The sequence below is a fragment of the Prunus dulcis genome, chromosome 1 (assembly GCF_902201215.1).
Source record: "Prunus dulcis chromosome 1, ALMONDv2, whole genome shotgun sequence".
NCBI lineage: Eukaryota > Viridiplantae > Streptophyta > Magnoliopsida > Rosales > Rosaceae > Prunus > Prunus dulcis.
The window spans coordinates 36,544,378-36,666,273 of NC_047650.1; the positions used below are offsets into that span (position 1 = coordinate 36,544,378).

The 121,896-nt window shown below is 37.1% G+C and overlaps 20 protein-coding genes and 1 non-coding gene across 26 annotated transcripts; 11 read left to right on the top strand and 10 right to left on the bottom strand.

Annotated features, from left to right (window-relative positions):
- Nucleotides 1–182: 182 nt before the first annotated feature.
- On the bottom strand, nt 183–5,731 carry LOC117629124 (DEAD-box ATP-dependent RNA helicase 15). 2 transcript variants are annotated; one of them, XM_034361633.1, is made up of 13 exons: nt 5,702–5,731; nt 5,571–5,623; nt 5,344–5,456; nt 4,988–5,088; nt 3,948–4,120; nt 3,608–3,839; nt 3,369–3,487; nt 2,650–2,706; nt 2,384–2,568; nt 2,062–2,206; nt 1,344–1,427; nt 1,184–1,247; nt 183–645 (listed from the first exon to the last, which is right to left on the bottom strand). In XM_034361633.1, the coding sequence occupies exons 3-13, from the start codon at nt 5,451–5,453 to the stop codon at nt 635–637; spliced, it is 1,281 nt and encodes a 426-aa protein (XP_034217524.1). In that variant the 5' UTR covers nt 5,454–5,456; nt 5,571–5,623; nt 5,702–5,731; the 3' UTR covers nt 183–634. The 2 variants fall into 2 exon arrangements, with proteins under 2 accessions (XP_034217524.1, XP_034217530.1); XM_034361639.1 differs by having other exon boundaries at nt 5,344–5,459.
- A 1,089-nt stretch (nt 5,732–6,820) lies between these two features.
- On the top strand, nt 6,821–8,120 carry LOC117614285 (protein BUNDLE SHEATH DEFECTIVE 2, chloroplastic-like). Its single transcript, XM_034343046.1, has 5 exons — nt 6,821–7,058; nt 7,154–7,242; nt 7,404–7,467; nt 7,555–7,651; nt 7,789–8,120. The coding sequence occupies exons 1-5, from the start codon at nt 7,001–7,003 to the stop codon at nt 7,874–7,876; spliced, it is 396 nt and encodes a 131-aa protein (XP_034198937.1). The 5' UTR covers nt 6,821–7,000; the 3' UTR covers nt 7,877–8,120.
- Nucleotides 8,101–9,418, bottom strand: LOC117614284 (probable carboxylesterase 15). The gene has a single exon (XM_034343045.1). It carries the CDS (start codon nt 9,186–9,188, stop codon nt 8,256–8,258), a length of 933 nt encoding a protein of 310 aa, XP_034198936.1. The 5' UTR covers nt 9,189–9,418; the 3' UTR covers nt 8,101–8,255.
- A 363-nt stretch (nt 9,419–9,781) lies between these two features.
- LOC117615589 (SPX domain-containing protein 1-like) lies at nt 9,782–12,134 on the bottom strand. Its single transcript, XM_034344691.1, has 3 exons — nt 11,650–12,134; nt 10,846–10,972; nt 9,782–10,495 (listed from the first exon to the last, which is right to left on the bottom strand). Exons 1-3 carry the CDS (start codon nt 11,965–11,967, stop codon nt 10,053–10,055), a joined length of 888 nt encoding a protein of 295 aa, XP_034200582.1. The 5' UTR covers nt 11,968–12,134; the 3' UTR covers nt 9,782–10,052.
- A 6,500-nt stretch (nt 12,135–18,634) lies between these two features.
- LOC117614246 (RNA-dependent RNA polymerase 6) lies at nt 18,635–24,916 on the top strand. Its single transcript, XM_034342988.1, has 3 exons — nt 18,635–18,918; nt 19,816–22,560; nt 23,804–24,916. The coding sequence occupies exons 2-3, from the start codon at nt 19,849–19,851 to the stop codon at nt 24,680–24,682; spliced, it is 3,591 nt and encodes a 1,196-aa protein (XP_034198879.1). The 5' UTR covers nt 18,635–18,918; nt 19,816–19,848; the 3' UTR covers nt 24,683–24,916.
- Nucleotides 24,917–26,937: 2,021 nt separating this feature from the next.
- Nucleotides 26,938–28,848, bottom strand: LOC117614103 (ethylene-responsive transcription factor SHINE 2-like). The gene is made up of 3 exons (XM_034342796.1): nt 28,818–28,848; nt 27,973–28,240; nt 26,938–27,770 (listed from the first exon to the last, which is right to left on the bottom strand). Exons 2-3 carry the CDS (start codon nt 28,050–28,052, stop codon nt 27,191–27,193), a joined length of 660 nt encoding a protein of 219 aa, XP_034198687.1. The 5' UTR covers nt 28,053–28,240; nt 28,818–28,848; the 3' UTR covers nt 26,938–27,190.
- Nucleotides 28,849–29,388: 540 nt separating this feature from the next.
- Nucleotides 29,389–33,406, top strand: LOC117614102 (phospholipase D alpha 1-like). The gene is made up of 4 exons (XM_034342795.1): nt 29,389–29,512; nt 30,757–30,813; nt 30,899–32,738; nt 32,888–33,406. Exons 1-4 carry the CDS (start codon nt 29,423–29,425, stop codon nt 33,319–33,321), a joined length of 2,421 nt encoding a protein of 806 aa, XP_034198686.1. The 5' UTR covers nt 29,389–29,422; the 3' UTR covers nt 33,322–33,406.
- A 968-nt stretch (nt 33,407–34,374) lies between these two features.
- LOC117615902 lies at nt 34,375–38,263 on the top strand. Of its 3 annotated transcripts, none has more exons than XM_034345079.1 (6): nt 34,375–34,781; nt 35,004–35,132; nt 36,568–36,827; nt 37,573–37,657; nt 37,925–37,991; nt 38,078–38,263. In XM_034345079.1, exons 2-6 carry the CDS (start codon nt 35,077–35,079, stop codon nt 38,129–38,131), a joined length of 522 nt encoding a protein of 173 aa, XP_034200970.1. In that variant the 5' UTR covers nt 34,375–34,781; nt 35,004–35,076; the 3' UTR covers nt 38,132–38,263. The 3 variants fall into 3 exon arrangements, with proteins under 3 accessions (XP_034200970.1, XP_034200969.1, XP_034200968.1); XM_034345078.1 differs by having other exon boundaries at nt 34,515–34,781; nt 36,563–36,827; XM_034345077.1 differs by lacking the exons at nt 34,375–34,781; nt 35,004–35,132 and adding an exon at nt 35,260–35,937 and having other exon boundaries at nt 36,563–36,827.
- Nucleotides 38,264–43,199: 4,936 nt separating this feature from the next.
- LOC117615901 (EIN3-binding F-box protein 1) lies at nt 43,200–47,006 on the top strand. The gene is made up of 2 exons (XM_034345075.1): nt 43,200–43,557; nt 44,239–47,006. Exons 1-2 carry the CDS (start codon nt 43,533–43,535, stop codon nt 46,152–46,154), a joined length of 1,941 nt encoding a protein of 646 aa, XP_034200966.1. The 5' UTR covers nt 43,200–43,532; the 3' UTR covers nt 46,155–47,006.
- Nucleotides 47,007–48,735: 1,729 nt separating this feature from the next.
- On the bottom strand, nt 48,736–53,460 carry LOC117634870 (protein WVD2-like 6). 2 transcript variants are annotated; one of them, XM_034369148.1, is made up of 9 exons: nt 53,040–53,460; nt 52,032–52,314; nt 51,696–51,941; nt 51,512–51,552; nt 51,259–51,330; nt 51,049–51,148; nt 50,881–50,952; nt 50,692–50,802; nt 48,736–49,663 (listed from the first exon to the last, which is right to left on the bottom strand). In XM_034369148.1, the coding sequence occupies exons 2-9, from the start codon at nt 52,299–52,301 to the stop codon at nt 49,190–49,192; spliced, it is 1,386 nt and encodes a 461-aa protein (XP_034225039.1). In that variant the 5' UTR covers nt 52,302–52,314; nt 53,040–53,460; the 3' UTR covers nt 48,736–49,189. The 2 variants fall into 2 exon arrangements, with proteins under 2 accessions (XP_034225039.1, XP_034225033.1); XM_034369142.1 differs by having other exon boundaries at nt 51,512–51,555; nt 53,040–53,426.
- A 6,089-nt stretch (nt 53,461–59,549) lies between these two features.
- On the bottom strand, nt 59,550–63,188 carry LOC117614320 (putative L-ascorbate peroxidase 6). The gene is made up of 10 exons (XM_034343088.1): nt 62,948–63,188; nt 62,712–62,823; nt 62,495–62,622; nt 62,182–62,252; nt 61,987–62,029; nt 61,800–61,896; nt 61,456–61,539; nt 61,185–61,300; nt 60,665–60,722; nt 59,550–60,080 (listed from the first exon to the last, which is right to left on the bottom strand). The coding sequence occupies exons 1-10, from the start codon at nt 63,093–63,095 to the stop codon at nt 59,978–59,980; spliced, it is 960 nt and encodes a 319-aa protein (XP_034198979.1). The 5' UTR covers nt 63,096–63,188; the 3' UTR covers nt 59,550–59,977.
- A 252-nt stretch (nt 63,189–63,440) lies between these two features.
- LOC117614408 (G-type lectin S-receptor-like serine/threonine-protein kinase SD2-5) lies at nt 63,441–67,225 on the bottom strand. 2 transcript variants are annotated; one of them, XM_034343209.1, is made up of 2 exons: nt 66,986–67,225; nt 63,441–65,906 (listed from the first exon to the last, which is right to left on the bottom strand). In XM_034343209.1, the coding sequence occupies exons 1-2, from the start codon at nt 67,042–67,044 to the stop codon at nt 63,623–63,625; spliced, it is 2,343 nt and encodes a 780-aa protein (XP_034199100.1). In that variant the 5' UTR covers nt 67,045–67,225; the 3' UTR covers nt 63,441–63,622. The 2 variants fall into 2 exon arrangements, with proteins under 2 accessions (XP_034199100.1, XP_034199099.1); XM_034343208.1 differs by having other exon boundaries at nt 63,441–67,225.
- Nucleotides 67,226–73,655: 6,430 nt separating this feature from the next.
- On the top strand, nt 73,656–77,267 carry LOC117614411. The gene is made up of 4 exons (XM_034343212.1): nt 73,656–74,168; nt 74,294–74,446; nt 75,174–75,656; nt 76,107–77,267. Exons 1-4 carry the CDS (start codon nt 73,836–73,838, stop codon nt 77,049–77,051), a joined length of 1,914 nt encoding a protein of 637 aa, XP_034199103.1. The 5' UTR covers nt 73,656–73,835; the 3' UTR covers nt 77,052–77,267.
- A 458-nt stretch (nt 77,268–77,725) lies between these two features.
- On the bottom strand, nt 77,726–80,186 carry LOC117614412. Its single transcript, XM_034343213.1, has 4 exons — nt 79,837–80,186; nt 79,563–79,677; nt 79,237–79,351; nt 77,726–78,997 (listed from the first exon to the last, which is right to left on the bottom strand). Exons 1-4 carry the CDS (start codon nt 79,935–79,937, stop codon nt 78,096–78,098), a joined length of 1,233 nt encoding a protein of 410 aa, XP_034199104.1. The 5' UTR covers nt 79,938–80,186; the 3' UTR covers nt 77,726–78,095.
- A 2,784-nt stretch (nt 80,187–82,970) lies between these two features.
- Nucleotides 82,971–84,086, top strand: LOC117614413 (glycosyltransferase BC10). Its single transcript, XM_034343214.1, is given in 3 exon segments — nt 82,971–83,350; nt 83,352–83,698; nt 83,701–84,086. Coding segments are annotated over 3 exon segments (1,113 nt in total).
- Nucleotides 84,087–89,929: 5,843 nt separating this feature from the next.
- LOC117614410 (putative clathrin assembly protein At2g25430) lies at nt 89,930–92,464 on the bottom strand. Its single transcript, XM_034343211.1, has 2 exons — nt 92,275–92,464; nt 89,930–92,159 (listed from the first exon to the last, which is right to left on the bottom strand). The coding sequence occupies exon 2, from the start codon at nt 92,116–92,118 to the stop codon at nt 90,166–90,168; it is 1,953 nt and encodes a 650-aa protein (XP_034199102.1). The 5' UTR covers nt 92,119–92,159; nt 92,275–92,464; the 3' UTR covers nt 89,930–90,165.
- Nucleotides 92,465–93,699: 1,235 nt separating this feature from the next.
- On the top strand, nt 93,700–93,772 carry TRNAR-CCG. The gene has a single exon. It is a non-coding gene; the product is annotated as a tRNA-Arg (tRNA).
- Nucleotides 93,773–94,033: 261 nt separating this feature from the next.
- Nucleotides 94,034–101,288, bottom strand: LOC117614409 (probable LRR receptor-like serine/threonine-protein kinase At1g56130). The gene is made up of 24 exons (XM_034343210.1): nt 100,889–101,288; nt 100,399–100,673; nt 100,215–100,308; nt 100,007–100,053; nt 99,442–99,493; nt 98,120–98,196; nt 97,850–98,006; nt 97,689–97,760; nt 97,530–97,601; nt 97,331–97,402; nt 97,160–97,231; nt 96,962–97,033; nt 96,799–96,870; nt 96,637–96,708; nt 96,401–96,472; nt 96,234–96,305; nt 96,073–96,144; nt 95,691–95,759; nt 95,547–95,612; nt 95,390–95,434; nt 95,174–95,239; nt 94,720–95,104; nt 94,429–94,624; nt 94,034–94,251 (listed from the first exon to the last, which is right to left on the bottom strand). The coding sequence occupies exons 1-24, from the start codon at nt 101,176–101,178 to the stop codon at nt 94,076–94,078; spliced, it is 2,715 nt and encodes a 904-aa protein (XP_034199101.1). The 5' UTR covers nt 101,179–101,288; the 3' UTR covers nt 94,034–94,075.
- An 8,769-nt stretch (nt 101,289–110,057) lies between these two features.
- Nucleotides 110,058–113,818, top strand: LOC117636426 (UDP-N-acetylglucosamine transporter UGNT1). Its single transcript, XM_034370912.1, has 10 exons — nt 110,058–110,465; nt 110,750–110,826; nt 111,010–111,174; nt 111,373–111,506; nt 111,810–111,940; nt 112,044–112,088; nt 112,226–112,323; nt 113,058–113,165; nt 113,285–113,341; nt 113,434–113,818. Exons 1-10 carry the CDS (start codon nt 110,291–110,293, stop codon nt 113,506–113,508), a joined length of 1,065 nt encoding a protein of 354 aa, XP_034226803.1. The 5' UTR covers nt 110,058–110,290; the 3' UTR covers nt 113,509–113,818.
- Nucleotides 113,819–114,695: 877 nt separating this feature from the next.
- LOC117614730 lies at nt 114,696–117,781 on the top strand. The gene is made up of 5 exons (XM_034343628.1): nt 114,696–115,261; nt 116,044–116,143; nt 116,386–116,485; nt 116,885–116,973; nt 117,110–117,781. The coding sequence occupies exons 1-5, from the start codon at nt 115,057–115,059 to the stop codon at nt 117,474–117,476; spliced, it is 861 nt and encodes a 286-aa protein (XP_034199519.1). The 5' UTR covers nt 114,696–115,056; the 3' UTR covers nt 117,477–117,781.
- Nucleotides 117,782–117,889: 108 nt separating this feature from the next.
- Nucleotides 117,890–118,910, top strand: LOC117614731 (ATP synthase subunit b', chloroplastic). Its single transcript, XM_034343629.1, has one exon. The coding sequence runs from the start codon at nt 118,058–118,060 to the stop codon at nt 118,703–118,705; it is 648 nt and encodes a 215-aa protein (XP_034199520.1). The 5' UTR covers nt 117,890–118,057; the 3' UTR covers nt 118,706–118,910.
- Nucleotides 118,911–121,896: the final 2,986 nt, after the last annotated feature.

Genomic DNA, 121,896 nt, shown 5'->3' on the forward strand with positions numbered 1-121,896 from the left:
AAGTGGACAGAATTACTGGACACTCGTCATTTTAGGGTTCAAGGCACCGTTCTATCGGCCTGATGTGGTGGTTTCAACGCTAATTTAACGTACAAATTAAAACAAAGTTTCTGTTTTTAAAAAAATTATTCCTTCATAGGAGAGGACTTTCATAAAGATTGCCTAAATTAAGAAAACTTGCATAGCACGAGAACAAAAAAGGAACTGATTCTTCTCACACGATCATTTTTCTTGTCAAATCTTCGTACTGACGTTTAAAAGCGGAGAAAGTACATAAAATTCCCTCCAAGTTGTTTTAACCCACAGGAGCATAAAAGTGGGAGAGCTAATTAATACAAAATAATACTGCAAATGGATATTAAAATTTCAAACGCGGCTACACCTCAAAGCCCTAGTTATGCCTGCCTGCTGCTACCTTTGTTTGTTGTGTGGAGGAAGGGCTGCAAGTTTCGAGAGACCACAAGTTCAAAGACTTATACATCAACTTTGAGCTTCTACCTCATAAAACAAATCGTTTAAAATCAATCAGTCTGACAGAAAAAACAGAACGTCCTGCGACACACTCCTTCATCCCATCCTCCAATATCCCTCCAAACTGATGCCTTCATTGTAAACTGAGAGACCCACACTTCAATTAAGACGGCACTGCATACAACAATAGTAGATTATTATGAGTAAGTGGGATCCTGTTAATTCATGTAACAAAGTGGAGAACAGGGCATCAAATTTGAATTGGTGAACCGATTGAGTACACATCCCACCAAAAGCTCCCTCAGTTTTCAAGGGAAGATGTAAGACATATATACCACTCGTATTTTACCCCCTTTTTTCTGTTTTTAAAAAAGAACTATCCTTCTCTATTAAAGAGAAGAACTGTAACAAAATATTGCTGTTAAATTTTTCACTCGAGAAAACAAGTTGCAGGTGGCACTCCATGATCCGAATGAGTTATTCTCCACCCTTTATCCATTTTTACATTCCCGTATAAGACCCAAACAATTACGATAAAGAACAATCTCTACTTCTTTCCATTTTCAAATGATATACCAAAAACTAGCAGTTAGCACACAATGAGAAATCATCAAACAAAAAAAAGTAAGGCCGAAATACTATTTAACTATCAAAGTCGACCGTGTATCAGAATGACACAAAATAAACTTGGAACCCAGCAAAGAAAACATACTGTATGTGGCAGTATCAATCTGTTCAGGAAGCTCCTTTATATCAACCTCAAACCTTTCCTGAACCTGCATTTATAAACCCAAAAAGATTAAAACTGACAAACTGCAAAAAAAAAAAACAATAAACAAAGTGAAAGTTCAGAAGGAAAACTGATTCCATACATCATTAAGAACATCAGAGTCCGCTGCAGATGAAACAAATGTAATTGCCAGACCTTTGGTGCCAAACCTACCAGCTCTGCCAACCTGTAAAAATTTCGATGTAAACACTCGAAGTTAGATGCATGTATATTCACCAATATGTTAAATTTCATCTTAAAAGTAATAATATATCCAAACATATGTTTTGCATCAGGGATAATCTAAATAAGCTTATTCCATTCACAGTTCATCATATAACTCCTAAGAGACGCACAACACAACAAAATAATAATAATTGAATACCATTTGCATAAAAGATACACAACTGTGTATAAAAAGGCATCCGCAAATAGAATTGGGAACAAAAATAAGTTAATATTCCACACCGTACTTGCACTTCATTGGCATGCATATTCGATAGAACCATTGAACGTTCCAACCTTGCATATTAATGTTTGTCAACATGAACACAGCCACAAGTAAATGTATATGCATTCTTATCATATAAATAAATGCATTGTCAATATCGGGCCTCTCATTTTCTCGCAGCCACAAGTAAACCCATAATCCCTTTCTGGCAAAGATGCAAGGGCATATATTGATGTACTATCATAAGCAATACCCCCAAAAAGAAGAGGAAGAAACAGAAACAAAATCATAAAGACAAATATGATACCTACATAAAAAATTCAGTTAAACAACGGACTACTTTCAAACCAAGGAAATAATATTAACCTACCCTGTGTAAATAAGTGTCAGCAGAATCTGGCATGTCATAGTTGATAACGATGTTAACACGCTCAATATCGATTCCTCTGCCGACCAAATCTGTGGCCACAAGAATCCTGTTATGACCCTCCTTGAATCCTTTGTAGCGCTTCAACCTACAAAATGCATACCATTTAAGATTAAACGCCAGAAAATAACTTAGCCAAACAATGAGTTCAACAAGACACTACATATTGGAGATCAGGGCACTCAAAAAAGCTCGCTTGCTAAGTTTACATCAAACTTTATAAAAACTTCACACACGAAAAATCATCAGAGGGAAAATTACAAACCTTTCTTCTTGGTTCATTCCAGAATGGATGCATATAGAGGGAAAATTACACTCTGAAAGTAACTTGTTCAATTCAGCGGCTCTGCTTACGCTCTTGACGAATATAACAACTTGGTTGAAGTCCAGTGCATCAAGGAGGTCGTTCAACTTGCGGTTTTTCTCTGCCTCGGTTAACTTGATGTAGTGCTGAAATATCGTATATAAAGGTGAGATTCACATTAATGAATAAATATAATCAACTGAAAAGTCCACTTGCAAAATACAAACCTGTACTAGACCATGCAGTGTCAACTTGGCTTCATCGTCGACATATATTTCCATAGGCTGAAAGGAACAAATGTCACAGTAAATCATATTAGGGGCCTTCCTCAAGCTAATAGAATCCAGAACGAAATGAATGACGGATGCAGATCTCCTGAATCAAGATTCTGGTCCATCTGTTTTGTCTCCTCGAAGATACTTTTTCTAAATCACACCAAGCCACCACCATTTACACATTGACCCTCAATACTAAGAAATTTGACAGCTTACCCAGGCTGATCCCAGTTGACAACAACTCGATCACCCCACAGACCCACTCACCACCCACCCTCAACTAGCGAACCCCAAAATATCCTTGACTGAAAAAAATTAAACCCATGGGTGACTTACTAAAAACAAAAAAAAAGCCCAACCCAGAGGGGAAAAATGAACCTAAGGATATGGTAATGCAGAACACAAGGCACTCATCCAACAGAACTGTGAGAACTCCTAAGAGATGGCCTCCTCCTTGTGTCTCACTTTTTCTTTTTTACTCCAGTTGAACACCCTCGTCAAGCCGCAAATTCCAAATAAATGACAGACTATGGTATCCATATTAACAAAATGCCAACGGCAAGCACGTCATCGAACCGCCGCATTCAACCTAATTACAAAACTCTTGGAGAAAGTGGGATTATGAAAAAAGAGACTTCAAAATTGAAGTAGAATCGGCCATGGGACATTACATCTTGCATAAATTTCTTGCAAACCGGGCGGATTTCTTTGCTGAGTGTTGCAGAAAACATCATCACTTGCTTATCATGCGGCGTCATCTTGAAAATCTCTTGCACGTCTCTCCTCATGTCTGCACAGAGTATAAGGCAAATAATAAGAAAATGAGTGAACAATAACTGAGACGTACATGAAAATTGAAACAGAGCACAAACATTATCTGTAAAATGAAAAAAGAAGAAAAAAAAAATACCTAGTGATTCAAGCATTTTGTCACATTCATCAAGGATGAAATGCCTCACATTCTTCAAGGAGAGGTCTTTATCCCTTGCCAATGCCAATATTCTTCCAGGCGTTCCAACAACAATGTGAGGGCATTCATTTTTCAGCAAATCTTTGTGAAGTTTGATATTGACACCACCGTAGAAGACAGCAACCTTGAGATCAGGCAAGTACGTACTGAACCTCTCAAATTCATGACAGATCTGCACAGGAGTTAATTAACATAAGTTGGGAATTTATATACATGAACGTAAGGCAAAAAATTAATTGAACAATAATATTATAAGAAAGAATGCAAATCCCAAATGTACCTGGTAAGCTAATTCTCTAGTATGGCAAAGAACGAGTGCAGATACTTGGCCTGCTACAGGGTCAATCTGCTGCAAAGTTGATAGAACAAAAACAGCAGTTTTCCCCATCCCAGATTTAGCTTGACAAATGACATCCATTCCCAGGATAGCTTGAGGAATACATTCATGTTGCACTGATGAAGAACCAAAGAAAACCGCATCGATGGAACCATTGGTAAGTAAAACATAACCTCTCCAATCTTTTTATGAAAGTCTTTACCAAAAGCATACTAGTTCTCTGAATTCAAGATTATGATAGTAGAACAAATTACCTGCACAAACATGCATCAAATTGAATTAGAATTGAACACATAAAAAACAAACAAGTAGAAGATAAAAGAGAACAAGAAAAAAAAAAGCTACTGAATCCTTATAACGGAAGCGAATTTCCAAAACATGTGCAAACTCTACTTAGGAGAGAAGGACCATTATCTGACCTAGAGCATAGCAATCCAGGAAGCTAAAAAAACTCCACCAACACCCTTCCCATTAGAGAAGGGTGGAAAGTCCATTTTCAATTGTATTTGTGCATTTAAAAGAATTTACATGATACATCAGAACAATCATTTTTAGGATTTAAGATAACTAAGAGTGAATTCATCCTTCTTAGGATTTAATTTCTTAAAGGGCAAATTCATCCTTTATCGTCATTTGACTTGGAAAGGGAAAAACTGATAAGCAGTGAGTAAACTAAATCTAAATCAAAGCAGCTCCGTATCTAAAAGGAAATTCCAAATGAAACAAAGAGAACACAGGTTTGAAATGTCATAAGAAGAAACCATCCAAACTTCCACACGTTAACTAAAAAATAATTAGTCTGATGAACATTTATGACATAAACTGGAATGAAAAATATACTTGTATATATGGAAATAAGATCATGGGCTTAACTGACAAACTAAGGGTCAGGATAACATTGTTTGTTTTCGGCTACAAAAACCCACCCCAAAAAAAAAATATATATATATATATATCAATAAGTATTGAGTTTAAAAGTTTGCCTTCAGACGGATGCTCAAACCCGGAGTCCACAATAGCTCGAAGAAGCTCTGGCTTCAAAAGGAAATCTCTGAACCCTGAACTGTGAATTCCAACATATCCCCTGCACAAAACCAAAAATAACTTAAAAATTAGACCTAAATAGAAATCAGAAGCAGTCATGATCCCAGTTCGTATTTGAGCAATCTCATTCAAGCAACAGATAATATACAATTCATTGAACAAAAAGGTTGACCTTTTTCATTTTCATCCTAATTTCCTGTGTTTCCTAAGCAAACAAACTAAAACTTATTTCTCTTCGTTGCCCAATCAATATGATCAAGGAAAATAGGTCAAAATCCATAAAGCGAAAACTCACTTCTTAGGGGCTTCGCCATTGACTTTAGCTGCGGAGTCGGGGGCCTTCTCCTCCTCTTCTTCATAATCGACAAGCTCCTCCTCGTACACATCGTCCCTTGTTTCGCCCATATTCTGCTGAGAGAGACCTCCAATTAGGGTTTCGAAGCTTGAGACGCAAATTAGGGTTTTGAATTTTGAATCGGACAGACTTAAAACAAATTAGGGATTTGGAGAGAGAGAATATACCTGTGTGAAAGTGTGAGTAGGTTGAATTAGGGTTAGGGTTCGGAGTTTGGAGTCTGCAAACGAAAACGTTAGATGAAAAAACGAATTTGAAATTTTTCGCTAAGAGACTTGAGAGAGAGCCGGGATGAGACCTCGACGAAAAAGGAGAGCAGAGTGAGGTAGATAGGGTTACGAGGATTGGATTGGAGCCACATATTTATACAGCCTTGTCCCTTAATTGCCCTTGCCGTTTATCAATAATTACAACAACTGCTATGATTTGTTAGCATATTTCGTGGGACTTTTTCTTGAGTTACCAACTTAGCATTTTTTACCGATAAAAACTTATGCAATTTTTACTTACTAGAAATGAGAGAAGTGATGAATTTCGAATTAGGAATTTCAGGTTTCCGAGAGAGAAGAAACAAAAATAAGATAAATTTCTCTCTTAATCAATTTAATTTATCTTTTTGTAGATATTAAATTGTTAATTTTTACGGAGAACTCACAAAAAATTTATTCTCGTATATTAGGAAATGCAAAATAAACACAAGAAAGTCATGATTGAATAATTCCAACATATGAGTAATTATATAATTAGCTTCTTTTGCTAACCCCAAAAAAAAAAAAAAAAACTTTGCATTTAGAATTTGGTATTACAAGTATGTACAAATTATTAATTTCAAATTTTAATTCTTATTTAATTAAATAATGAGAGAAATATAAGTTGATAATGGTTAATTTTATATTGAAATGACATGTTTTGATGAAACTAACTTAGAGAGATTCTCACACTGATCCAACAACAATGAAAGTGAAATCCTTTTTGTTTTATATCAAAGAAGATTAAGATTGAAACAAAGTATCACCAACTTATTAGTTGTATCTCATGTCATTGGAGAACTTTATTATTAGTGGCTCGGTAACATTTGACACGTTATTGTCGCATGAAGTCACACCCTTGCAAGTGCTAGAGTCAATGGAAGAATTTTTTTTTTTTTTTTTTTTGGGTTTCAATATAAAGAAAATGAAAAGGCTAGTGAAATATAGTTTAGTTGGTTGAATTCTTCCATCTCTACTTTTGTGGGCTAAGGTTCGAAACCACCAAGTACCTAATGAATACATGGGCGCAGAGGTTCAAAACCCTCAGACACCATATGAATATTTGTGTAAACTCCCCTTCTCAATCGCTTATACTAAAATTTAAACAAATTTAAAAAGGGGAAAACACTCTCTTTATAGATATGACCAAAAAGGTTAAAAGATGCTTTATGCCAAGTTACACAGAACACCATTCTCAAGCCCAATGGCCCAAACAAAACCTTCAAGACAAATCTTCCACCTATGAGAAGATATCTCATTGTGAGGCTTTAGCTCCCAGCCACATCATCCTAAACTATAAAGCTGACTGATGTTGCTAGCTAGCTAGCAACTTGCTCCCTCATTCTTCAATGGCCTATGCTTTGTACTTGGTACCTTTAAGCTCCTTAAAAGCCACACCAGAACCAGGTCTCTCTCTCTCTCTCTCTCTCTCTCTCTCTCTCTCTCTCTTGTTTATCTGAGTTGTTAATTGATCACTGACTCAATGCTTACCGAATGTATAGGCAACCATAGCAGCACTCAAGGGCCTGTTCGAATAGATAACCTGGTTCAAAACTCTACAACTGCTAGGTTTTTCCATGTGAAAGCTAAGGTTCTTTTACTCTTTCCTCCTTTAATCTTACTTGAATTACTTGCTAATTTGCAAAATATTTGGAATTCAAATTATTTTTGGATATACATAGCTTTGATGCATAGATAAGTAGATGTTAGATATGTTGGATGCTGAAACTTTGGTCTTTTTGATCCCAATAGGCTGAAAAAAGTAATGAAAGCATAAAACCCAACAGCATGGTTTGCTCTGATTGTGAAGGAAATGGTAAGCTGGCTGTTGGAAATAAAGAGTGCTAAGCATGTAATCTGTTTGGATTTGGATAAATTTGTATTGTGCTGTGAAATTGAGCAGGTGCAATTCTCTGCTCACAATGCAAAGGTAGTGGAGTGAACTCTGCTGATCTCTTCAATGGGCAGTTTAAAGCTGGTGACTCATGTTGGCTTTGCGGGTAACCAAGCACCTTCTCCCTCCTTTTTTTTACATGGCCACCATCCTTCATTGCCATCACAAAAGAACACAATTTTGCAACTCACTGAGACAGATTCTACGCATTGTTTCGTTCTTATTGTTAGCATTTCCTTGCAGTGGAAGAAAGGAGATGTTGTGCGGAAATTGCAACGGAGCTGGGTTTCTTGGAGGATTTATGAGCACTTCTGATACTACGTCTGACTGATGAAGCTAGCCTTTCTCTCTGCCAAATTTGAAGTATGTAATTAGGTGCACAACCTTCCCAGCTTCATACTTATGTACATTGCACTATGTATAGGTGATGAAGTCTTTATAAGCATATGAAATCTTCAATTACAATATTTATTTCTCGAAATACATTCATGACCTTGTAGCCTATTAGTACTTGCTATGGATGGAAACTTATGGGATTTCAGATTATAATGTGGAGTTTGCTGTTTGGAATCGAATTTGATTGGGAATTTCATCTTAAAATATGCATATATTTGAATCTTATAAGTACAGATAGAAGTAGAAGGTTTTCATATATCCATTAGCTTCGTATGGCTCATTGGGATGTCTTAGTGATGGCCATCTGAAAATGGTTAATGGCTCCTGATGAATTCAGTCATATTTCGCTCAAGCAAACGGGTTGCCTCAGATTCAGGGTGAAAAACATGAAACACATGAGACTCCTTCTCAGCCTCCACCAGCTTCACTTCTTTAACTCCTTTTTTCTGCAGAAACTCAGCATACATCACTCCCCTCTCTTTCAAAAAATCCAACCCTGCCACATAAACTGCCACAGCGGGGAACTCATCAATCCATTCAGTTGCAGACAGTTGTGTCTTCTCAAAGTTACATCCGAAATAGTCATGGTTGGAGCCCTCAGGTATACTTAGTCTCCAAAACATGTCAATGCTTGCCACATCCCCTGCTCCCTCTTCAGCCATCTCTTTCTCAGTTCTCTTTTCACTCCCAAAATAAGGATGTATCAACAATAAGCCGCTTATTTTGACATGACTGATTTTATTCCAAATAACTTTCACAGCAACATTGTGTGATATGTTTCCCCCTGCACTGTCCCCGGAGAGAAACACCCGGGAGAGGTCAGCTTGGTCCAGCCATGGCTCAGAGCTTACTTGGTGACCAAGCCAATCAAGTGTGCAGTAACAGTCTTCATAAGCTATGGGGAGCCGGTTCTCTGGAGCTAAACGGTAGTCAACCGAAATAACAATGGATTGGGATGCAACAGAGAAGCCTCCTAGGAAATGATGGTAGCCAGGCCATGTGGTTGAGCCAATGCAGAAGCCACCACCATGAAAATAAACCACTACTGGAAGCTTACTCAAGGATGTTGGATTACCAGGAAGGAAAATCCTTCCAGTAATTGGCTTTGAGGAGTCAATGATCACATCCTTGGACTTGAATCCGTTAGTTGATTCTGGTGAGGCAGGGACCACACCCGGCACAAAGCGTTTTACAGATCCATCAGAAAGAACTTCAAGAAAGTCTGGTGCTTCTTCAACTGTGGACATTTTTCTTCAAATGGAAAAGATTACAATGCACCAAAAAGATTCACATGAATGGTTGAGTCTTTGGAGGTTTAAATAGGTTTATTGAGCATTGTAAAAGCTTTACATTTTGCATGATATACTTAGCATGAACTGGTGATGAAGGATTAAAAAATCATTAGAAAACTGGTGCAGGTAAGGATTTGATGTTAGGTTCCTCATGTAAAGTGCATTAGATAATAAATAATAAATAAGTCATCAGTATTAGAGAAAGGGTTGGTAGAAACTGAAAAACTTAGCAGTCAAATAGTGTGTCATGTATGTTCCTTTTTAAAATACAAAGTATAGTCTAAGCTTATTAATCTAGTTTACGGAAAGAGAATTCGAATTTGAGTGCAAGGGATCGAACACGTTTCTTTATAATAAGCATATTACCCCATGCCCCCATTGTGTTATTCTTCCCCACCCAAATACAACTACTCCAAGATTGTCAAAATTTTCAAAGGGAAAATGAGAATATAAAATTATAATAAAAATTCTGAAACCTTTAACATGGGATAAGCTTTGAATTTTTTCCTTTATTATTACTCTTTCCAGGAGAGATATCCAAATTCCTATAGACCTCCAAACTACCCGTTTTGGTAGAATTGCTGTCTGGGAAAAGCAAATTAATTATATCCATACAATCATCTTTTACTTGAGCGGCTATCTCGTACCTCAATTTGACATGCAAACATCACGCTTGGACATGGCGACTGACAATGGCCAGGGAAAAAAGAAATGATTTCTAAGGCTCAATCACATCATTATGAGCATACAATTTGTATCTGATACTGGTGTTAATTCATTAATAAAAGGAAACCTACATTCCAAATTTGTCAAATGAATTTATTTGGCCGCCTGTTCTAAAATAGGTATATTCTTCAAATCCTCCTCTACCACATTGGTTTGCAAAGGGGGCAATGAGAAGGCACTGACGGTTGAGCTTCCACTCCGAACTTCTTTCAAGACACGCAATGCCGATATAGTTTGTCTCACATACACGCTCTCCATATGCTTTATTTCTGCAAGTTCTGTAGGAGCTCTAAATAGCCTATCTCTATTTTCAGTCACAGTCGTAGACTCACACCGTTCTTCCACTTTGGTTGCTTCAGATGGGACTGATGGGCCATTCTTCGAGAAAACATGATCAAGCATTGCCTCACACTCCTTCACAAGCTTGTTCAGTACATCAGTTGTGAAGAATGGCTGTTGCATGACCCTTTGGACAAAGGGAAAGCGAATTAGAGCACCAGTTCGCTTGTCATGCTTCTTTAGTATCTTCAAAAGTCCTGTGGAGAAAATAGGAAGCAAAAACACCAAAAAAGCACATTTCAGGCTTCTAACAGTTGGGAAAAATCAAGGGTTGACAAGTTCCTCTATCAATTCTAGCCATTCATTTTGTGCAGATGAAAACTAAAAACCCAAACCAATGATCTTAAGTAAATTCAATCAAACTCTCCATGTTCGCTTTACTGGGTTTTACAGCATTAACAACATGTAATATTGCATAATTAGTATTTTGCAATTACAACAATAAGAGATTCATCTAATGCGCATTTGCATAACCAGAATGTCAATCTTTTCAAGACTAAGCCTCTCTTCTGCAAGCCATGCACAACTACGAGATAAAGATTTGTACCTGTATAGTTGAGGGCACTGTAATTCTCTAACAAAACCATCTCTCCATGAAAATCCACTATTTCTCTTCCTACTTTCATCAACTCCTCAGCCGAATCGTTCGCTTCTGCTACCCTGTCTTGCAGCTCCTGCATTCCAAAACCAGACCCAGAATATATAAGTAGTGAAAGAAGCCATCAACTCTTGGCAAAGAAGATAATACAGTTAATATAGCATGGCTGACAATGATTGCTGTGGTGCTTTAGGCCAAAACGTATCTAAAGCATTAAGCATGGCAGACTCTTCCTTAATCCTATCGCGCAAGGTGATTAAAGACAGAAGAATTACAAGTCACAGTAAAATTAAACTGAGGGTCACAAAATGAAACACGGGCAAAGTTTTTCAATACAATTTTGCCAATCAAACTTGGTGATTAAGGATGGAAGAACAAATTGCAAGTCACAATAAAACTAAATCCAGGGTCAGAAAATGAAAAGTTGGCTCAGTTTTCTTTCTATTCAATTGGCTAATCAAACTCAAATTACAAACATAAATCTACAGCATAGTTACAAGAATCTGCGCCAATCAGCAGCAGAACATGGCCTAAAACAACGAAAAACTAACCAATTTCATCCAAAATTCAATATTATGCATTAAAGACAATCTTTTAATCTCCTGAAGCAAAATTACCATACAAAACTGAACATAAAGTTTCTGAAATCCCAAGCAGCAATTCAATCTCTCAATTTCTAAGCAAGTTCTCATATTCCAAAAAGAATGAGAGGAAAATTTTTGTAAAGAACAAAAAAAAAAAAAAAAATTATACCTTCCATCTAATAACATACTCTTCCTCTTTCTCCTCAAAAAAAACATTGAACTTTTCCATTTCGTTCTCTAACAACCTCACAAAATCGGTGACCTCCTTGGAAACCTCAGCACCTTCGCCACCCTCGCAGGCGATAGCTCCACCGTCCGTACGGTCGTCGTCGTCGGCCAATCTGGGCCGTTTATTGGGAGGCTTGTCTCCGTCTTTGGGATAGATCAGCTTCAGCTGCTTCTTCAAGTCCTTGTACGATAAAAACTTGTCCCGCCATTCTGGTAAGGCCTCCTCGATCAGGATGCCGAGGCTCTTTGAGAACTTCATGCTCCCGCGCTACACCCAACACCCGAATATGGAAATTCTCCGGTGAAGTGTCGGGTATTGAGACGGCGATGTTTGGGGGAGATGAGAGAGAGAGAGAGAGAGAGAGAGAGAGAGAGAATGGTGATTAAAGCTCCCTCATATTTAGAAGTGGAATTAGAATATTCGTCAAGTGGGTTATGGGGAATATTCTCTTTGTTGATTAAAGGATTTTATTTTATCTTATCTTTTCCTTTTTCTTTTTCTTTTTGATATTATCTTTAGGACTTTTTTGTTTTGGCCCTCATTTCTTCATAATGTTGTTTTCTCTATATGAATTAAAAATACAGGCTTTATCATATAAGAACAAATAGAAAGACACTAAGATAAGATAAGAGCATTCATAATAGGATGGTGTATAAGGGGGTGTATGTTAAATATACACCCTTTATCACTAGAATTATATCCAACGGGAAGATGTAAATAGTTGTAAATATACATCACCACCATAAAGATGTAAAATAAAATGCACATTTGCATTTATTTTTACATCTTTTGCAGGTGGGACCCACCCGAGAAAAGAGAGGAAAAATGAAGAAAAGGGGATGTAAAAGTGGTTTTACATCGTTTTCTATTGGAGCAAAAAACGTATTTACACCCCCCGAAGATGTAAAGGGGATGTAAAAGTGGCTTTACACCCCCGAAAATACACCCCCCACTATGGATGTCCTAAAATGATTGAGTCTCTCAAAAATTGGATAAATCGGTTTAGTCACTGTCCATAATGACTTGAAATAATCAAAAATTGGATAAATCGGTTCAATCACTGTCCATGGTGACGTGAAATAACTCTTATGTCACTGTCGAATAGTAACCCAATAGTATTTCATGTCATCATGGGATAATGACTAAACCAATTTATCCAATTTTGGAGGGGCTGGACCATTTTAACATTTTGTCTTATGTGAAGGACTTTTTTATCTTTTTCTCTTTTTTTTAATAAATTACATATTTTTAAAATATTTTACTCAGAATCCACGTGGCGTGTTATTGGACATTTAGGCTCTACACATGTGTCAAGTAATCAGTTTAATATCATTTCTAACATAATCTCACGACAAGAACCAATTTGATATACGCAACGTAAACTTAAGGACCAACCATGTCACAAAAAAACATAAATGACCAAATGTGATAATTTCGTAATCATCATAGACCATTTGTGATTTTTTTTATTTTATATAAAAAGCCTTGTTTTATAGATTGAATTCAAATAATAGTATGGATGATTTTTATTTACTCCAAACTAGGGGTGGGCACTCAAACCGGCAAACCGGAAATCCGAGCCGAACCAAACTAAAAAAAAACCGAGTTGACCAAAAAGTCAAAAACCGAACCAGACCAGTTTGGACCGGTTTCGGATCCGGTTCCATGTCTTCAAAAACCGAACCGGGCCGAACCGAACCGGTGAAACTAAAAAAATATATAATTTCAATATATATTTATATTTAATGCTATATTTTTAATTTCACTATAAAAAACTTAATATTTATCCAAGTTCAATGTCAAAATATCTCTCTTTTCTCACTTTAATATTTATTTTTTATATGAAATTGAATAATTTGTTAATTTTCAAGTAAAAAAATAATATTTTAGTTGAGAATTGTATTACAAAACAATTTTTAAAAATAATTTTTATAATCCGGTTCAAAACCGAACCGGAATCGAAACCGGTTCAAACCAAACCGGACAGTTTTTGAATTTTTTTAATTAAAACCGAACCGAACCAAACCGCATAAATAGTACCTGATCGATTCTAATTTGAGGCAAAAACCGGTCCAAACCGAACCGTGCCCACCCCTACTCCAAACCATTTAAATTTTGGGGTTTTAGATTGCAAATTCCACTTACTTAATAGATTAATCTTGAATGCACAAATTTATAGAATGGGGATTCACTATTATACCCAATATAGGGGCCCAAATTATAAAAATACCCTATATGAAATGGACTTTAGAAACACACCCAAAATCCATTTACAACATAATAAAGAGGCTTTTAACTTCTTATAAATTACAAAACTGCCATCAATTTCTTAAAACACGCACAACCCCAAAACCTCATAAAAAAAATATAAAACACTCAATAGGGCATTAAAGTAATTTAATAATCATAATTAAATTCAATAGGATCAGCTGTCATTTTTTGGGTTTATTTATAGAAATTAAATTATGTAGGATTTATTTATATCATTGGTACTAAGAATGGGTATATGACCAAATATCTCTTTAAGGAATGATGATGGGACTGGTGGTGCAAAATCTTGCTTACTTGGTGATATTTCTATTTTAATGCTAGAAGATGTCTAGAATTTGAATTTATCATTTCTCATTCATAAAGGAAAAATGAGTACACACAAAAGCAAGTATGGAGTGTATGCCCCTTGATATTTCCCTATTTTTTATAGATAAAATTACAAGACTACCCTTCAAATCCCTAATGGTATGTTTACTAATCAGGAGTTGGAATTCTCATCAGAAATTGAATTCCACCTATGGAGGATTCCTGCGTTTACTTCACATCAAGGAATTGAAAAGTAAGTGGGGCCCACACAAAATTAGTAATTGAATTCCTGATTTTGGAGGAATTCAATTATTGGGCGGGAGGTGGTATTCTAATTACTGGAGAACTAACCCATTAGAAATTCATTTTTTTTTTACCCATTGCATTCTCACACAATTTTTTAAATTCTAAATTTGTCATCTACTTTAACCTAACAACAAGGGCATTCTAGTAATTAGCACCACTCCTACCCCTATTTCATATGGTTTAGTAAACAACTTCAATTGGAATCCAAAATCTAACTCCCCTCAATGCATATGGTTTAGTAAACAACTTCAATAGGAAGCTGTAATCTAATTATCCTTAATCCAACTCGTTCTCAATTCAATTCATCCTCAATTCAGTTCCTCCTAATCCAATTACGGATTAGTAAACATATCATAAGGGCGTTCATTTATCTTTCTTTGCTCATGTTCGCTTTTGTTGTTCTGCTCACTCTCACAATTCCTCTCATTGTCTCAAAATTTCGCTGTTCTTGTGACTTCCACAATTGTAGCTTCATCCACAATTTAAAGGTTTAAAAAAAAAAAAAAACTTAATTTGAATTGCATATAATAATTTAATGAATGATATAGTTACATTACATTTGTTGATAACAATTAATGCACAAAGTAATGTGTGAATTTATTTGAGCTACAATTTTTTTTAATTTTAAATATCACGAGGTGTCCCCATACTCAAAGGGTGACATTAATTACCGCTCAAGGTTTGGCTTGCTCATAGCCGCAAAATGCTTCAAACGGATTTCGAACCCCTATCATTCAGGCAACAGGTAGCACGCCAACCAGAGGTAATAATTTACCAATCGCATCACACCTTGTGTTTTTTAGATTAGTGAGTGGTGTTGCCAAATGATTTGAGATTTTGTATAAGTTGTGCCTTTGTATTTGAATATTTTTATTTTGACTTGTATCCTATTTTTCTTTGTTTTATCACCGAAAATGTTATTTCGTAAAAAGTATAAATATTTTGAAAAGGCATAAAATTCTATAACATAAAAGTCAAACAGTTAAATAGAAAAATACATAAACTTATTCCAATAAATAAAAATAAAGTCTCCTAAAAATAATCAATAGTTAAAAGGGATCTTCACTAATATACCTAAAATAGGAGCTGAAATTATAAAAAAACCCCACATGAAAAACACTTCATAAACACACCCAAAATCCATTTATTAAATAACAAATTAGTGTTGAAGTTCCAATAAATTACAGCACTGCCCCTATCAAGCCCAACAGAAAAAAACTCAAAAAACACCCAAAACAAACCCAGCCCAAATTTATAAACAAGCCCAAACATTGTACCATCTCGTATTCCATAACTTTCCGCCCAAAAAAACATTATAGAATTACACTGTTAATACTATGCCGTAGAACTGTCATAGAATTACACTGTTAATACTATGCCGTAGAACTGTCATAGAATTACACTGTTAATACTATGCCGTAGAACTGTCTTGCTATTAAACTGTTATGACATTATTATTTGCTGAATTATTATTTAAACAACATTATTGTTCAGGGGCGCTTTTTACCTACACAATAGGACAGTATTGTACAAACATAACATTAAAAAAAAATAAAAAATAACGAAAACCAAGGGTCTGTCCCCACAACCCTTCATTCTCCATCAAACCTCCGCAAATCATATCATAAAAGTACATTGTTAATACCATGTCATGAAAGTACATTGTTAATATCATGTCATAAAAGTGCATTGTTAATACCATGCTATATTGTTAATACAATTTCATAGAAAAACATTCTTAATACAATTTCATAGAAAAACATTGTAAATACTATTTCATACAAAAAATCCAAAAAACCCTAACAAGAGATTCGATATCCTTTGCTGCCACCTCCAATTGTCCATAGTTTCACCAGATACAATTGCAAAGGCACAAGGAAATACCTTTATAAGAAGAAAAAAAAAGTACACTGTTAATACTATGTCACAGAAGTACATTGTTAATACTATGTCATAGAACTATTTTCCTAGGAAAAATCACATTTTTGCATATCATAAAATCACATTGTCCATAGTTTTACCAGAAGCAATCGCAAAGGCCCTCTACAAGAAGAAAAAAAAAAAGTACACTGTTAATACTGTGTCATAGAACTACCTTCCTAGTGAAAATCACATTATGCATATCATAAACTTTAAGTGCACAACTATATGAGCAAAAAATAGCGCATGCTTTGTTACTGAAAAATCTGTTAATACTATGTCATGGAAGTACACTGTTAATACTATGTCATAGAAATCAACTCAATTGCAGGGTATGAACAGTTTAACAACTATTCATACCACTTACTGGAAGCTAACAACTATATTTCATTTGCATAATAGTTACGATAAAAATGTACAACTACAAAAACCCCATGTTCATAAACCAACAACCTTGAAAAACATAACGGAAAACACAACCTTTTGAACAAACCTAGGAACCCAGAGCAAAAACCCCATGTTCGTAAAGTAGCAACCTTGAAATACAACTGAAATTGAAAGAACAAGTGATGTAGGTGAACTGGTTTGGCAACAAGTTGCTGCCAAAATTGCCATGACAGAAACAAACAGTATGAGTTGCAGCAGCCAATGCCTTGATTTTCTTTTCATTTTTTGCCACTGGTAAAAAATATTAAATGTCTTCTTCCTTGCTAACTAATGGCAACAAACTTTATACTGACCAAACCCCTTTGCAGTTTCCATGGATATGGTTACTAATTAAGATTAGTAAATTTGATGTGACACAAAAGCAAATGGATATTGCTGGCTAGAAAACCGAGCACAGTGAGAGACAAACAAAATTTGAAAAGAGAATTTTGCATTCCATTATCAGAACAGAAACCATTCAATCAATACTCCAATTTTGCATTCCATTATTTGAAGAAAAAAAAAGGAAAAAAAAGAAGAAGATTGGAGACTGAGAAAGAGAAAACAATTGTTATCAACTGCAAAGAATCTTGAGCATAAAATAAAAATGCTCAGAAAGTGGTCCAATTTTCTGTACAAGCTATCGCTCTCTCTGTCTCCCTATGATATTCTTAAGCCTAAAAGAATTTAAGAAAAAAGTTTACTTTGCACCTCAATTGCACAAGCCAACAGCTACTGTTAAATTTGCTTCCTCTCATATTGTCTCGCTTGAAGTTCTCATATTAACATTATTTCAAAAAACAGATGCTACTAGCATTCCAACAACCCCGAATACCAAGCATACCGTCAAAGTCAAATGATAACTTATCTCTAAAAATTCCCAAAAGTCCCTACAATACCTATACCAACATATTCATACTAACAAGGGGAGTAAATTTTGGTCTTGGACCTCGGCCAAAAAGTGGCCGGAGCAATTCGGAACACTGCCAAAGCCGTCGGTCAAACTAGGGTGTATTGATTAATTTCCAAAACTCCAAAATCTATCCTAACCACATACATAAACAGCTAGAGTATGAAAAGTAGATGAAGTTTCATACCTCGATCGACGGAAACAACAGCCGGAGTCGCCGAAAACGACGTCGGAAAACTCGAAATCCACAGACCTTTCTGAGCTTTTAGCGGCGTCGTGAGCGGCTGATGTGGCTGGGCTTTAGCCCAGACTTGATCGTCGGCCCTGGCCGATCCTTTTCCGACCGCTCTCACTGCTGGCCGTGGCCGGAGCACCAAGATCGCTGGCCTGCTTTCCGCCAATTGAGAGAGACGACAGAGAGAGCGTCCAAAATTTTTCAAAAAAACTAATTTAATACTGAATGGGTAATAAAGGTATTTCATTTAAGTAATTAAACTAAAAAATGTAACAGCTGTCATTTTTGGGTATTTTTTGGGTGTGTTTATATACATTGAATAGTATAGGGTATATTTATAGTTTCATGTCTAGGAATGGGTATTTAACTAATTTTGTATAGTTAAAAATCCAAATAAATTGTGTAATAAAAAAAAAGGTTAAAAAATTGAAGAAAACAATGAAATTTTAAAAGAAATGCTGAACTGAAAAATTCTGAGGCAGAAAGATTCTGACAATTAATTTGTCTCAACATAATGATTATCCTTTCTTCATCGTCAAATCAAAGTAAACAATAATCACAGCAGATGGGAAATGAGCGATCACACTTTTTTGACCAAGGCATTTCATCGAGCACTTGGCAGATGGCATTTACTATTTTGAATTTTCTTTTCCTTTTTTCGATTTTAGTCCGAGTCACAAAGCGGGAACTTCTTGAGGAAGGGCAACTGAAAAGGCGTGAAGGACAAGCTCAGTGCTCACGCTTGTTGGGTTTCATTCGTATAAGTCTCTCTCCTCACAGGCTCAGTCTCTCTCGCGCATTGTCTCGCTCCGATTTCGAATTTTAGCTTCAAGAGGTCAGTGTGGCTTTTCTCTTTCCTGACTCTAATTTCTGTTAATCTGTGATTGTTTCCCGAGAAAATGTGGGAATAAAGTGTTTATTTTTTGTTTAATTTTGTGAGAATATGATCAGTTTCTGTTCAGTTTGGCTCTTTATGAGCAAAATGAATAGCGGATGATGAGTTTGAGAAAAAATTTCCTTTGTTAACATTACATGTTTTGAATTCTATGCCAAATAATTTTATCAATCCTCTGCATTTTGTCATGATGTATTGAATTATGGGAAGGGGGTAGGAGCTCCCATAATGTGGAAGCCCTTTTTCCCAAACCAGATACATCGATCCCAATCTGGGTTAGGTGTGGCAGGGCTATGAGTTGATCTTTTGTAAAATAGGTGCAAGGGGATCTTGGACCTTTTAGTTGTGGAGGCCACTGTTCTTGTTTTGCTTTACACCCTTTTATGCTTCAAAATTCATTGAATTTCTTGCCGTCTTTGTATTTGAGTGGAAAACAAAACACAAAACTTTTTGTTTTGTACTTCGTGTGCTATTCTTCAATCCAGATTGATTTAGTGGTAGATTAGAACCTCAATCCTTGGGCCTGCGTACAACATCCTTTTTCTGATAAGCAAGGACGTTCAGGAACAAGTCTTTGTACAATATTTGCATTATAGTTCTTCAGTTTTTGTTAAGAAGAAAACACAGAGATGAGATTCAACTTTTCCCATCCTCAGCGGTCATGGTTACCAAAAGGTTCTTTTTTTTTTTTGGTGGTTCCTGGGCTATTACTTTGGTGGATGAATTCTTTTGTGAATGCTAATCTATGTTACCATATTTGCTCACGCACACGTTTTTTATTTGTATCCATTCAACTGATGAGGTTATTTCATTTTCTTTTTCTCTTTTGTTCTCAAGCTTTGAAGTGGCAGTGGATATTTCTTACAGAAAATGGAATTCGAAGGAAGTGAAAATGGCTCAGTAGTAACTCAAGTCAGTTTTGGTGGATTTCAGCATCATGCTAGGGCAAAAGATCTTGTAACCTACTTGGAAGATGAAATTGGGCTTGTATATAGGTGTAGGTTAAAAACTTCTTGGACCCCTCCAGAGTCCTTCCCAAATTTCGAGATCAATACTGCAGATGTTAAAAGAACAGATGACTATAGCAGGGTGGAGCCCCATGCATTTGTGCATTTTGTATCACCTGATTCAGTAACTTTTGCTATGGATGCAGCAGGCCGTTGTGAACTTTTTTTTAACAATGAACCATTGAAAGTAAGTTTGGGCCCTGAGAATCCATATTTTTTGAACAGGAGGAGGAGGACCAAAACTCCATTCAAGTTATCTGATGTGCATGTTGAGATTGGAAGTTTAGTTCACCAAGATGAGTTTTTTGTTTCTTGGAGAGGACCTCCTTATGGGGTGGATTTTATTGTGGATCCTTTTGATGGAACATGCAAGTTTTGCTTTACAATGGACACTGCATTTTCATTTAAAGGGACAAAGAAGCATGCAGTGATTAAATGTGATTTTAAGGTGGAGTTCTTGGTAAGAGAAATCACTGAAATCAAACAATACACAGACACCTCATATCTTGTGATTCTGTTGCGGCTGACATCATCACCCTGGGTTTCATATAGAACTGCTGATGATGACATTGACCAATCAGTCCCATTCGATTTGTTGGATGATGATGATCCTTGGATTAGAACCACAGATTTTACTCCTAGTGGGCCCATTGGGCGTTGTAATTCTTACAGAGTTTTAATACCACCTCGCCATGGTGCGAAGTTGAAGAAGGCCATGAATTATCTTAGAGAACGAAGGGTGAAGGAGGTTTGCATCAAATGGCCACCTAAGATTCAGGATGAACCTGATTTTGGAATGTCTAATACAGAGCCTTTCTTCAGTATTCAGTACAAGGAAGGTATTTCCTTTGAGATAATGTTCTTGGTTAATGCAGTAATGCACAAGGGCACTGTTAATCAGCACCAGTTGTCAGACAGTTTCTTTCATTTACTGAGGAGCCAACCAAAGGAGATCAATGTGGCTGCATTGAAGCACCTGTGTTCTTACAGAAGCCCAGTTTTTGACGCATGTGAGAGGCTGAAAGTTGTCCAAGATTGGTTGCTGAAGAATCCCAAGCTTGTCAAGGATCCTAAGCGGTTGGATGATATTGCTGAAGTTAGGAGGTTGGTCATCACCCCAACTAAGGCCTATTGTCTTCCACCCGAGGTTGAACTATCCAATAGGGTTCTTAGAAAATATAAGGAAGTTGCTGATCGGTTTTTAAGGGTTACCTTTATGGATGAAGGCATGCAGAAAATTAATTCCAATGTTCTGAACTACTATGTTGCTCCTATTGTGAAGGAAATCACGTCAAATTCCTTTTTACAGAAAACAAACGTGTTTAAAAGGTTTAGGACCATTCTGAATGATGGATTTTACTTATGCGGTCGTAAGTACACTTTCCTGGCCTTCTCATCCAATCAATTGAGAGACCGTTCTGCCTGGTTCTTTGCTGAATCCGTGAACATTAGTGTCGGCAAGATCACTAGTTGGATGGGGAAGTTCAACAACAAAAATGTAGCAAAATGTGCTGCTAGGATGGGTCAGTGTTTTTCGTCTACATATGCAACTGTAGAAGTTCCATCAAGTGAGGTAAATGACATTCCAGATATTGAGAGGAATGGGTATGTTTTTTCGGATGGGATTGGTATGATCACTCCTGACCTTGCACTGGAAGTTGCAGAGAAATTGAAATTGGACAGAAATCCACCTTGTGCATATCAAATAAGATTTGCTGGCTGTAAGGGGGTTGTGGCTTGTTGGCCATCCAAAGGCGATGGGTTCCGGCTTTCTTTGAGGACTAGCATGAACAAGTTTGAGTCAAAGCATACGACATTGGAAATCTGTTCTTGGACTAGGTATCAGCCAGGTTTCTTAAACAGGCAGATTATAACGTTGCTTTCAACACTAAACGTTGAAGATGAAATATTCTGGAGGATGCAGGAGAAGATGGTTCTCAAATTAAACAAGATGCTCGTGGACACGGATGTGGCATTTGATGTTCTCACTGCATCCTGCGCTGAGCAAGGAAATGCAGCAGCTATAATGTTGAGTGCAGGTTTCAAGCCCCAGACAGAACCTCATCTACGAGGCATGTTAACCTGTATACAAGCCGCACAGCTTTGGGGCCTTAGGGAAAAGGCTAGGATTTTCGTCCATTCTGGGAGATGGCTTATGGGTGTTCTTGATGAGCTAGGAGTACTTGAGCAAGGTCAGTGCTTTGTCCAAGTGTCTACCCCATCGCTAGAGAGCTGTTTTGCAAAGCATGGCTCTAGTTTTGCTCAGATAGAGAGGAATCTTCAAGTGATTAAAGGATACGTTGTGATAGCAAAGAATCCTTGCCTTCATCCTGGAGATATAAGGATTCTTGAAGCAGTTGATGCCCCAGGTTTGCACCACTTATATGATTGCCTTGTTTTCCCTCAAAATGGTGATAGGCCCCACACGGATGAAGCTTCTGGAAGTGACCTAGACGGGGACCTCTACTTTGTCACATGGGATGAAAATCTTATTCCTCCAAGTAAGAAGAGCTGGATGCCTATGCAGTATGATCCTGCAGAAGCCAAACTTCAGGGGCGTCCTGTTACTCAGCAGGTACTTACCTACCATTTTTAGTGATTATCTATTATATTCTATGATATTAAACTTTGGGAACATGATTATCATTATTTTTTCTCTTTCCATGATTGCTTTTCTTTCTTAGACAAGCAACCTTCTCATTATCTGCATGCTTCTACAAGAAATATTAATAAATAACACTGTAGTGTCGTTATATTGGATAAGGCATGTCAGACTCCTATTTTTTAAGGAATTTTCTTGTAGAGTTGATAATGTTTGTACGCTGTCCTTGTACAACAAGATTTTGTTTTATGCTCTGTGGGAGCATGTAAGCTTTTGTTACCAGATTTCCTGCAAACGCAATTACTAAAGGTCTGAATATGTAGAATTCAACCTATATTTAAGGATTCTAGGTCAGGATCTTAAGCTCTGATACCATGTTAAGTTTTGTTTCTTTACCATTGTTTCTTAAAAGCTTAAATTATTAAAATGCATGTCACTAAATGTTTTATATTTTATTAGCATGAGTTGTCATCATGAAGTTTCCTAGCAAGTGGTTTTTGTACAAGAAACTATTCTATTAATCAACACATCCATAGCAAAATCATATCACTAAAATGTGGCTGAATTCTGAGCCATTGTCTAAATTAAGAATCAAGCTATGATTCATGGTAACTTGTCTTCATTTATATTAGGTTACATTCTACATTGTTTGTTTTTCCTTGTTGGGTTACACTATTTTGAAATCCCAAATTTGTCACGGACACTCTTACTATCATTAGAGTCTAAGCTGGTAAGCTGGGGACTACAATTTTCTTATAAGCTGACGTTTCCCCTCACATGGTCCTCTCCCCACTACTAAAGGGCCCAAAGTGTAGAGTTCAACTTATACTGGGAGGTTGTAGTTTCAAGGATTTATCTCCCTCTCTGATACCATGTTAAATTTGTTTTGGCTTTACCATTGTTATTAAAAGCTTAAACTATTAAGATGCATGTCAAGAAGTATCCATGAGTTGTCATTGTGAAGTTTCCTTGCAAATGGTGTGTGATCACAAGAAATTATTTTAATAAACATATTCACAGAAAAATCATACCAATAAGATGTGGTAGGATTCTGAACAATTGTATAAAGTAAGAATTGAGCCATGATTCTTGGTAACCTGTTCTGTATTTGTTTTAGGTCTAATTATAAGTAGTGTTTTCCTTGTTGGGTTTACACAATTTTGGAATCCCAATTTGTCACGGACACTCTCTTACTGTCATTGTGTTTATACCACAGGATATAATAGATTTTTTTGTGAAAAACATGACGAATGAGAACCTAGGGCCGATATGCAATGCACATGTGGTTCATGCTGACCGCAGTGATTATGGGGCTTTGGATGTGAACTGCCTTAAACTAGCTGAGTTAGCAGCATTAGCAGTTGATTTTCCAAAAACCGGGAAGATTGTTTCCCTACCACAGCACCTAAAGCCAAGGTTGTACCCAGATTTCTTGGGGAAAGAAGACAACCAGTCATACAAGTCAACTAAAATTTTGGGGAGACTCTATCGCAAGGTTAGAGATGCGTATGATGAAGATGCTGCAACCTCTTCTGAGCTACATTATTTTCCCAGTGACATCCCATATGATATGGATCTTGAGGTTCCTGGAGCGGCTGATTTTGTATTTGATGCATGGGAGAAAAAGTGCTCGTATGATGGTCAGCTGAAGGGTCTAATGGGACAATATAAAGTCAAGAGGGAAGAAGAGATAGTTACTGGGCATGTTTGGTCGATCCCCAAGTCCAACAGCAAGAAACAAGGGGAGCTGAAAGAGCGGCTGAGTCATTCTTACAATGCTCTGAAAAAAGAATTCAGGCAAATGTTTGAGAACGTGGATTCAAATTTGGAGGCTCTTACTGATGATGAGAAGAATCTATTGTGTGAGAAGAAGGCCTCAGCATGGTATCAGGTAACTTACCACCCTAAATGGGTAAAACAATCGCCACCTTTGCAAGAGCCAGATGGTCCTGGAGATGTTGTGGTGATGTTGAGCTTTGCATGGATCGCAGCTGACTACCTTGCCCGAATCAAGATTAAGTGCCACGGAGTGGAACATATTGACTCTACAAAGCCAATCAACTCTTTGAAGAGGTACCTTGCTGATCGGATATGACAAGCATTTGAAGTCATTGAGATTGTGTCTCCTGTTGCTGTCTGTCAAACTTCATGGCGACAAGGCCATTCTGCCATTTCATTAGGTCCATTTTTATATTTCATTTTCTGTTTGGATTTTCCTTTGAAAGTACGACTTTATTGAAGCTATAAGTTTGTTGCTTGCTTGCAATTAAATGTCTTTTGGTTGACTGCAAAATATTTTTCTTTGCTCCTTTGAATCTTCAAAGCCTAATTGTTGGATCCATTAATCACTACCCATGTTTGAATCTTCAGGCATATACTGAAATTGCATGAGCTTCTACTTAGAGTCCTTTAATTCCTTATTTTAGCAAAAAAATTTCTTCTAAGGTTTCAGTTCACTTTTCTTTGATGGGTTTCAATATTGTTTTCCTCCAGGATCCAAGGAGTTCCTTATGGATTTCATAGCAAAATTAATGTCCATGAAAATGAAAATGAAAATGCAGCTCATTTCGCTTTCGGCTGTTGTCGGAAATTAATTTGGCAAAATCAAATTGTTCAAAGGGTTTCTTTCACCATAATGTAAGAATTAAGTATTTGGTACTCAATCCATTGAGTATTCTACGTCAGCTACAGTATTATACTCTAAAATGGTTTGATATGGTATACACAAGTAGATACATTCCATTTTGAGACTTGAGAGGGATCCACGACGACAATGAACGATCATCACAACAAAAAATCTTCTATATGTCACAGTCAATGTCACATCTACCATCAACTGCCCCATTTGATAATCACATGCCCCGAAATTAATCCTGCAATGAAAACTTGTCCCCTCTCTCTCTCTCTCTCTCTCTCTCTCTCTCAGATAGCAAAAGTGTCTGTAGATGAAGGGCTTTTAGTCTCCTTGATGTATGGAGCATTGATCACCCAACTACTGAGGGGGCTTTCTCTTCACGATTAGGTCAGTTTCACATTCATGGTCTCTCAATCGTACGGACACTAAAGGAGCAACTCATGTGGTCTCAGTTCATTGTAATTCACACCACAAGATGTGTTCCTCCTATTTTTCTCCCTCTTGAAAGCTCTACATCTACTTATCTTCTGGTCCAACAATACTCTAATTTGTTATTACCTCTTGAATTATTGGCAGTAAGTAAACTTCAAAATCATTCTGCTTACATTCACGACGAGAATTCAATTCTAGTCCTGCGATTTTCATGAACTAAAGTAATCCAACTTGATTATACCCAACTTGATTTGAATTTTTATTTATTTATTTTTTGTGATCAAAGATTTCTCAAATTGAGGAACGTTTAAGGAAATATTAAAGTTGGGGTTTTTTTTTTTTTTTTTTTTTTCAATTCAAATTAAAAATGAGTTTAAGAGAGGATTTGGTATGATTTGATATGTGATGTCTGCTAAGTTGATGCTGATTCTATTGATGTGGAAACAAAGCATGATGGGTATGTGAAAATTGCTTAACCAATCAACAGATGTTCTTTTCAATAGAATTAAGCATAATCAAATATAAGTTTCTTTTTCATTCCCAAAATTTCATTCATTTCATGTTCTAAGGCATGCAGCATAGCATGGAACTATCATGATGGTATGCACTTTTATGGTAATAATAATATATTATTATTATACCTTTTTGTGAATGTCTTTGAGATAGGCATGCCCCCAACATCTAATATAAAAAAGTATATAAATTCTATTTGATGCATTAAACAAAACAAAAAATATAGGTTGGAATGTCCTAGGTTCGAATTTACTGAGAAATAAAATGTCAGGTTTTTTTTGGTTTGTTGTTGGAATATAATACGAAAATCTAATTGCTGTTTTTTTTTTTTCTGCCTGAAAACTCTCACTGTAATTTATACAGCAATCATCTAAGACACACGACGACACCTAGTGGAGAATCAAGATATTATGAGAGTCCTAGGGTTTGGCCAAAAAGATAAAATAAACATTCCTATATATGGAAAATATCAGGTATATGTGTCAAATTCTTTTTACTATTTTTCTATTTTTGAATTTGTCCGTAAAAGGATGCACCAATGTTACTGAGTTTTTATTGTTTCATAAAATTTTAAATTTTAAATTTTTATTTTTTTTAATTTATAAAACGACAGCAGAACAATAACATGGTATGATGCTATGTGCATTTTTCTTTTCTCATCATATTTGGGTCATTAATACAAGATAAAGTGAACGTATAATTATTATATTTACCAAATTAGCAAGTCAACAAGTTATAAATTATATAAGTATGCTGAAATGAACCAAATCTGCAGAAAGAGGTGAGCTTAGTTATCTACATTTTACTATTTCAAGACAAGTATTTGCTACAACCAACCACAAACCTTGACCAGCATCTACAAGTGGTTTTAATTTAATTAGTCTTTATACAATTTTCCCAGTTACCAGTCACAACACAAGAGTGAGGTGGCATTTTATGATTTGATATACTACTGCTATACTTAACTTCAAGGACTGATTAAAGGCTAGGAATTGAAGCAGCTGGTTGGTTCCTAACTTCCCTTTAAATAATATTTCCTTCTTGAACATTACTTGTTGGTGAAGGAATTGGATAATTCCAATTAAGTAACTCTTCTATCATCTGCATTGCAAGCTTATCCTCTTCATCCTGATCTGCTTCACTCATTCCAGCCTCAATCAATCCCACCATTGATGAACTCGTCGATGACGAAAAGGATGAGGAGGATGAGGAGCACATGGATCCATGATGATCAGAAATGTGTTTCTTTTTCTTCCCAAGCTCGATCCTCATGACCCAATTCGAGCTTGCCCGCGATCCGGCAGGGCGCTTCTGCCACACCCCAATGTGAGAATTGTCATTGTCAAGCCTCAGGCAAGTGAGGGAGGGAGATGGGTCTTTGCAGCATTTTCTGAGCTTGGAGTTGAGCAGCTCTGAAAGTGCCTTGGTAGACCATGGAGAGTCTTGGTTAGTGGGCTTTGTGTCTTGACCAGAGCTGTTGTTGTTATTTGAGGTGGGGAAATTGGTCTTGGCATTTTGTCCATTCATCAATATGGCTGCTTGGTCATAAGCTCTTGCTGCTGCCTCAGCTGTCTCAAATGTCCCTAGCCACACTCTCCTCTTACTAAATTATAATCACAAACAACAACAAAAACCAAAGAGAAATCAAGAAAGATCAAAATCCTTGCAGATAGAAAAAGCATAATTAATATGCAGATAGTCTCACATGTTACGTTATGAAGTTATCATATTCTTTCTATTGTTAGAGAGTCTGATATGTTATGTTGTTAGACGGTTGGAAAAGTGTAAATGTATGGTGAACTTACAGTAAAGGGTGGCGAATTTCTGACACCCAAGAGCCCCACTGGCGCTGCCTCACTCCTCTGAACTTTCTGGACTGTACCATGTTATTAAAATTCAGAGAGAGAGAGATAGAGAGTTTTCAGAGATGGGATTTTAAGTATGCATAATATTGGGTGGATATCAAAGAGATGAAGAGAGTTTTGTGTACAATGTGGACATTTATAAGAACTGTCGGTAGCTTGCTTTGGTCGGAAAGTCTCTATGTAGTACAGAGTGCAATAAAGTTTTCACCTGCACAACACAAAAACCATTATAACACAACCCTCAGGTTCTTGACAACTGGAACCAAAGGAAAAATGAGCATCCTGTTATGCCCCTCTCTTCTGCCCACCCAAAAGAAAAGCATTTATTATTTCCATTATTTACACAACAGTTATCTTTTCTTCACACCCCCAATTTTTTTTTTCTTCTCTTTTTCATTTTTCCTTGGATGAGCATTAAGGTGTGTTTGGTTAGGGGTTGACTCAAAAGACTCTTGTGGATTTGTTATTTACTCTGCTAGGACCACAGGGGTCTCTAAATTATTGACCTTTTGATGTCTAAATTTATTGCTGGTGTTGAATTTTCTGACTATTATATCTGTAGCATGGGTTGAATTATTGAAAACTTTTTTACATGATTGGCTTAACATTCAATTTTTCAGACCTATCATGCTGATTTGTAAACTCCAACTGAATAAATAATTTGATGAGCAAGAGGCTGCCTTTTTTCCGGTCCCTTTCTTTTAATCTTTCAAGCAAAAGAATAACGTGACATCTTAGATTTACCAATATGTCGAATTTCGATTAGCTAATGGGATATGGTATACCTCAGTTGGTTGAGCTCTTCCACCTTCATTCATGTGGGCAAAGGTTCGAAATCCCCAAGCACCCAATGAATTTGTGTAAACCCCCTCCCTCAATCACTTATACTCAATAAACAAAATAAACTTACTAATCGATTAGTATTTGAACGCACCATGGCATGTTACATAGATTGAATTGGTTTGTGATGTCTTGGGAAGGCACCTTGGAAGCAAAGGTGGAACAGATTCTAGCTTGACTTTTCTGCAGATACATCCCTTCCTTCGTATACAAAATCAACGAGATTCCTCTTCCACTTTTCTCTTTCTATATGTATAATAATTTGATTCATTCCAAACCGTAACAAGCTACCAAATTTTCTCCAACAAAGTCAGCTTTTGTGCAATACCATTTACATCTCCCACGTATTCCTTGAAAGTTTTGTTTCCTTTTATGTGTTGCTTTAACTTTTCCTTGAAGCTATAAATATATATATATGCTTATATATATATATATATATACACACATACGTGCATGCTAATATCTTTGTTGTTTTGGTTTTTCTGTAGCTCTCTCTCTCTCTCTGTTTGAGCAAATTTCCAAGAGTTGTAGTGAGAGAAGGTGAAAAACAATGCCGCGTTTGCTTCATGGGACACTTTTGGCAACGATATGTGAGGTTGATAGGCTATACAATGGATGTGGGCTCCACTTATTGTGGAAGGTAAACCTTTTTTTTTTCTTTAACATGAACTGAAAACTTTTTAGTTTTGTTCCTATTTCTTTCAGCAAGTTTTGTTGTGACATTTATTTGTTTTATGTTACAATCCATATAAAGTGATCATACTTTTATGGGAAAAGAAGGTATAAACTGACCAAGGAAAAATGCTTGTACTTTTTTTCTCTCAGAATCATGGTAAGCCATGTAAAGGGGAAATTTCAAAAGTGATAGCCTAAACAATAAATGATATGGTTGTAAAGATTTTTATCTGATTTTTTCCTTTTTCTTTTGGGGTAGAAAATGGTTGTAAAGTTGTAGAGTGAGGTTTGGACCAAAAACAGAAAAAAAGTTATGGAGTTATGAGGTGGAAAATATATCTATCCCAACCAGAAAAACTTACTTGCAACGGGTACAGCACTTCCTATGTCTTATTGCGTTATTAGTCTGGGATAGAAAAAGTATTATCTCTGTCGCATGAAAGTGTTTCTCCCAACACAACTGCTGGCAATAAAGCCTCAAATGACTTTTCAAAGGGTGCTTTTAGAACAATCATGCAAAAATCTGAATTAGAAAGACAATAGTGGCTCATTTAATTAGAAAGACAATGCGAGCTTGAAGTTTTGTTTGACTTGTGTATCGGTGATCTCAAATACCATACAATCTATCAGTTTGTTCTGTGTTTCTCTCTTTGTAGGCTTGATTGCTCATAAAATTTGATACATCTGATATTTTCATCCGAGGAAATTTTCTATTTGCATATGATTTACATCTGGATATTTTTAAAGAAGCTTATGATATCCCCGACTAAATTATAAAATCACTTTCCCCAAGTTGTCACCAACCAACCATATCGCCAAGAATTTGTTAAACTCTGTTTCTCTTTCTGAAACTATGGAGCATAGCGCTAATGACAAAGTCCTAACAAGATTCTGATGGAAAATTCATATCATTTGTAACTTGAAATCTTCTTTATCTCCTGCAAAAATGAAGAGATGTCCTGTGAGGTGCATCATCTTTGATTAGTATAGCCAAGCAAATTAATCTGCCGAACTCAACTTTTGTTTGCACACATTTTACTGTCATGCCAAAGTACCATGCATAATGTCTAATTGAAACTTTTTTTTTTTTTTTTTCAACCATCTTTCAATGGTAAAAGTGTCTACAATTTGTGGTTATTCTTTTCTGGTGAAGTGTTCTTGCCCTGATAATTTTTTTCCCTTACTTTTGATCCTGTCGTTGCACAAAAGTCACCTAAAATCTTTGTAGCTCAAATCAAGAAGTTGGTGCTGTGCGGGCCTAAACAGGTATATTATTAATGTCAATCTCATTTTCCTCCAAACTATTGATCAATCTATTTCTGTTCATAAATTTACCTTAAATATTTTGTAGATTGTTGGATCCAAACTCTATGCAACAGTTGATCTAGATAAGGCCAGGGTTGGCCGGACCAGAATGGTAAACGATCCCAACAATCCCAAATGGAGGGAAGACTTTCACATCTACTGTGCTCATAATATCTCACACCTTATATTCACTGTCAAAAGTAACGATCTGATTGGGGCAACTCTGATTGGAAGAGCTTATATACCTGTTGAAGAAATAATCAAGGGTTATGCGGTGGACAGATGGGTTGAAATATTAGATGAAGATGGAAATCCCATCTATGGAAATTCTAGAATTCATGTCAAGTTGCAATTTTCCAGTGTTAAAGATGACTTCCATTGGTCTCTGGGGATTAAAAGTCCCAAGTATGATGGTGTTCCTTGGACATTTTTCAATCAAAGAGAGGGTTGCAGGGTTACACTATACCAAGATTCCCATGTCCCGAACGATTTTATCAGTCACATCCCCGCGTATAAGCCCCAGAGATGCTGGGAGGACATCTTTGATGCGATCACTAATGCAAGGCACTTCATTTACATAACCGGGTGGTCTGTGTACACTGAAATAACCTTGTTAAGGGACCCGAGTAGGCGAAAAGATGACATTACACTAGGGGAGCTTCTTAAGAGGAAGGCAAATGAGGGTGTTTCAGTTCTTTTGCTCGTTTGGGATGACAGAACTTCTGTTGAGGAACTGAAGAAGGATGGTTTGATGACAACCCATGATCAAGGAACCGAAGAATACTTTCTAAACACGAAAGTGCATTGCTTCTTATGCCCCCGGAACCCTGATGTTGGAAAAAGCATAATTCAGGGTTTTCAGACTGCAACAATGTTCACTCACCATCAGAAGACAATTGTAGTTGACAGTGAGATGCCTGGTGGAGAATCCCAAAAAAGAAGGATTGTGAGTTTTGTTGGAGGTATTGATCTTTGTGATGGAAGATATGATACGCCAAAACATCCCTTGTTTGCAACTCTAGACACAACTCACCAGAAGGATTTCCATCAGCCAAACTTTGCTGGCTCTTCGATTAGGAAAGGCGGTCCAAGGGAGCCCTGGCATGATATTCATTGCAAACTGGAAGGGCCTGTTGCTTGGGATGTCTTGTACAACTTTGAGCAGAGGTGGAAAAAGCAAGTTGGTGAAAGGTTCTTAATTTCACTAGGCAAGCTTGAAGAAATCACAGTTCACCCACTTAAAAATACGTTCTCAAATGACAAGGAGTCATGGAATGTTCAGTTGTTCAGATCTATTGACAATGGGGCTGCTTTTGGCTTTCCTGAGAAACCTCTGGAAGCAACACAGCTGGGCCTTGTGAGTGGGAAGAATAACATCATAGACAGAAGCATTCAAGACGCATATATCCACGCCATTCGTCGTGCCAAAAACTTCATTTACATAGAGAATCAGTACTTCCTTGGAAGCTCATTTGGCTGGAAATCAAAAGACATTAAGGATGAGGATATTAATGCTTTGCATCTTATACCAAAGGAGCTCTCACTTAAGATTGTTAGTAAAATTGAATCAGGGGAGAGGTTCACTGTCTACATTGTTGTCCCAATGTGGCCAGAAGGTATACCTGAGAGTGCTTCTGTTCAAGCTATATTGGATTGGCAAAGAAGGACAATGGTGATGATGTATACTGATATCTCTGAAGCCCTTCAGAGAAGGGGTTCAAATGAACACCCCAAGGACTATCTGACATTCTTCTGCCTAGGCAACCGGCAAATGGAGAAGGATGGAGAATATAAACCTCCAGAGACTCCAGAGCCAGACACTGATTATAAAAGAGCTCAGCAGGCCCGGCGTTTCATGATTTACGTGCATTCAAAAATGATGATAGGTAAGTCATAACTGTAGAGTTCCGTTATGTTTGAAAGTGAAATTTTCTCTAGCAACATAACATATTAGATATATTGTAAGAGATTATTTATCATGTTCAAAATTTCGAATACATATTAATGAAAGTCTGCTAACATGTGCCTGTTTCAGTTGATGATGAATACATAATCATTGGATCTGCCAACATAAACCAAAGGTCCATGGATGGATCAAGGGACTCTGAGATTGCTATGGGGGCATTCCAGCCTGAACATTTAGCTACCACAGACCCAGCTAGGGGTCAAATCTATGCTTTCAGGTTATCACTATGGTTTGAGCACCTTAGAGTGCCTGACAACTCCTTCTTGCATCCAGAATCTTTGGAATGTGTCCGAAGAGTAAATCAGATTGCCGAAAAACAATGGGATCTCTACTCAAGCGACACACTTCATCAAGACCTTCCAGGTCACCTTCTTCGCTACCCTGTTGAAGTAAGCAAGACTGGAGATCTAACAACACCGCCAGGCTTCGAACATTTCCCCGATACCAAGGCTCGAATTTTTGGTAATAAATCTGAGTACCTTCCTCCAATCCTCACAACCTAGCAGTTGTGTCTGCTCAAGATGTGTTATTACTAAATGCCTAATCTGGATGTAAATTCCTATTAATCATTAACAACATTGTTAAGTCCCTGAATTGTACAAAACATATGCAAATTATTATCCAAATAAAAGTTTAATGTTCATCAACTATGATCCTGCATTGCTTTTCTTAACAACAAAGTCCAAAAATGTCCTTCCTTTTCCAGTTCCACCTGTTCAATCATGCAAATCTAAGAGACAACCGGCCATCAAAGTGCCCACCTTCACCACTGTAGGCCCAGCCACAGCTCCATCATCATCACCATCCTCCAATACATGAATCATTGCTCTCATTAAAACCTCATTTGATTGCTTCTAAGCTTGTATTCAAAATGTAGGACCCAGTCCAAAAAAGCCAGGCAAACAAGGATAGGATTGCTGATCTTACTGTAAAGTCAGTGGTCATGGTCTCCTTGTTTTGGATATACATTCTCTCAGATACCTTATAATTTCAAATTAAGGGTTTGCCCTGGGAGAATTTGTCAAAATGTTGGCAGAGGCTGTTTGTTGCAGATGGTTTGTTGCATATGAATGCATATATGGTCAACACAATGGACAAGAAAGCATGAGAGGTTTTTATCTTAGAAACCATAAAATTTAGGAAACTGATAAAATAACACATACTTCTACTCCCCCAGTGATTTACAGATCAATCAAACAGAAAATTTTCACATTTTGCTATGTGTAACATACACAAAATTTTGACTTCCTCTCTTGAATTTCAATATTTGGACATATCATATAGATATACCTGAGAGGTGCTTTTCATAGGGGCATATAGAATTATAGATTAGTTGATACTTTCTTTTGCCCTGTCCACTTCAAGAGTTAAAGTCAATGTCCTGGTTCATTCAAATCTTTAGTATATATAATATCATATCCAATGCTGGGGCAACCAAGAAAAAAGTAATTATACATATCCACAGGAAACCCACAATGGGTTGGCAATCAAATAATTGAGTTCTTGCTACAATCAACTAAATCCAATATAAAAAAATGATCTAAATATACAACAACAATAATTATCCAAAAACACTAGATGGATTATGATAGCATGATTGATGGATTCCATCAAAACCACCATGGACCCCCCAACACCAACACAAATCAAAAATTTCATAGAAGTGGTTGTAACCTACAACAAGAAAATAGAAAGAACAAAAAAAAAAAAACCCCAAAGCAACCTTTGGTTTTGCCTCCTTCCTCCCAATAAATTAAGTAATAATCCTTCTATCACAAAACACATAAAATTAGTGAGAATAATTAGAGAAAGAGAGAAGAGAGAGTTTTTAAAGAAAGAAAGAAAGAAGAACGAAGGGTGCCCCTTTGGTTGAATCAGAAGCCAACCAGAGGGCCAGCTTTTCCATGAAGGAGGGAAGAAACTGACCTTACCCAATTGCCAATCCAACCATGCCATCTATCAGGTCCATTATTATAAAGAAAATTAATTCGAAAATAAAAACTTGTTTTTTTAATTGAAAGTGGTTGTAACTTGTATTTCCTTTCTCTGATTTCAATTTCCCTTTTTTTTTTCTTGGGAATCAAACAGAGCATGAATATTTGTGATTGTGTTTGAATTTGGCTGAAATTAAATTGGTGTTTATCTGAGTGCTCTGTTGCCAGCTCTAATTGTATGCATTTCGCAGGATCGTGAGGTGTGTTTCTCTCCTTCGTGGATTTAGGGTTTCGGTGGACAAGTTTAAGCTTGGCCGCGTCTAGATGAAAAGCTGTAGATATCTTCCGTCTTGGGTCTCTGCCATTTTCACATGCATGGGGTGAGTTTTTTTCTTAATCCTTTCTCTCTCGCTCTTTTTTCTTTAAAAAGAAAAAGTTGTGGGCTTTGTTTGTTTTATGAGACAATTAAGGGAAATGAAGAAGAAAAGTTGAAAACTTGGATTGTTTTTTGTGAATTTTCTCAGCAACCAAACAGAGGTGATTTTGCTGTAAATGTCTGGTTGTTGGGAGAAGCAATGAGATAAGAATAATAAAAGTGAGACTTCACTCTGAGAATGATTTTTTATTTTCCTAGTATTGAGACTTTAGAAATCCAAATCTGAGCTCAAATTGGACGTGCAACTATTTGGTGTAGTTAAATCGATTTTGCTGGTTCTGGGATGCTGACATCACTGGTGAAAAAACAAAGATCCAAAAGTGCAATATTTTGTTTTTGTTTTTGTTTCTTTTACCCTTAGCTTTCTGGATGACCAAACAGGGACTTGAGGTTTTCGTCTGTAGCTCAAGCTTGTTCCTTTAACTTTGTTTTGGAATCTTTGTACTCGGGTTTGCTTGTTTGTTAAGCGAGCTTGAAGTGAGTGAACAGGGAAACGTGTTGGTGGCTTTTTTATTTGCCATTCTTTGCTTCAAGCCTTAGGCAGTTGGTAATTGTATTCTTAGGGGTTTCCCTTTGGATGGAATTCTACAGAAAATATGTATTCTAGGTGTTGTTTGTTGTCCCAGACGGAGAGATGCTTTGGGAAGAAACCCTGCTGTTCATTTTTTGTATTCACTGGTGCTTGTTTTCGAGCTTTTATGGCTCTACTTACGGAGAAATTCAAAAGGAAATGCGAGGCACTTTTCAGTGTAAGGGAGAATATTTTCTTTCTTTTTCTTACCTAAAATTTAATTCTAATGAATTTCTTCAGGAAATGACCATGCCTTGTCCTTATTTTAAGTTTTTCATAATTGGGTATTGAGTACTGTGGTCTTCGTAGAACTTGGATCTGGTGGTGTGAGTTTTAGTGGCTAAGTTATTTTCTTATGTTTTAATTTGATCTAGGTTTGTTACAAATGGTGGATTTGATACCACTTATATTTTGCTTATAGAGAATCAATGATGGGTTGCATTTGCATCAGTTTCTTCCTTAAGGTTCTGTCTATTTTACCCAAAAAAGAAAGCTAGATTTGATTATCATTGGAAATTTCAGTAATTGGAAGATTGTACAGTTTTAAATCATGGGAAAGTGTACGCAATTGGGCTTTTACTGTTTCCTATTTTCTTTGTTTCTGGAGTGTGGGTACTTAGGGGGGATCCCAAAGAACTTTAGGATGCAAACTATGTACGCCCATGTAGTATTATTAATTTTCAATTTGTTTTTTTCTTGTTACAGTTTTTCATAAATTCTGGCTCCAAGATTGGGATCAAGTTGATAGGTGTCGTACTATTACTAATCATTTTTTGTGGTTACTTAAACCTAATTTGTAACAGAGCAGAGGCTGTCTTGGATGCTGTACTGGTACCCAACCCCGACTACTTATTGCGGTCGATGAGCCATCAAACAGACTGAGAATTCAAGGTCGATCGGCGAGGAAAAATAGCATATCAGAGGACTTCTGGAGCACTAGCACTATGGAAATGGAGAACAGTGGAGTCCAGTCCCAGAAAAGCATCTCTTCAGTGAGCACTTCAAACCGCATTGATTCCCATGGTACTTCTGGCAGCACAAGCAATACACCTGAATTTGTAAATCATGGTAAGTCACATGAAATAACCTCTCTATTTCTCTCTCTGGTATGAACTTGTCCTTTAGTCACTCATTGAAACTGTCTTTGATGTTGTATGTTTATTTTGCCCTTGTCATACTGTGTTGTTTGAGTGACCTACTTCATTCTAATTTATTTAGTATAGCCAGATAGATATGGCCCAGCCAAGCTTGGGACTAGGTGGTTCTGATAACCTTGCTTTGGGTAAGTAGTCAGAGAAAGAGCTACCTGTTGGTTGTATGGTTTCATCTATCTTAAGAATTTTACCACTGTTTTCAAATGTGAAAATGCTCTTAAATACAGATAACATAACTGGGAGTAGCTTCTTGTACTTTTTATGGGCTTTTCCTGTATGGCTGCTATCCATGTATGTTTTATTTGTCTTCAACAACAAAAGAGAAGACAATGGTGGATATTCAGGAAAGCTTGATTCACATAACCATTTTATTTTATTTTATTTTATTCCTATCTTCAATGTTTTTATTGATTTTAGGGTTTTATCTGTGAAAACTTAAGTTTGGTGTGGTGTTGATGTTTGTGTCATTTGATCAATTTTTGTAGTCTTTTAGACCTGCAAAGTGAAAGCAATGGGTGATGATAGGTTTTGTGGTGCTTTTCTGAAACTTTTTTGGCTGAACTTACGTCCAGAGTCATAATCATTGTTCGACAATGCCTTTAATTCCAATTATTCTAGCAAACTAAATTTTTAACCGGTGAAAATTTTAATGGGTTCAGGTCTTTTACTCTGGAACCAGACGAGGAGTCAGTGGCTTGCAAATAGGTCTCAACACCAGACGCAACTTCGAGAACCTAGAATAAGGTGAATTTCTGTATTGCCTATGATACTAGAAGTATTTAATCATCGTAGGGGCATGTTACATTCGAGTAGGAATACGTGCCCCGATTTAGCAACTTAACTATTTACTAATTTTCACTTGATTTTAGCTTTCTCTTGCTTGCACCTTGGATTGCACTAGATGCACCATTGCTGCCTATGCAAGTTTTTGTCCCTTGCAGTTCTATTAGCATTTTTCACATTTCCATCATCCATAATATATACTAATGATCCAACTACTGTGTTTTGTAGTTGGAATGCCACTTATGAGAGTTTACTTAGTACCAACAAGCCGTTTCGCCAACCGATCCCTCTCCCTGTAAGTTGACTTGGCTCCACTTGTTTCCTCTGCTGGTATTTGCTTCTGCAACCTCTTTGGTTCTGACTGTTGAATTTAAATGACAGGAAATGATCGATTTTCTTGTTGATATATGGGAGCAAGAAGGTTTGTACGATTGATCCAGCAAAGCCAGAAAAACTTTCTTTTCTTTAGCTTTTCTTGCCCAGCTTTGTAAATTTACGCAAGTCTTTGAATCTTTGATACTGATGCTTGCTTACATATCAATTTGCTATGTTAGATACATTTGAGCTTTTTTTTTTTTTTTTTTTTTTTGATCCAAGTGCCCCAAAAACACACCCGGCTTTTCTGATTAATTACCCTGGAGATGAAAAAAGCAGAAAACCAAGACATGAAAACTATTGTCAAACTTCTTCTTTTTTTTGGGTCAAAATTGGCAAACTGCACTGATTATTTCTGTGTGAAGAGAAGACACTGTATTATTAGTTCATCCACAAAAGCATAGTGCTTTCTTGGTGGCATTACGACCTTCATCATTTCATCAGAATTAGATATGATCCGGCCCATGATGCCAAGAACTTCAAAGTCATGGATCACTTCGCCAAACATCTTGCTCTAAGAAATAAAGGCAATGGACAATGTCATACTTTAATCATATTTTACACATCTGAAAATTATTAAAGACGTAAATTTGACGGAATTTTTAAAAAATCTGAAAATCAATCATGGTTTGGTAATCAATGATCTTTTTCAAAAACTGAAGATTTTGTTTTGATATGACAACAAATCGAAATGAATCAAACCGGAATTAGACTTATCATTCGATATAAATCAAACCGGAATTAGACTTATCATTCGATATAAACCGGAATTAGACCTAACCATTCCATATGAACAATAGAAGACGACGGCTTATTAAAAAAAAGGTGTGAGCCATCTCAAATGGACCCAAGTCAAACAAAACTCAGCACTTGATTAATGTGATTAACATTTTATTATCAATCTAAATACAATGTCATGCATGTTCCATGTTTCACGTTTAATAGTTCTATTAGAGAATAAAATAATAAACAAAAATGGATGTGTGAAGTATGAAACCTACTTTCTCCTTTTAAATTCAGTCCCCCTTTTTTTTTTTTGGGTAAATGCAGTCCTTGAATGCCCCCTTTGGTGTGTATGCTTCCAAGTAATGGTGTTATAAAAATCAAGCCCCGCCCCACAGTCTTCTTCCTGTTTCTCTCCTAACGCACGAGACATTTGACATTTTAACACCATGTTTTGTCCCACCTCTTCCAACATTTAAAGTGGACGTGGGCCACCTCCATTTGAACTTTTAAGATGAGATGGACCAGCCCAATAATACATGTTCTAGGGTTTTTATTTATTTAATAAAACGATTTGACGTTCATAAATATAGTGACGGACACGGTCTGAATTGGATCAGTTTTATTTTAGAATTACAACTGAATCAATTATAATGTGGCGGTTTCTTCGATTCCAGTTTTGCAAAAATCATTCAAGAAACTGAACCGAACTAAATTAATATTTGACGATTTAATTAGAATTAAACCAATGTAAAATATGTTATTTACATATTAACTTTAAGAATAAATAAGTCAATCGTCAACATGTTGAATGGTATTTAGGATAAATTCAAATGTTTTAAGTTCGAACTCGCACGAACATAAATAAATTTATGTTTACGTTAGAGATGCAAGTAATTATACCTATTTGAGCTTTATCTTAAGATAATTGGGTGGTTGTAAGGATTATTCTTTATTAATAAAGAAGAAGAAAAAGAGTGGGTTGGCAACTTGGCATGATCCTTCACAATATCTTATAGGTTAATGAGGGGATGTCTTCCACTGGATTTTCTTTTTCTTTTCCAGGAGGAGTCCTTGCCCTGCAGCTTATTTAACGTTTTTTAGCTGGAAAATATATTCCAAAGAATCATGGAATTTGGATGCTTTCTTCATTGAGAGGATCCAAATCCATATCCCTAACCAGTGGAAAGAAAAAAAAAACAAAAACAAAAAAACATATCTCATGGAGAGCTCAGCCACTAAGCCAGAGAGGTTGAATGCTAATTAATTAGTTTTAGCTGGCTAATGATCTGCACCTGTATAATTAAATTATACACTTATAGAAAGCATCCTGGTGCTTATTACTTGGGCCTCATGCTCTGCGTGGGACTAATTATATTATAATTCAAGTTGCTAGATTTAGTTGCTTGATTATATACTCAATTGGGATTAAGAATAGTGATTAATTAGCCTTGGATGAATTGGAATACGGTCAAACATAGCAGGTACGCATGTTATGATGTTCTTCCAAATTGCTTGAGTTGGATACATTATAAAATATAGAAGAGAGAGAGAGAGAGAGAGAGAGAGAGAGAGAGAGAGAGAGAGAGAGAGAGAGGTCTTCAAATAAAGCAAAGATGAATGCTGAAAGTGTTCTTGTGGTGGGTATCAAAATGTGAATCAGAAAACATTAGAATTAATCTTCTTTCCTTAACCTTCCCTTAAAACAAACATTAGGGAATATAATAGCCTTCGTTCATGTGACAAAAGAGAAAAGAGAAAACAATTGACTGGCAAATAGCAAGAGCAAGTTGGGTCAAAAGAGAATCGTATAGGGAAAAGTGAAGAATCAGTGAGCCATTTAAATTTGAAGGTACGTATCTCTGCAAAGCTGTGCATTGTACATTGTACATGGATTTGCTCTAGTTTTAAATTATATATTGTTTAAGGTAACTAATATAAACAACTAGTGGCACCGGCCCAGTTGCATTATAGATTAACTTAGCTTAGCTTCGCGTAATTATCGTTACCAGGTCCATAATCATTCTTCTACACTACGCTTGGATCTGGATCCCATGAGAATGAGATGGCTTTTCCAATTGTTAATTAGCATTTGTTTACCTTGGAGGTACCAAGTAAGAAAGAGTACAAATCCAACTATCTATGCTACACACATCGAAAGTGCGTGACTGTCATTGATGCGTGTAGAACTCATTGTCAAATAACAAATAACCTCATTTACGCACATCAACAATTAACAATCGTATTTTTAACGTTGATCTTTAAGAAGAGATGAAACCCATGTACACTACTTAGTGTTGGATTCTGAGTTTGAAAGTTTGTGGTGTTGCTTTCATACACTAGTTTTCCATAAGCAATGAAAGTTGAGCTTTTTCCCTTATTTTTTAAGCAACTTCAACTTTAAAGTTACCCTGCAATTGCAGGTTAGTTGGCCCCCAAGGACCAAGGAATTCTTGGAGCTCTACAATTCTCTTTCTAATTCAACCAACCCACTTGCCCTGTTTTGCCAATTATGATAGCCTCATTGATTGATCATATGAGTGGCTATAATCAATTATAGGGCATGGATGATTCGATCCACAGCTGGATTTTAATTTCCCATTTGTGAATAGAATAGAATAGAATAATTTCAACTTGATGGGCAAGTGAAATTACTTAATTATTTCTATTTTGGGCCTCTGGCTCTTGGGAGGTTCCCAAGTTGGAAATCTGCAAGATGTGATAAATTAAGCATTTAAATTAATCTGATATACTAATTGGATGGTTCAAGGAAGAACAAGGTTAAGCATGTATTATTAGTCTAGATGAGGTGGGGGTTGGTTTCAAGGGAATTCACATTTCTTTTTAATCTTCTTTGTCAAAGTAATGTGATTCAATGTATTTGATATGACTGACAAAATAAACATACCATATGTCATTTTCAGTCCAATTTTCAAACAACACTATAAGTCTATAGATTTCAATTCATTGTTCCCTTGTTATGACGCAGAGGGTACATACTTGGTTGACTCTAAACGATAGTTTTGAATTTTTATCATCACAAATTTAAGGGCGGCTGTAACTTGTAATTAATTTAATAATGGTTGTATATTTTTCTTGATGGCCTTAAGGGTTGTTGTAATTAGTTTCTTTCGGTTTATAATTACGAAGTTAAGTTTATCCTAAATTCAGTAATCACAAATCAGGGTAGACAAGAAATCTTTCAAGCCAATCACAATCAAATCAACCAAGTTGATTCAATATTTACACTATCAAAACTAAAACCCTAACTCATTCAAATTTGATGTTCTCTCTCTCAAAATTCTTTCATTTTCAATGGTAAAGAAGTTTTCTCAGCTATTGTACAAGCGTATAAAGTTCACTTGGATATATATATATATATAAGAGATAATAAAACATTTTATTAGTTTCGTATAAAGGGAAATAACTACCAAACTGGTGAATAAATGAATTGATTTGGCTGAGTGTTTGGTTTGAGACCTAACAGGGCCAGGTCGGGTCCACCTTTGCGCGTAAAATATATGTATTATTGAATAAATCTAACATAAAAGGAAATCGAAACGTACCAAGCTGGACCGCGTCCACATCTATCCAAAATAAGTAAAAGGTTATATAACTTTGACTCAATTTAACATAAAACGAAATCTAACAGCATAAAACCGGACCGCATAAGAAATTCATATTTTAAAATAAATTTAACATATTTTAAAATATTAGGGTTTTAAGAAATTTGTAGTCACTTATCGTTGGATGTAAATTCAAAGGTTCATTCATTCTTACACTTCTTTTAAGAATTTTTTTTGAACCATTTGATTAATATTCAATGATGAGTGACTACAATATCTTGAATTCCTATGGTCCAAGAGATCGAAACTGATATACATATATACAGTCCTGATATCTTGGACTCTTGGACTAAAGGAGTTCAAGAGATTTGTGGTCACTCACCGTTGGATGTAAATTCAACGGTTCACTCACTATTGCACTCCTTTTTATAAAAAAAATTTAATCATTGAATTAATATCCAACGGTGGGTGACAACAATTTTTTAAACTCCTGTGGTCCAAGAGATCAGAACTGTACATATATCTTACAACAATTTCAGTGTTGAATGGAATTCTTAGCAATCTTCCTACTTCTAAGCATCCAAAAAGTGTTTTATATTAAGCTTATTCCAATAAGAAAGCTTTGTTATCCTATAAAACCAAGACTTCTACCATAGAGAGGAGATATTTCTACATCAAATCCAAACCAAACAGCATCACACCATAACCTTGTGTCCAAACAGCCCCACTAAGCAAACCAAATACCAAAACCAAACGTCAAAAAAGCAAGTTGCGGTTTCTGGTATTCCTTGGGTGGGTGGAAGAATATTACAAAGAAACCCACTTTCATAGCCCAAATACACTGCATGTGAGTTTTCATTGCGTGTATAATCAAGTACCGAAACCTCCCATTCACAATAAAATCTCCTAGCTGACCATTACGCACCCTTCATTTCTCTCTTCCCTCGCCTCCTCTCTCTCGCTCTCTCCTTCTCTCTATCCTTTTTGCCCTATCTGATAGGGTTTTCATGTCCTTGTAAGCTCCTATCTCTCATGCATCACTGCATCCAAGCACTATACGCCGTTGTTGTAGCCTTAATCTTTTCTGGGTCTCTCTTTTTTGCTCTCTTTCGAGGGTTTTTCGGTGGAAAGCTTTGCGGGTTCGACCTCCTGGGGTTTTTTGAGCTGTACCCATGTCAAAGCTCCTTGGTTTCGCTGGTAAGCTTTCAGCTTTTTCATGTTTACGTGTTAAGTTTCAAGATTGTTGACTTACTATATTTGGGGGTTTGTTTGAAATTTGTGGTTTCAAGGCTGTTTACCTTAAATAGTTGTAGATCAGAGATGAAATTTTGTGACTTGACATGATCTAGCTTGTTGATTAGTCGGGTTTTCTGGTTTTGTTGTGAAATTCGTGCATACATGATTCAGAGTACGAGTTCTGATTTCAGTTTCATTTTTGAAATGATAGTTTAACTGTTATTGGTCATGGATCTTATTTTGCTGTAAAAAGTTTAGGACTCTTGAAGGCTTAAGTAAAATAGTTGTACGTTTGAAACCTTGAGATGGGATGTGCCTTCTGGTTCATGTATTTAATTTTAGGTTTAATCTTTTCCTCTTTTGGGTGAAATTTATTGCTTTGGATAAGTTAAATTAACGCGTCATGGATCTGATGTGAGATCTTTAATATGAATAGCTTATTGCTTTGAAAGAAAGTCTAATTTTGAATTATTTTTTTTCTCTTTTGATGTTCTATGCATATGTATTGGATTGGATCTTCATTAGTTTACTGCAAAACTGTATATAGGGATTTGTTTCATGTTAGATAACTGACGCTACTTGCAGTTACCTACCTGCCTTGTAACATAATATGAATGCTAATATTATGTTCTTGGTTAACAGGTAATGATGATTTTTGCCCTGGGGGGTCAATTTATACAAACCCCAAAGAACCTAGCCTCTTTTTGTCCCGTGGTAATCATGCGGATGTCTTTTTTACTCCTCGCAAGAGGTCTCGCATCAGTGGTCCGTTTGTTTTCAGTGAAGAAGGTTTTGAGCAGAAGAAGCCGGTGTCTATTGATGTTCTACCAGATGAATGCCTCTTTGAAATCTTTAAACGGCTACCTGGAGGTGAGGAAAGGAGTGCCTGTGCTTGTGTTTCCAAGCGCTGGCTTACACTTTTAAGTAATATCCATAGGGACGAATTCTGCAGCAACAAAACCAACCTATTGTTGAACCCTCAGGATGAGGTCACTGGAAATAAGGATCAGGAGGTTGAGAGTTGTGGATATCTTTCCAGGAGCTTGGAAGGGAAGAAGGCAACAGATGTTAGACTTGCTGCCATTGCCGTTGGAACTGCTAGTCGAGGAGGATTGGGAAAACTTACAATCCGAGGAAGCAATTCTGGTCGTGGGGTGACAAACCTTGGCCTAAGGGCGATATCCCATGGCTGTCCTTCTCTGAGGGTTCTTTCTTTGTGGAACGTGTCCTCTATTGGGGATGAAGGCTTGTGTGAGATTGCTAATCGGTGTCATATGTTAGAGAAGCTTGACCTCTCCCAATGTCCTGCAATATCTGATAAAGGTTTGGTTGCAATTGCAAAGAAGTGTCCTAATTTGACTGACTTATCACTTGAATCCTGTTCTAACATTGGGAATGAAGGTCTTCAAGCTATTGGGCAGTGCTGCCCCAATCTCAAATCCATTTCAATCAAAAACTGCCCTCTTGTTGAGGATCAGGGAATTGCTAGTTTGTTATCTTCGGTCTCTTATGTCTTGACAAAAGTGAAGCTTCAGGCGTTGGCCATCACTGATGTGTCTCTTGCTGTTATTGGACACTATGGCAAGGCTATCACCGATCTTGTCATTACCAGCATCCCCAATGTCACTGAGAGGGGTTTCTGGGTCATGGGCAATGGTCATGGGCTGCAGAAGTTGAAGTCCTTCACTGTTACATCTTGTCAAGGTGTAACAGATACTGGGCTTGAAGCAGTAGGGAAAGGCTGCCCGAATTTGAAACAGTTTTGCCTTCGCAAATGTCTATTCATTTCTGACAGTGGGTTGGTATCATTTTGCAAAGCAGCAGGATCGCTTGAGAGCCTTCATTTGGAGGAGTGCCACAGGATTACCCAGTATGGGTTTTTTGGTGCTCTTTCAACTGGTGCAAAATTGAAGGCTGTAGCATTTGTCTACTGCTTGGGACTTAAAGACCTGAACTTAGGATTGCCTGAGGTGTCTCCATGCCAATCTCTTCGATCATTGTCCATTCGTAACTGCCCTGGATTTGGGAATGCTGGCCTGGCACTGTTAGGTAGACTTTGCCCTCAACTGCAGCATGTGGACTTCAGTGGGCTTGAGGGTATAACAGATGCTGGGTTTCTCCCACTACTTGAGAACTGTGAGGCTGGCCTGGTAAAGGTTAATCTTAGTGGTTGTGTGAATGTAACAGACAAGATGGTTTCATCCATGGCTAAGCTACATGGTTGGACTCTGGAAATGGTAAATCTTGAAGGTTGTAAGATGATCAGCGATGCAGGCTTGGTAGCAATTACAGGGAACTGCCCATTGCTTAGTGACCTTGACGTCTCAAGGTGTGCAATCACCGATTTTGGAATTGCATCCCTGGCCTGTGCAGACCAGCTAAATCTGCAGATCCTCGCCATGTCAGGGTGCCCTTTAGTGTCAGACAAGAGCTTGCCTGCTTTGGTAAAAATGGGTCAGACCCTTCTGGGCTTGAATCTTCAGCACTGCAAGGCAATCAGCAGCAGCACTGTTGACCGGCTTGTGGAGCAGCTATGGCGTTGTGATATCCTTTCCTAGGCTGGGAAGAAAAGGGGTAATTGCCCACTCTGGAATCAGAATCACCACCTACAATGATGAGGGTTGAATAGTCAGGAAGTCAAGAATCGTAGTCAGCTTTTGTGAGTAACCACAGCTTATTTAGTTTTTGGGTCCATCAGCAATGGGTCTTTAGACATCAAGTTCCCCGGTTCCCTTTTCCAGGGAAAATGGCCATTTACTCCTTTTTAGCAGGTTTCCTATCATTGGAGATCTGTTCCTGGTATTTTGGCGCTCGGTAAAGGGCTGTCGCTGAATGGCCATATATCCCTGAGAATATTGCTACCGGGTTCTTGATCTAGATTGTCTTTCCAGTTCGCATTTGTCCTGGTTTTGTATTGCTAGGTGTAGGGAAGCTCTTGTTTTTGCTTGGTTATGTTTAATGCTTAGGCCAAGCTCTTTTAGGGTTCCTACCATACCTAGTTCTAAGTCTGTCGATTGTTGGTTTTTCCGAGTCGTTCACGTTTTTTTTACTTGTATTCTGTACGTGATGGTTGGGTCTTATGTTTTCCTCAAAGGGTTTAGATCAGAGTTCCGTAGTCATTGATTTGTCTAGAGGTCCTGTGTTGGGTTGCTTTTGGCAGTTCAAAGTTTTGATGCCTTGTGTTTGGGGGCTTTGGCCTTGGCAGCTTTTTATGAGTCTGCCATGACAATCCTTTTCCTTCATGGAGGGTGGAGGGATTGTTTTTTTTTTCAAGCCCCTGTTTTTCAGGCATCATTTGTTCATGAACTGTACTCTGCAACTTGTTAATTATGTAATGAACTCTGTATCTGCCCTTTGCGATGTATGCTTTGAATTATAATGAATAAAATTCTCAGTCGTGTTTTATGATATAAGATTGTGATTTTGATTTCATTTTTGTTCTACTTAGTCATTTTCTTTCCGCTCCAAGGATGCAAAAATGATGTAAGCAATTCTTGATACGGTGGAAGCTGTAAACGTGTGCCAAATTTTGTGTGCTCGCTTTATGCGAGGCTTCCTTGGCATATTAATAAATGTTTTGGACATTTCAAAAATGTGGACCATAGATTCAGCCTTTGTGGCAGAAGTCCTTGGAAGGAGAAACAGGTGTGAATAACAAAAAAGTGCAACCCAATTCAATTCAAGTTTTTCTGCGGAGGTTTGAATGGCCAATTAAACTTTTCTAAGGGAAACTGTGGAGAGAGAAATAAAGGTCAAAAAGCTTGTGGGAAGTCGACCTTTTTTTTCTTTCCTTTTTTTATCTGGCCCATGACCTTTAGTTAAAGGCACCTTCAACAAGGTTGTTTGTATATCTTGATGATGGTGGGCTTGATCTAGTTCGCATTTGCCTCTCTATAATGGTGGTTGCCCTAATTATTCTTGTCTCTATGATTGCTGTCTTGTCTTGTTCACACAAGCAAAACAAGCATTCATGGAAAGTGGAGCCTTGCTAGAATATGATGGTGGTGGTGATGGTGGTGGCAAGTGATAACCACTAATAAGAGTTTGTGCCAAATGCTTGAGAACCACATCTCTAAAAGCTTGAATTAATGTAAGTCCTGGAAATTGGAAGACAATTTTGCTTTTTGCATTTGATTTTTTTGTTGTTGCCACATAGCAGACTGCCTCTTCATGTTAATCATAGAATACCACTAGCAAGATTTTTTATTTTTTATTTTTATTTTTATTTTGGGGATTTATGATCAGTATATTTATTAAAGTGTTTAAAAATGTATATGAGCAACCAATCATTTACTCCAAAAAAGGTTATGCTGTTATCGTCTGAATCAAGTTAAAGAAGAGGATTGAGTTTTACATTCACTGTTTGCTTAGGTTGATTTCATGTTCATATCTCCATTCCAAAGCAAATCAGCTCTCTCTTCAAAAGCTTTTGATACCCTATTAGTCAATCAATGGCCGGAAGGCTGTTGTAAATTGCAAGAAAGTGGAAGAAAGTGAAGAAGAATCGAAAGAAATTGCATAGGATAAATCAAGGAAAACTGAGAAACTGAAGAAAATGCAGGAAAACTGCAAGAGACCTGGTTATCCATGCCCAAATGATGACCCGGCCCATTTCCATATCCCCTTCATTTAATGTCAGCCAGTTTTCTCTATTATAGGAAAAGGGTGTCTTGGTCTCTATGTAGCCGGTTGTGGCCTTGCGGTTGCACGGAAGTTAGCCAAGCCTTAAAAGACCAAGGCAACAACCGGATGCATAGAGACCAAGGCCACAAAAGACTCCGGTACCACGGAAGTTAACCAAGCCTTAAAAGACCAAGGCAACAACCGGATGCATAGAGACCAAGGCCACAAAAGACTCCGGTACCACGGAAGTTAACCAAGCCTTAAAAGACCAAGGCAACAACCGGATGCATAGAGACCAAGGCCACAAAAGACTCCGGTACCTCCTTGTGGTTTTTGTTTCCAACACTTAAGACTCACGTCTAAATCAAGCAAAAAGTAAACAGCTTGGCTTGTTGTAGACTATAAAACTAGCTCCATCTTGGTTTTCTCATAAATTGCACAAGCCATGGTTCAAAGTCGAAGCCATCTAACTTCGAAATTACCCTGCTTGGAGTTGAAGTAACATAAGAAAGCAAATAGTTCAGAATATTTACAACACAAAATCAGCCTTGATTGATTCCACAATTCCCAATTGTTCAACAAGACAGCTTAAACAGGATATATTTCCAAGCACGAACTATCTAACAAAAGTTTTCAAAATTTTCCCCAAGTCTTCTTCCCAATTATCTGGCCAACTAATGCAATGCTTAAACATATAAATTAGACAAAACAACCTGGCACATAGTTACATACAGTGCGGAAAACTGGAGTGCAGAATTCCAATGACAAGACCAGCAACCTTGAAAGCAAGCAAGCACACAACAACAACCATGCTGCTGACTACAGACAAGACAGACATCACAAACTATAATGCAAAATTCTTCATGCCTTCTTCGTCGAATTGATTCAGGTATAATACCTTTCTTATTTTCATAACCGGAGTCTTTTGAGGGCTCTCTCTGGTGCATCCAGTTTTGTCCATACTTTGTACTCAATGCTTCAAGGCTATAGGTTCTTCTTGAACATAGATGGGATCATGTTGCTCTTCAACCACTGTCTCGTCATCTGTATGGGGCTGTGCTTCACTTGTCTCAGCCTTCGGAACTGCCTCCTGCTCTTGGGTGTCAGATCCAGCTTCACTTTTTGCATTGGGCAAGGTGGCATTCTCCTCATTCATTGCATCAATTAAGTTGTTTTTTCCCTCATTTGTTGCCTTAGAAGTAATTTTTCGCTCATTCCCCGCATTAGGTAAAGTGGTCTTTTCAGATGGCAGTCTAGGAAGAGACTTCCGTTGTGGCTTCTTTGGATGCACAGGAGAAGGCCCTTTAGCAGAGTTCTGAGGAACTTTCTCATCCAGACTAAGTCTGCTTGATCGATCATTGGTATTACTGTTTCCTTCAGAAACTGCGGGAGGTAAGCTCTTTCTACGGCCGAGCTTGGGAGACTTGGCCCTTGTTGTTGGTATCTGCATCCATTGTAATAAAGACGTCAAGGCCAAAACAAACTTCACTAACAATCCCATATCCAATAAATAAATTAACCCTGAATGCTGTCAAATAACAGCAAAGTACAGTGAAGCAGGATTATCATGATGTCATGCTCGCTTTAACCAAAAGTAGGACTATAGGAACCCATTAGAGAAACTCTCAGATGCAACTTAGGAACTATATAATCTAAACATAAGTAGGAATTCATGTTCAGATTTTATATTAGTCAAGAAAACTGACACAGATTCCTTTTTCTCATTGCAAGGAGGTTAACAAAGAACTGAGAATCCATGTCTGGACACGTACTTCTTCATATAATTCCAGTCGACTATCAAAATGAAAACAGTGATAGCATGGTGCAGTATTGGGTACAAAGAAACTTGTTAACAAAAACCAGATATGACCAGTTGTTCCCACCAGCAAATTGAATGGGGTAAGATGATGTGTTATAATTAAGTGATTTATAACTTGTAGGATTGGCATGGTTAACATTTGCAAATTGCCAAGGATGAAGGAGGTATGAACTTAAAAGTTTAAGTGATAATAGATGCATTCTGTTCATATCATGCCTGAAATAAAAGAAAGGGTACAATACTAAAGAATAGGCAATTAACTTAAGACGAGTAAATCTACACACTAAGGGAACATTGTCCACGGATACACATGCAATTAAACTAAGAAATGTAAACAAGAATCCATGGGAAGATCTACCTAAGGAATCCATACCAATGCACGTAAGACAACTATAATGTAAGAAAACTAGCAATGCAACCAGCATGAGTCCAACAGGGGAATGGTCACTGAAGAACACGCTTGCATTACAAATCACCATTCAGAACTTTCTCAAATAATATATTTGCACACCCTGCGACTAATATATACATGATTGAAAAATGAATTCTCCAAACTAAAGCAACCAAATCAAATTCACCAGAAGACTGCCACTTACACATGAACAATAGAAAATGCACTATGCCATTTGTGATTTTAAAAAGAAATAGAATACCTTCTTTAGCTCCACCTTAGGAGGTGGAGGCTCCTGATAGAAGCTTGGCATTGGAGTTGCTTTAAAAGTCAGTTTCTTCCTGAGCATCCTAATCTCAGCTTCTAGAGTTTCCTGTAAAAGAATGGAATAATTTCAAATTAAGAACAGGTTGCATGAGCATGTTTATCGTTAAAATTGATTGAATACCACCTTAGACTTGGCTTGCAAATTATTCTTCTCCATCTCCTTTGCATGTATCTTTTCCTCGAGTTTAGTGTAGAACTGCCAAATGTAATTGTAAACATTACATTGATAACAGAAATAACGCTGGAGGACACAGCACAAAAAGAGCAGAAGATACAAACGCAGAAAGCTAACCTCTCTCCTTTTCTCAGCTCGTTCATCACACCTAAAACTGAAACCGTAGTTCGGAAGTGTACTGACCCTAGGTGGTTTCATGTCTCCTTCTGTAGGACTTCTAAGCAGCAGTTAAGGATAAATGATAAAACAATAACGAAAATCTAGACAGAAAATGTAGGAAGACCAACAGCTTTGGAAGACAATAAATGTTTAAAATGATTAGGATACAAAGAGGATTGTGATTCTCCTTCAGCCTTATTAAGGGAGTCTTTTTTCAAAGGCTTCAGCTTTGTCTTCTCCCTGTAAAAGGAAAATCACAATAAACAAATAGCTAAGTTAAGAAGTCAGTAGAGATGGTTGCCAATTTAAACATCTCAACTAGAGCTGATCACCAAAAATTACGAAGAGACAATAAAACATAAGAGATATAAGGCATTAGGGAGAGACGAAGAAATACAGCATAAGCACAAGCAGTACTCACATGGTGCCTTCAGACAATTCTGTATCGGATTTCTCAAGTTGCTGCTGCAATAAGATAGAGATTAGATACAATGATCAACAAGCACAAAGATATATAATAAAAAAACCAAACAACAAAAAAAGTTGTATCCAAATATTGGGCAAGCTGCGAGGGAAAGAAATCAAGGGTAATTATCGAATTTTACATTGGATGACTGAACCTGTCGCCCATTAAATGATCTAGTCTTGTTAGGCTGTTTTGGGCGTGAAGTTGTAGCAGCTGAACCATTTGAGACAGCAGCTGTCACCTCTCCATCATTTCCATCTTTACTTTTCTTCATCCAAACTGGCGAGACAGTCTTGGGACCAGAAGGCTTCTCATTCTTGCTCTTACCTTGACCTTTCTGCACTTTGGTTTGCTTTGAATGAAGAGAGCCTTTCACTTCCCCTTCCTGCATCACAAACACATAAATTGGCATTGCAATCAGGTCTGGAGTCATATAATTACTAAAACCAGCCAACCAAAATCCAGCATTCCCTACCTTAGCAATAGTCAAAGCAATAGTCAAACCATTTCTTTCAGGGTTGACAGTGGATTCCTCTTTGGCTTCCCCAGTAGATGAGTTATTAGTCACACCATCATCCAACTTGACGACATTTTCAATTTTCCCATTTGGAGCTGCAGTCTCGGTCGTAGTAGTTTCGCTGACAGTCCCATTTATGTTGTCTGAAACAACACCAGGTTGTCCATGAACACCATTTTGATGAGCCACCTCAAGCCCATAGGTGGCCACCAGATTATCCGAATCCATGACACACAGGAAACTACAAAAACAAAAAAGACATTATCATTTTTAAACCATAAACAGCTGAATATAGGTCATGGGTCATAAACATTCCTGCATGCTAGGACGAGAAATAACCATATGTTTAAAACTGTTATCCATAGAGGAGTTACAAGACATCTCGGACTGTAAAATATGAACTCGAATTAAGGATTTGCACATATTGCCCCATCAAACTGTTAATTATTTTCCCCCAATTTCTCAGCAACCAAACAAAGTATTCATATACTCGCTGCCCTTAGGCATCAATCAATTGAAGGAAATTCCAAAATGATTTCAATCAGAAATCAGTAGAAGAAACAGAACCAAAATGAATCTGTTCACCTCTATCCTTTGTTTTATCAAAATACACCAAGATTTAAAATTGAAAAATAAATAAATAAATACATATATAATATAATAAAATCCACATCAACCGCAAAACACAAGCGCATTTCCAGGAACAAAAATCTGTCATTTTACATTGATCTAACATAAACATGCAACAAATAATTAGTAACAGAAACCAACGATCCGTACGGTTACTGAGAAAGTGGAAAACAATAAAAATCGATAATAAGCTATCCCAAGAGCTCAAAACTCAATCTTGAAGCCGAAAACAACACAAAAGGCACACGATTCAATAGTTCCCTCACATTTTCCGCTCATTTTCTCGGCACCCAAACGGACTGTCAATGTAAAACAAGCTCAACAGTTTCCACTCACCTCGATAAGCGTGAAACAATCAAAACTCCATTAGCTCGGGCCGGACCGGAGAGATGGGTTCAAGGATCTGAGCGCCGGAGAGCAAGGGTACGACAGTGACGACGGCTGAAGCGGATCGGAGGATCCGAACCCAGAAAAGGGAGGATCTTTTCGGATTCAAAAGTCGGAGCTTTGATTTTTCCTTTTCATTTTTTTCGGGTTTAAGAAAGAAAATGCGAATAATAATAATAAAAATTCTTGTGGATTTGAAATTTGAAAGAGCGAGTTGAAGCTTATGAAATATGGAAAATGGAAAAAGAAATGAAATTATATGTGAGTTGAGTGAGTGAGTGAGTGAGAGAAGACACGGACTGAGTTATGACTCGGAGGGAGAGGTTTGTGTGTGTGTGTGCGTTTATACGATTGGGATTTAAAAACCAAATCCAGGTCAGGTCAGGTCACCGTCTCTGCCCCAACCAAATACACCCCATATACGGCTACGAATACCATACACGGTTTTACGGTTAGACGGTTTTACGTTTTCGGACAAATACAGTTTAAAGGTTAAGTAACCACCTACTTACCAAGTAACCAACCCCCACTTTCCATCTATACTTCTAGAATTTGAAGAAATATTTATTAAATATTATTATAATTTTATCTGAACGTAGGTGGAAAATCGAACTCTTTCATCATTAGAAGAAGAAATACGAGTCAATGAGGTCTAGCCCAGTGAAAATTGGCATTGTCTTCCATACAAAAGATCTCATATTCAAATTTCTATGACATCTTGGTTGTGTGAATGTGAGAAATCTCCTTCATCTGTAGTTTAAACTAACGCTTGTACTAAAAAAAATGAAGAAGAAGAAATACGAACCAATGGGGTCTAGTACAGTAGAAAATGGTATTGATTTGCATACTAGAGGTCTCATGTTAGAACCTCCATGACACCTTGATAATGCGTGTATATGAATCTTCCTTCCCCATTGTAGTTTAAACTTCCCCTTATATTAGAAGAAGAGAAAAAAAAAAAAAAAAGATATATTTTACTTGCTAGGAATTGAGGAAGCTAACTTATATCCATAAAATTTTATGTGTTGAATGAATATAGTTTTAATTTTGATATTTCAGGTTTCACTCATATTCACAATTGATATATTGTTTAAAAGGAACTCCTCTTTCAAAAAATAAATTTGAAGGTAGTGGGTACCTAATTTACTAAAAATGATGATTCATATTTCCTTTTCGTTGGTTATTTTGTTTTCAGATCATAGAGGTTTCTGATTTCTTACTTTACTTTCTCTGGTGGAAATGTGTCTCTTCTCTTCTATCACTTTCTCTTACCAATCATATGGAAAGTGCAATTATGGAAATTAATTTTCTTCCCCTCTTCTTGCCAATTATGTGATAAAATGCATTTTGCAGATCTAAAATCTTTACTTCCTAAACAAATTTAGAAATTATCACCTCTTTCTCATTCTGTGGATTTTGTGGGGACAATGACTCTTCTTTTCTTATAGTTGTTATCAAATTCAGTGTTTCTCCACTAGAAAATCAATATTTTACTCTCTATATGGAAGAACGAAAAAAAAAATTTGTTATATTATTTACATTTTTGTCTATTTTCCATTTTTTCTTCAAAAATATAAGGAAAAAAAATTTATAGGAAAATACTAGCTACATAAATAAGTTCTGTAGTATATTAGGTCACACTTGCATGGTGAAATTAATCAACGAGTTGTAATATGGGTAGACAACATTTTATATTGCATGAACTCGAGGTATAGAAATAATAAATACATACACGTGTGATGATATGAGTTAATTAGTACCACCGTCACATTGAAAACCTACTCAACTACATATCCTTTCTACATTCTCTGATCTCATTCTAATCGTGCAATGTGATTTGATGATCAAAACCGTCTATCTTCTAAGTCACCCTTTAAATGTCATCTTGAAAATAGTCCTCAAATCAGAAATGGTTTAGTCATGTAATTGTCATACAATAAAGTTTTGAATTATCACACTATTAATCAAATGGCTAAACGCTGATTTAGTTATTTTTTGCGAGAATTATATCCTTGAATGATGACCTAAAAAATGAATCATTTCTATCAACATGTCAAAATAGGAGGTGGAACTGAGAATTTTAAAAGAAAAGATGACAAAAAAAAGTAGCTTGCATTCCCCAAAAATAAAAACAAGAGAAATATTTTAAAAGTTTGTCATATTTTTTCAAATTGTAAGCCATGCTATAAGAAAATCCTAATCAATAAAGTCTGTACTTTAGAACGAGTTATCTTATTATTTGCAATTTAGCAATACAAATTTGCTCATCAGGCAATCTCTCAGTTATATCTTACTATTTTACACTTTAAAATAGTATCTCAAAATGTTACACTTGTGCCTCTACTTTCGTATGACTTGACAAGAAAAACTCCTGTCCGAACTTAAATTTTCTTGCGTGATAGAAAAAGAAAGATAGAGTGGAAGAAGAGGGGTGAGGTGAGGGGATGAGGTCGTGACAAACCGACCAATTCAGCTGAGTTGTCGGGTGTGTAAAGTAAAGAGCTGCATGCAACCGACACCTTCTTTACAGGCCAGTGGCCACCATGCGATCTGATTGTATGTAACCGAAGAAACTTCCCATTCTCTCTCTCTCTCTCTCTCTCTCTCTCTCTTTCTCTCTCGGCCGGCTCTTATTTATAGCCTAGTGTTGCAAATTCATACTTTTTCTGTGCCCAGACTTAAATATATGGATGGCATCCGCATGCATGGGCATGGCAATCTCTCATTGGCTGCATCAAAACCTTTTTTAAATTTAATTTGCTAGAGCCAAATTATTTAATGCAGAAAGAATTTATTAAAAAAAATGGAGGTGGGTTATTTTATCTTTTCAAGGCTCAGGTGAAAGGATCTCTCTCTTTATGATGAACAATATTCCGATTCCGTCAAACAACTGTAATTGACATAGCTACAATGAATATAACATACAGGGTTAGGGTGTTTTCACAACCCTAAACCCTATAACACCCAAGTTTGAATCACCCTCCTTATAAATTAGATGAATTTATAGTTTAGATTATCGTCAAAAAATGTATTCTCACTCAATAATAATTTGAATTACAAATTAACGACATGGCACATTAGAATGACAGTCTTACATTGCTTTATAAACACATAATAGTAATAATCTAAACTGGATTTTAAGATTATACAAAGGGTTAAGCAAAAGCAAAAGAGAGGGGAGAAATTAGGCAAACAAACTAGGACCTACTACAATTCAAACCACCACTTGTTTAGCAAAGCATTCTCAAGACCGAAGGAAACTTTTCTTCTTGTTTGTAACTTGCTGTGCTTTTAATATACTTTAAATAAGGATATAGTTTAAGGAACACATTGGATTAGACAGTTCACAGTTCTTTCTTATATTAAAACTAAACAATTTGCTTTTGCTTAATAGGATGTTTTACCTTTAAAGTCAAGTTGGCTGGAAAGATAAGATTTGATCCAAACGGAGTCTTCCTTGTCAACCTTGGACACCTTTGTGCGTATGCACCAAATTAGTATATGTTATCACTAACTCTGACTATATCCATTACCAAAGAGAAAATTGAACCATGTCATAATTTCTCGTAATCTTATCATAGCAACAACAACAACAACAAAATTTATTTATTTTTTAGGGGGCAAGATGTAGACCAAATTGTAATACTAAAGCAATTAGTTTGAGAGTAAGATATATTTTAATGGATCATCACAAGTCAAAAGATATATAAGAATATGATCGAGAAATTATAGGCGTGTGTATGTCATGATTAATTTACTAAATATATCAAACACCATTCAGATGCTCATCAAGCAACAAAGAAGGTGGGTGCTCCAATCCTCGCCACTTGCCCCTCTCTGCCTCGCCTCTCATAGGACTTTTATCAAACAGTTTGCCGTCATAGCATGCCTCTGTCGAAAACGACATCGTTATAGGTTATATGGAGGAGACACAAGGAAGCAGAGGTGCATGGGAGCTGGCAATGTATGCCCCCTTGTGGTTATAACTCTCCTCTCCACGACATTCTATATCATTTGCACGTGTGGTCTGTGCCCCACTAAATCCTCATTGGCTCTGCACACAGGTCAATTAGTCATAAACATAAAGGACTCTTCTTCTTCTTATATTAGGTAAGGCATGACATGATTGACTTAGAAAACCTACACATAATTTTGGTTTGTGCTTATCTCCTCCGCTCTGCCCACTGCCCTTTCTTTCTGTAACCCCAATTTTTGTACTATATATGCTTTGTATTTTGCAGTCATCAAGAACAAGGGTGTATCATGCCATTGCACCTAATTACACTTGCATTCTACATTTTCATGATGTTTTTGTAGACGAGATGGGCTGGTCTATTTTTGTCATGTGACATGTTGAGTAGTCAAACATTCTAATTGAAAAATGACTTGCGTTTGAGAAAAAAAAGTTGATCGTCAAATTTAGACACATGTCATCTTTTAACTGGATTGTTCTGCCACTCAACACTAAAATTGCATGATATAATTGGTCCCAAGTAAAATTTTCTTTTGTCGAAGTGGGAATTCTTTGATCTTGGGTTCCAATCAAATTGTGATGGTGCCTTAAACGATTGCAACTTACAAAGAGCTAGTCTTGATTTGAAATCACCTCAAGAGACTTCTTATTCTTAGGTATAATCTGTAGTTTCTTGTAAGAATATACATCTTATATGAAACTTGTATTGCTGAAAAATAATAGTTCTCACTCATTCATCATCATCATCATCCACATTAAAGAAAACTTTTCCTTTTTTTCTTAGAATGTGATTGAAAAAGACCGGAATATAAATATGGAACCTATTTTCTAGACAAAACAAAAGAAAACCTTATGCTGCTTTGCTGACTTTGGAAATACTTCTGGACTTGGTCTCACCCAGGTGAACGAACCACTGCTCAGGAATTCTTGTGGCCCAACAATGTCTTCTTTTACTATAATTCTTCTTGCCCCCTAATCACTCCCATTGGTATTGTTTTACAACATATTAATATATTTTTTTTTAGAGATATAATTTTTTAGTATTGTAACAACTTAATTAGAAGCTAGGGTTGAAGTTTTCTAACTGTTAATTCCATTGCCTGAAAGGGTTTGGAACCCCCTCTATCCCTTTGAGAGAGGGATTTCACACTCACCCACAATTATGATGTCATGAGAATTCGAACTTGAAAATTTTAATCTGTAAGTCAAGGCCCTTTTTTTATTGGATTAGACTATGTTGGCTAATTTAATGTTCATTTGATTGTTTTAAAGAGAAAATGGAAAACGGAAAAATGGAAACAGTTTAATGTCCTTTTGGGACCACAACTGTGAAATACTAATCTGGCGCATGTGCTTATACCCAAATCTTATACACACATTTCTTTCTGCATGAGTATTTGTACAGACATTATTGTGAAAGCTAGTTGATTACGATCTCTTTTGTTTTAATTAACTAAAAAATATAGATTCCTATGCAGATATTTGCTTAAATATAAGTTGGTTCCAGACATTAGACATGTGATCAAATTTTAAATTAGAGAAATCCATAAATAAATCATTTTAAAAAACTAGTGTTTAAGTAATTGATTAAAAGATAAGGGTTTCGTTACTTTCATTACAGAAAGATACACTGAACAGAACCATTCAAAACAAGACCTACAGGCCACAGAGCATATAATGCAGACATCAACACCGGGACCCTCTGGACCGTCCTTATATGGTTTTGGTTCCGTACAGGAAAAAAATAAAAATAAAATCGAGAGGCTCGAGATCTTTTAAGCACTAATGCAAAGCTTTCGTTCTCCAATGTGGGATATATTCGTAACACAATTAACATTTTTCTTATATATGTACTAATATAATTTCTTTTCTTTTTCCGAAAGTTCCATATGCTTTATTTTTCAATGTTATTTTCTTGGCAACCCTTTGGTGGTGACCACAGAGACGAGAACTGGTCAAATTACAATATCAATTAAAAGCAGAAAGCGGAGTTGATTTGAGACGTCCATTTAGTTTCAGCACCTAATTCTGCTTTATACATGGATGTTATATTATATGGATAAGTTTGGATCCAAGCCAAAAATTAGGACCCTTAAGAGTTGCTTGACCCACAAGGAGACAAAGCATACCTTTGGACATATGTTTTTGGCTCAGAACTTCACTGCATATTATTATTATTATTTGTACTGATGCTCCTCATCTTTCTTTTCAGCTCGTTTGCGTGAACTTATGTGATCGATAAATGTGGTTCAAATAGATAATATACCTTACAAGGTAATGGGCCGCATCTTCGACGAGGAATTAGGGAAGTGGGTCTGTGTTTTTGGTACCCAGAAAACAACCTTTGAGACCTTGCTGACTTGCAGTTGCTCAGGCCCAGAAATTTAACTCTGAATCCACACGCTATTAATTGTAATTTGGAAACTACGAAAATCAGTGACACGGCACAGCTGAGAATGGGGGTCTCCACCATTAGAGAGATTATCTTGATGGATCACTTTCTTATGATTAAATTATGAAGCTAGAAATTTATGATTGCTCTATAACCTAGACTTTCTCACATCATACAGCTACACTTCTGGTCCAAAAATTCTTTCTTTTTGTGCCTCAAGAGCCTAAACCAAGTAAACATTTTACTGATTGTACATCAAGGTCGTACCTGAATTATTTGATGACATGTTAATTATGCAATATAAAGTCTTGCCTGGGGTCACCTTCCTTACCTGTCAGCTAATCATTTGATTAATGCTGGCAGCTAATCATTTGATTAATGCTGGCAGCTAATCATTTAATCATTTGATGGGTCACTTTGAACAGTATATATGAGGATCTGATTGCCCAATATTCATCACTTCTTGATCTGTACCGTGTTCCATTTCTGCATGATAGGCATTATGTTGCTCCTGCAATTATTTCACAAGCTCTTCCACCTGGCTCCTGAATTCACTAGTTTGACATAAGCCTTCTTGAAATCTTCAAAGAAAACGTCCTGGTCCTCAGCATACTTTGTGATCCATCTGTACACGAAATAAGCTTCTCTTCAGTCGGATATGAATACAAAACACATACTACATGTAACATAAACATGAAAGTTGATACCTACAATGCAAATGAATACTTGTGTATACCGAAAACGTATGCGTTTAGCTTGCATGGATTAGGCAATATCTAATAACTTTCTGATTACTAGAGCATAAACATATCAGATAATCAGACATATATCTATGAGAAATATGTAAGTCAAAGTAACTAAATTTGTCGGCTAGCTCAAGGCAACGTGACAAATTTTCATTTCATTTCAAAATCCAGATTATTAGATACAGACTTAAACCCTTACATTTTCTTTCTACAAAAGAAAAAAACATGTGATGATCATTATCTCAACTAATGTAAAGAACTTGTGGATTGATTTAACCTAAATTAGATTTGTCTTGCATAACTACTGTTTAAAGAGATATTCGCTCTTTATTTCAAAGTCTTCCAGCCGAATTACATTAATTTCAATACTTGTTTAAATAACTGGTTTGGCTGGCTTAAATGCTTATCAACATATGGAATAGCAGAAAAAAGGACAGCTGAAAGTTTTTGAAAGAAAATAGACCTTAAGCATTCATCATCCTTGGCAAGCGCACGATCTGAAGGAAGCCCAATCATACTACCTGCATGCAAAGAATAGAATCAGTGACCGCGCGCACAGCAAAGAAAAAGAAACTTTCACAAGGGGAGAAAATAAATGCATACAAAGTCATGAATTTTTAGAGGTGTCAAGATAAGTCGCAATAATGTTTTCCCTTTATCATGGATCGCATGAAAGCATGCATTCAGTGGGGAAAAAAAAGAAGAGGGACCATATTAATCAAGCAAATTGATTAAATCGTACTTGTGCATGAAAATGAAAAATATAATCTGATTGAAGATCAAACAAAAATTGAAATTCACTCTTATGAAAAAGCAATTACTCAAAGAACATGATTACTCTTTATGTTCCTTTTTTTCTGTTATTATCTCATGTTGTAAGTTTGTAACATGAACTCCCCAAGAGGGGCGAGCTTAAGTGAGTGCAGGGGGTTTCTCTTTAAGCCTGTTTTAATATGCAGATTATCCAAGTCACTGTTATTTACCCGAAGATGGTTTCTCAAGCAGAATTTTGAAGTATGTATTGTCAAAAACTGTTGGACTTCCGAAACCTTTATTTCCAATGGTATGAGCTCCTGACAGAGCAACAAGTTCTTGAGTTCTGCAAAAACAAAACAGTCACGTTTTAGTTTAAACCTGTACCAAGCAGAGCCTGGGATGATAAACTTTTCCCCAGTGCTTTACTTACAAAAAGGAAAAAAATACATCTACAACATACAAATTGAAAAAGGTATCTTTTAGCATATATGAACTCACGAAAAGCCTTTTGTTTGAAAGCTTTGCCTCAGAGCAAAGGCATCCAGAGATTCTGCAGGAAGTTTTCCTTCAGGATCAGGCTCCCTAAAACAAAAAGATGAGAGAATGAGATAAGTAGCTATTCACAATGTCATTTCTAAAAACTGGAATTATCAATTTTTGGTAGGATAGGATTAGATTGATTCTCCATATTAATGCTGCAGAGAAACAAGACTTAGTTTTCTTTCCACTAACTCTACTTTTTTCTTTTTCTTTATAGTATTTCTAGTAGCATTAATAATACTTGGCAACTGAAATATTGAGGATTCAAGCATGAGGTTGTTTTTTCCATTGATGCAGCTTACTTTGAATCTAATCTGCCCAACGAAACTTGGATTGTTGGACCTCCACATATTGAAACTGCTTCAGCTCCAGCCACAGAAATCATGTCTGCCCAAGACACTAATTTTGGAAACATCCACATGTTAGCACAGCACTAAAACAACCATTAATACAGAAACCTAGTCAAACAGTATTTCAGAAGATAGAAACCTGGTTGTACTGTATCCACCTCACTCTTTGCTTTCTCTAGAATCTAACCAACAATTTAATCCACTGAGAAGTTAGCTGGTAGAAGATCGTTTAAACGACTTTTATTTAATCGATATCTTTGTTCAACAAATTAAGAATTTGGGAATTCGATGGAAACTAATGAACAGATACACATATAAGAGAGAGAGGGCATGCCTTGAAAGGACTTTGAAGACCTTTATTTTCTGGTCTATCAAGTTCGTAAATGACAGAACCATTCATACCACCTGCAATAACAACATGAATGAACTTCAGACAATATCTATATTTCAAAGGAACACATGTCAGTGGTTGGCAATTGATTGTGCAATGCAACAAATCTGAACCATTCGTGTATTGGCTACTCACAACAAATCTGAACCATTCGTATATGAATCCCAATTCCAGTTGATATTGCTTCAATTTGAAAGGCCAATGCAGCCATGGAAATGAGTAAAAAGCAATGGCTAATGCATACAAATATAGATACCTGAATTCTCATCAACTTGAAAGGTCCCTGCATCATGAAACACCAAACGAAGCACACCAGCAGCCTTACCCTTGGTCACCACCTTCCTAATCTCCTCCTTCACAAGCTCATATTCACTTATGTCCGACCTTTCGAATGTCACAGAAAAAACCCAGTAATTACTTTGCACATATCAATACCCACAAATTGAAAAGATTGAAGATTTTGTTTAACTCACTCTACCGCCTTCGCAGCAAAGGCCTCTATGCATTCAGAGAAGGGAAGAAGCAATGGCAGTGTGGCTGTAAGTGTAAATACCAGTCCTCTTCTTCCCAAGATGAGATCTTTTCCTGTGATTTTGAATAATTGGTGCATCAAATAGTACAATTCAGCTTCCTTCCATTGTTCTAAGCAACCCAACACAGTCAACACCTAATCTAATCCGTGTTTCATTAGGGTTGTGCTTGCTTTTACCTGAAGAAGCGGCGTTGGCGGCGGTGAGAGGGTTGGCGCGAAAATTGACCGTTGAGGGGGATTTGGCGGGAAAATTGAATTTTAATGGGAATGTGGAGGAAGATTTAGTGGAGGAGATAAGGGAGACGGTGCAGGTAGTTGATGCCATCTATAACGGACGGTGGAGGTAGTTAAGAAATGGGTTTGTGCGCTTTTGAAGAAGAGAGATTTTTATGTTGGAAAGGGGCCTCATCCCCTGCAGTCGAATCCAGGGGATCAATGTACTCTTAAACACCACAAAGCATAAGATTTGTTAAAAGCCAACCTTTGTTTCTGAGTATGTTGTTTTGGGTTTTTTTTGGTACTAAAGAGAGGTTGTTTTGGGTCTTAAAACATGCACCTTTTACTTGAGCATCTTGATGAATGGGGATTGCAAGCTTTGTAATATCTCTTTATTTTGCAATACTAAACTATATCGTACGCTTTATTTACAGAAGAAAAACAGGAGCCAAGAAACAAGAAAGTGATTAAGCTTAGAAAGTAATGCTAATGTGATTAAGCTTAGAAAGTAATGGCTAATGTTACAAAATTTGAGTAATGGAAGAAATATACAGAAATATGGGTGATGAGCAATGTATGCATTGTTTAGCCATCACCCATAAGTGCCTCAGGATCGTCTCTCCTCTTGAGTAAATGTTATCTTGGGCCCGAAAGGCGCACTGCAGAAAGGTAGGCATCACTGTTGCAGTCGGATGGTCCTGAGGAAGTTCCCTCCTCGCTGCTCGATTTGAAGAAATTCGAAAAAAGGCGAGAACCCATCGAGTTGGCAGCTGGAGGCTGAGGAACAGGAAAGAGGCCTTCAAGCATTTGGACAACCTTGGTCATTGATGGCCTCGAAGACATATCTTCTTGTATGCACCACAGAGCAACCATAATGGCTGTGTGTATCCTCTCATCCGCTCCATCGTTCCCTAGCTTCGTATCAAGGATGTCCTTCAGTTTGCCTTCTTCCAACATCTTGAAGGCATACGAGGGAAAATGCGATTTTTCAGAAGTCTCTGTCGGGTCGTAGTTTTTTCTCCCACCAACGATCTCTAGCAGCAGCATTCCATAGCTATACACATCACTCTTCTCTGATATGGCATAGTTGGTGATCCACTCTGGTGCAAGGTACCCTCGAGTTCCTCTTAGTGTTGTGAAAACATGGCTCTGCTCCCTGGTCATTAGCTTTGCCAAACCAAAATCTGAGACTTTGGCAAGGTAATTATTGTCGAGCAGAACGTTTTCAGGCTTTATGTCACAGTGAACAATCTTCGAATCGCAATCTTCGTGGAGATAAGCTAGCCCTTTAGCCGTACCCAATGCTATATTGAATCTTGTCTCCCAATCCAACAGGAATTCTCCCTTGTTTTTCTTGAAGATCCATTTATCCAGAGATCCATTTGCCATGTAATCATAAACAAGAAGTCGATAGCTTGCTTCTGCACAGAAGCCCCTGAGCCGGACCAAGTGCAGGTGATGGATACTGCCAATGATGCTGACTTCAGCTCGAAACTCTTTCTTTCCCTGACCAATGCCTTCCAATTTCTTCACAGCCACTCGAGTTCCATCTGGGAGAATGCCTTCGTAAACTGAGCCAAAACCTCCTTGCCCAAGCTTCACCGAGAAGTTATCAGTTGCAGTTTGAAGATCTTTGTAACTGAAACGGATGGGCATCCCAGTCAAATTTTCAAAGAAATTGTCCTCTTCTGAATTCTCAACAGGAGATTCTGGGGATTTTCTCTTCCTCCTGTAGTATCGATATCCAGCATAAAGTAAGCCACAAATAACAAGTATTGTCGAGACGGCTATGACCACAATATACGGAAAGTGTTTCTTGTTGCTGCTGCTCACCCCAGTACCACTGCCTCCATCTTTCAAGACCTTAATGTAAGAAACAAAGCCAGATCCCTTGTCTGAATTTTGGAAGCTACCTATCCTGTCAAACAAAAAGCAATCTCTTGTACTGTTTTGGAAGAACAAAGCAACACATGAACAGTTTCCAAGGCAAGACGTTTGGCAACTGTTCAAATCAGTTTTTGAAGATGGTGGAAGGAATCCCAGTGCAAAATAATAGAGCCCATCCCCGGCATTTACAAGTTCTGTAGAACCCTTTGAACTATCACATGAGGAGACAATCCCCGCCTTGCAATTTGGACGGGAGCTGAGACCTGAAGGGCACTGACACTTGTTGTTACTGTAACATTCAAAATATGCATCACAAGGTTCCGGGGTGCTGCAAGGATCGCTTGGTATTTTTGTTCCTGAAGGACCACTTGACCCTCCATTCTGAAGATTGTTAAAAGTGATAAATCCATCACTTCCTAACACCGCAATCCATGTGGCATTTGCATCAGTATCAGTCGAGAAAATAAATTGCCACAACAACACTTTGGTTCGATCATAGAAATTCCATGAATTTTCACTGATAGATGCTAAAGTGACCACCCCACCGTCTTTGTTAATAGTTTTACGGTTTTCTTTAGCCATAGACCAATAAGGCTGTGGTGTTTGGAAACCTGAAGAAAGAATCATGTCCCCAGACTTGATTTCAAGAACATAGCTCAAGTTGTTGGAGTTAGGATTGCTTACAAGTTTCATTCCATCAAGAAAATCCTGGTTCCATAATAGGGTATCAGTTGGATGGCTAAAACTTTGCCAAACTACCCCACTGTCATCTCCAAGCAAAACCAAATTTCCTGAGTCCTGCAATTCGATTGCAGAAATATTTTTACCACCAGTATCCACAGACCAAATCACACTTCCATCTTTCTGCAAGAACACACCGCCCTTAACATCAAACTCAAATTTATCAGAATTTGAAACCGGGGACCCCTTATTTGCAGTCCAGACTACTTTCGAACTGTCCATGTGGACAATAACTAACAGAAACAATGTGACATCTTGGGGAGTAGTAGCGAAGCCAAAACCAAATTCAGAACTGTTAGATAATAGAAACAGCCCGTTATTATCAATCCAATTCATCTGAGCCCCTTCGAAAGGCGGAGTAATCTTGCCAAATTTTCGAACACTAGCCAGGCATATTTTGGAAGAGAGAAAAGCAGACAAAAATATGAATCCCATGAAATGAAAGAAGTTCCAATTCCCCATGGCTACTATAAGAACCAGTACTTAGCCAAGATTTCGAAAATCAAATGATTGCAGAAGAACAATACAGCTAACCAAAGAAGAGACGAGACATATTTACAATAGAAAGAATCATAAAGGAAACAAGGATGTGAAGAAGAAAATAATGACTTTCAACAGTCTGCATATGAGGTAGCCAATCACAGGATCTACGTTCAGAAACTGAATCTAACAAATTCCCACTTTAAACATAATCCCAAATTATTTTCAAAAGTCCAGACAGTGACCAAAAAAAAAGATTACCACACCGAAGGAAACATATAACTTTACATGACAAGCTGAACTGAGAGAGAGGTGAGAGGTACCAGGAGTTGAAGAGAACTGGCTAGCCGGTGCAAAGAAGAGAACTTTGACCCAGAAGGATCAAGATGAAAACACATGTGAAAAGGAGGAAAGCCTTTCAGCAGTTTAAGCATGGATTTTCCATTGACACTTTTCTTATCTACCAACTGCCCCTTAAGTCTTACTTTACTGCATTGAATACAGCAAGAAGATCCAAAATTTTCATAGCTAAGCTCGGTGGCTGCAATTTTCAGACAATCCTAGCTTCAGGACATAAAAAAACACAAAATTTGACAAAAACCCAGCTGAGGTGTGAACTTAAGGTGTGAAAGTAAGAGACTTGACAATGTCAATTAATGGGCAATTATCCATTCAGCCATGAAATGAGAAGGAAACGAACTTTGTGCCAGAAAAGAGGAAAATCAAAGGGTAATTCTCATTTGGCCATGAAACGAAAACATGTGAGCAGAGAAACAGATTATGTGAAGAGAATCAGATACAGAAGCAGAGTCTCATGTACATCAATTAATGAAGTATTTAGAGGAATAGGACAGAACCACGGAGAGAGAGAGAGAGAGAGGTAGCTCTCACCTCCTCATTTTGAAGGTGTGAAATAGAGGTAGCAGAAACAAGTAGTGGATTTGCGGCATGGGTCTCTGGCTTTTTCCTTAATCTGTTTCTCTGCTTCTGTCACAAGTTTGAGAGATCTGAGGTAAGGCTTTGTTTGTTTTTAAAATGCGGTTGAGAAACTGTCAAAAGAGAAGGTCTTTTTGTTGATTGACAGATCCAATAATTAATTGTTTAATTCATTTCCAATTTCCCATTTCCCATTTCCCATGACAACTACAGAAGCCGCCTTCTTCCTTTTTTCTCTTTTTATATATTTTTTTGGTACGGAGGAGGGCTAAAGCCCCAAACAAAACAAACTAAGCAGAAACGAAACGGGGCCTAGCTATCTTCATAAAAAAGAAGAAGAAGGGGGCCTAGCTACACCCCTAACACCAACATCCATAATATCACCCATAATCTAAAATATCAATAATATCAACAAAATATTGAGAATATTATCATTTTTTCAAGTCACGGATATTTTGAAACGTATCTCCTGCCATTTCACTCTTTCTCCAACGCCTTAACCATCATGTTACTTATATTTTTGTGATAATATGCTAAAATATGTATATTTATATTGTTTTGTTTCCTTGCAAAAATCAAATTTTCACATAAAAATGTGACTCTTTGACCTTTCCTTTTGGGATAGAATTGAGCGGCTCATGGAAAGAATTTGAGACCCAATCTTCAAATGATTTTGCTTATGAACAATGTCAACCAATCTCTGATCCATATGGGTGGCATGTTAACAATTACATGCAAAACTATTTTGGTGATTTATCATTTGATGACTACTCTTCACAATACACTTACTCTACACATAGAGATAATGAAGATAGTGAAAAATTTGAACCTTATAGGAACTCTATGTGGTACTAAATCATGTATCTTACCATGCAATGTATAAAGTGTAAAATATTGTAGTAAATCATATATATAAATGATTATGATGTGTTTAATCTTCTTTCATTAATTACTACATATTTTATACACTCACATTATTTGTCAACTCACTATTTAATCAACTTAAATCAATTAAATCCATCATACAATGCATTTCCTTTCATTTTTTTTGTGATAAACTAATAGATAATTGACTAAATAAACATCCTCCAAAGTTTCAATAAAAAATTCCAAGTTTTTCTTACAAATTCCTTGATTTTTATTCAATTTTTATCGATATCGATAATATTCCGATATTTCTGTCGAAATTTTCGTATTTTTGGACTATCGATATGTTAGACCTTATCACCATGAAAAACAGGAACCTCCTCAAAATCATGAAGCTAAGGTTGTAGCTCATAGCTTTGGTTTGCCCAAAGCATCAGCAGCACCATTCTGCTTATGAAACACATGTTGAATAGAACAGATCCACTCCTCTTGCATCAAGCACTTACAACCATTTATAAGACTAAAGAGAGGATGGGTAAATAAAAGAAAAAAGGAATTTAAATCGTAAATAATTGCCTAGTGATATGTGTTCAATCTAAAGTTAAGAGATGCCGCACAAAATGCAAATTAGGTCGGTTGGTTAGGGTAATATGTCCCTTTTTTAATACTTCGACTTTAAATTTTCTGCTCTTAAATTAGAGCGTCAACTCAGTGTGAATTAAAAAATTAATAATTTGAAGAAAAAGAGGGTTTAACTTGAAATTTTGATTCTGTATGGAGTGTAATTTGCGATGTTTAAATTCTTCAGGCTATCCTATAAAATATTCCCAATTGTGTAAAAGGGATATATTTTGGATTTTATTTTGGTTGTTGTTAAACTTCTGGAAATGGCAAAGACATAATCAGAAAGGGTGGTGGTTCAACCTTCAAATATTTTTCTTTTATTTAAGTAAGAACTTTATTTATTTATTTAGTTATTACTAGATAGACATGAAAATACTAGTGGTGGTTGGAGAGTTGGGATTTTTCTTGGTTTTTTTCTTAATGATGTGTGGCAGATGTGTCTTCTGCAGTTCAACTTGAAAACAAAAGTTGGATAATTTAATGCTTAATTGGACTGAGGCGAATTTGGTCAAGTTTCTGGCCAATGGGACTCGTTGCCCGTTAGGGCAGGCAGGATGTTTAACCAGAAGCAATTTCATTTTCAATGGTGGTCCTAAAAACTTCTTCTTTATATATCCAATCCAAGTGGAAGCATTACTTTTTGCCAAGTGGACCATCAAGATACAATGTTTTGATCATAAACAAAAATTTAAATGGCCAAGGTATTAGATACCTAGTAACAGAAACAAAATGTATCACAACACTTTTTTACTAAGTAGAGAAACAAAAAAAGAAAAGAAAAAGATGACCTAAATTGAGCCCGTGATCCTTACCCAAATTGTAAAATATATGTGTGAGCATTCAAAGATGACCTAACTTGAAGATTTAGTTTGAAGACTTGCGCATTACCATCAAACTATATGCATATATACGTAGTTGTGGATCAGATCAATTAATTAGAAATAATGTATCTGTCTTGTTACAGTCGATGAGTTAGAATTCCCTTCGACATAAAATTTTGCCCCAAGTTAGATGCATATATGTATGCATATATGGATGATCATATGATTTTCATTGGAATTCTATATGTACGTGTGTGGAATGGAATTTCCATCGAGGATATAAGTTGTGGGCTTAACTTGATAACTCGTCTAGTGACGATTAGATCAAATAGGAATTCATCTGTATACAACATAATGACTAATATGCAAGTCCTTAAGTTGCATCGACAAGTACTTATGTGGTTTTTAATTAAATTTTATTAGATAACTTTCAACAATACAAGTAAACCCTAAATTCATTTTTATTACGTAGATTCATCTCTCTAATAATTTTACTCATTATCCATTTGTAGATATCTAATCGAATCCACAATAATTTTTTTTTTTATAACAGGAACCTTAATTGCAGCAAAGCTGGACAGCCTGTACTGCTGGTGTGTCGGTGGGAACAAAACCATGTGCGGTTGAACTTGTTTTACTTATTTATACATGCATATGCTGGCTATGCAGCTATGCTCGTATTAGTTTTGTTAAGTATATACATAAGACATAAAAACAGGTGGAAGAATTAAGTTGGAACAACAAGACAAGATGCTCAAATTCTGATACATATAATTTATATTTATATTTATAAATGTAGATGCACCATCTCTAAATGTAGAGACTCGGGTTGTTTTTAAATGGACCAAGAAATGGAACTGATTCCCAATACTAGTTCATTATGTGTATTCGCTTTAACCCACTTCCTTTGGTGCATTCTCCATTTACCTAATCTCATCCAAATTATTGAGAAAAGTTAGACAAAAGATGATACAAGGAAACCTATTCCAAGAACTTTCTTGGTAATCAAATCCTTAAAAAGAAAAAGCTCTCTTCGAAAAGGCAGTCCGTCTTTTGATATCTCTCTATTCCAGAAGAACATAAACTTTTTCTTTTCTTTTCTTTTCTTTTCTTTTCTTTTCTCCCAAACAACATCCTCAAACAGTCTCCCCTTCTTTAATGAGAGGGACAACAATCAGAATTTGATGGGATGGTCACATGGGCTCATATCGCACCCATTTCCATTCGTTAGAAACAAAGGTAATCTCAGATAAGACTATTGAGATTAAATATTATAATGTCTCATGTCTGAGCATTAATTTTCCAGATCTTACTAGTGATTACAAACATGCTATAAAATCATATAAATATTTATAATGAATGAATGACACCAACCGATTAAACTCTACTTAAACACAACTACCAACTACATATATCTTGGTGAATCAACTCTGCCTTTTTGTGGAGATCCCAACATGTGATTAGCATATTTTGGACTTCTTCTAGAAGCTTAATTATTCATGAATTCGCAGTCGTCATGCTCAAACTCTCAATCATTTTTTTATTTTTAAAAAGAAAAAGAAAAATAGCTATTATGTTTGATGTAAAATTTATGTTTTTTTCTTTCGTCTTTCCAAGTTTTGAGACCGCAGTTCACACGCATCATGGCCCCCGTTGTAGTTTATATACTGTTTTACGTACGGCCACAAATGATTCAAATTAAAACAAAAGATCACCATCTCACAACATAGATGAGTAATTTTCTCTTGTTGTCAAACTATCAACAGTAAAGATCACCTATATATATATATATATATATACACATATATGAATAGTAATTCTTCTTGTTCTTGCTGTCAAAATTTCCATGCCTCTATAGTCATGGAAGCACTATTTATAAATTATTTAACAATATTGACCACATCAGTCATAATGATGTGAAAATGATATCATGTAATCCTCATACAACTGGAGTAAAACTCTCATACAACTAAGATGATACTTTTTACTATCCTCGACCAATAACACAATGATAAGTGGGATAATTTTTAAATTTTTCATTATGTTATTAATCGGGAATAGCTAAACAATGCTATCCTCATTACAATAAAGTTTTTTATTAAAAAAATTAGGAGATTAAAGTCAAAACAAAAAATTAATAATAGTTAAAGAAAAAAGTTTAAGGAGAAAAACATAGATATGACTTTGAAAGCGGTATCAATAATATATGAAGGATCGTGGTGTTAGGCACAACACAAAAGGGTTTCACATAGCTCGGAAGAAATACCTTTTTAAATTTTCAAACAATATCTTAAAGGCGTGAGCTTTGAAAAACATACATTAACTTGCAAATTTGAAAAACACACAAATCAACTTGCACATAAAATATGCATTAGGTAATATATAAACCTTCTCAATTTCAACAAAGTGGAAAATGCATTGGTTGAGCTTTGCTAAACTCTCAATGTCAAAAATCCATTCATGGTTGTATTAGTGTATAGTCGGGTGGTTCATGTTATTGGCCCTCGTTGATAAAATCTTATATACACTCGATCGCATATCTTTTTATGTCTACGTTACCACATGACAGAATGTGTTGTAAATACAAAAGAGTATACAATCAAATTACATATAAGACTTTCTTGTCTATGTCGAAGATGTATTGTACACCTTCGATATTTAGAATATGGTGATTCTATTGACACCCAAGTTATTTATGAAGTTGAGTGTCGAGAGACACCTAAGTTGGAATATTTTCTTTGTTCGATTATCAATATTCCTCCCTTTAAAAAAAGAAAGGGAATTGAGCCAAGTTCGAATCCCCAATAAATCGCCGGAAGAAAACATAGCTGGCCCAAATGAAAATGAAAATGCATGTGCTGTCTTAAAATTGGGTGTTTCCTCAAGCCCAGCCTAAGCCCACTTACTATTTAAAAACAGCCTCAAGGGTTTTCTTTTGGGTGAGAACTTTTCATATTTAAACGGGTGAGATAATATTAGACTCATACATACTATAGCATAACGGGTGAGATAATATTAGACTCATACATACTATACGAATGCTAGCTAAAATACTCGAACTGACATTTAAAAAAATAATAATAATTACTCCAAATTACTACTACACAGGTTATTTGCAGAGCCTCGAGCATTTAGTGGAGTTGAAGTTGGTATGACAATTTAAGAAGATGCAGGCAGACAATTTAGGTGGCGGATGCATGCAGCCATTAATATTTGAAGTGAAGTGCCGAAAGCAACTCATGGACTTAGAGGATGATATCTCCGGACTTGGAGGATGATATCTCAGCTAACCTTTATCTGATTGGACAGCTGATCCCTAATGGAGCCAATCTTTCACTAATTTTTATGTATTTATTATTTAATTGTCAGGTCTATGTTTCCATTTACATTTGCAATGTGAAACCTAGCACAATAAGAAGTGATCTAGGCATGATGATTTGGTGATGCACTTCCATGAGCAATGCCTCAAAAGAGAGAAATAAATATTAAAGGTAAAAAGAGAAGAAGCAAAAATAATATAATTTGGGCCATAATTTTTGTACTTTAAATCTATCAACCCATTTTACAGTTGGTGTTGGCTTATTTTAATTGGGCTTGGTTAGCATTGTAAAACTAACACTGAAATTTTTCTTTTCTTTTTCAAATTCAGCCGTATTGGGTTAAAGTCCAGTCTAATCGATATGTAAATTCACTTTAATTTAATATCGGAAGATCCTTAATTGGCACCAAATCGCTGCCCCGTCATCCACGAAAATGTTGCCCCGTCACATCTGAAAGTACAATATGGTCTAAAAACTTTGAATGACATAAACAAAACAATAGATAAGGCAATTAGCAATCCTCTTCTTAGAAGGTCGTTCATTCTACGCAATGCCATTGGCCCATTGACGCAGCACACGCATAAATCCATTCGTCCAACTCCAAACTCCTCCCATCTAATCTTACTTATCCAACAAAAAATGCACGTGTGCAAGCTGTCCGCGTGTCCGCGTTGACGCGTCACCACCCAAGCTCCAATCCCCTGCGTAGCCACCCCAGCCAAACCTGTACTGTATGTACGTACCTTAAAACCCAACCAACCAACAAACAAACAGTTGCCAGATAACCCTTGTTGTCAACTCACGTGATAGTCACGTGCATGTCCCAAAAATTGAGGGTTCTCTCCGAAAACGTGTAAAGCCATAACGCGCGCACACGGATTCGCATTAAACACGGGCGTTTGGAGGCGCTGGACTTTCCTTTCACAGAGACTTGGCCATGCATACAAAAAGCTTTAGAAAATCATAGCTGTCATCTCACTTCTTTTACGACTCAATAAAGAAAGACCTCCGATACATTATAACAATTTAGAATATTATTTCGATTATAAAAAAATAAAAAAACTCATACTCTCATCTCCCCTCTGTTTTATTCATTTCCTCTCTCAACCCAATTAATTCTCTGCAAACACATTTTGGTTTCTTCACAGAAATAGGAAAAAGGGATTGAAGAAGATGAAGTGGTCGCCATGGACACGTGGGGGAACAAAGAGGTTCCATGTCAAGGTGAACCAGATAAAGCTTGAAGGGTTTGACTACAATGGAAAGGTGGTGGGGGATGAGAAGCAGAGGGTTGGTGTGGTGGTTGAGGTGAAATGGAAAGGGTCTCAGGCTCCATTCTATGGCAGAAGATCTTCACGGCACCAGAAGAATTACACCAGCCATAGGTTTCTGAGCAGAGGGCATGAGGTCGTTGAATGGGATGATGAATTTCAGAGCCTCTGTAGTTTTGGGTGGAAGCAAGGTGGTGCCTTTAGCCCCTGGGATTTGACTTTCACTTTGTTACATGTAAGTTTCAATTCTTTATCCTTCATGGGTTTTTTTTTTTTTAATTTTAAAGATTAAGCATTTTGTGTAATTGTTGAATGTTTGAAATTGAAAGTATAATAATTATTTTTTAAATGTGACTTCAGGGGGAGAGTGCAATATTAAAGGGTATGGTGGTTCTGGGGAAGGTTTCATTGAATTTAGCTGAAATGGCTTCGAAGATGGAGTCTCAGATTCAGAGGAAGCTCTCTGTCACTTTGAAAATGGAAGGGATGAACCCCAGAGAAGCTACCCTTCTGGTAATTAAGTTCATTATTATTTACTATTAATTTATTTTTCATTTTTGTTTATTTTTGGTAATTAGCTTCAATAGTACATTAATGGCAAATTAAGGATACAGACAAGATTTATCATTTATGGTGTTTTCAGTTTTTGGTCATCTGTCATTTTTACCTGTACAAAGTTGCATTTGCTGAACTGTAAATGAATTGTATTAGTCGCTTTAATTGGGAATTAAGACCTTGCTTAGCTATTTTAATTCCCATTTAAGGTAAAGAGAGTTTTTGTTAGGTCACTCATCCTAATTAGGCAATAATATTAATACCCAGCATCTTTATTTTCTTCAATTTTTGTGTTCATTATTCAGAATGTTTTCGGGGCAAGAGACTTGTAACTCTAGTGGTTACGAGCAGTTATTTACTCCGTACCTGGATTCCCTCCCCAATATAATTTATTTTAAGTAAAAATAAAAATAATTTTGAGCCTCTAAGTATAAAATCTTGTGGTGAAAATCTTGCTTTCTGCTAAAATACAAGTCCTTTTTCGTTGTTCATGTCATGAAACGGTGGGATAAATTTACTAGTCGATGTAAACAAATCTTGATAGGATCTTAGTTTTACTAAGTCTCAGCTTTAGCTCCCAAATAAAAAGAAAAGACAAGTTTGTAGTAATTAAATTAATGGTCTCGTTTTCATTTCATTGTAAGCTTATGGCTTTTCAATGTCTGATTGATGGTGACTTATGCAGGTTTGTCTAAGCTTTTCTGAGGTCAGAAACTCACATGACTCGGCAGGACTCGGTCAAGACTCAGCTAGACTCGGTCAAGACTCAGCCGATTCAGACAAGGACAGGTTGCTTCGAGGTGTAAGCTACTCTAGGAGCTTTAGAAAGACGAGCAACAATGAGAGAAAGGGTCATGGGGACCGAGTCATGACTTCTAGTGACTGGGACGAGTCATCCCTCCTGTCCGACTCAGAAGGGTCGTCGCCAGAAAATGAACTCAGCTCGAATGGTGTCAGTGCAGAGTTGAGTTCAAAGCCCGAGTTGGGATCGTCCCCCAGTTGTTTGATTCGATTTGACTCGGGCCAGAAGAGTTGGTTCTTGAGAAAGCGAAAGTGGTTGAGTGGCAAACCACCAAGGAGAAGAAAAGTGGAGCCCTATGCTGAGAAGACTAGCAAGGCCAATGCACTTCAAATTTCTGCTGACAACAATCTCGGTGATTCTATACAGGTATGTAACCTTTTGTTAGTTCAAAGTTGGAGTTAGGACAATGACATGGAAGTCTTGTTATTTGGACCACATCTACTCGATAAATGTTCTTGTGATAAAAACTTTCCTGTCACGTGACAGGTTGAATGACATGTATTGTCCAGTTAAAATGTCATGTGTTAAAAAATCTTAATTAAAATTAGTTGGACGATATTTACAACATAACATGTCCATTTACTATCACTTTGGTGATCGTAGTTTTAATAGAGGTGAGACCAGCTTACATAAGTCACCTCTATTTAAAAAGTAGTCAACAACATAATGAGTAAATATATTGACCAACCAAAAAAACGTAATGAGTAAATATGAATCCTTCAAGCTTTGCTAAACATCAATGCTTCTTACTATAATTCTTTATGAGACAAAAGGATGTTCCCAAATGATGCTCATGTGGATTTTCTTTTTCTCCAGAAATCAGATACTACTGTTGAATATTCTTCAAACCACCAACATGGAGATTGCATCACAAGTAGATGGGAATTAAAGGAAGTATTCAGCAGAGATGGGCTGGCAAAGCTCAAAACCAATGTGTTCTTTGCTTCTTTCGATCAACGGAGCGAAAAGGCGGCCGGAGAGAGTGCCTGCACGGCACTAGTTGCAGTCATCGCCCACTGGCTGCATTCGAACCAAGACTTGATGCCTACAATATCCAAATTCGACAGCCTCATAACAGAAGGTTCCACAGAGTGGCAAAAACTCTGCAGCAACGAAACTTACATAAACTTATTTCCCAACAAACACTTCGACCTGGAAACAGTTTTGGAAGCTGATGTTAGACCTCTCGACGTCTTGCCTGACAAGTCTTTCATCGGATTCTTCAGCCCTGAGAAGTTCGAGTGCTTGAAGGGACTCATGTCATTCGACGAGATATGGGATGGGATCAATAGAAACACCATGTTAGACAAACCAAGGATATACATAGTGAGCTGGAACGACCATTTTTTTGTGCTGAAGGTTGAAGGTGATGCTTACTATATCATGGATTCTTTGGGTGAGAGGCTGTTTGAAGGGTGTAACCAGGCATACATACTAAAATTCGACAATTCGAGCATCATGTATGGGAAAGCAGAGGCTGGCTCAGAGGACATTGCAGGGTCTGAGAGTAACAAGGAGGAAAGCCTAGAAGAATTATGCAGTGGAAAGGAGTGTTGCAGACAGTTCATTAAAAGATTTCTTGCTGCCATACCACTTGGGGAGCTTGAGGAGGAAGAGAAAAAGGGGACAGTTTCTACTTTACCTCTCCACAGGCGTTTGCAGATCGAGTTCCACTACACCTCCTCCTCCTCCTCCTCTTCCACTTTGTCTTCTGCAACTTCTTCCACTTACTCTCTCTTCTCAGGTGAAGAGAGTGCATAGAAATGAAGCACCAGAATTGTATAGAAGGGTTTCATTCCTTAACATTTTCTGATACTCTTGAGACTAGATAGATATTTTAATGAGATTTTAAAGTCGACTATATGTATAGGTCACATAACCAAAATGAAAAATAACTCTAACAAAAGAAAAGAAAAATGTTTCAAGTTAGAGGATATGCTGAAACAAAGAAAGATGAGCATTTGTTTTGACCCCACAGATGGCCTTTCCAATTTATCACCATTCGTACCAAGTTGCAAACAAAGAGCCCCATCCAGTCATTCATTAAAACATATACTTTTCTGTTGCCTTGTTTGTTAATCAAACAAGAAACCACAAAAGCATAATGGCTCGAGATAATTGTGTGTATTAAAGTGACAAACTCCTTGTCCCCCACTCACACAAACAAAAATCTCCATCGAGTTCTTTCTTACTAAAATTTCCCCCAACTTCTATAATAGACCTATCTAAAGGTGGGCCCATAAGGACCATAACCTTATCTGTTACCACTAATGAATCAAAGATTATTCTTTAAACAGTAAAGTTTAGGTTTGTGTTTGTGTGGAATGTCCGCCCTTTTTCACATAGATCCCATATACCTAATAATATCCAAACACAACCAGAAAAGAATAATCCTATCCTATGAATCTCTTAGCCACACCATCACAAGGCCAATCTAATCAAACTCAATCTTACACAAATTTGAACAAGTTCAAGCCAGTTTGAGAGAGAGCGTAACCACAAACCAAAATCTTCCACAAGTCAAAATTAAAGTTAATACCATAACTACATGAACTTCTAGGTTCTAGAAAGCATCATGGGTGACATATCACCATTTCTACATTGCAGATCCGAAGTCCATTCCCTCATCTAATCTAATCTCAGATTCACTATTTACATTTCATGTCTTACAACACTGCAAGAGCAGCTCAGTTCATTACCATGTAATGTAGCTAGGAAGTACATCAAGATTGCAAAAAGAAGCTTTAATCGCTAAGCCAATGTCAAGATCTTGAAGCAACTAACTTTACTAAAGCAGGAGTCAGTCTACAAACCTCCATTTCTCATACTTCCAGTCAAGTGACTAAAAGGAAGCTCTGGCTGCCTATAAAATTTGGTATCCCCTGTTGGGTGATTGAAAGCTGCCTTTCGCTTTCTCATTGTCGCTTGTACATTCATATATTCACCTTCAAAATTCAACCTACTTGAATACGAGTCTCTTGGGCCATATTCATTACCCTTACCAATGAAAGAGGGCCGTCTATCAAATTGTGGTTGTGACTGATCACTGCACATGGTCCCTTCCTGAGCACCAACATCTTTGACCTCTTCAGGCTGGCTGTTTTCACCGATTGAGTACTGCGTAGACAATGGGCCTAACCGCAGAGACAAATCACACCCAACTGTACATGGGTTCTCGGTGTAGTCCCTGGTATCTGTTTGTGTATTGTCATTTGATTTATCTCCATTACAGAGCAAATTGGAAATCACTCCCATCTTGGCAGGTTCTATTGGGTCAGAAACTGGTTTAGGAAGGATAACAAAACCAGGCTTGAGTTCTTCAAACTGAGGAAATTTTCTATAGTGCAGAGGGTATGAAGAAAAATTAGATGTTGCCTTACTTTCCCTAGGGTAGAATTGGTCATAACCTGAAGGAGGAATATTTTCGGAAGCAATGCTGAATTTCATAGTAGTGCAGTCATTATTTTGGACAACAGGGAATCTAGATTCAAAGCCAAGTTGGGTTGTCATACTTTTGGGTTTCACAAAATTTGGACAATGAGGCCTATACTGTGAATTGGATGTGTAATCCCTCTGACTAGCATTCTCAACTACGCTAGGAGAAATGCCAGGGACATCGGAAGTGATGGGAATCAGATAACACGATGGATTAGTATGTCGTTGACTCCTCGAAGTTCTTCTTGGTATGCACCCCAAATTGAGAGCAGCTGGGTTGTTATATGAAAAATTAAGAGTTAACACAGAAAGAAAATATACAATTAAAATTAGTAGTCTCATATATGGATAACAACCAAGAAAATATTAAACAATATCAAGAATTTATGTCTCATCCCAAATTTTATTAACAGTGATGAAAACCCAGATGCAGATATCCAGAGACTGATTCTGGCCCAAATTGCAAACAGATTCAACCAGAAAAAAGTGAATTCAAAACTGTTTTAGCTACCTTCAATACAAGGCTGAAGAAAGTCTCCAGTTTCAGTACCCTCATCACGCCGAATTATCGTGTTAATAGCATCATTTGTTCGGTCCCAAAGGGTTTTAAGGTCCATGTATTCAGCCTATAAAAGAACAGAGTTCCAAAGCACAAAACTTTACAAGAGCCAAATAAGTAAAACTTCAGCAACATACACCACAACTCTGTTCTGCTACTAAAAAATGTAGAAAATAGAAAAGGCAAAATTGAATTCTTAAAATCAATACTCGTTAGTATCTAGAACAAGGGTAAGCAATTTTGGTTGAGATAAGAGCAGGAAAAGAGTAAAAGACTACCTCAGAATTTGCTTTGGAGTACATAATTTCTTCTGCTTTCAAGACAACAATAGGGAGCTTATCTTGCCATTCTTTGTTCTTCCTGGTAGCTGAGCTATGGATCTCATTCACAACCCTGAGCAAAACACATAAGTGATTACTATTTAGAGACAAATAGATATATGCACAAATGTAAAGTTCAACATTTCAAAACCCACCCAAAACTCAAAAATACAAAAAATACAAAAAGCAAAAATAGACATGCAAATTTAGAGTTGAGATGAGAGTGGGGAACCTGAAAATTTCTTTAATGAGAGAACCTCTCATGGGTTGGTGTCTCTCACTATGCCAAGCTCTTCTAACACACTCATATGGTCTTGGGCCTGATCTTGGCATCCTCACCAATTCACAGAGAGAGAGAGAGAGAGAGAGAGAGAGAGAGAGAGAGAAGCAAACTTCTTTAACTCCAATTGGGCTCTAATGAAAAAAGTTGAGAACTTGAGGCAGCTTCTGCCTGTGCTTTCTTTCTTATTCACTGTGACTCCCTTAAAGACTTTTCTTTTCAAGACACTGACCCAAAATGCAGCAGCTCCACCAAGATTTCAAGTGAGCAGTAGAAGAGAGAGAGAGAGAGAGGGGCAACTGGGTCGGGTGTGTGTTTGTTTGCTATGCTTTTTTTATTTATTGGTTTTTTGAATGTCAGAAACTCAATAATTTCAAAGGGTTTCAATTGATGAGTTTGGTGTGTCCCCCACTCATCCACATGCCTGCTTCCCCTAACCCCAGGAGTCCCTCTCTCTTTTTTAATTGCTTTTGTTTTTTTGGCTCTCTCTCTCTCTCTCTCTCTCTCTCCTGACCAGTGACCACAACATTGATAATTCATGTATTCATGTGTTCATGGAATGGTGTGGGGGAGAGAGTTCAGAGTTCGTATGATATTTGTCACTGTCGGTCACCTTTAAGCAACCCCAACCTCACACACTGTTAAATACATGGCTTCCCAACTCAGAAACCAACTGTACTCTACAACTGATCATGTGTACAATTTACACAAATTATTTGACCCAAAGACCAAATTTTATAAAAAAATGTAATTTAGTCTAAACTCTACGATTTAGGGTTTAAAATCTATTCTCTAAAATCTAAATAACATTGTTTCTCGCATACCCATCAACGATAATTTTACATGTATCCCCAATAATGAATGTTAACAGTCGGAAATCATCCACTCGTGAGCACCTGTGTGGTATTTTCTTGAAATCTAAATGTGATGAGAAATACGAAAAAAGGTGATTGGTAAGTCAACATAATTGTGATGTGATTCTGCCCCTTGTCGCTTTGGGACAATATTTCATCAAACTCTTGGCTTAAATCAAATAGTTAAGCGTTCATTGAAGGGAACACATGCAAATTTATTAGGCGGAAAGTACGTTTTACCATACTTTTGGTTTTATGAGGAAACATGTGTCATACATGCCATCCATCATGCATTATTAGCCAAAGATCATTTGATCTAGTAACATTTAATCTTCATTTAGAACATGATCCAATTGTTATTGATCGTATTCAATAAATTTCTATAATTTGAAAACAAAAAGATAGTGGGGGATTTAGGATTGCACCTTGAGTGTGAGTTCAAAATTTGTGTCTATAATTCAAAATGGGATTCAAGCCCTAAATAAAGATTCGAAATTTAAGTTATAGAATTTTAGATTTAAGGTTGGAATTTGAGGTCCAAGCATATCGTAAATATTTTCTCGAAGAAGTGAAGCTTTTGCATTACAAAACATGTAGTCAAGATTTTTTATCATTATTGTCAATTAATTTTGAGTTCGAATCTTTTCAGATAGAATAGGGTACAAATCCAAAACTTTTATTTTGGGCCGGAATCCGGTTTTGGAATCCGAGTTAGCTAATTTGGTTGTCTCTCCAAAGTCCAAACCCAATTCTGGACACCACACACACGAGGCCTTAAGTTTCAAGTAGAATGGCAATTTTTTAAAAGTCGAAAAAGTTGCGTCCTTTTCTGCCTCCACCAAACCTCCAATTCCAAGCATCACTGTGCGGGCCCACAAATTAGAGACTTACGAGAGGAGGCCCACCTCATCTGCATGCCTGCCACCTGTGCATCTACCATGACATCCAACAAAGCTTGTATATAAATTATCCGTCCCCCAGTCCATTTTTTATCTGATTTCTCAGATGGTGACGTGTCAGTCCGAAATTGCGCATAAGTACGACCCACCCACACAATAGCGCAAACACAATATATACCCTATATGTCATCAAAATTAATAAATACAACCGAGCATTGACTGTAAAAAGAAGATGGGAAATTCACTATTATACTTAATTAGTGTTTTTGTATGCGGTTTTGCATTTGTAAAAGGCTTTTTTTTGAAAAATTTAAATTTATTTTAGAATTAAAAAAGATGATGGATAGTTATGTTTTATAAAAATAGGAATTATTATCTGATTTTTCTTTTAATTTTAAATTATTTTTTAATATGAAAGTGTAAATTTATCATATTATCCTTATTTACTTAATAATTTCAATTATTAATGTTTGCATTAACCAATGATATTTTTTTAGTATTTTGAATATTTCACAATTCTCTACATTTTGTTTTATATATATAGATAGATTTCGGAGCTCAAATTATAAAAATACCCTACATGAAGTGGACTTTAAAAACACACCCAAAGCCCATTTACAACATAACAAAGAAGCTTTGAACTTTCTATAAATTACAAAACTGGCATTAATTTCTTAAAACAAGCCCAACCCCAAACTTCATAAAAAACTAAAACATTCAATAAGGCATCAAAGTAATTTAATAATCAAAATTAAATCCAATAGGGTTAGCTGTCATTTTTTGGGTTTTTGTCTATAAAAATTAAATGGTGTAGGGTTTATCTATGTCACTAGTGCTAAGAATGACATATAACTAAATATCTCAAAAAAGAATCCCACCCAAACCATTACACTGAGGCGAAGACTCGAATTTGAGTGCAAGAAGACGCGTTCACTCTAAAAAATAAAAAAGGAGACGCTCGTACTTCCCTGTCAACTTTCTTAATCCGCGTTTGTAATTTTTTATCACACAAAAATAGGGAAGGAGATTAGAACAACTTAGGTACAAACTGAACCACTTAAGCCACACGTCCCTTATAAACTATTAGACTAAATTATTCACACATAACACCAGGTTATTTAGCATTAATTCCCCTTTATATCTTCCAAACAAAAGATAACAAATTATTTTTTAAATAATTTAAAAATAAAAAACGCTTTTAGGTTGATATCAATCTTATCCCCGTCGTCAATCACCATGCTCCTCATCTTCTTCCACCAAATCTCACTCTCCATTTTCCACTAAAAATACCAGTCACTCTCTCTCTCTCTCTCTCTCTCTCAACCACAAAACCATGTTCTCCCCAATGCCATTTTCTCTCGTCTGCACCGTTCTTCTCTGTTTGCCTCTCACCATAATCTTCACTATCACAAGACCAACCGCCACCACAACCACCATCATCCCTACCCAAATCTCCCAATCCCAAAAACTCACCAAAACCTACCAAAAAATCAACCTAATTTCACTGCCAAAATCCCTCCCATTAGATGACGACTCGCTTTTCCTCCTCGCCGCCCGTGTCAATTCCCACCCGCCTCGCTCCGATCGCCCCAAAATTGCCTTCCTCTTCCTAACCATCACCATTCTCCCCTTCTCCCATATATGGGAACGCTTCTTCAACCAAACCCCAAAAACCTATTTCTCTATGTACGTCCACGCCAACTCGAGATTCACTGTTTTTCTGCGTCTTCGCCCGCCGGGTCATTCCCTCCCGACCCGCCCAGCAATTCACCTCCACTCTCATCTCAGCGACCTGTCGTTTGCTTGCCTACGAGCTCCTTAATGACCCCAAGAACGCCATGTTCGCGCGTCTCTCTCCTTCCTGCATCCTCATCTGGTCCTTCAACTTCACGTACCAAACCCTCGCCCGATCGAAAAAGAGCTTCATCGAGATTCTGGACAACGAGATCGAGGTGTATGACAAGTAGGCGGAGCGTGGGGAGGACGCGATGCTGCCGCATGTGAAGCTGGAGGAGTTTCGGATCTGGTCCCAATTCTGGATCCTGAAGGGGAAGCACGTGAGGTAGTTGTGGGTGACCACCGGCTCTGGTGCAAGTTCAAGCTACCGTGCCGGCGTTGGGACACGTGTTACCGGGAGAAAAATTGCTTTCCTACCCTCCTAAACATGAGAGACCCAGGCAGGTGCGTGCCCGTTACCCTCACACACGTGGACTGGAACGGGAGTTTCGATGGCCACCCCTGAACGTATGAGGCCTCCGAGGTGGGGCCCGATTTGATCACCGCCCTGAGAAATGACAGCGCGAAGTACGGTGTTGAGAAGGAGAGCGGCAACGGCTCTGATTGGTCCGTGATAGAAAGGCGAGATACATTTATGTTCGCGAGGAAGTTCACACCGGATGCTATTGGACCGTTGATGATTATGGCCAATGATGTCATCTTCAAGGATTAAGATGCGATGGCATATTTAGGATTTTATTTTTATTTTTTTGGTTTGTAATTTACAAATGAAATTATTAACAAAAACAAAAACAAAAAAAAACAAAACAAAAAAAGAAACCAGGACAAACCCAGTGGGTTTGAGGAGGAAAATATATATATTTTTCGTTTATTGGTTTTTGGGGTGAGTTTTCTTGGTTTTTCCAAAGTGGAAAAACATGTTTGGTTAAGCCTAAGCAGTGCAATGTCTCTTTTTAGACTTTTATGAGTGGTAGTGTTTTGGCTTTATAGATTCCCCTACGGCCAAACTAAGTGATTGTCAATGATCAAAAGCTTTGCCCTTTAACAAACTTAAAAGGACCCTAATGTTCTGTTTTCGTGGGAATTGCCTAACTTTGGCTCTTTTTTCTTATGTAGTTAATGCATGTTCTAATGTCTGTCATTCATCGTGTCACGCGACATAATAGATGTCATGTATTGGGTAAAGGCATAGTTGGGCCTATGCCAAAAGTTGTCTTGTCATCCCTCCCCATTCAAATTTTTTCATTATCTGAATAGCCAAAAAGGATTGTATAATTAAATTGTGTGTTTCACATTTTGACCCATAAACATTAAAGTTTTGGCTCTAACTTTCTACATGTCATACGTCATTTTTGTTATGTAGGATTTTAGGTAGGAAAAGGTAAAGGGGAAGAATGACGTGTCACATTGTCGGCTAGAAAATAAAATGAGGTAGGTGGAAGGTACCTAGTAAATCTAGGCGGGGGAATTGCATGTATTTACATCAGGGTTGGTGAAAAGGTATTAATTTTTTACCAAAAATAGAAATAAAAATTACTTTAAGTATGTTGCTTTGTATAGTAGGTATGTTGAGATTATATTTAAAAAATATTTTTTTGTTTGGGTCAGGTACTGTGAATGTTATTTGGAGCATAAGACACGTGGTCTTCAAATCTAGATCCTAATCCGCTAGCAACTTTAATGGTTTTTTTTATTTTTTATATTTTGCAACTTGCTCACTCACATCACACTTTTTTACTATAAATCTAGCGTCATGTTTTTTTTTTTCTTGTCTTGACATCTGTCCCCACATTCTCTTTTTATTTTATAATCAATTTCAAATAATTATTATAAAAATTTAAAATAGTTATTTTATTTTTTCTCTATTGAAGAGAAGTGCATGAAGATTATTTTAAAATAATTTTAAAAATCATCGGCCGTGGACTTATTATTGTCATAATAGATAAATGAGTTGTTGGCCCCAAATTGGATTAACCAACTCAAAGAAGTTGGATGGTTTGATTGAACCCAGTTACATCATAAGCATTTTCAACAGATGTTGGGCCGATTTAAATGGTCCATATTCAGCCATATTATTCTTTAATGGACTGACTCTGATTTGAAAACTAATATGGTTTCGGCTTGTGCTTCTCTATTTGCACCCAAAAGGAAGAAGAAAAAAGAAACTCCCTACTCAACCAATTTAATTCAACGATTAAGACATATGGCCTTAAATAAGGCTCTCACTATAGAGGTACTTCACTATATAATTCTGAGTCGTTTTATGGTGAGGGTGCCATATATAGACCATAGATATAAACATTTATATTAGCCACATGATACATCTGAATGATAACTTAATATGAAGGTTTACATGAGAAGCCCATATATGGCACCTCACAATAGAATTTCTCATGGAATTCTACCATATGGATATATGAAAACTTATTTAATTTGGGCCCACCATATTGGCCGTCTAATGATCACAAGGAAACTAGCCCAACTCAACCAAACAATAGAAAAATTGAAAACTCAATATCTTGAGCGGTTTTAGATGCAAATCTAATATGATGGTGTCAAAGTTAGAAATGAGAGGAGGAAAACTCACACACACACTGATACTATAAAGAATTAAATCACAACCACTTAAGAGCACACCGAAAATCTGAAATAATCAACTTCAATTGGCTCATCTCATGCACACAATCAAATGGTGAAAAGGCCTTCTATAATGCTCAAACGCAAAGCTGGTGGATGGTGATGATTATGGGTGAAACAGAAACCCACCAAGAACCATAGATAGATAGAGTACAAGAAGAGTCCTCCAAATCAAACAAGGAGAAGGGCATGCAAAACAATGATGAGAGAAATTGAGTAACAATCCCAAAATTGACGACCAATGTGTTAAACATATTGGCCCAGCAAGCAGAGCATTATGAGGCTCATAAAAGAGACTTGGACCCATCTGCCCCATCATTGAACAATGCCAAACCAAAATCGCCATCAGCTATCAAATCAAACCACCAAGGGGCAGTTTGCTCAACTCCATTAAAAAATGGCATGGACATATATACAATCTTTCTGTGCAGGGTGAAAATGTATCGATAATATATCTGTACGTTCTGTATCGATAATAAATGAGAAAATGAAATATTATCAATAATATATCGACAATCAAACATCCTGGGGACTACAATAATATGTATGATTTGTGTGGTCCTCAACTACTCATGGGGTAGAGTTCAGATGACCTATCCCCTCTTCAGCCCCACAACATGCACAGAGCTGCAGTTGGCCTCTCAATGTTGATTTGGTTTGGGTAACAATTCTAGGTAAACCATTATTTCTGATGTTGGTGTTGGATTTCGAATGTACAAATTTGATATGATTTGTTCAACTAATTTGAATTTGTTCTCGGAAAATTACAATTTAATATAAAACGATGACCCGTTTATACAAATGAAACTTGCGGTCAATCATACATGTGTTATTTGCCACCTTTGTTGACGGAAAAGTCAAAGGAATGAACAGCTAGCCATTTGGTTAATAACAAAATTTCTGCGACTTATAAAATCCACCGACAGTGTCAAAATGGGAAGGACTGCTTTTTCTTCTGTTTTGTTTTACATTTGGTCAACGCAATTGGGTTCAATTAAAAACCTTCAAATACCTACTACCAAAAAGTAATACAGTTTTTGAAGTAGACATTATATTTGAGTAGGTTGGTTCTTAAAATTATGAAATTATAGTTGATTTTATTAATCTGATCGATTTCTCCTATTAAATTTTTTTTTTTTAAAAGATTCGAATTATAAATCTCTTTGAACTTCTTGGGAATAAACTTCCCATGTCGAATTCTACAAGATAAAAATGGAGGATGTTCATTCCCATATTTGGGAATGATGGGAAATGAGGACTATGAACTATCATTTTCTCTCATTTCCATGTTTGGTTATTGCAATATTAAGAATGAAAAGTTGTTCGGTTTTCCAACAACACTTTTGGTTTTTTAGTACTAAAATATATTAATATGAAGAGTTTTTTAATGGTAAAAATGATATTAAAAATACTAACATGAGTAAATTAGTCTAAAACCTACATTAAATAATTTACCAAGTGGGGAGAAAAATGGTATGAAATTTCTGCTACATGGGAAGTTCATATTCATGGGTCCAAAAACCTTGAACTAAACGGGCCTTAAATAAAGAAATGTTACTAGATCAAAAGCTAGTTGGCGATGCAATCTTTTTAGGGTATTGTTTGGAAGTGATTATGGCCTTCCCATAATTAATTGGGAGGAAAAACATGTAAGATCCCACATCAACCAACGGAGAGGGGGTGATGTGCCTTATATGTGCACACCCGCATCCATCTAGCACGAGGCTTTTTGGGAGCTCACTGGCTTCGGAGTCGTAGGAACTCCGAAGTTAAGCGAGTTGGGGGCCAGAACAATCTCAGGATAGGTGACCCACTGGGAAGTTAGTCGTGAGCTCCCATAAATAAAACCGTGAGGGCCAGAGAGGGGGGGCCCAAAGCAGACAATATCGTGCTACGGCGGAGTTGATCCCGGGATGTGACAATTTGATATCAAAGCCACTCTGCCGTATAGTGCGAGTATGCCGACGTGGACGTCGGGCCCTTAAGGGGGGTGGATTGTAAGATCCCACATCAACCAATGGAGATGGGGTGATGTGCCTTATATGTGCACACCCGCATCCATCTAGCACGAGGCCTTTTGGGAGCTCATTGGCTTCGGAGTCATAGGAACTCCGAAGTTAAGCGAGTTGGGGGCCAGAACAATTCCAGGATGGGTGACTCATTAGGAAGTTGGTCGTGAGAACCCAGAAATAAAACCGTGAGGGCCAGAGAGGGGGGCCCAAAGCGGACAATATCGTGCTACGGCGGAGTTGATCCAAGGATGTGACAAAACATCTCTCATGTACTTCCTCACATAGTGATTATATGGAGAAGTGATTTTTCATAGAAGCGATTATTAGCTTATCCATAAGAGCATCTCCAAGGGGATATCAAATTCCAAGCATCAAATTTAAATTTGATGGCTGATGTGGCAATTTGACATTTACACAGTTTTACACTCCATCTGATATGTCAAATTAAATTCTTATTTTATTACATTTTAGTGTTGAAAAAATTTGTAATAGTCAAATCATTCAAGATAAAGAATTAAAAAAAAAATTTGTTATTTATAGCCGTTAAATATCTATATGGCACTTTTAACTTGATTGGAGATGCTCTAATCGCTCTCAAACGAGTATTTGAATGATATTATTCTGCGTTATTGGGATTAACTAGAAGGTTCAGGTTGAATTCAACCATTAAGAGTATGACTAATGTCATTATATTATAATCAAAAGTTGGAGTAGGGTTAATGAAGCACAAACAAAAAGAAAAGAGTAAAGGGTTAAAGTAGAAAAGCCATGAAAGAAAAGAGGACGATGGTGGGTCATGGATGCCAAATTCATGAAGAAGTGGTGGAACATACTGAAAAGCAACCTAAAACCACTGACAGTTGTTTTCCACACAACACGCACCACCCCCACAAGCCATAACAAGACAATATTGTTCTTTTTCTCCTCACAACATTATCGTGTGGACTTTATGCCATTGAATTTTTACCTCACCTCACTAAAAAAACTAACTTCTTAATATGATGAATTGTTTATTTTTCAAGTCGGAAAAATCCAATTTTAGAAAATTGAACTACTTGATTATTATCATGATTATTTCATTGTTTACATGAAATATTATATTCATCTATTTAATCTATTTATTTGATCATAATTATAGGACTTAATATTGTCTGATTTCATTGATTTATCTTGAATGTTGAATTAAAAATTGAACAGTTATATTGAGATTCCACTTGTTGCCAATTCATTTTAGGTTAGATGCTCGCCTTATTAACTTACTAACCGGCAAGCATCACAATCTATAATTATTCTGAAAAGAGCCAAAAAAGGGAAAAGAAAACAACTTAGAATCCCATGCCTTGTTCTTAATGATTAGTGCGGCCAAAAAGTGGTGTTTGATTTGCGGGGGTCACTTATCTAAGACCCTTGATTTGGAATTTGGATTAGAACGACTTTAATTTGGACTTGGATGAGTACTTGGAGTTGTTAGTTACAAAACAAAGAAGAATTGTGGCCAAATTTGACAAAGGAGGTCGTTTTCAGTTAATTCTCCTTGCTTTCTTTGACACCATGAAGCTGCTTTGGACTATTGTCTATCGTTTATGTCGCAGGTCTCATTTCTTTCAGGTCTTGGAACTTTCCTACTCTCAGTTTTTGTCCAGATTAGCAAACCATAATCCGAATTTAATCAAATTTAGTCAAATTATATCCAAATTGGGTCCAGGGTCCAGATTAGTTAGGACAGCAGGTAAAACATAGTTGATTGAAAAGCTTCACCAAAGAAGAAACTTGCTTTGCATTAAATTGAATGAATTAAATTTGGTTATCAAAACAACAATCAGAGATTCTTGTCTGTTGATATATAAAGAAAAAAAAAAAGAAAAATTTGTCAACAAATTCTAATATTACAAAACACAAAGAGACATCATCACAAATCGATTTTACGTATATCCGAGCATCAAAATCCCCCCACAATGACGAATCTCTTCATTTCAGTCCCCTCTCTTCCACCCAACCATTTTCATGCACAAGTTGCAAGAACAGGCTTTAGAACAATTCATACAACATAGAAAAAAAAAAAAAAAAAAACTAGGAATACATCATACAAAATGAACAAAGAGTAAGTCATTTATAGGCAGGCAAATGAGGATCACAATAATATCAGTAAGGAGTGTAGTAGTACCCGGCCGCCGGCGGCATCCCAATTCCATTAGCCGGAGGCATACCATAAGGTGCTGCTCCGTAGTACCCCGGAGCGCTCATTTTCGCCAAACTACCTTGGCCTTGCATTCCCTCCTTGGCATACTGATTCCATACCTGCTGCTCCTGCACAAGCAAATGCTGTTTCTTCTCTAGATCCGCCATTTGCACATAGGAAGGCGGTGGAACGGTTAATGATGCAGCAAACGGGTCCTGATTCACCGCTTGAACCGTCCCGTCTGGGGCGGGAAGAGCCAACACCGGTGTGGCGCTCTTCCCTGGCCCGGGCAATGCTACACTACTAGCACTACCGCCAGTCAATTGGGAAGTACTCACATGCTGCCTCACAACGCCCTGATCATACATTCCATCCAATAACAACGGATCAAGCCCGCCACCCAGATTTTGTTTCTGCCTAGATAAATTGCTTGCTGTTTCTACCAATGCCAGTTCCCAATCTGCCTTCCCGGGCTCCGCGGCAGGGGTCTGCCAAGCCGAGGTGACTTGGGGCTGCCCATCTGATGGGAAAGCTTCCCATGATCCATTTGCAGGTCCACTACCACCAGGACCAGCAAACAAAGCCAAAGCCAACTTATTCCCCTGTGCATCAGCTGAAACCCCATCATCCCTCAAATCCACCAAGTCCGGTACCACTTCCTGTTTGGGCTCCGCCTTCACCACAACCTCAGGGGGCGGTGGCGGAGTGTAATTCTCCGGCGCCGGCAACGCCTTAATCTCATTCATATTTTGGGGCTCCTCCTCTTGAGGAGGCGGAGGAACAGGCTCCACTTTCCTCTCAGGACTCTTGGTTCCCTTCGACCTGTCCCTCACAAACTCCTCCAATGTGTCCAACAACTTAGTTCCAATCCTCTGCACCTCTGGATACTCTGAAGACCGGGCCAGACCCGAATCCTTGCACCAGGCATAAAACCCGACAAGCTCATCAATCTGCTTTGCCGCGCTCGCATAAGCATCAAAGGCTTTCACACAATCCGGATACTCCATATCGAAAAACTTATCAAGCAAAACGGCCAAAACCTCACAGATATCACCATACAGCTGAAAGCTCTCCCTCACCACCGGGTACACAGCAACCAAAACCATCCGACTAATCTTCGCCAAACCCGTGGGTCGGGTCGCCAGAAACCGATCCAACAGCCTCTGCAAATGACCCATCTTCGCAAAAATCTGCTCCGGCTTCATATCCCTCAATGGGGTCACAGCCCTCTTCTCATCTCGCCCGTTTCGACTCACCGATTCATTCATATCCCCGTAAGATCTCGACTTTCTCATCCCCCCTCCATTCTCATAGTCCCTAAACTCCCGATCTCGCTCTCCTCCATACTCATACTCGTAATTCCTCGGCGGCGGAGACCTGTAATGCGAAGACCCATTAGACCCAATCGAGCTCTGCCGATCTCCAACACCACCACCACCACTCTTCCTCTCGAATAGCATGAGCTCGAGCCTCTGATCCAAGTACAGAGCGTATGTCCTCACAAAAGCAGAGTGATCCCACGAGTTCGAGTGAGCCTCGTCCCTGAAATCCGATAGGTTCAGGAGGCGGGTCCCCCTCCGGGTCGCGTACACGATCTCGTCCCCGAACACCGGGTCACCGTCGTTCAGCAGGCGGTGGACGAGCATCAGCGCCTTCAGGGCCACGATCCAGTCGCGCGTCTTCCCTAGACGCTTCGACACCGCCGACACGCACGCGTGGACGTAGCCCCGGGACGACGACGTCAGCGTCAGTATCTCCCGCACGTGCTTCTCGCTCGCCGGCTCGTCCTCGTGCGACGTCGCTTTGACGATCGCCACCTCCAGGTCCGGCGCCAGGTTGCTCGCTACCTTCGCGATGCCTATGCTCGTCTGGTCCTTGACGGCCCCGATCGCCTTCCGGATCGTGCTCGGCGCCATCTCCGCCGTCGATTTGCTTCCCTTCGAATTATATATGCCGGCTGAGATTTGACGGAAATGACCGAAACGGGTTCGCTTTAATGCTTTTTGCTAAAAATACTGAAGAGAAAGATTGAGTTTCTAAAAATAGAAAGGGCCGGACATTTTGGTAATTACCGTCGGTGTCGGGGGTTGTCTAGATCTGCGGCTAGGACAGTCCGGCGGGTCGGATATCGGATCCGGTATGAGATCGGAGCAGAGATTTCTCGTGCTTTTTGTTGGGTTTCTCCCTCTTATCTCTCTGTCTATGTCTCGAACAGAAGAGAGGGAGAAAAAAGTGAATTTAAATAGTGCGTTGGGGTCCGGGACGTGGAGGGATGTGAGCCGTGGATTGGATCTGAGATCTGGGAGCTGGTTGGGACTTGAGATGAGAGTAGCTGGGTTCGATTGGCGGTAGTGTCGGGCGGCGTGTCTGAGAGAAGCATGACACGTGTGAATGGGTTCTGATTGGGTGGAGCGGAGCTTATTTTAGTAAAGGAGGCGTCAATCGAGCGTACGGTTTACGGTGATACTTACCTGATTGAGACGTCCCAAAGTGAACTCAACCATCTTACCCAAAAAAAAGCAAACTAAACTCTACTCAAATAGATTCCCTCATTCAACTATTTTTTTTAAATAATATTTTTTTAAAAAAATTTAAGAGAGAAGGGAATTCGAACTAGATGCAGAGTGGACAACACATTCTCTTTAACCAACTTAATTAAGCCCGTGTATACTTTTTGTTCCTCCATATCCTAATTGGTAATTAACGTTTTTTTTCTTTAAATTTTTACCCTTTAACAAATTAGATGGCTATATTATGTGAATAATTTAAGTATTGACAATTATAAAATTTTGAGAGTTGACCATGATTTGTAGCAAGAGGAAACCAGGTCATTTTGATATTTGTTTATAAGCTTACGTATAAAAATGTCAAGATGTTGAAGGTGCATCTAAAAAAAATATAAAGTATTAATGATTATGATAATCTCTCACTTAAGAATGCCAATTGATCAAAATCTCGGAATCAAGTTCTAATTTAGAATAGTTTAGACTATAATTTATATTTAACACAAAATAGCATATTAATTTATTTATTAGCCAAATGTTATTGCTTCTAAAACCCTAGAATTTTATTAATAATGCAATGAATAAAGAATCACACAAGTTTAGTGGTCTTCCTTTTTCTCGAAAGTTACAAGATATCTAGTGATTTAGATATTCTTCTTTAAATAATACATATTTTTTTCTATTAAAACAAACACATGCAACCATAGGGGGACACCTAGAAAACAAAATTTTCTTTTCTTCTTTTAATATGGATGGATCAAACAGAAGTTCAGTAACGTTTTATTTATTTATTAATAAAGTTATTTTGCAACATGTTTTGCCCCCTTTTCTTTTAATAAAGAATGTTATTAATGAAAAGAAAAGGCTTTAGTTTAATTAATGAATGAGAGGATGAAAGATAAACTGTACCAACCAAAAACTAGAATAAATAAATAAATGGATTTTATAATTTTATACGAACATATACGGAAAAAGTAGGGATTCTGAACAACAGATCGCGTGGCCTAATGGATAAGGCGCTCGCCTCCGGAGCGGGAGATTGTGGGTTCGAGTCCCACCGTGATCGCCTCTTTCTTTTGTTTTCATTTTTTTGGTTTTTATTTTTGTTGGATTTGTGACATATTTATTTATTTTTGGTCAGACTTTGTGATATATTTATACACAACATAAATTAAGAGAGTTTGATAAACTAGATTTTGCGCACTTTGATTTGATTTGAGATTTGACCCCAAATTTAACATTTTTGTGAAAAAAGCCTCTTATTCTCTACATACCCATTTGCCCATTTTTGCAAGTGTACTAGTTTAAAGCAAACAAATATTTATACCCAACAAAGGCCATCACTTCTCACATTCTCACTTTCATTTGCTCATTTCTTGGGTATATCTGTTTGCACCCTCATATGTCCAGCTGCATCATCCTTTATCCACCATAAGTAGAACACTGATGACACTATCATAACAGCAGCTGCACATCCAAGTGAGATCCCCACAATTCTTCTCACCCGCTTCCTCCCACGGTTCGCAGAATTGCCAGCACCCGGGACTACAAGAACGCGTTTGCAAAACAATAAACAGATTAGTTAAGCACAATTTAGTTCACTAATGAACGAAATAAGACGCATCATTCGCCTTTCTTTTTTTTTTTTGCTTGCAACGAGTGTATGCAATGCTGCATAATAATTAGTCACGTGATCAGTATGTGAATGGAGATGATAATAACCTTGACGAACATTGATTGCTGACACTAAGGGGCCATATGTGCCTTGCAATGGAATGCAGCAAGTGCCTTTGCCAGCCCACATGAAGTGGATGTTCATGATTGTGTTGGAAACGTTTGTTTCGAATGTTTTTATCAGTGCTCTCTTTGATCCCCCTGCTTCCTTCTGGATGTTGAAGTCTTGGAGGACTCTCTCACCCTTAAACAATCGAATGCAAGCATGTCATGAGGGAAGGGAAGAGAGAATAAACAAAGCAAGCAAGAGAAGGTGCAAGAAAAGCAAGCCTTAGTTACCTGAATGTAGACGTCGAAAATGCGCCTTCCAAGACCTTTCCAAGAACTTGTGTCATCTTCCATTGCTATCTCTGCAAAGTGAAGCTCAACAATGTATTTTCCATTCATCAAATCAAGGCCAAAGTACCTCAGTGAGCTTGGCGAAAGTCTTGCTGTCTTGTACAGTTCAGACTCTAGAGTTTCTGTGATTTGAGAATCTGTGCTTGCTATGTACCGAGGTCCATTCGAGTTGAAAACAAAGTTTCCTGTGCTGCTCACTGCCCATCTGGAGCTTTTGTAGAATGAAGCAGCTCCCAGTGTTTCAGAATCGTCGTCGTATTCAATGCCGGATGCAGATGTCTGGCCTGTGCCTCCACATTTAATAGAAAATGAAGCTGCAACAATACTTTTCCTGGTAAATTTTATTCAGTGACTAAAATCAAGATGAAGGGCAAGGAAAGAACTTCACTTACACAATGATGGGAGTTGATTAGTGCACTTAGCATCTCCTTGGAGGCAATTCAACAATCCAAAACCCCCCCTGACTCCATGACCATTTTAATACGGAAAATATCAGAAATACTTCTGATATTATTTATGCTCACAATTGATAAAGTTTTCACATTTTCTTCATCTTTAGTTTGAATCACAAGTATGATGTTGTTACTGAGGATATATACATATATATAACCTGTCTGGTAAACCATTTCCATTGATAGATGTACCAAGCACATTCCTGAAGAGAAAAACACAGAAACTTCTGCTGAATAATGGTACAAGATAAATTACCCTCAAAGATAGTCACATATTTTTTTTTAATATGACCGGAAAAGGGAAGGTTAGCTTACATTGAAAATCCTGTTCTGGCAAAATTTAGAGGCAAATTCCCAGACATAGGATTGAAGGAGACATCTCTGTAAGTAAACAATATATTTATCTGGTTTAATCTAATCTCTCCATCTAGGATTGGCAAAACTAAAGGTGCCACTTACAGAGCAATAAGCTTTGGAGTTACGATATTAGCAGGTAGTTCTCCACTCAAGTTATTGTCTCCAAGGTATCTGAGATCCACAAATGAACTTTTTCAATGAGGAAAATCATAATCGTGGTGAACCGAACACATTATTATACTGATAATTTCAGCTTAAAAAGTTAGAAGTAATTCATAATAATCATTTAATAACAGATGCTGCTAGTTTTATCATCCAACCCATTCAGAACTGCAGAAAGATGGCTGAATTGATTAAGAGACTAATTGAGTTTTTTTATAATAAGGTTCAAGGAGGGCATGATGCAGCAGTAGCCAAAGTCTGTTTGATTCCAATAATGCATTTTGTAATTTTAAAGAGAAAAATGCAAATAATCTTTACTTACAGAAACTGTAACACAGTAAATTCTTGGAATGAGTTTGGTATTTGACCAGTCAACTTGTTGAAGCTCAAATCCCTGTCATAGTGAAGCCATTTGGATAAATGGACATTAACACCATATGTCCATTTGAGATCATGAGGAGGAATGAATATCAAGCTACTTACAGGTATTGCAACTTAGCAAAGTTGCCAATCTGCTCTGGAATTTTGCCGGAAACTCGACAATTTCTCAAAGACCTACAACAAAATTTGAGAAATTTGTTTAAATTGTAAATTAGAGAATTGAGCAGCTGGTGCGAAGTTGAAGTAGATTTCAAAGATATAGGTCGTACAATGTGGACAAACTTGTGAGATTCTCCAAAAATCCAAGAGAAGAATCTTCTTCACCAAGATCACCAACTCTCCTACACAAGCGCATTAGAAATGAGAAATTCCAACAAACAACACAAACTAATCCTCATTGATTTAGAAATGAGAAAAGGCTTGTGCAGTAAAAAGAAGACATTCCTATCAGAACATCAGTTAGTATACAAGGAAATGAAAATGATACACATAAACCAGGGCTTACAAGATGTCTAGTTTCACCAGAGCACCAAAGTTACTCGGAATTGGGCCTTCAAGCAATGTCCCTTCAAGTCGCCTGTAAACAAGAACACGTTAGCTGTTAAATTCGAAAAGAAAAATAAAATCCAAGTGAAAATGTATTAGTGCCAATGAAATCCAAACATACAAGTCTTTGAGTTCTGCAAAAATCCCTAAGAATTCTGGGAGTTTTCCAGTGAAGAGATTATCAGATGCCCAGCTGAGACAAGAAAAGATAATCCCGCAAATGAACTTACAGATATAAAAATCAAATGCTTCAATATTTCAGAACAAAAGAGTCATATAAGTACAGAGTTTTAAGGGATTTTAAGTTGGCAAGCTCCTGAGGAATTGGTCCAGTCACTCCACTGCTGTCCAAGTATCTGAAATGAGAATACCAATGGTGCAGGGGGTCACATAAATAAAACCTATCCGAAGATAACAATCCATTTTGACACCTGCCACGGAAGAAACAGAGAAATTCATATAGATTTTTGTGAAAAACTTACAGCTCCTGTAAGGTGGTTAATTTTCCAAGCTCCATTGGCAATGGTCCAGAAAACTGGTTTGAGCCAAAACTTCTGTCAAGCACAAAAAAGAAACATAACAAAACTATTACAAAGCAAAGCAAAAGAATGAACAAAAAGCACTTATTTGAAACACTGCAGAAATGGGCTTACAGGGAAAGCAACTTGGATAAGTTCCCAATCTCTGGGGGCACAGGACCTGTCAGATTGTTTATGCCCAAGCTGCTGCTCAATTTCCCAACATACAAAAAAGTCAAAGCAAAAGATTCAATCAACATAAGAAGAAAAAAGAAAATTTTAAACCTTTGAATTACTCTACAAATTCAAATTGAAAGAATTGTATTGCAATTACAGGTATTGAAGTTTAGATAACTGTCCAATTTCAGCAGGGATGGGCCCACTTAGTACATTCTGACCAAGATTCCTGCATGCACCATGGTTCCAACATTTTTATTTTTCAATTTTAGGAAGACAACAACCAAAGCTCAAGGACTAATTTGAGATTCCTCACAAGTCTATCAGTTCCTTCAGCTCAAATAGCTCCCTGGGAATTTCACCAAGAATGTCCAAAGCATATATCTTCCTGCACACCAAGGTAAATCCGGACAGATTTTAACTTCCAAAACTTCATGCAAAGCTGAAAATTATTGTTAATGATGATGATAAACTGACAGGTGGGTGATGTGGCAGGTGCTGCCTGCACAGTCACAAAGGACACGTGGATTTGCAGTATTGGATGCCCATGTTGCATTTGGCATGCAGGGATCAATGGTAAGGCTCAGCTGATTTCCCAAGTCCCAGTGGTCTATGATCTTGTTGAGAGCAGAAACTGAGAAACAGAAGCAGCAAAAACAGTAAGCTCATTCAACCCAGAATTAATTCACAAATTGAAATCACATAAACAAAATTATGAACCGAATTGAAGCTTGACCAAAATAAAACCTTCATTTGGGTCAGTGGCTAATTGTGCAGAAACACGCTGCAATGCAGAAAGAAGCAGCAGCAAAGAAAAAGACAAATTCAAGAGACCCATTTCCAAAATTGAAAAAAAAAAACTTGAACTCATGGGTTGATTTAATTTAACAGAGAAAGATTTGCACAAGGCCGGCTAGAAATAAAAGAGAATCGAATCTGTTGTGTGAATCCAAGTACAAAAACCCAACTCAGCCATTGAAGTCTTTCTTTGTTTGACTTGCATGAACATGGTGACCACTGACCAAACAGAGCTACCCAATTGCATGCTTTTTTATTTTCTTCCGGCTTTGACGGTTCGCTTGGCGCCAAAAGCAAACTGCCAGTGTTGGGAGTTTTTTTTAACTGTGTTGACAATAACCCGAGTACGACGACGTTTTGTCCTGTTTCTTTCTCTGTTCCTGCACACCATGTCATGGTGCAGATTTTCGTTGGGTTTAATTAACTTGGTCTTTTCTGATAATGATGTCTTCAATAAAATAAATTTAGAAACAAAAACCCAATTCAGTGTTCATACAGAAACTGAAGTTACATATTTGCCTGGATTTGAATTTGATTAAATTAGGATGGTGGCTTGTTTGTTTGAGGAAATCTCCATGGGAGAGGGAGAGCTTATGCATTGCAGCTTGTGTTGGCTTTGACTGGGTCACTGGGCTGGGCTTTTAATCAGTTGCCCCAATATTGGGCTTCTAATTCTATAGTTGCCCAAAGAAATTCCAAAACTTTTCAATTTCAACACAAAATTTTAATTTTTTTAATGGTACATATTATGCAAATTTGAAATTGCAATACAACCCGTCAAGTATGGCAGAATCCTGCATGTAGTCTTTGAATTCGATTTTCAAATAAGAAATCAAATACTACAAGACCTAAAAAAACTTCGAAAATCAATTCAGTTATGAAATAAATTTGAAAATAGGCTCATGAATTGATATTATTACAATTCCCTAACAATATATTTTCGTCCAAACAAAATGAAATCCCATGGACTAAATTAAATTTAATCAAATCATAGCGACGAAAAGTGTAAGTAACTGTTTAAATTCATCACTAAATAATACATACTTGGCAAGAGACTTAGCTCAAGTAGTTATAAGAATATTTTCCTTTACATTCTAGGTTGTGGGTTCGATTTCTCCTACCCTCAATATGACTTGCATAAAAAATAATAATAATAATAATAATAATACGTACTTGTCCACTGTAAATGTCAATTATATCCTTATTTCATCAAACAATTTTAAAAGTAAGTTTATAAACTAATAACGATGTTATACTAGCCAACCGGGTGTATCTCAATGGAAAATAGTATTGATTTGCATATCGGTGGTCTTAGGTTCAAACCTTCATAACACCTTTATATTGTGTGTGTGAGAAACCCTCATCCCCCTCATAATTTAGATTATCGCTTGTATATATATATTTTTTATATAAAAAAGTTGTTATACTACCGTTGTTCATTCTTCTTTGAAGCTGAATACTGCCGTCTCGTCGTGTTCAGGCGGCTAAGCTTTATTGATTTCCGACTTTTAAGACTTTGAAATATCTTTCGGTAATTGACATCACATGTGTAATAGAAGCCAATTGTCATTAACGAATATATTCAAAATGAAATTAGGGCAAACAAAGAAACAAATTTGTGCTGCATTCCACTTTTATTACCCCTTTTCTATTATAAAGTTACAGACTTTGATAATTTGGTCGCAAATATTACCTATTCAAGCGAATCTCCTTTTTCATTCTCAATATACATATGCTTTTCCTTTCCCACTAGGCAAATTATGAACAAAGAGTACTAGTAATTATGCTTGAGTACTTAGCAGAAACCCTATCAGCAGCAGCAGCTAGCTCATCAACCTCCTTTCCTCAGTATCTGCAGGCGCTGCACGGACTTGATGAAGGTTCTGCAACATCATTCCCACACCAATATTACTCATAATTAATGTTTTAATATCTTTAAAAAAATAACATATATATAATTTATGTACCAAACCGACGAAACAAACAGAGGGAATATTATATGGGAAGACAAAAAAGCTTAAAAGCAAAAAATTTTAGCACTTACTGCCAGGGAACATCTGCAACGAGCAGCCAATCTCCATGTTTGTCCTGATAAGCAAGTATATATTCTGCACCTGCACCACCACCCTCTCTGCCACCTGATCTTTTGCCTGTGTGTTTAATTGAAGCATTATATACTTAATTAATAATAATAAAATGAAGCAATCAATCACTTAATTAGTACTTACATTTGGAAAACATGGTTATCAAGGTGTCTTTGAGCGTCTGATAAGAGTGATGAGGCCTTATATCGATCTTCCTCACAATTCCCACCCCTTCCATCTTCACCTTCACCAACATGGACATGGGCATGGAATTAGCTTCCAATATCTGATTCTGGTGATGAGGGTACTGATGATGATGGTGATGATCATGGCCGACGCCGTGGTGTTGATGAAGCATCTTTTTCCTCCATGATTTTATTGGTGGCCACCCAACTACATGGTTTCCTTCTCCTTCATTTCTGAGTTGCACATTTGATAAACACATCCTTGATTAATAATTAACTAGTGCATGAAATACAAATGAAACTACTATATAAGGAAAGCTTACTTTAATTACACTATATAATTATGCATATACTTAATTCGTAATGTTCTCTTCTCAAACTTATGTCGACATACACTTCAACTACACGTTCAAACTCGTAATCAATGGCTTATGAGTAATGATACTTACTTGGTAATGACACTGACAGAGTCTCTTCTCTTTTGCCCTTTCTCATCACCTTCCTCATTTGGCTGGCCACTCCACAACAGCAAGGGCAACATTTTCGACTCATTTCCAGCACTCTCATCAAAAGCCAAATCAAAACTGCGCTTGTTTCGAACTTGGTTTTTTGTGCTTTCCAAACCCAAACCCACCAATATCTCTTTCTTCTCAACCCCATCCCCATGGTTGCGCATGTCAAACCCTTTAACAGGATTGTGAACTGGAAGAGCCAGAGAAAGACCCAATTGGAGCTCCATAACATACAACTAATCAACAAGAACACCGACAAAGAATAATATGGAGAGGCAGAGAAAATTAGCAAACAAAGCAGGAAAGTTTGGCTAGTGATGAGATTATACTTGAAATGGTTATTTATATACAATTCTGAGAGAGAGAGAGAGAGAGAGAGAGAGAGAGAGAGAGAGAGAGAGAGAGGTGATGGAGATGGAGAAGAACCATTGTCTTGGAGAAAAGAAGAAGTTCGGGACAGCATGGAAGTTGGGTCGGGTAAAAGTTGAGCAGCGATGCAGACAGGTGAGCAAAGAGTGCACCAACGTGCTACAAACGCAAAGACTCAAGTACCCACACTATCACTCACTCCTATTCAACCTGCCACATTAGTCCTAGTCTCTCTCTCTCCCCTATTCAACCTGCCACATTAGTCCTACTCTCTCTCTCTCCCCTATTCAACCTGTCACATTAGTCCTACTCTCTCTCTCTCTCTCTGTGGCTTGACTTTTCTAAACTATATTTTTTTCTTTGCTAATATATAATATCTCTGCCAACAGGATCCAACTCATCGAAAAAGTCTTGATTTGTAGATTATTGGTCTCAAGTTTAAAATCTTATGACATCTTGATAATGTGTCTGTGAGAAATTTTACTCTCTTTTGTAGTTTAGACTATGATTTATATATTTTTTTTAAACATATATAATATCTGGAGTATTATTTTTTGCGTAAATATTGAAATTATTTTACTTTCTAATTCTTTATGTATATTTTTACAATTTGTAATTCAATACCTGAAAAATAAGAAGGTGAAATGGAACAAGATTTTAATAAATTAAACAATATTTGCAAACAATCATAGTCATGTTCTGCTCAACTAACTTGGCCAGTTACAACTCTTGATGAGTGTAATATAATAGTTAATTAATCTAAACTAAACATGTTGAATAATCAATATGCATACATGTCGGGAAAAAGCCGTCAAACACATGATGATGCATGCATAAACTGTTTAAGTCCATCGTTCAAACTTCCATAATAATGGGACTCAAAAGTCTGAAACATTCCCCCTTGACCTTGTTCATCGTCCAAATCATTTTGATCCATCCTCAAAACCTCTTCATCTCCAAATTAAAATAGTAAAGATTCTCTTTGTCGGAGTTTACATATAAAACCCAATAAATATATATTATATGACCAATAATATTGGACAAAACAACCAACAACATATGGATACGTTTGGTATGTGTTGGCTCCAAAATCCAAATTCAACTAAACTAAGGGGTCTCTATGTGTTGCTTTTGCAGAGGGCATGCGTATATACATGCATAAAGGCCCACGTGATGTTCACGTGACAACGAGCATTGGCCAGGACCTATATGTTTGTGAGTGCATGCAGGTGCAGACCAGCATGGGTTGTGTGGTTCGACCCACACGTTTCAAGCCAACTAACTTCAATGATCGGTCTTGTCAACCCTGTCTGAGTGGCGCTCGTGTGTACTTGGTGGAACCCAAATTCTTTAACACTATTTAATTTATATGTCCCATATTTTAGCTGGCATTTTGTTTTTCCAAGACATCATGAATCAGCGGCTTTGCCATGCAAATTCGACCGACTCTCTCAAATGTTGTCATTTAATTTGAGCAGATGAGTATACTGCATGAAAGAAAAAAGGAAAAGAAGCAAGTTGAATTGATTAAAGCTGGGAGGTTCATGATGGAGAAGGATTATGGGTAATGCTCCACTAATCTGAGGTTCCCAAGTGAGATTAAAGTTTAGATTAGTTTAATAATGTTATTTTGTCTTTGGTGTCCCCGAAATTCGAGAGAAACTTCCCTGCAACATGTTGTATGCATTTTTTTCTTTGTGTCTCTCTTTACGCGATTAATATGTGTACGACAAAGTTGCATGCATTCTCAAATTTAGTACAAGACTTTAATTTGTGTTGAAGATAAGTTTCTCTATGTAGTTAGAATAACTTTTTACATGTAAAATAAAGGGTTGGACTAGCCTAACCTCTACTTTAATTGGCCAAACCTATTCTTTGATCCTTGCCTAACAAACAGGACCAATATATACCAAATATAGGAGAAGCCATAGCAATGCCATCAAGTTAATTTAATTCATCTTTCGGCTAAAAAGCTTAATCAAAATTTGACCTAGTTTTAGACATGCCTAGAGTCGGGGCCAAGCTCGGAAGCTCCATCAAAACAAGGGACCAAAATTGATGGTTTAGAGTCTAGATATCCAAATATTCAAGAACCTTTGAGTATGAAAAATCAGTTTGGGTTACTTGACCTAATAAACTCAACCACTACTGAGATCAACCCTCGCTCGCATGTTATGTGCAAAGTCTGTCTGGCCACCCTTAGGAAAATCTAAAGGACCCACATGCCTTATGCTTTGAACTTTGAAGGTACGTAAGTGTTAGTGGGAAGCATTTTAATTTAAAGATCAAAAGTAGAGTGCTCAGTGTTCATGTTCTTATCTCTTTAGAGAGGTCCCCTCATAGGGGGAGGGACCAAAGTATCCAAAAACAACTTCTTCTCCCAAATTAAAGGGACGCCCAAGGTGCTTCGATCCTTGGCTTTTGGGATAAGAGAATATGATGACCTAAATTGATAGAGACCCATAACTCTCTATTCAAAGTAGACTTGTTGTATGCTAATGTCTTGTTCATGACCTGCAATCTAACTTAAATTACTAATGAAAGATCCATGTGCGATGAGGACATTACGATCACCACCACCTTACTTGGTTTCCTGGAAGGTTCGTGTAAATATACATAGCAAACAAGCCAACCAAAGCTTGTGGAGTTGGATCAAAATGTAGAATACAATTCAAAAGGTTACACCACGTTGTGTTGACCGAAAGTAACGTTTTGTTACAAAACTTATGTTGTTAGACTACGAATTTAATAAGATGATAATGTTAGTTTTTAAAACTAATAAAATTATCAATGTATGAGAACCCGACTCATTGAATTCATGGAACAATTGGTTCGAGTTTTGTTTGATTATTTCTGTTTAGGTTGAAGTCCAAGGTTAATTATTATAAGTTTTGTAGTGTGAACTTGTATTTCATAATTAGATTCGTTTGCTAATTATTAGGGTTTAATCTAATCTTGCAAACAGCCGCAAAAAGGTCATTTCAGTGAGGGGGGGTTGGGGCACCAAGAAAAGTACTTTTAACCATCTTGTTTTGTTTTACACATCAAATGGGTTTTAAGAAGTAAATTGCGTATACAATCTGAGTCATCTTTACACGTTTAACATTTCAATATGTGTGTGAAAATGATTTATCTTTCTTTGAAGTTTTGTGTTCAACTATCATGATTAAAGCTTTGAACTCAGCCCAAGAAGATGCCAACCCTTCATCATTGTTCATACTTCAATGGGGACCAGAGGAGAGGTAAAACGCAGGAGGACAGAGGGAAAAACCCAGTGACAAAGAAATTCATCAATGCCAAAAGAAGCAACTGCAAGTGGAAGGAAGGTGGGCCCCAAAACAAGAACAAAGGACAAAAAGGAGCCTCCCCTTCATGTCAATGTCTTTGCAAATTAGTAACGACCATGCTGATTACTAGTTTGTTAATCTGAATTAACAGTGAGTTTCATTTGTTGAATGAATGAATGGAGTTGATGATAGGGTCATTCTGGTGTATCAGACGGAATATATATTTTTCTTCTTCTTGTTATAAAAATAAGGCAAAAAAGTTATTTTTTGTTCATGTAGTTTACTATTTTTACCACTAAAATCCCTGCAATTTCGATTTCATCATTTTTGTCCATGTACTTTGAATTCCATGCAATTCAAAGACAACTCCCAATTTTTTCTCAAATTACTCTAATATGGAGGGGCATTTCACTCCAACTTACAGCCCCTCCACAACCACCCAGCAACCCCTCCAACTACATGACAACCACCTTCTCCCATCCCTTCCCCTCCTGATCTCAACCTCCTCCTCCTAACTCAACCCGCTCGCCACCCCCACAGCCACCTTATCCCCACCCTCCACGGCCACCTTTTTGCCTCACAGACACACACACACACATTCTCTCTCTCTCTCTCTCTGTTACTTATCAAACTCCAAACCTAATTCCATGCATTGTCCAAAACCTCTCCTCATAAACCCAAGGTAAAAGACTTTGAGGTTTGAAAGCATAAGAAAAGCTACAGTATGGGCTACTGAGGGAGTGGTAGTTTTGTGGGTTTGGATTAAAATGCCCCTTCATATTAGAGTAATTTGACCCAAAAAAAATTTGGGATTGTTTTTGAATTGCTTGGAATTCAAACTATAGGGACAAAATTGATCAAATTGAAAGGGCCTTAGTTATAAAAGTGTAAACTAAAGGGACCAAAAATGAATTTTACCTAAAAATAATGATATGATTGTATAAGAATTGCTCGTATTAGTGAGCATAGATAACAAGTTTTAATGGGTTGTTCAAAGAAATGTGGATTCACAACAATTTTTTTATGGCTGTTAAGTGCGTGAGAGTTTATAGTTTCAGTTGTAATGAGCATTTATTCCCACACTTGAAGTGGGAGTTCGAATCCATCTTCTCATTTAACTTCATTCTTGTTATAAAAAAAAAATAATAAAAAAAAAGATTTTGATTTTGATTTTTTATACAGAATTGTACTTTTATTATTTTTTGTAACTTGAGATATATTAACAATTGCAGGAATCGAATATAAAACATTGGTTGTATATACAAAACCCATGTGAGTAGATCTAGCAATATTATATACGATATGAATTCACATGAAAAATTACGGTCTTTAATAACCCGTTAACATAATAAGTCGTTTGGTACCAACTCGTTAGTTTAACGTGTTGTTTCATATCAACCCATTAGCTTAACATGTCATGTCAAATTAAATTGGAGAACAAAAAAGAGGACCAATTTTCCAAGTGTACTACATGTAAGCTAGGGCATTGTTTGAAAGTGCTTTTAGAAAACATTTTAAACTATAAAATTTTTAAGTGTTTGACATAAATTTTTTTATCAACCACACTAAAAAAAATGTTGCAAGAAAAAAGAAAAACTTACCTATATCCGTCTCATGGGCAGGTCCTAGGGCAAGGAAGACTACTGCCTACCCCAAATTTTTCAAAAAGAAAAAATACCCACATGTAATGGTCCAGCCCATCATGTGAAACATAAGAACCTATGCCCACCCGAAAAGCAACCCACATGCATGCATAACTCAAAATTTATCTCCTCTTTAATTATCTTCTCTTACTGGGTTTCTATTAAATACACGTATACATCTATAATTTTAGGCAAAAAGTTACTTTTGGTCTCTATGGTTTATCACTCTTATCACTAAGGTCTCTGTAGCTTCAATTTGAACATTTTCATCCCATTAGTTTCAATTTGACACAATTTAAGGAAAATCCTCAATTTCTGTCAAATTCTTTTAACTTCTGTTACCTGTGGATGGGTAATATAGTCAGCAAATATTAAAAAATTAATTCTTTTTAAAAATAAACAATACAAAATGGAAAAATTAATAAATAAAAAAAATATCTTCTTCTCCCATCCCTAGAAGCCTTCGTCTCTGCTGTATATCTCTCTCTTCATTTCTCCACCACCTTATATCACCCTACCCCTAGCCGTGACCCACCCAACCCCATCCCTACCGACAACCCAACAACAGTGCACCGACCCCCTTCATCCCTCTATTTCTCTCCGATTTGGCCTTCCACCTCACCGCACCAAAGCCCGTTAATCATCCCTCCACCACCCTAACCTAAAACTAGATATTCTCCAATATACAGCTTTGTTCATCAATCGATTTTTAATAACTTGGAGATAGCTATAGATTTTACCCTTCCCAACTTCAAGTTCTGTTTCTCAAAAACACCATCAAATAAGCCCTAAGAAGTGAAAATAAAATTGAAATAGGAGTAGTTCTTGGTGGGTGCGCTGGGTTGGAGCGATTTTATTTTTTTTGCAGATCTATTGGCCATATTGTAATAATTTATGAGCAATGTGGTCTTTTGCTTGCACTCAATTTTTTGGACTGGACTTGAGACAGAGAGACAGAGAGACAGAGATATAGGTAGGGTGTCTTGAGAAGTTTTGTGGTGAGAGGGTGGTAAGGGTTGGTTGCTGGGTGGGTGATATTGGGCGGTGGCTTGTTAGATGGTGTTAATGATGGGAGGGGGAGGGCACGGGAGTTAAAAAGGAATGAATTTTTGTTATTTATTATTAATTTTTTTCATTTTGTATTTGTTATTTTAAAAAGGAATGAATTATTTAATAATTTGACCGAATTGGCCCTTCATAAGTAATGGAAGTTAAAAAAATTTGACAGAAATTGAGAGTTGTCCTTGAATTGCTTGAAATTGAAACCACATAGACTTTAATGACAAAAGTGATAAACCACAGGAATCAAAAGTGACTTTTTGCCTTCATTTTAAGATGTTGTATATGACAACATTGAATCTAATATATTTTAAATAGGTTAGAAGTTATGCGTTATAGTTTAATTAAGAATGAATTATAATTTGAGCATTGATGCTATTATGAGAGTTTATTTGATTTTTTGTTGGGATTTTTGATTCAATAGGTTATCCTTTGTTATGTCAGATCACAATTTGAACCCCAAGAAAACAAGGAATTTGTTGTCTTTTTTTTTTTTTTTTTTTTTTGGTTGTTGTTGTTGTTGTTGTGGTGCTAAGCTTTTATTTATGTAAGGTTAATGACTCAAATGGTCCTCAAACTTATACTCGATTTACATTTGGTCATTCAATTAAATTATTAGTTCAAATGGTCCATCAACTCTATATTATTTGGTTAATTGGTCCTACTGTTACATTCTGTCAATGTAAGGTTAAAATCGTCCATAACTGTCCTATGTTCCCCAAATAGGTGATAAAGTGGTGATAAAGAGGTGATAGAAATTGTTGTTTGTGTTTACCTTTGGTTTCTTGTTTTGTTTCATTTCTTCTACTTTTCTTTACTCATTTCTAGTATCCTAATTTTATTTTACCTTTGTGTTGTGTTAAATAAATGTTATTTACGTACTCAAACTAGAACTTTGTATAAGCCTCCAGTTCCTCGTTGGAACAATCCCGTATTTACAAATCTATACTCCAATAGATTCGTACATTGGCGGTATTTTAAATAGGATGATTAACACATTAATTTGTGCATGCCAATTATTAATACAACATCAAGCAATGCATTATAATCCAGTACCAAGGAATCCTCCAATTGAGACAAAAACCTATTTGATCTTTAACATAAGGCTCTTTGAATACCAGTCAATCTAGCTAGAGTAAGAGCTTTCTTTCGTTTCAAGTGACCAAAAATATTTTTGTTCCACTATTTTAGAGGAGCAATTAACCCATAAGACTTATCAAGAGCATAACCAGGAATCAGCCCTCATTTTTGCGTCACAAAATCTTTGAAACTTCTGTGTTGCATCCACATCACTTCAAATCTAAAGAGTCTGGCATTTGCAAAGGAGATCATGCGGGACTGCATAGAGATTTTAATGGGACAATGGTAAAATATAATTAGGATACTAGAAATGAGTAAATAAAAATAGAAGAAATGAAACAAAACAAGAAACCAAAGGTAAACACAAATAGAAATTTCTATCACCTTTTTTTTAATTTTTTTTAATGAGATAGGAGGGACAAACCCCAAAAAGAAACAACAACTAACTAGAACAGATCAAGCGAGGCCTAACAACTCTTAAAAAATCATCCTCCAAAAAGGAACTAACCCAAGACGGGGCCTCATCCAAATAGCTAACCTCCAAATCCAAGTTAAAGCTCCAGTTAGCCATACGATCAGCTACAATATTCATTTCTCTGTAAACATGAGCAAGGTGACAGTTGCCAATACGCTTCATAAGAACACAACAGCTCTGAACTAACGCAGCAAGAGGATGACAACTCAAGGTACCAACTTGCTGAACAAAAGAAACAACAACTGTAGCATCCATCTCAATAAGAAGATTAAAGATACCTTTATCATAAGCCAAATGCAGCACAAAATAGAAGCCCTAAAGTTCAGCCTCAAGGATCTGCCCCTTGCCTAAATTCGCAGCAAAACCACAGATCCAATTGCCATTAGCCCAACGGATCACTCCACTAGTACCAATACAACCTGAGGCTGCTCTCCTAGAATTTCTATCACCTCTTTATCACTACAGCATCACCACTATATCACCATTGTATCACTACGTTCTCACCTATGTATCACCACTATATCACCTATTTGGGGAACATAGGATGGTTATGTATAGTTTTACCCTTACATTTAACTGCAACATTGACATAATGTAATGGTAGGACTAATATACTGAATAATATAGAGTCGATGGACCATTTGAATGAATAATTTAATTGAGGGGCCAAAATATAAATAAGGTATAAGTTTGAGAACCATTTGAGTAATTAACCCTATTTATGTATAGAAATGTATTTGAAGGTAAGACTTATTACGTCCCCCTGACTATGTGTATCTTTTTATATTTATTAATGAAATTCACTCATGACGTTGAATTTTTATTGTAAATTTTGCCAATCGGATTTCGAATCCTGAATCTACCACTCATAAGGTGTCTCACATATAACCCATGTGCCACTCACATGACATTCCAAAGTGTGAGACAAACTGGAATTTTACTCGCAAGAAAGAAACAGTGAGAAGTAGACCATGGAATATTCTCTTTTTTATTTTCTATTTTATTTTCCCCGCAAGAAACTTCCATGAATTGAATTGTAGTGGTGGAGTGGAGGAACGCGCCATTGCCTGCCGGGTCAACTACATCAAATTAGCAAAACAGCCAAAAATATCCATTGACTTGACGACGAAAAGCCCAACTGAGCCACACACAAAAAATCACAATCCCAGTCTCAGACAGGCCGAGTTGACCCGTACAATACCCGACTCACCTGCCCCAACCTCAACCGGATCCAAATATCACTGGATCCGAGCCCAATTTACTCGACTTTGCTTTGACTGTGTCATAATCGGACCTGGCCATTTCGACCCGCCCCAGATGAGCTTCGTCTCACATTTGAATTGAATTCATCGTTCCTCTTCCCTAACGTTGAACTCTCTCTCTGTTCACAACCAGAGACTCAGAGAGAGCGAGAGAGAGACCAGAGATGTCTCTGAAGGCGTCGAGTTCGGGCAATAATTTGATACTGCCAGTATCGGATTCTCCAAGAGACCTGGAGAGAGAGAGACTCGTCGGAGACGATAACGATGAGAAGCTTTTCAGAGGATCCGCCATGACCAGACGTGGAGCCTACGCTGCAATCTCTTACATGGCCTGCGCAGGTAAATTACGGAGCCTGCAATTTGATGCTGCATAGTGAAGCTTTTTGTTCCTAAAAATTAAAAATTCAAGTTTAAAGGGATGAAAGTCAGATTTCAAAAAGTTTGAAGAAAATTGGGAGCTGTTGTATGCCATAATTTACTGGGTTCAGAATACGATTGGGCGAAGTCTGTGCTTGATTTTGTTTTGTTATGAATTTGGATTTTTCGAATTTCTACTTGGGATTGGCATAGTTTTTCAAATTTTGAATTTTTGTTGAGTTATTTGTTCCCATTTTTTTGTGCAGTGTTATTGGTGATGTTCAACAAAGCAGCTCTCTCTTCTTATAAATTTCCGAGTGCAAATGTTATCACACTCTTTCAGGTACCATCCCAACTGAATCCTACAGTAGTCTTTCATGTTTTGAGAATTAAGTTAATTAGTGAAATTTTAAGCGAAATCATCCTTTCAAAAAGTTAGCCGGGCCAAACAGCCTTGAGCAGACACAGAAAGCATTGAAATTTCTGATTACGTGAGCTAAACTTGACCTTCTGGTTGCTACTGCAGATGATATGTTCATGTGGTTTTCTCTATGCCTTGAGACGCTGGAAGATGATTTCTTTCACCGTAGGTGAATCTTTGACCATTTCTGATGACAATATCACAACACTTGTACCGTTAAAGACATTGAAGAAAACCCTTCCTCTTGCCGGAGCCTATTTGCTGTACATGGTATGCATTGTGTAATCTAAAGTCGCGCATTCTCTTTTTTTTTTTTTTTTTTTTTAAAATAACATTTTTGTGAAAGGAAACATAATGATGCGTTGATTCCTCTTAGTTAGATTGTTTTGGTCGGTAACTATTATTCAATAGTTTTCTTAGTTGTATTTGTGATTAATGTTTGCCCATTCATTTATTTATCCTTGAAAGCTAGCCTCCATGGAGTCTGTCCGTGGAGTAAATGTTCCCATGTACACCACCCTCAGGAGGACTACTGTGGTATTTACAATGGTTATGGAGTATATTTTGGCTGGCCAAAGATATACATCTCCTATTGTTCGAAGGTAAATGGCCCTTTTGTTTATAATTTATTCTTCATATGCTGATGTTAATAATGTACAGATCATCTGCTCTTCTAGATAGACAAAAAGAATTGGATGGTTTCTTTTTTATTGGATGAAAGTTGTGAAAGCTGACTTGTCAGTACTTTTCTTTATGGTCGTGAATTGGTCCAGTGAGAAAGTTTTACATTATGCCATGAATGAATGAATGAATGTAATGAAAAATGCTTCTGCATTTTGTGTTTTACTTTATTGACCATCTACCTGATTTTCTCATTTAACTGAAAATTTTAAGGTTGTTATCAGTGTTGGACTGATCGTTCTTGGTGCATTCATTGCCGGAGCTCGGGATTTGTCATTTGATGCCTATGGCTATGCTGTTGTTTTCTTATCTAACATCACAACAGCAGTATATCTTGCAACCATAGCCCGTATTGGTAGTACTTTAACAATTTATCCTTTTGGGAAATCTTTCACTACATTTCCCCTTATTAGCTTGACAGGTTTCTAAGATATCGAGTGTTACTTTCTTTTTCTCAGGGAAATCCAGTGGCCTTAATAGCTTTGGCCTTATGTGGTGTAATGGTTAGATAAAACATCCTGACTCAATTTTTGTCCTTTGGATTTTTCTAATTATTATTTTTTGGTTTGTGCATAATTAGGAGTTTTCATTAATTAAATTCCAACTGTGACATAAAATGGTACTGTTTTCTCTATGATAGGAGTCATATGTGGGCCGGCTTTGCTGTTTTTGACTTTTATTCGTGGTGACTTGAAGACAACAATCGATTTTCCTTATCTGTTTTCACCTGGTTTTATGGTACTTTCTTTACCAACAGCACTCTTCTCTGCTAATATATATAAAACTTAACGCTTTGAAAGTTGTCTTGCTACTCCTGAAATGTGCCTTATCTGCATTTTCTGCATGGCATTGTGGTTTTGCTCGCTTATAAGCTATGCATGCTTATTTTAAATATGCTATCTTCTGGTACACTTTATGCCCCAGTGATTGCATTTTTATTGAAAGGTTTAGTTTACTGGTATTTGACAATTTTTTTATTATGTAATTTGCTGTTAACATCATTTTACTTGCAGTTTGGTTCATGGGTTCCCTGTGTATGATATTGTTCCAGTGCGATATTTATTTGCAGTTAGCTATTTAATTGAACTTAAGATAAATCTGCCATGTTTCATGTAGAGCTTCATTGATTTCTTTCGCCTCCAGCTGTCTGTGTGGGCTGCATGGATTAGTGTTATATATTATGCTTGAAATTGGTGGAAGTGGGGCGTTTGGACCTTTGAATTATTTTTTCATGTTCAGTAGTTTTAAGTTTTGAAACCATACAGAATGAGTTTCAATGCTATTTGTAAGTAGCATTTTACATCGTCATTTGCGGTTGTTGGCATCTCATGGATTCATTCAACTGACGTCAATCGCCCAAGTATACCATGCCTATTTTGCTTCTTCTTACAGTACTTAAATAAAACTTCCAAGTAGGGTTTTATTGAGAGACATTGTTTTTTCCTTTTTTTCTTTCTTCCTCCTTTTGGCAGGCTGTCTTGCTTTGTTCCTGTATACTGGCATTCTTCTTGAATTACAGCATATTCCTGAACACAACTCTAAATTCAGCGCTCACACAGACAATTTGCGGCAACTTGAAGGTTTGTTTTGGCTAAATTTATTTCTCAGATGTATTACAACATAATTTAGCAGCCTATGTACGATGTTTTCTTATCTTTATTCAAGCTCTTATATGTTTTGGTGACTTAAACTGGTATAGGATTTTTTTACCATTGGACTTGGCTGGATGCTATTCGGTGGCCTTCCATTTGATATTGTAAGTGCAAGCTCTTCTTCATTCTTAAAAAAAAAGAACTTGTTTCTCTTTCTATTTAGAAATTGATGTCTGTTTTTTGTTTGTTCTGCTAGTTGAATGTTATTGGGCAATTTCTGGGTTTCCTTGGCTCTGGATTGTATGCCTACTTTAAGCTCATAGGGAAGTAACCTTTTCAACAAATGGCTGGTTTTCTCCGCCGAAGATGATTAGTTGCTGCTGCCCTTGTTTCGGCCACCAATTTTGATTTTTTGATTATGGGGCTACTAGAAGTGAGATGTGACACTGTTAATACAGAAGATTTCCGCGCAGCGGATAAAACTCAAAACTGGAAACTAGGCCTGCTACTTTTGCCCTGTAATTATTCTTCCATATGGATAGGTGTTAGAAACAATGGTGGCAATTTGGCATTGGGAGCTGCTTGCTCATCTAATATATATATTTTTTAAAGCTTGACGTTGTGAGCCTTTCTTATTCCAAGGTTTTCAGTCACACATGCTCACTTTCTTTTTATTTATTTTTAATACAAATGATATTGGGGGATGGGGATTCTTGCCTTTAAGGCTTTTAACAAAAGGAGTTTTTTTCTTTCTTTCTTTGGGGTGTGTTTTGTTGAAGCAAAACAGGTTATAAGAGCAAACGCTTGGATCATATAGGTATTGGTTGTCATAGTCATAGAGGTATTGGTTGTTACTCGTTATTGAGGTTAAATGTCTAATCACCTATCGATTGTTAAATGTTTAATGAAATAACAGTTAGGTTCTTGGGTTTTTTTACTTAAAAATAGTGTTTTAAAGTGTTTTCCAAACTATGAAAGCAAATTTTGAGGGACTTATTTGTGAATAGCTATATTTAATTTATTTATTTTTGGGACAAACTGAATATCTGTAGAGAGATTCAAAATCGGATGCAAAGGTAACGAGCCCTATTGTTCTTCTTCCCAACTCATCCTTTTGAAATGGTTATTGCACATACAATATATAATATATTGAATAAAATAGTTTAAAGAAGAAATAGAAAAATGAAACATATGTGAAAGGGAATCAAGTATTTGTTTAATAAAATGTAAAGTAAAATTTTTTTTAATAAAAAAAATTAGTTTATTAATATCATAGTGTGTTAATTAAAGGTTGTCTTATAAAACCATTACCAAAAAAGAAAAGAAAAAAATTGTTCTATAAAATCTGAGGACAGAAGATGGCGCTTAGAGACGGCAGGTACTGCCGCATAAGAGTTAAAACTTAAAACGTCAACTGCCATTCCATTAATTTATTTTATTTATTTATTTAATTTAATTTAATTTAATTTTTATTTTTATTTTTGTCTGAACAACTGGCAATCTTCTCAAGCCTCACAAAACCAATATACCAAAACGTAGAAAAAGGAAAAAAAGAGGGAAAACTTCTCCCTCTCTCTTTCCCTCCCTCGCTTTTCTCTGTTCTCTTTTTTCTTTCTTCTTTTTCCTTCTGGAATTGCCTCCGACAGAAGCTCCAAAACTGCCCCCAGAAAGCCCAAACCCTAGAAAATCCCAAGCCCCAAGCTTCTTTACAATGCGTGTTCTGCTTCCATAGGAATCTCTCTCTCCCTCCCTCTCTCTCTCTCTCTCTCTCTCTCTCTCTGTCTCTTTTTTTCTGGTTTTTTTATTGTTAATCTGTAGCTCCATTTTTGGTATAAGGGCATGGGTTGAGAGAGAGGGCCAGGGAGAAATTCACACAGCTATGTCTTATAGCACGCTGAAAATTGACGACGACGATTTTGTCCCTGTTAGGCCTTCCTCCGTCGAACGCCCTCGCCGCTCTAATTCGTTGCCCTTTGTCCCGTTGCTGCTCATTGATGGCTTCTCTCGCAAGAGCTTCTCATATTCTGCCCTTCCCCAGGAGCCTCTCAGACTCTCCGTTCTCAAATTGGACGGCTCTTGTTTCGGTACTCTCTCTCTCTCTCTCTCTCTCTCTCTCTCTCTCTCTCCTCTTCTTTCTGACTTTCTGTGGTTGTGCATTCTGTGGTTGTGCATTGGTGCTGTTGTTTGGCTGCCGAGAAAATGTTGGAAAATGAACTAAATTTTTCGCCTTTTTTTTTATAGTTACATTAGGGTTTCAATCCTAGGAAAGGCTTAGGAATTCTATCTGTCTCTGTAATTCTCTTTCTAGATGGTTAATCTCATTGCTGCTTGTTTGTTTGCTGAGAAAATTGTGGGAATGTAGGCAGTCAACTTAAGTCAATTGTGGGTTCTTTTGGTCTGAAAACACAATTTTACGCGTAATAAGCTTTCAGGGTCAATGTCGGATTTGATTTCTTTGTTCCCTTATTCATATTGGGAAATTTTCTTATACAGAGATTTTAGTATTTTACATTATGAAATATACACGGTTTTTCCAATCTTCGTAGGATTTGATTGTTCTTCTTTCTTTTTCCTTGTCATATTCTCAGAAACTAAACAGGGGTTAAGGGTAATGTATTGTGCAGTTTGCTGTCTTGATAGTTCTCCAATTCAATCCTTAATACAGCTGACTCTCTCTCTCTCTCGCTTTTTTTTTTCTTTTTTTTTTTTTTAAGTTCTTGTCGTGGTTTCTGTTTTTTGACTGAGAATTGGATGGATTAAGGTGTTTTTCAATCTTTTGTTTTGGGTTGAGGATTTGGATGAATTGATGTGTTTTTTCCTTCCTTTTTCTAAGGACTTGCATGAACTAAGATTTTCACTTTCACAGATATTGAAGTTGCCAAGACAGCCACTGTTTTAGAACTGAAGCAGGCGGTTGAGGCCGTTTTTAGTCACATGCCGCAGAAGGGACCAGGAAAAATTTCATGGTATTTTCACATCCTTAATTGAAGTATTTTGGATTAAAACAAAAAATCATTTAATCACAGAAATTTGTCTTTGCTTAGTATTCAGTTGTGAAGTTTAGAAAATCTATTATAAGGTTGCTCATTTTCCATGGAAACTTGCATTTTTTTATACTCTTGAGTTGAGAAGTTCATTATACAATTGGATTCTTATCATGTATAAGTAACACTTAGTGATGTTCCTTGTTTAAATATGGTTTATTTAGGCCACACGTGTGGGGGCATTTCTGCTTGTGCTATGGTGCTCAGAAGCTAGTTGTTGAAACTGATCATATCAGACATTATGGCATCAAAGATGGTGATCAGGTATGTGGCAGATCCCTTCAGTTTTTAAAATATCTTTTGTCCCCTTGGTTAATGTCACGCTGATGGTCTGCATAAAGCTTCACCAAGTGATTTTGCTGAGCCTTTGGTGTGTGCTACAGTTGGTTTTGTTTGATCTTCCTGAGGCATATTCATTGTTGTTGAATTACAGAATTATCATCATTAAGAAGTTGTATTTCCTTCTATTCGGTTTCATATGCGTGTTTAGAATATAGTTGCATTTTTGTTCTTCCCTCCTCAATTTTTTTAATAAGGGGAAGGGAAGTAAGAATCGAGCCCTTGTCACACACAATTGTGTATTTCATCCTCATTTGGCCTACGCCTCCTATGTCATGGGAATTTTCTTCATTTATGTCGACCGGTCTTGTTTGGTACATGCAGCTTCATTTTGTCCGGCATGTTTCAATCAGCTACACCCTGACAAAGAAGCAATCAAAGAAAGGGCTCATTGGTTTGAAACAAAACACGACGTGAGGCTTTTTCTATTGGCATTTCTCTTCTATAAGAATTTTAAGCACAAAAACATGGAACCACCTACACAGATAAGGACCATTGTTGCTGGCCAGCCTTGTTGTGTATTGAGTTCATATGTTCGATAATGTGCAGGTCAATACCACGATCAATTAGTCTTGAAGAGATAGAAGCGATTGACAAAGAGGAAGAGCAGAGTGACAGAGACATCGAACAGCATGACGAGGTATTTTATGATTCTGATGACATCGAGAATCCAAAGTCCACGCATTGTAATGGTGAAGTTTCTATCGAACACAATGAGAGCACACTGCCTAGCTTGTTGGGAGAGTGGTTTCCGTACTCCAGGCTGTCAGCTGTAGGAACCACATCCAAAAGAAGTTTAGCGTGTGCCCCAAGCATTGCCACTGGGTTGCTGGTTGGGTTTAGGAAGATGTTTGGGCTTTGTTTTGAAAAACGCGATAAACGCTATAGCCGACGGGATACTTGGAGAATAGATTAGTGCTGAGGAAATAACATGCATTTGTTCCTGCTGCCCAGAATTTGGTTAGAATATCATAAAATTATACTTGGCCTACGTACACGAGACAAGTCATTTGCCACTTTAAAGTCTGATGTTCTACTCCCCACATTCACAGCACCTCAAAAAAGATAAAGAAAAAAAAACTTGTACCTCTAAAGATTCTGGAATTCAGCAAATACATGCAACTGATTCTTCTTCATGAGAGAGGGTTTTGTCTTTTTGAAGCTTTCATTGTAATTATTTGATGAGAGTTCTCTGTTTTAATCCAGCCACTATTTGGGCCAGGACAATTCCAAGAATTTAATTTTGGGCCAATTGTGTTTCATGGGTCAAATTCTTTTTGACCCATGAATTGGATCCAACAATCATAGAGGCTCCTGTGGGTCAAGTCACAATCCAACTCTTCCATCCATCAGAACCTCATATCAAAATGTGTGGCAAAGAATGAGATAGCCCTCTCTGCAAAGATTTACACTCTCGGCCCCTCAAATCCCACACACTCTTGAAAATCCCAGCTCCAGAGAACAAACAGAAACCAGAAAGAAAGTAGTAGAGTCGCCATGGCCAACATGATCATGGCCTCCTCCAAAGTACCCATTTCTTCCCCTTCCCCGTCTCCCATTTCGAAGCCCAGAATCCCAATCCAAATCTCCATCCCCAAACTCCCAACCCTCCCAAAACTCTCCAAGTCCCATATTCTCTCCCTCTCGTCGTCCCTCTCCGTTATCGCAGCCACCTCCCTCTCATGGGCCCCGCCCTCCTTGGCGGAGGAGATAGAGAAGGCAGCCCTCTTCGACTTCGATCTCACCCTCCCCATTCAAATGGTGCAGTTCCTGCTTCTCATGGTGGCCCTGGACAAGCTCTACTACAGCCCGCTCGGGAAATTCATGGACGAGAGAGACGCGGCGATCAGAGAGAAGCTGGGCAGCGTGAAGGACACTTCGGAGGAGGTGAAGCAGCTTGAGCAGCAAGGCATCGCCATCATGAGAGCTGCGAGGGCTGAGATATCGGCGGCGCTGACCAAGATGAAGAAGGAGACGCAGGGGGAGGTAGAGCAGAAATTGACGGAGGGGAGGAAGAAGGTGGAGGCTGAGTTGCAGGAGGCTTTGAACAAGTTGGAGGAGCAGAAGGAGGAGACCATTAAGGCCCTTGACTCTCAGATTGCCAATCTCAGTGACCAGATTGTCAAGAAGGTCCTTCCTCTCTGAGTGAGTGACTTGTTCTGTTTCTCTCTCTTTTTTTCTTTTTATTTTTGGGGTAATTTGGGAATGGAAATTGGATGATGTGTCTATGATTATAATGTAATAATGGTTTGTAATTGGTTTTAGCCAACTTGAATGAATCTACTGTGTATAATTTCTTATTGAGTTTTGACACAGAGACTGAGCTGTCACTTGTTGTTCAATCAACTTGTTTTTAAGGTTAACAGGTAATTGACGCACCTCCTTCACGACACTCCTTTTCTTGTTCTTCCTAATACCTCACCTACCCTTCTCTCTAGTTCATTTTCTTTCTGTTTGGCTCAATTCTAACATAGTATCATGACTGATTTCTCTTATTCACATGCTTAAATCTTGAGAACCTCTTCTTAGAAATCCCAAATTTATTTGATTTCTTCTATTTCCCCAAATCTGATTCACCTTTGATTCATTAAACTTCACCTATTATTTATTATGGCTTGTACTAAATCTCTAGTTGCTGCCCTTCTACTAAATCCAAATGGAGCAGATGCACACAAAGTTGCAGTCATGAACTGATGAAAACTTCCTTCTCCTGCGAAATATGTGAAAAATGGAGAAGCTGGGATGGGTTTGATTGATTTTTGGGTTTAATTGATTTTTCATGTTTGGGTTTGATGGAGCTGTGTTTGATTCTTGATGTCTTGGTTTGATTGATTTTTGATGTTTGTGTTTCTTTTAGACGAGAGAGAGAGAGAGAGAGAGAGAGAGAGAGAGAGAGAGAGAGAGAGAGAGAGGGAGCTGAGGGAATGGGGGAGGGGGAGAGGTGTCGGGAAGGGAAGGAAGGGATGGGTTAGCTATTTTTGCGTTTTTGCGTCATGGTACGTGCAATTGCATGGTCTTTTTACAATTATCCAATTATTATGAGTAATTACATGTAAGTTCATAGTATGTCTTGAAATTTTATATGCAATTATTTACAATGGATGTGCAATTGCACAACAATTCTAAGACATGCATTAACAACTGAAACATCGACAAAGGCGTAGTCTCTTTGAAATTCCTTCCACTATTTGGAAATTGCATGGTTGTCAATACAAATGCTAACGACACAAATTACGTTCAATTACACATTACTCATATCGCAATTGAATTTGTAACTTACATCCTAAAGTCGAATAAGTATAAGAAATTGTTATTACACTTCATAACTGAGACCCTAAAGCCTAATAAGCATATAATTTAAATTAATTAAAAAAACCCCTTAAATATCAACATACCATCCATAAGTATCACTAATAATCTTATTGCTCAAAATAAGTGACCGATTAATTGGTTCTCCATTTTTCTTGGCAAAAAAAACTGGTTCTCTTTTTTAATTGTTACATATACTATATACTCATTAAAATATTATATTTGACTAAAATAAATTAAAATATTATACAATAATGTATAGATACCCATAGAAAAGAATAATTAGACTATCTATATTATATTTAGACCAAAAAAATAAAATGGATATAACTAATGTAGGGTTTAACATTGCAATTGAGAGCCATACTGTAAATCTAAGCTATTTACTCGAGACCTGAATCCAATTTCTTCACCTCACAGAGGTAAGGCCAAGGATTAAAATATCAGCCATGCAAATAATATTGGGCCTTCAATTTACGGATATTTTGGGGGATATATTGTTATCGTCTTAGGTATCGAAAAAAGAAGAAGACAGATATAGGCATTGAAACACATAATTTTGGTATAAAACTTTCATAAATGTTATGTACATTATCAATGAATGTATTGAACAAATAAAACTCAAAATTTACTAATAATAAGATATACATATGATGAAATATAAGTGTTATGTAATGCGTGTTAATGAAAAGTTTGAAAATAAAATGTTGATTAGAATGAATAAACTATGCATAAATCCATAGTTTGTTTTAACATTGGATTACAATTTAGATAAGTGTCCATCTACATAAATGAAGAGCTCCAATGAGGTTCAAACAATGAGGAACAACCATCTAGATTCATACAATAGTCATACCAAGTCACGTAACCCGAGCAGTTTGTAAGCCATGTTAGAACATAGTGCACATAGGTCTCTCTTGAGCTCCCTACTATCTTCCCATATATGAGATAGTTAAGATTAACCCAACTAGTAAGAAAGGGCGGCCCTGAAATAGTGCAAGTGGCTCCAATGCACAGGGCCCCTGATTTTTGAGGACCCCCTAAATTTTTTTATTTTACATAATTTATATTAATATTATAACAACTGTATATATACTCCAACGTGCAACAAATTGACACAAAAATTTATTTAGTGGAGTTGGTTTCTAGTGCATATCCCTTGGTACAAGGCTTACGTGAAAAATTTTAAGAACAAAATTTTAAATAGTTTTAAAAAAGAAGCATGTGAAAAATATAAGGGAAAAGATCCAATTAAATTAACAATAGTATGTATCACACCCATACGCTTTTTCTTTAAAAAATAATAATAATAATAATTTCTTCAACTCAAAACAAAACAAAACAACATAAAAAATAAAAAATCATATCTTCTTCTTTCTCAAGAACTCTTATTTTTTCTTACCGAACATACCAACATTTAACTTTATCAAATGAACGCAACCCTTGCGTTCGCGTGAAAAAATAGTGCGTTTGTTTGAAAAAGAAAGTTAGTGGGGTCCATTTTCCTGAGGAACGGGCAACTTTACTCTACGAACACACTCCTTGCGTTCGCATGAATAAATATCCCGTTTGTTTGAAAAAGTAAGTTCATTTGGCCCATTTTTCCGAGGAACGGGCAACTTTACTCAACGAATGCAACCCCAATGTTCGCGTGAACAAATAGCCCGTTTATTTGAAAAAGTAAGTTAGTTGGGCCCATTTTCCTGGGAATGGGAAACTTTACTCAACAAACGCAACCTCTGCGTTTACATGAACAAATAGCCCATTTGTTTGAAAAATTAAGTTAGTTTGGCCCATTTTTCCATGGGAACGGGCAACTTTACTTAACAAACGCAACCCTTGCGTTCGCGTGAACAAATAGCCTGTTTGTTTGAAAAAGTAAGTTAGTTGGGCCCATTTTTTAAGGGAACGGACAACTTTACTCAACAAACGCAACCCATCGCGTTCACGTGAACGAAAAGCTTGTTTGTTTAAAAAAAGTAAGTTAGTTGGGCCAATTTTTCCGGAGAATGAGCAACTTTACTCAA

What these genes read in the sequence shown, in the direction of transcription:
- LOC117615902 (XM_034345077.1), top strand. Translation starts at nt 35,785, where the DNA reads ATGTATTCTAGGTGTTGTTTGTTGTCCCAGACGGAGAGATGCTTTGGG. An exon ending in ACCTGAATTTGTAAATCATG is followed by an intron (nt 36,828 to 37,572) that starts GTAAGTCACATG and finishes TAATGGGTTCAG; the next exon opens with GTCTTTTACTCTGGAACCAG. An exon ending in CTTCGAGAACCTAGAATAAG is followed by an intron (nt 37,658 to 37,924) that starts GTGAATTTCTGT and finishes TGTGTTTTGTAG; the next exon opens with TTGGAATGCCACTTATGAGA.
- LOC117614284 (XM_034343045.1), bottom strand. Translation starts at nt 9,188, where the DNA reads ATGTCCACAGTTGAAGAAGCACCAGACTTTCTTGAAGTTCTTTCTGAT.
- LOC117614730 (XM_034343628.1), top strand. Translation starts at nt 115,057, where the DNA reads ATGTCTTATAGCACGCTGAAAATTGACGACGACGATTTTGTCCCTGTT. An exon ending in GGACCAGGAAAAATTTCATG is followed by an intron (nt 116,144 to 116,385) that starts GTATTTTCACAT and finishes TGGTTTATTTAG; the next exon opens with GCCACACGTGTGGGGGCATT. An exon ending in GCATCAAAGATGGTGATCAG is followed by an intron (nt 116,486 to 116,884) that starts GTATGTGGCAGA and finishes TGGTACATGCAG; the next exon opens with CTTCATTTTGTCCGGCATGT.
- LOC117614285 (XM_034343046.1), top strand. Translation starts at nt 7,001, where the DNA reads ATGGCCTATGCTTTGTACTTGGTACCTTTAAGCTCCTTAAAAGCCACA. An exon ending in TTTTCCATGTGAAAGCTAAG is followed by an intron (nt 7,243 to 7,403) that starts GTTCTTTTACTC and finishes TGATCCCAATAG; the next exon opens with GCTGAAAAAAGTAATGAAAG. An exon ending in CTCTGATTGTGAAGGAAATG is followed by an intron (nt 7,468 to 7,554) that starts GTAAGCTGGCTG and finishes GAAATTGAGCAG; the next exon opens with GTGCAATTCTCTGCTCACAA.
- LOC117614246 (XM_034342988.1), top strand. Translation starts at nt 19,849, where the DNA reads ATGGAATTCGAAGGAAGTGAAAATGGCTCAGTAGTAACTCAAGTCAGT. An exon ending in GGCGTCCTGTTACTCAGCAG is followed by an intron (nt 22,561 to 23,803) that starts GTACTTACCTAC and finishes TTTATACCACAG; the next exon opens with GATATAATAGATTTTTTTGT.
- LOC117614102 (XM_034342795.1), top strand. Translation starts at nt 29,423, where the DNA reads ATGCCGCGTTTGCTTCATGGGACACTTTTGGCAACGATATGTGAGGTT. An exon ending in TGCTGTGCGGGCCTAAACAG is followed by an intron (nt 30,814 to 30,898) that starts GTATATTATTAA and finishes AATATTTTGTAG; the next exon opens with ATTGTTGGATCCAAACTCTA. An exon ending in GCATTCAAAAATGATGATAG is followed by an intron (nt 32,739 to 32,887) that starts GTAAGTCATAAC and finishes TGCCTGTTTCAG; the next exon opens with TTGATGATGAATACATAATC.
- LOC117636426 (XM_034370912.1), top strand. Translation starts at nt 110,291, where the DNA reads ATGTCTCTGAAGGCGTCGAGTTCGGGCAATAATTTGATACTGCCAGTA. An exon ending in ATGTTATCACACTCTTTCAG is followed by an intron (nt 110,827 to 111,009) that starts GTACCATCCCAA and finishes TTGCTACTGCAG; the next exon opens with ATGATATGTTCATGTGGTTT. An exon ending in TGTTTTCACCTGGTTTTATG is followed by an intron (nt 112,324 to 113,057) that starts GTACTTTCTTTA and finishes TCCTTTTGGCAG; the next exon opens with GCTGTCTTGCTTTGTTCCTG.
- LOC117614408 (XM_034343208.1), bottom strand. Translation starts at nt 66,076, where the DNA reads ATGGGGAATTGGAACTTCTTTCATTTCATGGGATTCATATTTTTGTCT.
- LOC117615901 (XM_034345075.1), top strand. Translation starts at nt 43,533, where the DNA reads ATGTCAAAGCTCCTTGGTTTCGCTG. An exon ending in AAAGCTCCTTGGTTTCGCTG is followed by an intron (nt 43,558 to 44,238) that starts GTAAGCTTTCAG and finishes CTTGGTTAACAG; the next exon opens with GTAATGATGATTTTTGCCCT.
- LOC117614320 (XM_034343088.1), bottom strand. Translation starts at nt 63,095, where the DNA reads ATGGCATCAACTACCTGCACCGTCTCCCTTATCTCCTCCACTAAATCT. An exon ending in GTCTTCAAAGTCCTTTCAAG is followed by an intron (nt 62,030 to 62,181) that starts GCATGCCCTCTC and finishes ATTGTTGGTTAG; the next exon opens with ATTCTAGAGAAAGCAAAGAG. An exon ending in TTTCAAACAAAAGGCTTTTC is followed by an intron (nt 61,301 to 61,455) that starts GTGAGTTCATAT and finishes TTGTTTTTGCAG; the next exon opens with AACTCAAGAACTTGTTGCTC.
- LOC117629124 (XM_034361633.1), bottom strand. Translation starts at nt 5,453, where the DNA reads ATGGGCGAAACAAGGGACGATGTGTACGAGGAGGAGCTTGTCGATTAT. An exon ending in GTTTGAGCATCCGTCTGAAG is followed by an intron (nt 4,121 to 4,987) that starts GCAAACTTTTAA and finishes GTTCTTCATCAG; the next exon opens with TGCAACATGAATGTATTCCT. An exon ending in CTGACACTTATTTACACAGG is followed by an intron (nt 1,428 to 2,061) that starts GTAGGTTAATAT and finishes AAATTTTTACAG; the next exon opens with GTTGGCAGAGCTGGTAGGTT.
- LOC117614409 (XM_034343210.1), bottom strand. Translation starts at nt 101,178, where the DNA reads ATGGAGCTCCAATTGGGTCTTTCTCTGGCTCTTCCAGTTCACAATCCT. An exon ending in TTTGCTAAGTTGCAATACCT is followed by an intron (nt 96,145 to 96,233) that starts GTAAGTAGCTTG and finishes TCACTATGACAG; the next exon opens with GGATTTGAGCTTCAACAAGT. An exon ending in GCCAGAACAGGATTTTCAAT is followed by an intron (nt 95,435 to 95,546) that starts GTAAGCTAACCT and finishes TTTTCTCTTCAG; the next exon opens with GAATGTGCTTGGTACATCTA.
- LOC117634870 (XM_034369142.1), bottom strand. Translation starts at nt 52,301, where the DNA reads ATGGATTCGGATAATCTGGTGGCCACCTATGGGCTTGAGGTGGCTCAT. An exon ending in GGAGAATCACAATCCTCTTT is followed by an intron (nt 51,149 to 51,258) that starts GTATCCTAATCA and finishes ACTGCTGCTTAG; the next exon opens with AAGTCCTACAGAAGGAGACA. An exon ending in GAGCTGAGAAAAGGAGAGAG is followed by an intron (nt 50,953 to 51,048) that starts GTTAGCTTTCTG and finishes TACATTTGGCAG; the next exon opens with TTCTACACTAAACTCGAGGA.
- LOC117614412 (XM_034343213.1), bottom strand. Translation starts at nt 79,937, where the DNA reads ATGCCAAGATCAGGCCCAAGACCATATGAGTGTGTTAGAAGAGCTTGG. An exon ending in CTCATTAAAGAAATTTTCAG is followed by an intron (nt 79,678 to 79,836) that starts GTTCCCCACTCT and finishes TGTTTTGCTCAG; the next exon opens with GGTTGTGAATGAGATCCATA. An exon ending in ACTCCAAAGCAAATTCTGAG is followed by an intron (nt 79,352 to 79,562) that starts GTAGTCTTTTAC and finishes GTTCTTTTATAG; the next exon opens with GCTGAATACATGGACCTTAA.
- LOC117614103 (XM_034342796.1), bottom strand. Translation starts at nt 28,052, where the DNA reads ATGGTACAGTCCAGAAAGTTCAGAGGAGTGAGGCAGCGCCAGTGGGGC. An exon ending in GAAATTCGCCACCCTTTACT is followed by an intron (nt 27,771 to 27,972) that starts GTAAGTTCACCA and finishes ATTATAATTTAG; the next exon opens with TAAGAGGAGAGTGTGGCTAG.
- LOC117615589 (XM_034344691.1), bottom strand. Translation starts at nt 11,967, where the DNA reads ATGAAGTTCTCAAAGAGCCTCGGCATCCTGATCGAGGAGGCCTTACCA. An exon ending in AGTATGTTATTAGATGGAAG is followed by an intron (nt 10,973 to 11,649) that starts GTATAATTTTTT and finishes TTTGGAATGCAG; the next exon opens with GAGCTGCAAGACAGGGTAGC. An exon ending in CAGTGCCCTCAACTATACAG is followed by an intron (nt 10,496 to 10,845) that starts GTACAAATCTTT and finishes TTTTCTCCACAG; the next exon opens with GACTTTTGAAGATACTAAAG.
- LOC117614410 (XM_034343211.1), bottom strand. Translation starts at nt 92,118, where the DNA reads ATGGCGCCGAGCACGATCCGGAAGGCGATCGGGGCCGTCAAGGACCAG.
- LOC117614411 (XM_034343212.1), top strand. Translation starts at nt 73,836, where the DNA reads ATGAAGTGGTCGCCATGGACACGTGGGGGAACAAAGAGGTTCCATGTC. An exon ending in CCAGAGAAGCTACCCTTCTG is followed by an intron (nt 74,447 to 75,173) that starts GTAATTAAGTTC and finishes TGACTTATGCAG; the next exon opens with GTTTGTCTAAGCTTTTCTGA. An exon ending in ATCTCGGTGATTCTATACAG is followed by an intron (nt 75,657 to 76,106) that starts GTATGTAACCTT and finishes CTTTTTCTCCAG; the next exon opens with AAATCAGATACTACTGTTGA.
- LOC117614731 (XM_034343629.1), top strand. Translation starts at nt 118,058, where the DNA reads ATGGCCAACATGATCATGGCCTCCTCCAAAGTACCCATTTCTTCCCCT.